This window comes from Haliotis rufescens, unplaced genomic scaffold (assembly GCF_023055435.1).
Source record: "Haliotis rufescens isolate VD_foot unplaced genomic scaffold, xgHalRufe1.0.p SCAF_1, whole genome shotgun sequence".
Classification (NCBI taxonomy): Eukaryota; Metazoa; Mollusca; class Gastropoda; order Lepetellida; family Haliotidae; genus Haliotis; species Haliotis rufescens.
In genome coordinates this window covers 13,191,002-13,335,180 of record NW_025963779.1, presented here as the reverse complement: position 1 = coordinate 13,335,180, position 144,179 = coordinate 13,191,002, and the positions used below count along the sequence as shown (strand labels likewise).

The 144,179-nt window shown below is 36.4% G+C and overlaps 1 protein-coding gene across 5 annotated transcripts; it reads left to right on the top strand.

Moving 5' to 3' along the window:
* The first annotated feature begins 67,909 nt into the window (after positions 1-67,909).
* Positions 67,910-140,584, top strand: LOC124148239 (RE1-silencing transcription factor-like). 5 transcript variants are annotated; one of them, XM_046519244.2, is made up of 4 exons: positions 67,910-68,083; positions 130,818-131,773; positions 132,698-132,921; positions 133,657-140,584. In XM_046519244.2, the coding sequence occupies exons 1-4, from the start codon at positions 68,043-68,045 to the stop codon at positions 135,838-135,840; spliced, it is 3,405 nt and encodes a 1,134-aa protein (XP_046375200.2). In that variant the 5' UTR covers positions 67,910-68,042; the 3' UTR covers positions 135,841-140,584. The 5 variants fall into 5 exon arrangements, with proteins under 5 accessions (XP_046375200.2, XP_046375193.2, XP_046375210.2 ...); XM_046519237.2 differs by lacking the exon at positions 67,910-68,083 and adding an exon at positions 103,929-104,043; XM_046519254.2 differs by lacking the exon at positions 67,910-68,083 and adding an exon at positions 107,971-108,112.
* Positions 140,585-144,179: the final 3,595 nt, after the last annotated feature.

Sequence of the window (144,179 nt, the reverse complement as noted above, 5' to 3'; positions counted from 1 at the left end):
TTAGCAATTTTAAATCTGTCGTAATGTAGAGTACAATGACATGAAAAAACATCGGTGCATTTGGAGCATTCATGTTGTTATTTTGATCTCAAATACAATAAATAGACATTCAGTAGTCAAATAACAACTACGTCTTATTATGAGTCAAAGTATGGCATTTATGAATTATGTATCCATTCTCTGAGAACTAAGGTTGAACATTTTAAGATGTCAATATTGGTGATGTTCTCAAACTTAATAAACAATATTGAATGAAATTTTGAATAAAATTAATTAGATAGATTAAAAACAGAAAGTCAGATATCCAGTGAGCACTTCATGACCAGATAATGTTATAACAGGACCAATTTGCATACTTCAGTGTAGGTTTGATGACATGCTATTTCTGGTTTTACATGGCAGTATTAATCAATCATCTTTATTTACGAATACTGAAAGACTCAGGCCTATAGTTATGTATTTGGCGGTAATGTATTTGAGTTTGCAAAAATGTCAAAAGTCACTTTTCTGCATGTAAAATGCATACCCACCTTGAACTATTTTTTTTAGGAAAAAATGATCATTGTACATAATATAAAATGTCAACACCAAATTGAACTCCCAACAAGAAATTATAGTATATAGCAATCAGTTGCTCAATAATAATCACATTATTACCGTATATCGCTGTGTATAAGGCGAGTTTTCGTCCCTCAAATTAGGGGGCTTTCAAAGGGTTTTTCCCCCCAATACAGACATAACTCTGAGCACGTAACACCGGAAATACCATGTCAACAAATCTGTAATGACGTACGCAAACTAATCATGTAATTACCAGAAAGAATTTCATTACATCTTAGAAAACACATGTCTTCAGGAAAGTATTGCCTGGAGGTCAGAAACACTTAACTATGTTATATACCATGTATTTTACATGCACATGTACCTGACAGAGACCTGTAAATCAGCTACTTGGAACAAGTAGCCTGGACTAGGAATAAACCTCTATCAATATCTGTTTCCCATCCTATCTATCATATTTACAATCTGGGACTTGGATTTGACCAGGTAACCTGTCAGTGCAAGACTTACGATCCAGACATCCCTTGGAAATGATCATCAATCAGTGGCATTTATTGTACTATGATAAACTGACACTAGCTTTTGAGTGGGTCAAAGAATACTTGTAATTAATGAGGCATATCTCTTTTGGTATTAAAGTATATTTTCAATATTCTTGCCTAGATATTTTAATGCTATTGTTTATATTATGGGGTGTGGGGTAGTACTTAGGTTCAAGCAAACTTGGGTTTGATTCCCAATACTGTAAAATGAGAGAAGTCAATTATTGGTGTCCTAAGCCCAGATGTGTCAGAAAGATGCTAAAAAAGACATTAAATTCGTACTCACTCAGTTTACATTATGCGTCAAAAACAGAAGTTTGTAGGGAAGTGTTTCTTTGGTGTTTTCTTCTTTATTGTACCTATAGTATGCATTTTATATAAAAAAGGAGTCCAAAATATGACCCCTGTTTTTATTAACAGATGATTTTCAACAAAACCCATATCATTTCATGGCGAAAAAAATTTGTTTAAGTGTGATTTATGATATCTGACTGTCCTTTAATATCAATAGTCCACCATTGTAGGTTTATGGATATAAATCTCTAATGATTACTATTATGAAAAAATAGAAGTTTCAAATTACAAATATAGAGCAACATGTGATGCCTGTTGTCTTCATAGAGTGAAACATTATAGGATAATTGCGATACATATTGATGTTTTTTATCAAACAATTCATTCCTAATACCCAATAACATTGCTGCTGACAATAACTACACCCAGGAAGTGATGCAGAACCTGGTTAATACTTTTTTCCATGGTCGACATCCTCCGTTATGGTTTAGCCTAGTGTTTGTTAAGTATAGTGTATAGCATTTGTACACTGTGCTAATACTGTTTTTGTCGTTCGATTGAATCTGGCGGATGGATTCGATGAACCGTTTTTGGCTTGAGTGTTACAATCAATGAGTCTATTGAATTCAGATTTTTTCATCCACTATCATATTGGCACACATTAATTAGGCAGAAATTGTTTTCATAGCACAGACTCTTGTTTTCACAATCTGTGTTCATAAACGCATTCACTGGAGCTCGTTGAAGCTGAAAATTCTGACATGTATCATCAAAAGGCTTTCTAGTGCATGTACTGCATTCCTGTGGTCTAAGATCAATACATATAGAAAGACAGAAGGCATGGTGTTAAATGAAAAGTCAGTACCAGTTCCCTTTTTGTACATGTCTGTCAGAACTGTCGAACAAATTGAATAAATATTTCATCCTCATGTTTTGATAGGTTTTGTCTTTTTTATAATGATTAATAATTGTTATTTGAACTTTGGTTGCAATGGTTGACTCACTGAGATATATATTGAACATATTAACAAATTGAACAATTAATGTGTATTTATTGTTCAATAATTGATATCTTTTTGTCTTCATGGATGATGATATGAGAATGGTTTGTAACACTGCAACATCTCTCTTGTGAACAACTGAAGTGAAATATATATTGTTTGAGTGACCTCTCATCATACCATTAAAAGCACGAAAATTAGCCAGTTTGTTCGTTGTGTGATGGCCATCCATTGTACCTATGACCATTTAAAACATACTTATTGACAACTGTATGGACAACTTGGCAAGAACAAATTACTCATATATTATTGCAAACAACAGAAACCGTGGCCTATTTTTCAACACCAACAGTTGAGGATAAAACAGAAAAGAAGGTGATTTCAGTGATATTTGAAACTTTTTTGAAAACCGGTAAGTAGAGCTGTGTGTCATCAAATGGAGGTGACGTGAGGTGAGGTGAAATGAAGTTTAACGTCGTGCTCAAGATTATTGCACTTATATAGCGACATGTGCGTGCAGGCATGCATGTGTTGAGATACCATGCCCACCACTCCGTTTTAGCGACTTACTGCAAAGGGACAGGCAGGGTAGCAACAAGTACCATCTTTTAAAGTCTTTTGGTATGACGCAGCCGGGGATTGAACTGCCAACCTTTTGTTATTTGAGTGCACGCTGCACCACCAAAAGGCGGTTTCATCAAATCGTGGAAAGGGTTGAAATGTAACTTTTCAATACATATAAACACATATACTATTCCAGTGACAATTTTCTATGCTCAACATGTGTTTGTTTTTGGCTCATTTGGGTCAAAGTTCAAACATATGTCATGGACATGGATGTCCAAAGTCATTTAAGAAAACAACCTATTTGATAAAAAACAATTACTTAAGTGTTTGCGGTACAGTGTTAACAAATTAGCCGAGTAACACTTTGATTACTTAAAGCAGAACACTGGAATCATACACTCATCAAAGAGCTCTATTTATGTTGTATGTTTCCTAGTTATTCATAAGGTTATTGACTTTCAGAGCGTTATTCACAGTGTAAATAGTTTTTCTGTAGAAATAAAATCCCAATAATAGTTTATCTGCAGAGTACACTTCATTTGTTCAACAGTCAAGCTCTCATTGCTTGCTCAAATATTGAGGAGAGAGAAACAATCAATAGCTCCGCTTTCATCGTGGAAGGGTAGGTAGGGGGTAGCTTTATTAATGCTCAGCAAAATGAATACCACTGTGAGAACAAAGGCATTAGTCAGAAAAAAGTCTCGCCTAATTACTGCAATAAAGAGATCTGTTACCTTTGATTTGTATATTCACTAACTGATTGACTCTGATTTAGTGTTTGTTGTGTATTATGTGTTATGATTTATTTCTATGCTTAACTCTCCTATTGTACCGAGGCAATAAAATGTAGATGTTTTTGTGAGCATGCTGTACAAGGTTGTATTTTTTTCTTGCCATGGCAACTCAGGGTCAGTTGGTTTTTCGCCACGGGAGGGGGCAGTGGGAACGGTCAAGAATCAATAAAATATCATATTGAGTGGGTACTTTCGGCCATATTGATTTTTGCCACACTTTTTTGCGGTTAGCATTTCAATCTATTGTGACAGCTGTACGGTAAGTGGATGGTCAATATAACCTTGTACTGCACAGGGGGAAACGACAACGTATTATATTCTTGCCAAACAGACACTGCTTCTTTACAGGTAAGTGTTTCATTTCCTAAAGGAGACTGGAGTCAAAAAATGGTATTGAATACTACCGGTACTTTGAGGTAATAATATTTGTACCTGCATTTTGTAATTGTTCAGTTATGGTCCGTCACTCTGTTACCTGCTGGTCAGGCGAATTTGAACAGAAAGATTGTTGTCTTTATTTCACACATATTTCATATTTTGTGACAATTTAAGGTAGAATACATTAATCAAGCGACCTAAAATGTTAGATTGCGTAAAATTGTTGGATGGAAAAACAACTGAGAAATGTTGCAGTTATTAAAGGTTGTGACAGCACCTTATTGATCCTAAACCACTTGTCATCTCTCATAGGCAACCTATAGATGCAGCAAGTAACACTTATATGTGAGGATTCAGTTTAAAGGAGGCTTTGTTTTTGCAAAGATATGAGTAACATTTAACATAACTTCATCACAAAGTGTAACCTTTCTTCATCGTTTGTGATGGGTGCCACTGATGGGAAAGGATACACTCACCTTTTCACCTGGTATCATCACTGTTTGATAAGATCACTGTTTGACTGTTCTTTGAGATCATATGGTTGATATGAGCTATATTCTATGCAAATCTCTCTCATGGATCAGATGTTGTGTCAAGTGTGTTAGACTGACAATATCATATTGCTTCTTTGAGAGGCATTTAGAAGTTGGAGTACTAAGTAAGGATAAGATATATGGATGAACAACTTCTATATTTACAATTAGGAGCTCCTGGTATTGTTTGTTGTTTTAGGAACAGCAACTATTGATGTGCTATGAAAACTTATGTTCAAAACAATAGATGCTCTTACATGTGCTACATTGTATGTATACAATGGCACACCTGAGAAGACCAGTCTTGATTATCTCCCGAAACAGATTCAGTTGGTCCTAAAAGGCAACATAGCGGATCACTGAAAATCAGTGATGATACCAGGTATTCACGATATACTTAGACCATCTTGGATTGTAGTGCATGCAATAATATACTTGACCCTCTTGGGGCATCTTTACATTGTAATGCATGCAGTATATTTGGACCATCTGGGAACATCCTTAGATTGTAGTGCATGCAATATATTTGGACAGTCTTCAAGTGTCTTTACATCAAAAGTATTGAAACATCTTTACATTGTTACACATGCAATATACTTGGACTGTCCTGGACCGTCTTTATGTTGTACTGCATGCAATATACTTGGACCATCCTGAACCGTCTTTACGTTGTACTGCATGCAATATACTTCGACCATCCTGGACCGTCTTTATGTTGTACTGCATGCAATATACTTGGACCATCCTGGACTGCATTTACGTTGTACTGAATGCAATATACTTGGTTCATCCTGGACCGTCTTTACGTTGTACTGCATGCAATATACTTCGACCATCCTGGACTGTCTTTACGTTGTACTGCATGCAATAAATTTTGGATCATCCTGGACCGTCTTGCAGTGGTATGTTTCATTTTTTTGTTTGAAGTATAACCTTATAAGGAACATATCTGAACATTGAACAATTGACTTGCCTTAGCATGTGTTTGCAATGGGTGCCGCCTGTGGGGCTGCTAAGGATGCACTCACCTTTTCGCGAACACCTGGTATCGTCACTATTTGATAGTGATTCTTAAACACAGGCTCATGATATGGTCGGAATTGTACGTTGGACTCTAATAAAGATCATGGGTTCTTTGTTGCTTTTATTTATTTAACTGAGTTTGGATATTGGAGTCATTTAATTTTGAAAAAAGACGTTACAAATAGAGAACTTATTACTGTGTAGTATAATGTCTGTTGATACATGATATGAGGGTTCTCTTGAAATGTAGTTTTTAATATTGTGTAAATTTTACAGAGCTTTCTTATGAATATGGAAATGATTTTGTCACTTTTGTTTCCTGGGCGAAAGGTTTTTGTATAATAGTGCATGCAGGATTAGTTCTTTGAATGTTTTTGTAATAGTGGATGTATCATGTTTCCTTTCAGAAAGGTTGTGAATGCACTGTAGTCATTTTATCAGAAAGGTCTTTCTTATATATTGTTTGCAATATCTACTCCCTTGGAATGATCGTTACATTATTTTACATACAAGATTACCTCTTTTGTAAAGGGTTTTACATTACATTGTCAAACGCAAGAAAAACCTATTAGATTATAGTTCCTTCAGTATCATGTCCAATGCTTCTTATCGCCATTGCTAAACTGGAGTTGAATATTTACAGATTGGGATCTTTGTTGTAAAATGATGGTAAAGTGTTTGCCTTGTAAAGCACACACAGTTGTGGATGAAGATCATCTCAGTGATACCCTAGACACCTCTACTTGCTACTTCTACTTCTATTAGATACTCCGAATCCCCCATGGCATTTCCAGGTTAGAATTGATGCTCAGCGCCTATGCATGTCATTGCCGCATGTGAGAAAGTATCTGTACTGTTGTTGTTTGGTTGGTTTGTTGTTTTTAATGCCGCATTCAGCAATATTCCAGCTACATGATGGCGGTCTGTAAATAATTGAGTATGGACCAGACAATCCAGTGATTGATATCATGAGCATCGATCCACGCAATTGGGATCAATGACATGCTCCAAACAAGTCAGCGATCCTAACCACCCGATCCCATTAGTTGCCTCTTACAACAAGCAAAGTCACCTTTTACGGCAAGCATGGGTTGCTGAAGACCTATTCTACCCCAGATCTTCATGGCTCCTGTATTTAAGTGAAAAATCCTACATTGTGTAATGCATTCACCACAATGTATGGTGTATGTTTGTGTAAAATACATACGCCCACACTGGAGTGGATGCAGTAAATCTATGGTCTCTTCATCCAGTAAATAAAAGTGGTGAAATCTGAAGGAAATATGAGTTTGTCCATTTCAGCCACTTGAGAAAGAACACAAGGGTCATGGGGAAGGTCAGGTGGAGGGGTAAGGTCATCTAACATTTAGTCCCAGTAATAAAGTTCCCTTATTTAAAGATATAGATCTACAAAATAACAGTTAAAATATATATGGAGACCAGAACAATGCTTAATATCTGAAATCTAGAATTGCTAAATCATTCTAGACTTGCTTTGGATTGCTTTTTCAACTCTTTCTCTCGTGTCTGGGAGACAGACTTGTATTATTAGGTTGGGGTGACTTAATCATGTTCAGTATGAACCATGTTTGATTCCCAATAACTGATGCCATCAGTGTGTCCATATATGGTTGTGTATGAGGTTGGATGAATTGTAATTTGTCAGGTGATGATAATAGTCCTTTTCTATGCATAATGATGCTGATGTTACAGGCAGTTTGTTGGGAAGTGATTTGAGTTCACTTTATTGACTGTCGACAAGTCCATGATATCTTCGCAGGAGGAAATCACACATTTGAATCCCTGTAAAAGTAAAATAACCAAACAATTTCTGTAACTGTGAGGTCCGTCTTGCTGTCATTATCAGACAAAGTGAATTAAACATATCACACTGTACCAGTCATCCTACTGCCAAAGCACTGTCTTTTTGAAGGAAATAGCAGGAGTTTTGCCAATACCAAGAGTGAGAGAAATGGTGTGTGAATCGCAGCAAGAGTAATTTCTACCTGCAGATGGCGCTCTGAGGAAGGACAGTTCCAAGAAAGCTGTCTGGGAAACGTCTGGCGTAGAGACAATTAAAGACAAGATTATTGACTGATGATCACACCGTGCAATATCCTGCACTGTTCTGCTCGCAACATTTCAAATTTATTTTTGTCTCATCATCACCCAAAATGTCAGATGTGAGAAAAATCATAAGAAAATGCTATTGAGTTTTTTGCTGTCCGTTCAGAAAAGTAATTGTTGTGATTGATGTAACATAAGGTCATGTGACTCTGCCAGTCGCTGATGGAGTCTCTCCGATTCCTCGGCTACAAGGTGGTCAGTGTAGTCAGCTTTACAGTAATACCATGGCTGCAAGACTGATGTGTCTACATGGTCACCTCTCATTCATGGAGTTTCCAACTTACTTTCAAATTTCAAAGTTGCATCATGAAAATAACTAATGTGAAATACAAACTAACAATTTCATATTTCATAAAATGACAAATGTGCATATTACTGTTAAAATTGATGTTTCTACCTTTTGTGAAATAAGAATAACAGGGACCTAGAAGGTGTCATGTGTTTGACACAATATAGATTTTCAGAATTATAGATTTTAAGAATGATAGTCTGAGTGAAAACTGTGATGTTTAAGTTATTTCCGAATTGACTTGATACAAAGATTAATGAAACCGGCTCGGTATGTCAGGTTACTGCTGTAGCATGATCTTCCATCTTGTTTGAAATTTTAACGATGAAGATTGGTTCCATTTGAAACCTGACAACAAACTTCATCTTTCCTGAGACCTTCTTATCAATCTTTTACGCCTCAATGTAGCAAGCTCACTATTCTAAGTATTTTTTACATTGACACCATCTGAGAACTGAAATGTCAGTTTTGTATATGAATGTTATGTGGTAGTTGAATTGGGGAAATGATGTGTCATGTCACTTTTTATTTAGAATTAAATTAAAATTTGATGATGGTAAACAGTTTCAAGATCAGTTTTTTTTAATTGAATGTTTCTCTAAATAGACAAATTTCATTTTAGAAGTAAATGATGAATTTATTATAAATAAGTAATGATACATATGATTGTGTCCTATTCTTCATGGAACAAGGGATTTAAGATAATTTTATGGTGATTGTGAGATATCTGATTGGGGATAACATTTTGTAAAATAGTAAGCACATACTATGTTTGTTTAAAATGGAATTGACTCAAAGGTTTATTACAGCTGGGGACATCAGCAATATTCAATTACATTCACGTAAGAAAAAACACATATCTACTTGGAACATGATTTGTTACACAGAGTAATAGTTCTCTTGCTATAGATATTGAGTATAATTACAGTTTCATATGAGAACATAGCAACTTGCCACAACTCTTGAAGCACTGGAGTGACAGAGATAATTCTTGCCTCATCTCTATAATGGTGATAATTGGTGATAAAATAGTAGCGATGCTTTGTCATTGGGTTTTCCTGATCACTAGTTTGATATTACCATTTCATCAAATTTTAATTAAGACTACTTTGGGGATTCATCTGTATTGTGTGTACTTTCTAACATGACTTGGACAAATTGTGACTAGTCTGCATCTGAACTTCATCAGCAGCTGAAGGATAATCCTGGCATTTCTCATTGAGGAAATCACACATCCAAGGTACTGTAACTGATTTGATACGATGGATGTAAAACTGTGATAGAAGAACCATCATGAGTGATGATGAATGAATGTTTGCACTTGACATGTGGTCCAGATATCTGCTGTGACCTATTGTTAGGTATATCTGCCTGTAATAGACATATTTCCTTGCTCCTAGTGAACTGAAGGTTTAGTCTCTTAAATGTACCTCCTCCTGTTCTGCCTCTGTAGAGGTGGTTTGTCCCTGACTGTGAAATTTGTCTAATTTTGGTCTCATTAGCTGCCAAAGGTGATGTGTGACTGTTCCAAGCGAGACAGAGTTTATTCCCTAAATAACACACAGGATCAATCACACTCACCAGCCTTCACACATTTAGTCTAACTATTCTCTCATGGCTGTGAAAATATTTTCCAAAAAATTAACCTCTGGTGCTCTAGTGTGGTGATTTGGTGTAATCTACTTGAAATTTCTTTCAAGATGATGTACTGCTGTGTGTGGGTTTTTGAAAAAAGTGGGAACATCTTTGATTTGATTTGTCATTTTTCAAGTGTTATTTCGCTCACACTGGAATATCTGTCAACGGGGAGGATGATAATTTTTCAAACAGAGGTCAGCATGCCTCAAGATAATCAAACTTAAATTCCCTCTGGATTTGCTTGAAATTGAATTATCAGATCCAATGTTGTAGTTTTTTTTGGTCCAAAATGAATAATTGTTCACCAACTGATCCTAGTTTGAACTCAATTTATGTTATGATATATCTTGTCTGCTGTTATGGATTTTTGTTTTTACTTTTGTCTTTCGAGCTCTTGGTGTAAATTTGATTTGTCTGTGAACCAGCAAAACACTGGATTAAGTCAAATTTAATCATCGCAAGTGATCATTTCAAATTTGTTTAACTTTAGCTACAATAATTAAAAGCAAATTCTTTGAAAATCAGAAGTGAGGGATATCAGTGTCTTTTGAGTGTCTTATTGTAAAATACTTTTTGTATCTCATATGCCGATGCACTCCACCTGAAAGAAATAAAGTTCTGTTCTGTTCTGAGAAAAAAGTGCGACTGGGAGGATTCAGGTTGTCATGAGGTTGAATTCTAGATTCTCACAGATTATGATCCTTGGTCTGTCAGCACCATGATCATTGGGATCATCAAATTGGTAAATGTAAAAATATGTAACCATTGCCATTGTATCATATCATAATTGCAATAGTAAGTGCTGCATTTAGCAATAATCCAGCAATATCTGGGGACACCAGAAATGGGCTTCACATATTGTGTGTTTCCATGTTGGGATTTGAACCCGGGTCTTCATGACGAATGAACACTTTAACCACTGGGCTACCCTACCACCTATATAGCAATAGTACAGGATATGAATATCAAATCCTAGGTTTTAGTTCACCTGAATGAACTTATCATCATTTGGTATAAATTAAGTAGGCTTTCCAGAAAAACATGTAACACATTTTAAGTGCAGCTAAAGTGACATGAGTGAGCATATACCATCACAAGTTGTCCAGTGTTGTCATCCATAAACCTTGACATTTTGGCATTTTGCCTAAAATGGCTTGATGGATTCAGCTGAAATTTTGTGTGGATGTTTGAGTGGATGTTTGTTCAAGGCCTCAGAATTGGAATGTCCACACAGCCAACAGGAAGCCATGTTTGATTAAAATCAGTAAAAATTCAAAATTTCAAAAAATCCTGAGTCCTCCGCTGTGCACATCTTCTAAGAGAACACTTGACTAACGAAGCTGAAATTTCACATGATTGTTTCCACCAATGATGACACCCCAATTTGATCAAGTCGTTTAATCAAATTTTCAATATGGCCGCCATGGCCTGTGGCCTTTACTATGTCATTTTTGTTCAAAATGTAATACAATTCGGGATTTTACTGGGGTTTTTTTGTGTGAAAAATTTGTAAGGTGTTAGAAAATTCTATATTCTTCTGAGAAGGTATACAAGGCTCAGTACCCGTGAAGATCTGGTGTAGAATAGGTCTTCAGCAACCCATGCTTGCCGTAAAAGGCGACTGTGCTTGTCGTAAGAGGCGACTAATGGGATCGGGTGGTCAGGCTCGCTGACTTGGTTGATGCATGTCATTTTGTTCCAATTGCGTGGATCGATGCTCAAGATGTCAATCACTGGATTGTCTGGTCCAGACTCAATTATTTACAGACAACCGTCATCTAGCTGGAATATTGCTGAGTGCCATGTTAAACAACAAACCAAAACCAAAACCAAAACAAGGCTCAGAGTTGAAACTTTGTATAAAGTGAATGTAACTGTTGTGCATTGCAACAATGTTCTAAACTGGTACATTCATTCTTCCAGATATGGAAACATTGTGGAAATTTAGTTACAGATTCATATTTATTACTACTTTTGTTTTCAGAATTTATGTAGAACATATTTGAAAAGCAATAGTGACAGCAATTTTTTTAGTGACTGTCTTTGTTAATATTTTAACTGTTGATGGTATATCAAGGTGAGCTACACTGCATTGACACTATTTGTTATGTGGCTTTCATTGTTGACATGTCAAAATGTTGACTTCATATCCAGGGGAAGGACATTTTTTATTTGTTAAGTGGCTGTCTTTGTTAGCATATCAAAATGTTGACTTCATATCCAGGGGATGTATATGTAGTTCTATAGATAAGGTGCCATAAGTGGCGTCAGGTGCAGAATGTTTATGTAGTTCTAGATAGAGTGCAATATATGACTTCAGATGCAGTATCCTTCTATAGTTCTAGATAAGGTGCAATATATGGTCTTCAGATGCAGTATCCTTATATAGTTCTAGGTAGAGTGCAATATATGACTTCAGATGCAGTATCCTTCTATAGTTCTATAGATAAGGTGCAATATATGGCTTCAGATGCAGTATCCTTCTATAGTTCTAGATAAGGTGCAATATATGGCTTCAGATGTAGTAATCTTATATAGTTCTAGGTAGAGTGCGATATGTGGCTTCAGATGCAGTATCCTTCTATAGTTCTAGATAAGGTGCAATATATGGCTTCAGATGCAGTATCCTTATATAGTTCTAGATAAGGTGCAATATATGGCTTCAGGTGCAGGATCCTAAAATAGTTCTAGATAAGGTGCAAGATATGACTTCAGATGCAGTATCCTTCTATAGTTCTAGATATGGTGCAATATATGGCTTCAGATGCAGTATCCTTCTATAGTTCTAGATAGAGTGCATTATATGGCTTCAGATGTAGTAATCTTATATAGTTCTAGGTAGAGTGCAATATATGACTTCAGATGCAGTATCCTTCTATAGTTCTAGATAAGGTGCAATATATGGCTTCAGATGCAGTATTCTTTTATAGTTCTAGATAAGGTGCAATATAAGGCTTCAGGTGCAGGATCCTAAAATAGTTCTAGATAAGGTGCAATATATGACTTCAGATGCAGTATCCTTCTATAGTTCTAGATAAGGTGCAATATATGACTTCAGATGCAGTATCCTTCTAAAGTTCTAGATAAGGTGCAATATATGGCCTCAGATGCAGTATCCTTATATAGTTCTAGATAAGGTGCAATATATGGCTTTAGGTGCAGTATCCTTATATAGTTCTAGATAAGGTGCAATATATGGCTTTAGGTGCAGTATCCTTCTATAGTTCTAGATACGGTGCAATATATGGCTTTAGGTGCAGTATCCTTCTATAGTTCTAGATAAGGTGCAATATATGGCTTCAGATGTAGTAATCTTATATAGTTCTAGGTAGAGTGCGATATATGGCTTCAGATGCAGTATTCTTTTATAGTTCTAGATAAGGTGCAATATATGGCTTCAGATGCAGTATCCTTCTATACTAGTAGATAAGGTGCAATATATGGCTTCAGATGTAGTAATCTTATATAGTTCTAGGTAGAGTGCGATATATGGCTTCAGATGCAGTATTCTTTTATAGTTCTAGATAAGGTGCAATATATGGCTTCAGATGTAGTATCCTTATATAGTTCTAGATAGAGTGCAATATATGGCTTCAGATGTAGTAATCTTATATAGTTCGAGGGAGAGTGCATAGTTCTAGATATAAGGTGCAATATATGGCTTCATATGTAGTAATCTCATATAGTTCTAGGTAGAGTGCAATATATGGCTTTAGATGCAGTATCCTTATATGGTTATAGACAGAGTGCAATGTATGGCTTTAGATGCAGTATCCTTATATGGTTATAGATAGAGTGCAATGTATGGCTTTAGATGCAGTATCCTTATATGGTTATAGATAGAGTGCAATGTATGGCTTTAGATGCAGTATCCTTATATGGTTATAGATAGAGTGCAATGTATGGCTTTAGATGCAGTATCCTTATATGGTTATAGACAGAGTGCAATGTATGGCTTTAGATGCAGTATCCTTATATGGTTATAGATAGAGTGCAATGTATGGCTTTAGATGCAGTATTCTTATATGGTTATAGACAGAGTGCAATGTATGGCTTTAGATGCAGTATCCTTATATGGTTATAGACAGAGTGCAATGTATGGCTTTAGATGCAGGCTCCTTATATGGTTATAGATAGAGTGCAATGTATGGCTTTAGATGCAGTATCCTTATATGGTTATAGATAGAGTGCAATGTATGGCTTTAGATGCAGTATCCTTATATGGTTATAGACAGAGTGCAATGTATGGCTTTAGATGCAGGCTCCTTATATGGTTATAGATAGAGTGCAATGTATGGCTTTAGATGCAGTATCCTTATATGGTTATAGATAGAGTGCAATGTATGGCTTTAGATGCAGGCTCCATTGCCTTACAAGAGGGTTTCACTTTTGCATTACTACATCCTGTATTGCTACAACCTTTGTTCTAACTCACAATAATCTGTCTGAAGTAATGTAATTCATCCTATTTTCCCATATATTTAGTTTATCAATTCTTGTTAAATTGATTAAACAAGTCTATCAATAGTTTCAGATGGTTGGTAAATACATTAGACAAACTGTTAATTTCTCAGGCTAAAGTGTTATGACATGTTTCTTCTTGTGTTCTACTGTAAATCTGGAATGATGAGACTTGATACAAAAATTGTAAAACATATCCATTGAATAAACAACTTGTATTAGGGTCAATCACATCATGCTGCAAAAAATTACATAAAATCGGGGGAAAAAATAAGGATCGTTTGCAATGTAATTACTTGTCTGAGAATTTATCTCATTAGAATCAAATCAACCAGCTTCTCCAATTGATCAGGAGCGTTCAACAACTCTTTATTGCCGTGAGTGAGCAAGCAATTTTTTTTAGGTATTGATCAAAAGAATTCCTTGTCACTTTTATGTGCAAGTTGATCTCTTATCGTCATCGATCATTTTTTTGCAGGCAATACTGCCACATCTTGAAGTGTTGTAATTATGATAATTGATCAATTGATTTTTTGGGGGCATTTGTTTCTTTGAGATGCTTAAAAAGCTATTAACAACATATTGATTCTTGAGTTCTTTGCACATATTGTTTTGACAGAGCTGAAGTGGCTGCCAATATTCCTGTAATGGATACAGCCACATGCACCTCCCTTGAACCTCTTTTTGTCACTAACACTGGACACTGGTTATATGTAGCCCTGAGGGGCACAAGCACAGCTGCTTTTCATTTGCTGAAAACCCCCAAAAGGTTTAGTACTGTGATATAATATGGCTCTGAGAAAACCTTCTTATGTTGTAATATTTCATTTTTCGGGACTCAGGAGTAAGGAACCGTTAATGTATCTGTATATACAGTTATTAGGTTTGATGGCTTGGGTTCTGTTTCATTTCTTAATATTACACTGCAGGTTGTTTATGTAACACTGGATCCTGCCCCTGACTCTTTACAAAGTCTTCAACAGAATTGAGACCTAGGCAGGTAAAAACACCATATAGTTGACTTTCTGTTATCGTGACCCAAAAAATCGTAATCTTGTACGCACAAACCAGTGTTTGGCTATGCTATTGATTCAGTCACAAATGATTGATTGGGGGAATTAAGGTAAAACATCTGTTTGTCCCTTCTGATTAACTACCATTGTTTCCATGCCTTTAACCAGGCTATCAGGTGTTCCAGTCCCTGACTCGTACCTGCAGGTGTACCTGGGTCTGTGTAGATAGATCTGGAGGGATGGACCTGGATCATAGATCTGGAGGGATGGACCTGGATCATAGATCGGGAGGGGTGGACCTGGATCATAGATCGGGAGGGGTGGACCTGGATCATAGATCTGGAGGGATGGACCTGGATCATAGATCGGGAGGGATGGACCTGGATCATAGATCGGGAGGGATGGACCTGGATCATAGATCGGGAGGGATGGACCTGGATCATAGATCGGGAGGGATGGACCTGGATCATAGATCGGGAGGGATGGACCTGGATCATAGATCGGGAGGGATGGACCTGGATCATAGATCGGGAGGGGTGGACCTGGATCATAGATCGGGAGGGGTGGACCTGGATCATAGATCTGGAGGGATGGACCTGGATCATAGATCGGGAGGGATGGACCTGGATCATAGATCTGGAGGGGTGGACCTGGATCATAGATCTGGAGGGGTGGACCTGGATCATAGATCTGGAGGGATGGACCTGTGCAGATGGAATTGTATTGATGGACTAATATTGGTGGATATGTAGAGATGGTCCAATATAGATGGATCTATAAAACTAGACCTGTATAGATGGTCCAGGAAAGATGTATTTATGATTTATTCCTGGGTGGATTTGTAAAGGTATGTCTGCATAAATGGATCTGTTTAAATAGACCAGTATTGATGGACCAGCATCAGTGAATAGGTGGATTTTATAGATGGTCCAGTATAGATGGATCGATGCAACTAGACCTATACAGGTATATTTGTATGAATTGACCAGTATTGATGGACCTGCATAGATAGATCAGTAAAGATGAATCTATGTAACTACACTTGTATAGTTATATTTGTATGAATGGGCCTGTATCAATGGATCTGCATAGATGGATCAGTATTGATGGACCAGTATTGATGGATCATGTAGATGGATCAGTATTAACAAATCAGTATTGATGCATCTATAGAGATGGACAAGTATTGATGCATTTTTAGAGATGGACAAGTATTGATGCATCTGTAGAGATGGACTAGTATTGATTAACCAGTATTGATGCATCTATAGAGATGGACCAATATTGATAGATCTGTAGAGATGGACCAGTATTGATGCATCTATAGAGAAGGACCAGTATTGATGCATCTATAGAGATGGGCCATTATTGATAGATCTGTAGAGATGATCCAGTATTGATGCATCTATAGAGATGGGCCAATATTGATGCATCTATAGAGATGGGCCAGTATTGATAGATCTGTAGAGATGGACCAGTTTTGATGGACCAGTATTGATGCATCTATAGAGATGGACAGTATTGATGCATCCATAGAGATTGGCCAGTATTGATGCATCTATAGAGATGGACTAGTATTGATGGACCAGTATTGATGCATCTATAGAGATGGACTAGTATTGATGGACCAGTATTGATGAATCTGTAGAGATGGGCCATTATTGATGCATGTATAGAGATGCACAGTATTGATGGATCTATAAAGATGGACTAGTATTGATGGATTATGCAGATGGATCAGTATTGATGGGCCAGTATTGATGGATCATGTAGATGGATCAGTATTGATGCATCTGTAGAGATGGACCAGTATTGATGCATCTATAGAGATGGGCCAGTATTGATAGATCTGTAGAGATGGACCAGTATTGATGCATCTATAGAGATGGGCCAGTATTGATGCATGTATAGATATGGACCAGTATTGATGGATCTATAAAGATGGACTAGTATTGATGGATCATGCAGATGGATCGGTATTGATGGGCCAGTATTGATGGATCAGTATTGATGGATCATGTAGATGGATCAGTATTAACGGATCAGTATTGATGCATCTGTAGAGATGGACCAGTATTGATGCATCTATAGAAATGGGCCAGTATTGATAGATCTGTAGAGATGGACCAGTATTGATGCATCTATAGAGATGGGCCAGTATTGATGCATCTATAGAGATGGACTAGTATTGATGGACCAGTATTGATGTATCTGTAGAGATGGACCAGTATTGATGGAACTGCATAGATGGATCATTGATGGATCATTTTGTAGCATTGTGAATGCAATATTTCTCTTTGTCTTAATAGAATATCAGTAGATATGTCAGTAACTAAGTTTTCCTCATCAGCAAAGATCCCTTTAAGTAAAACGAGTGTCCAACACTTCATTGTGCTGATCTTGAGGTTGGAATTTAGTAGATAGAGATGTATTTCAGTATACTGATACATTGTTAATCAAATGTTCTTAGAAGGTTCATGTTTTGGTTCTAACTTTACTGATATTACAAGGGTTTGCTCGTTCTTAGAATTTATTAGGACTTCAGAACTGGAGATTTTAATTTCTCAAACTTGCTACAACATATCTTTATCAAATAAAAACATTTCTGCCAGATACTTTAGTTTCTACTTTCTGTTGTCAGATTAAACAGACAATAGAACTTAACTTGTGTAACCATGTCAGTTATATGTCATTAGCTGATTATTAACAACCCCCCCCCCCCCCCCCCCCCCCCCACACACACACACACACACACACACACACACCCCTCAGTCACATCAGCTTATATATATTTCTGTTGGAAGACAATGTGATCATATCAGTTGGTTCTTACAAAGCTAGAAAGGAATGCTTTCATTGCAGGCTTGGCCCTCAATTCAAACATCTGACATGGTAATAGGTTTGTCTGGAGTTCTCTCCCTTGCATTAATGTGCAGCTGATCAACTGCAGCCAATATGGTCAATAGTGAAAATATAGAACCACAAGATTTGAATGATCAATTGTCTGCATATGTAATTAGGAGACATAATATAAGGTGACGAGACATGATTCCTGGTGAGGTTTTATACTTTCATTTACAACCATCAATAACTCAAGAACAAACATTTGAAGGATAATTCTGTAGAATACAGGCCATAATAGATTCACAATATTTAGACATAGAAGTATGTATTTTGTTAAAGTCATACAATACTGATAAATGTTTGATATTGTGTACAAGAATTACATTAAGTGTTAGCTGGGGACTTTCCAATTCAGGTCCTGGAGACAAATGGTAAATATGCATGATCACATGTTAAAATAAACTTGTTTAATAATCATAAAAACTGCAACAGATGATTTTATCTTCCAATCATGATGACTAGATTGTAAGAAAGGACACAGATTCACCAGATCTTTGTTTGAAGGAAATATGGTTTTAGCCTCTTTCCTGATTAAGAATATATAAATGTCTAAATATGAGAATAGTCGTGGTATTTCCCTGGGTGATACATAACATTGTATCACTCTCCAGTGTAGAAAGCACTGCCCAATCAGCTGATGGCGGCCTGACAGTCCAGCATATCTCACATAGGCTATAAAGGATAGTATGTCCAGTAGATGACCAGTCCCTTGTGAGACATGACGTATGACTGGACACCAAACACACATCAACATACAGGACCTGTCCCTGGCATAATTAATTGAGATCATGTCAAACACATGTGGTAATCAATTTTTAAGGATATCCGTTTAGGAAAGAGAATGTTAGCATGGTATTCCTGTGTGTTGGCGAAGAAACATTACATTGTCATGAATTATGACATATTTTGTAATTTCGTGTTAAATGTATTAGCTGTAGAGGTATTTTTGAAAAGAATTATTTCCTTAAAATAGATGGAAGATAATTGAAGAGTAACATGATCTTTTAGAAGTAAAAGTATTAACTGTGAAGATTTAGTATCAATTAATGTTTTGACCAGACTAAGATTAATTTTCAGTAAGACTGGAGTGAAAAGAAAATGTTTTTCTTAACCCTCAGAGAGCAATTACTTGCATATGTAAACATACTGAAGGATGTTTAGGTGTGGTTTGCATGCTGAGAATGGTAACTGGCATGTTAACATGAATGTATTGGATGGTGAATGATGAAAGGTAGACACAATGTGTATGTTCAACATCACAAATGCAGATGCCTTCTCTTATGAACTTGGAAGTTTCTTGAGATTTTGAGGGTTTTTATTTATATTTAGAAATGTTAGGAAGTAGGGTTATCTTGTCTATATAAGAATTTTTTTTTAACATTTATCCTTTAAAAATGAAAACAAAATGAAAGAAAGTATTGATTAAGAGTATCACATTTTTCCCTGTTTGTAATCAAAATATTTGCTCGGTGAAAAATGCACTGCATAAAGTGAACAATTATTTCCAAAAGGAAGGAAAACAAACCTTTAGACATAAACATTTGACACATTTACACATCAAAGGATGTTATGTGAAATTCATTGAATTATTCAATTTTTCACATCTAAGACCTCTTCAGTTCCATTATGCAAGAAACATTAAGTGGCTGCTCAGACAACTAGGTGCAAAGAGTGGAATGTTTTGTTTCAACATTTTTTGAATGTTTACATTTTATTTCATTGCCTGGTAACGAGGGCTTGTTATAAGTCCAGCACTCCCCTCCGCTCTGATTATGTCATGGTATGCTTCGCCCGACCTTATCAGAGCTGAGGGTCACACAGGGGTCATTCAAGTGTTTTCTCCATTTCTTTATGTCAGTGGAGAGTTCCAATTGAATCTGCTTCTGCCCAGGCAATATCAAAGTGTCATTCTATCCAACCAGATTAAGCTAGTTGCCTAGCAACAGGAAAATTATGCACTGACCACTAGTGGACAATGGTCAAATGGAAGGATTTTTTTGGTTATACTGACATTGGCTGGAGTGGAGATTATGTCTTTGCTATTGTCTCGGAAATTGTTCCTGTCCCACAATTTGATCTATTTACTGAGTACATTTTGTGGTTGTGAATAGTTGTAAGAAAGATCTTTTGACTACTGGATGAATTGGTTTGGATGCATGAGGTTTTGTTTGAATCATGGTGGAAGTAAAATGATATTTTGGCTTTGGTTTATTCAAGTTTCTCTATCCAAGTTTTGACATAACTTCAAGTTTTATTCAGAAGTCAATTATTGTTTGCGTCATTTTCTTATATACACACATATACACACATATAGGCAGGTTGTATACATATAATCAATTGGAAAATTGCAGATGAACTATTCCATTTTTCCGAAAAAGGAAAATCGGCCAAAAATGCTCTACTTAATTAAATTTCAAATTTTTAGATTTCAAACTTGTGTGAAATAAAGGATATTGTAATTAAAAAACTTTCATGAATTTATTTTAAATAATCTGAAATTTTTCATATCAAGTCATTCATATTCAGAGAATTGAAATTTTGCCCAAGGTTAAAGGTTAAATACATTGCATAACTTAAGTTTATGATCAAGTTGTGGACATACCAGATAAGCTGAGTGGCTTTAGTGTATAAAGCATCTGTTTTTGATAAGCGGCAGAGTCTGGACATTGTTTATGTTCATGTCAAGGCCTCCATGCCACTTAACCCCAGCATTAATTATTCCAAAGCCTTGTCATAAAATGCTAGGAGTGTTTGTTGGGTGTTACATAACTATTAGCAGTGGGACTAGCACAGAGAGTTTAATGTTGTGGCATACATATGTTGTGAGATTTATGAGCTGGTGTTCCCTTTGTTTGGAATTGATATTGCTTCACTTCCAACACTCCTACTTATGTTTCAGAGGTGGAATCATTTTAATCTTCTACCTGAGCTATTCCAATGTGTTGATATGGACAAATTGTTTAATAATTCTTGTGTCTCAGTTTCATCTGAAAATCATATGAAAACAACTGCTAATAACATTTCAAGAAGCTTTCATGTTTAATAATATTGTGGTTACTGAAAATAAATCTGTTTACTTTCATTTATTATTTTGTATTTTAAAAACATTTTTTTTAATGTTTGTTTAATTCATATGTATGCATTTTCCATAAATTTTGTAAAGTTGAACATAAATTTAAAAAGATGAATAATGTCCTTGAGAATTGTTTACTTTATTTTTTTGTTAATGTATTTATTGTGTATCATTGTATTATCAAAGGACATCTTTTTCCCCTCAAGAAGGATGTTATTCTGTTGCAAAAATCTATTTGTCAGTCAGAACATTGGCAAGGATGTAACCAGCTTGACCTGTAGAACTAGCTAGTTTTATGATGAAATCTACACTATATGAAGTTGCTTTATGACATATAAAGTGACAATCTCTTATCGTAGCAATAAGGATAAAATAAACAACTGCAGTGTAGTTGAAGTTATGATATTACAATGTTTGGTAACCGGCATTTTCAAAATGAAAATTGAGACCAAAGCAGCCATAAGACTGACAGTGGGATAGTTTATATGTTTTTTCCATGTTGGGGTGAAATGCACTTCATTCAGTAAAATAACGCTGAATATGTGCACCTGAATCATGATTGTGCTGTAAACTTGACTCTCTGTCCACAAATTGATTTAATTTATCATTATTAAAGTCTCTTGACATATGTCATCAAGTTCACTTTTTCATTGTGAGTATGCCAAAATTCCATTGCAGATTAAGAACAAGAAGCTGTGTTGTCATGGTTTTAAAATCAAATAACCTGGCAAATCATCATGTTTCAATTTCATAGGGAAAAATATGAAATTAAAACAAAAAAGGAGTTCAAAACACACACTTTCATTTTTCAAAATTAAGGGTAGTTTAATTTGTAAACGAGTAAAATATTGGTAATCCAGATCACTAAATTTGTCTTGGTGTTTTCACTGAAAGAAAGTAATTTCAAATCAACTTTCTGCAGACACAGTAGTTCATTCCTTACTAAGTAATATTCACGAAACAATTAATTACTTTTGTAATAATTTTTTTTTAAACTGTGCAAAGTAATCTCCGAAATGTTGTTGGAAATGTATGTTTAGATGCATATATAACACAAATGAAGATAATTTCCCTCCTCTTATCAAACAGATTTGTAATCTAAACGAAGCTGACATGTGCAGTGAATCGCTCATCAATGAGGGCTTGAGCTTGTTTAATTAGCCCAGGACTGGCCAGGCAACCAGTGATAGAACCCAGAGATCTGTGTTATTCAATCGGTCAGCACTGGTCAAGCTCTGAAACAAACCATTTCCAATTGAGAAATGCATGATTCTTATCACAATTTTCCAATACTAGACTTGCTGTAGGAGCGGTTCTTGAGCTGGTCACTGCTCACATCTCTTTTCACAACAAACTCACTGAATAATCTGTTTCTTATTTAAGTAAATATCTTCTGTGTAGATTTTCGCTCTTGTTGAAATAGGTTGCTTTATAAAAACATAGACAATTATATTTGTAGCCTTTTCGAATATTAATTCATTTTGATTATTATAGTTATTTTTGTGATAATGTTCTGTTACTGTGTGTGTTGGTAAGATGATTTCCATGATGAGTAAAATAGAAAATATTTATTGACATTACCATCATATCAACCTGTCCTGGCTTATTTCGCTATCTTCTTAATGTCAGAGACCATATACCGGTATATGGTCTCTAGATCTGTTAATGTGTTAGTTATCAATGCCACAACCACAACTGGCACTGAGGATCAGATTATAGCAAATTCTTACATGGAAGAACCACCGACAATACAGAATATGAACCATGCTAAAATAATGGCACTGTAAGACTGATATGTCACAGAAAGTACGGGTAAATATTTGTTAAGGGCCTGGATAAAGTCTAGGACATTAACGGCCTGGCATGGACTGCAGCAGTAAGGTTTTAATTTTGTGTTTGTCTGTGTGAGGTCAGCATGACCTAGGTTGTAGAATATCTGTTAAAGATGAAGCAACCAAGCCTGTAGTTCAGGGTAAATTCTCGCCCAGAAAAGTACCCCCTGTCATTCTTCTAGACTATGAATTGCCCCATTATGGTGATGAAGAAGGGCTGGTTTCATTTCATGTTCAGTTTTAATTTTGAAGATGAATATTGTAATGTATAGTGTGAGACTGATGTGAGACGATGCTGCCACTGCGTGTCTTTGAGCAGCACATGCATTGTTCTTTTTTTTGTTAATGTGTCTTTACTTATTGATATAATCTTGAACATTCCAAGAGCGAGTAGGCTTATGACTGCTTGTAACATGAATTTCGGTTTAGTTACATGTCAACTTCATTTAGTGTCCACTGACCGAGAACTTCGGGCAACTGCATGCTGCAATATCATCTACAAATATAGCTTTATATGCCACGAGGACAAAGTCATAAAGGTCTTAATCCCAGTAACAAATGTTCTTTTCAGTGATATTCTCAGTTATCAATTACAGAACATGATCATATTGTATTTTATTTTCCTGTACATGTCAATAAAATGCAATAGAGACGGAATAGAATTAATTAAAGTTTTCATAAGAAAGTCGAAGAATGCACATGTTACAGTATTGGTATTGAGTGACGACCAATATATTGTATGGAAGTATGTAGAACACAGATGTTGCAGTAGGCTCTAGCCAACTTGTTTGTGTTTTCCGCCAACACTACTGCCTATTGGCATTTCCGTCCTGGCCCACTCTAAAGATTTTGTGAAAGAAAACAAATAAAAACCTGTAGCCACCAATGATGCAATTGATTTTCTCATATATAAATAAGATATTTTCTTCACTTCCACAACAGCTGTTGCAAATGGCCCATGCTCTTTTGTGTGGAACTGCTGCAATGCCCAGCATCTTGCTCTATACTTCGAGGCAACAATACAACCAAAAATACTAAAATGCTCACACAATGGTTTCAAAATAATGCCGGGCCTATTTCACCTGTTTGTTTAACTGTAAGGAACTGGTGAACAGTTTAATTTCATATTTTATGGCGTGACAGCTATAGATGTAGCAGACTTGGTACATGAAAAGTTGCATTCTTTTGTTGTAGTCAGTGTTTGTATGAATGGTTTAGTGTTGTAAAGATCATGGCGACTATTATAACTAGTATTATAAAGCTCCTTCGATGTTGTTTATTGCAAAATCTATAATACAATACTGCAATTTCAGTCATTTTGAGGATGGAGCTTTCCACACCCTATGTTGTTGCAAGTAGCGTTGAGGTTAATCATTTTGAGAGATGTGTCTTGTTTAGTTTTATACTGGTATTTGTGGTTCTTGATGATATGAAGGTTTACATTGGAATAATACTAGTATATCTGGTAGTATAATTTCCTCTTTTGGTATTGAATGACTAATGTTTTAATGACCACAAAACAATACATGAAGTGATATTGGCACATTCAGGTATAGATGGTATATAAATAATTTTTAACTGGATATAATATTCATATCAATATGCCATATGCACTTACATACTGAGATGTCAAAAACATATACAAACAAATATATTAATGGAAATATTTTTGGTACATCTAAAAAATCATTAATGATAGTTTGATATATTTTTTTTATGAAAAGATTGCATTATTACTTTAGGTAACCTTTTGTTACAAGAAATTGATTGAAATGGGTGAATGTGTGCACATAATATCATTGCAGTCATACCGTGAAATAACTGCAGCAATTGCTCTAAATTTTAATATCTTTTAATTTTTCACATTTCCAAGTTAAATTATTTGACTAAAATGTGGTGTCACTAGCAGATCACTAGTTATTGTATTTCTCTCAGAAATGACCTGTAGGGACCAGGATTAGAGAGGGGGATCTAACACTTCAGATGCCACCATACCCCCTCGATATACTCGTCATTGGAATGTTTGACATTTCACCCATATTAGCCTCTATGAAAGCTAGTTTTACCAAGTCCCTTATAATTGACAACAAATATACTCTGTAGGACCATTTGAATTAGTTTTATGACTTTATGATGCAAGTAAATGCACGTAGTGTATTCTCAGACATTGCAGGTGAGACTGGTAGATGTACATTGCTAAATCAGACACAGGTGACTAGAAGTACAGTGTTTGATCAGACACAGGTGACTAGAAGTACTTTGCTCAATGAGACACAGGTGATTAGAAGTACATTGCTCAATCAGACACGGGTGACGAGAAGTACACTGCTCAATCAGACACAGGTGACCAGATATGCATTGTTTAATCAGACACAGGTGACTAGAAGTACAGTGTTTGATCAGACACAGGTGACTAGAAGTACAGTGTTTGATCAGACACAGGGGACTAGAAGTACAGTGTTTGATCAGACACAGGTGACTAGACGTACAGTGTTTGATCAGACACAGGTGACTAGAAGTACAGTGTTTGATCTGACACAGGTGACTAGAAGTACAGTGTTGAATCAGACACAGGTGACTAGAAGTACAGTGTTTGATCTGACACAGGTGACTAGAAGTACAGTGCTCAATCAGACACAGGTGACCAGATGTACAGTCCTCAATCAGTGAGTGAGTGAGTATGGTTTTACGCCGCTTTAAGCAATATTCCAGCAATATCACGGCGGGGGACACCAGAAAGTGGCTTCACACATTGTACCCATGTCGGGAATCGAACCCGGGTCTTCGGCGTAAACGGGCGAATGCTTTAACCACTAGGCTACCCGACGGCCCCCAGTCTTCAATCAGACACAGGTGACTAGAAGTACAGTGCTTAATCAGACACAGGTGTACAGTGTTCAATCAGACACAGGTGACTAGAAGTACAGTGTTTAATCAGACACAGGTGACTAGAAGTACAGTGCTCAATCAGACACAGGTGAGAAGAAGTACATTGTTTAATCAGACACAGGTGACTAGAAGTACAGTGCTCAATCAGACACAGGTGACTAGAAGTACATTGCTCAATCAGACACAGGTGACTAGAAGTACATTGTTTTATCAGACACAGGTGACTAGAAGGACATTGTTTAATCAGACACAGGTGACTAGAAGTACAGTGCTCAATCAGACACAGGTGAGAAGAAGTACATTGCTCAATCAGACACAGGTGACTAGAAGTACCATGATTCACTCACTGGATGTATATCTAAACAATAGCTTTAAAAAGAGCCTTAAACTAAACTGTATATATCTTATATATAGCATGTGTAGTGTAGCCATCATTATTCCAGAGCATCTTGTATTTGCACTGATATAGACAGCATAGTAGTGACAGAGCCTACCTGTAGGAGCATGTTAGAGCTGAGACACTTCAAGTAAACATAGGCTGGTTCGTTTGACTTTGCCCATGTTATAGGAGATAAATGAATGTACAAGTAAGATTATTTTCCAGTGTTTATATCTGGTTGTAAAGGTCATATAGAGTTCATTACAGACATTTGACTTTATTCAATACAGGTTTTATGGATGTATGCTGATTTGATATGTTTATTTTTCATGAAACAAATAATCAGATATCAGTTGATATCGATGAAAAATTTGATTTTAGACATTTATTCTTTATTTTGCAGACACGAAGAAATCAAATTTTAAACTTGACTGAAATAAATTAAGTGCCTACCTGTAAATAACGGTATCTATCATGTGACTGAAATGACTATATTTGGAGACATATTTCCTCATTTTTGTAAGTGTGAGGCTGAAGATGCTGGAAGAAGACAGATGAGATGAGACCTGACATTTATTGCTCAAAAAGCCGTGAAAAGTTCATCGCCACATTATCATTGGTAGAAAACAGACACTTCTTGCGAAAAGGCAAACAGTCTTGACACTATCGATAATAAAGTTTTTTTAAACTGATGTTACAATTATCTTCCATGTGATACCTGACACTGAGTGATAATAACGTATCAAATCTGGAGTCTCATCGTGAGTAGTTCAAGTCTGCCAAACGAGTAATCCAAATAGCGTCCACAGGCTGTTAGATGCCGTCTCATCATTTTGAAATAAAGATTTGATTGATGTTTTTCATCAGAGTTTTGGTAGGTCTCTATATTGCATTTCCTTAAAACTGATGATTGTGCCTGGACTCAGTAATTTAATCGCAGACGAGGGACTGACTCTGTAGGGCCAGCGGTCTCAACTCATAGAGTGGACACTGGTCACTGACAGAAATGGTTTTTCAATGGCCGCCAAGAGCAAAGCTGTCTTCGCAGTGAATTGATTAAAAACTATAAATTTTCTTCATCGTTCTCCTGATGTGACACTGATTTGGAAAAATAGGCTTATGTGTGAGAGAGAGATGCATATTTTGGCTTTCTACAGAAACTGTCAAACTTTCTTGACCATGTTGCTCTGATGGCGCAAGTCTCAAATGGTGGTGTAAAGGTCTGAGACAGTGATTTCAATTATTTGTCATTGTATATGCAGTGGATTCATCTACGTGGCACGTAAGTTCTTGTTTATTCTCTTGGAGATCGGCGTGTCTCACAAGTGGTATTTTAATGTCACCTTCATGGAGTCATCATGTCGCTGTATGCCATATCAGTTTGACATATAAACTTCAATTTAGTCGTCCGTATATACAAAACACATTATCAGGAGATTTCACGACTTTTTTCATTAAGTTATTTATGTTCTGTTGTCAAAAGTCAAGACTCAATGACATTTTAAATCCACATTTTTCAGCTTTGCAGACGTGGCATTGTCTCCAAGACCCCTTTTTGACTTGTCTAATTGGATGATTATTCAATTAAGCGTTTATGAAATTAAACGTCTGATTTACCTAGATGTATATAGCCTTGTCTTTACCTTAAAGGGCAATAAGATCAGTCAACATTTTAGAAATTTTAATGACTTTAGGAAATAATTTTGAGAAAACATGTCTTTAGGGGATAAATGTCATGCCCAACTTTTAAACTAAAACACTTTGCATGACAGTAATTGCGATGAGTCCTGTTAACCTTTGGTCTATAAAAGTTACAACTGTCAGAAACCTTGTGACTTATTTAGATAAAAATGGAAACAGATTAGTTGGATAACGTGAGAGTTTAAAAAAAGACCATCATTATTCTTAGTAAAGTGTAAAATTTCAATTATATTTGCAAATGAATTCCTTGACAATGTCATGTTACATTTAATTCAAATCCATTAACTTTTTTTCAAATACAGTACATATCAAAATCTTAATTTCTTCAGCAAAAATGTAACTTTTGATAAGAATGAAACTTGAGTACCAAGCATCAGATGTATGAGATGTTCTGAAGTTTTAGAGACATACGTAATTGAGTCGTTTTGAGAAAAATTATTATTTGCTACTTTTATCTTTCCAGCAGTATTAGCTTTCTCAAGGAATCAATGTTTTTTATGCAAGAAGTACCAGTATTGGAATCTGTTCTTGACTTTTGATAAATTGGTGTTGATATGACTCTATTTTCTCAGATTCTTTTAATCAACAATAATTACGTATCACTCAGTTTTCAGTCATTGAAATATCTGGTAGCCTTCCGAATAACTGATTTATGATATTGCTATTCTTGATTAAGCATGTGACCTGTTTAATCATATATTTTAAACATTGTATTGATTTTTTAATACAATCATTCTTTAGATGTGCATCCAACTTTTATCAATTTGATTTTAAGGTTTGACATATATCTGTGTTCTCTCCTAATCATTGGATCATTTAATAACATTCTTTGCCATTAACAATTGCTAATAATGTTTGAGCTCTTTTAGCAAAATCGAATTTCACACTAAGTGTCAATTTGAAATATTCACTGCAGCAATCTACATAAGTTTGAACTGGGGACCAAAGGGTGTGAAATTTTGTAAAATATCAACAACAAAAATATCAATAATATTCTTTTGTGTATATATATCCAATGGAAGAAAAACAGTATAAGAAAAATATTTAAATCAAATTGTGATATTTTTAGAAACATTACTGAAAACAGACCTTTTTTCAGTCTGTAGGTAATCGAGACTGCTTATTCTCTGGCCTTGAAGGTTTATCGTTATTTGATATTTGTGTACCAGTGATTGAGGTGAAGATGAAACAGATATATAAACTTTTAAAACATTTTTTATTTAAATTTAAACAAATAAGAACAAATTGTGTTCTGAATACAAGTTGAGGTGAAATGTCTGGTTAGTTTCATTCATCTGGGAGTAACAGCAGCTTGAAAAGTTAAAAGGAAAGAAAAAGTTCATTTTGATCCTACACAATCAGACAGCACCAAGCTACCATGGTCAGCCCTGTCAAGTGGCTTGTATTATGCACAGCTAGAAGATTGATCAAGCCAGATAGTCTGGATCATCATAATTATGCAGAGGCTTCAGGTATCAATAAATGTATTGGTTTACAGTTATCTTTGCCTGTGAGTACACGACTTATTCATTTATGATGTACTGATTCTCATGTTCCTCATTAAAGTATTCGGATAAAATCGGAAGGAATTACTCTAAGGAATTCAAAGATATTTGAAAGAATCTCAATGAGAAGACAATTTACTGGAAATGGCAATAAAACAATGATTGGTAAGGTATTTGTATGTTTATGTGAGTACATTACATAACATAATGTTGATTACAATGTTGACACAATACTCTCTCAGGGAAGGAGAAATGCCCTGTCTCAGACTTACATGTACAAGCTAGCCTATCGTCATTGTCAACTGTCAACTGTCAACTGTCATCCTGATTATCATACTGTTCAAATGAGAAGGTATTTTGTTACATTTATGGATTAAAAAGTTTCCTTTATGTGATAGTAATTGAAAAGGTTTATTGCCAATGAGCATCAACTGATGACATGTCTTTAACTGTCAAATGTGTGGTTTGAAGAAGCAGGAATGGTTTGCACTAATGGTGAAATAGTCATATAGAAATTAAAATGATGTTGTTTCTTGTGTGAGGGGCCAGTTGATATGGACAGGGAGTGAGTGGTGGGAGGGGGTGGAGAGGAGGAGGAGGTTGTTTTGTGGGAGATAATGCCATATACATATGACTTCAAAATAGTATGTCTTATTTATTGCCAACCCACCATGAATGTATGTCCATTTTTCATGACCCTCTGCATGAGTTTTCCCAAACACTAACAATGATATGATTGTCCGTTTGTCCTGCCCAAACTGTGTGAGTTTTGTAACCCTTCCCAAGAGCCCGATATAACTTTAGCGAAACATCTCTCCATCCTCTATTTCCTCTTTCAATACAATAGATGGCTGTTCACTTTATATTTCTATTTTTTCCTGTTTCAGTGATTTTATAGCTTTAGGGAGTTTGATCAATTTGGAAGAAACCTTCCATTGTATATTCATCAAACATATTAAGAAAGGGACATAGTAGTGTCTTGTGTAATTAATAATTTTTCAAATTATTTATTTTGGGTGATTCTATTGAAATATCAGTAAATTTTCTACATGTATGTTATACTATGTATTCTTTTGTACAGCTGCAAACATACATGATGATAAAAGCTACCAATGATAGTGTCCTTTTTTTCCACAGTTATATATCGAACACTTACCAATAATCTTGCTTAAGTACTTTTCCATCAATGTTACACACACTTCTATTAAAAGTTCATGTCTAATTTGCATTGTGATGTTAAAATAAATTCATATTACCAAGAAGAGCTGATATTAATCATTTAATTGTGGTAGATTACGATATCACACTTGTACATCTGCGCTGCTGTTCTGAACCCCATTCAACCACATTGCACTACTGTAAACTGCTTACTGGCCACTTTGACAGCTCTTGAAATTTCAAAGGAATGTATTGTTTACGACAAAGACAGGTTATGTCTGTGTAGAGATAAGAGATAGAGGTCAGCCACCAGAAACTACAATCTAGTCACAAGTAGGAATTGGTATTTAAAAGTGTCAAACGGTGCATCCTTGGGCCATCCTGCGTATTAGTCATCACTGGAGTAAACAATAATTATTGTTGAGTTGTAGTCAGATTATTTGGGCAATGTCACACTGGAAAATAGTGTATGACTTTGAAATCTGTGTCAAATTTTAATTGTTGACTTGATAAGCACATTCTCAATTAAAGGTCTCGAAGTGATTTTGTTTGACAAATGAATACACTTATCATGATTAAAATAACATTGGTTTTCATGTCTAATTTTTGTAAAAATATATTTGATGAAGATGTTGTGTTTAGGAAAATTATGTTTTTTTCTTATATGTGTTTTTTGGCACAGAAAATTCAAACTATCTTGTTATGTTTTATTTTATATGTATAAAGTAGATGTAAACAAGTTAGAACATTCAGACTCTTTTGGAACAAATAAGAAATGTGCCACACCCATAATAAGCTCATTTTGAATGTGTAATGTTAGCGCAGAACAGGGATGTAAATAAGGAGTTGTTTACATAGTATGTTAAGGGACCATGTACAATGTCGTTGTATCCGAGGTTCAAGTCATTTGGAAACAAACCACACTTGTATATATGCAGCAGTAACAAGGGACTTACCATATAATATTCTGCTGGGGGCCTGGGATTTCTGTCAGAAACAGGACATAATTTTGGTCGCTGCTTCAAACACACAATTTTCTTCGGTGACAATTTACAATAAATTCACAACACATCACTTTTGGCAGCCAGGATCACCAGCACACAATATATTTCTCTTTGCTAAAACCTGAATACAAATGATTTTTTCAGGTATTTACAAGAACAAATTATTTTGTTTGGGAATATGAAATGGTCAGTCCCTCAGTAAAGGATTCATTTAAGAAGTTTTTGAAGAAAGTAAATTGATTATCGATAAGATGTAGTAGCCATGAAAGAAGGATGTGTGGATGTGACAAGCCACTGATCTGTTGTACTTCCAACACTATGAAGAAATGCGTCTGTTATCATTGAGAAGATACATGTTTTCGTGGTAAGGTTTGTAATGGTTATTATTTAATTATTAGAAATTACTAAAGTACATAATTTCCATCTGTGACAACTTAATCCTTACTAGTCTGTTTATCACAGTCTAACATGTCTAAATCATACCAAGTGTGCATTAGTCTGTTGTATTTCGATGAAAAATTCTAAATATTGGTTTTAGTGGCAACAGGCTAGTATTCAGACATGCTGGTGTTTATACTAGCACTCTCCAAAAGAGAGTCATATTTGCTGATCACTTATCCTCTATCCGTTAAAGCATCTCATGAATACAATAACATCTATAGGTGGCTTATGTATATACTATATTGACAATCATATCTGACGAGCACAAGCAATTAATTTAATTGTACCGTCGGCCAACACCTTATAAATCTGCCAATACGCTACACAGGGAAAAAGGATTAACTGTTTTCATACATATTCGCCTAAACAAACATAAGCAAAGGATTCCACTGTGGCATGTTCAAACAATAATCACCACAGGGACTGCAATGAAAAGAGCATGGCTGTGTTCCTTCATTTTCTCATAAAGTCGGGCAAAAATTAATTTTTCCAAATCATGGTCGGCATATTGGTTCTGACCTTCGGCTCTCATGGGACACAGTCAATGGTGGGTTCAAAAGTACACTTGTTCCAGCCCCAGTAGAGAATTTCACGAAGCGATAAACTTTTTGCCATGCATCAGCGTAATATTGATTTTTTCCTCTGTCCACTAACTGACCACTGGTCAGCCTGAGCTGCTTTGGCAAAAACCGTACTTCATCCAATATAGCTGATTGCTAGGCGGTCAATACGGCTAATACACGCATGGCCAGCACAAGGTGATAGTGCCCACTTGAAAACCATTAGTTAACAGGGTCTGTGATATATAACTTATATTGCTTCATTGAAACTTGACAGCAGAATTTGTCTGATAACCTTTTGAACTCTGGAAAAATTGAAGCTTCACATTTTGAAGTTAATTTATTGTCTTTTGATAACTGTATAGTGTATTGAAACAGCATAGATTCCAAGATAATGGTAATAGAAACATATTCTTTGTAAGACAGTGTCATTTTATGGTTGAAGAAATATTTCTGAAAGTAATTAGCAAATATTCAAACACTATGTTCAACTTGTGTAATTTTTTAAAGTATAAAATGTAAATGCCAAAGAATAGCGGTTAAAAATATATGCATAATAAGTGATGACACCAGGTGTTGGTGAAAAGGGTAAGAACTTTCTCTCATATAATAACCCCATTGAAACTTCAGGGGCGGTCGGGTAGCCTAGTGGTTAAAGTGTTCACTCGTCATGCCGAAGACCCGGGTTCGATTCTCATTATGGGTATAATGTGTGAAGCCCATTTCTGGTGTGCCCTTCCATGATATTGCTGGAATATTGCTAAAAGCAGCGTAAAACCATACTCACTCACTCACCCATTGAAACTTCCGATTGTAGTTTAGATAGTCCTCAGATTTGGCAGTCGTTTTTCTAATCTGCTTTCAATTCTAATTTTCCTTGAAAAGACCTCGAAAAGGCAACCATGGGTAGCTCTGCTGTTAAATACATATCTTACAATATCTCACATTGATTTGTGATGAGTGAGTGAGTGAGTGAGTATGGTTTTACGCCGCTTTTAGCAATATTCCAGCAATATCACGACGGGGGACACCAGAAATGGGCTTCACACATTGTACCCATGTCGGAAATCGAACCCGGGTCTTCGGCGTGACGAGCGAAACGCTTTAACCACAAGGCTACCGGACCGCCCTGATTTGTGATGACATCCTGCAGCAAAATGTTAGTCCATAACTTCATCAAAAAATAATCTTGAAAGATGTGTGTGTGGACCTGAATATTTAAGTGGAAGGGAAATTAATAAATGACCATATTATGATGATGGATTTGACTTTTGTTGGTTATGTTATCATTAAATATAAATTTACAATAAGTATACATGTGAAGCTGATAATAGAAATGAGATCAGACAAAACGTGAACAACTGCTCGTATCAGCAGGTGTGATTTGTATTAGGATACTGTTGATACCAACACAACAATTTGATTTTAAGAATAGTGATGAATATTTTATTCAACGAAAGGTAATTATGCAAATAGAAGGGATGCTGTTCACTGATCCACAGAACCTATTGTCAAGTGTTGTTTGAGTCACTCTGTAATGCATGTTACCATCAGCATTGCATCCAGGCATTAGACTAATACTATTCATCAGAAGCAATGTTCTTTGGTGATTTTTAGTCTGGAAAATGTACTTGTATGAAGAGATTTCTTAATCATTTGTTTGAAAATTTAATACAAAATCAGTATCAAGTATATCAGAAAGGTAATGTTAATCTCTTTTCATGAAAAGAATTTCTATTTTTTTAGAGTGTGCTTGCTGTATGCTGTTAGAGTGTAGAATGTGTTTTAATAAGTTTTGCATATGGTTCATGAAAAAATATGTCTCTCCATTGTAACAAACGATTTAAGTGATAATGCCTTAATCAAATGATTCATAAGTTAATTTAAATAAAAAAAGCAGTTAAAATTTGAATATGCTGAACATCTTCTCTTATGTTTTGTGCTGCTAAAGTGATAATATATAGTATTTCAGTCTCACCAAGAGCTTTATCCTGCTTGTTTTCTATGCCCCTTTAGACGGGACGTATTAATAAATCTGAAGATATAAAACATCTGTGCAAAATTAGGAACCTTTGTCAGAAATAGACACCAATTGAAACTTGATATTCAGATTTAACTGGTTGATTGAGCAGTAGAGATCATAGGACCATCAGTTGTATGTCCATACACAGTTTGTATGACATCATGGGCATAGGCATTTGCTGTGCAGAGTTGCATCCCTTAAGCTCTCCAGATTCCAAGATTCATCTTTATTATTCTTGGTTTGACAGCACCCTAATTGCTTGTGTGCTTCCCCAAAGTAGTAAACATCTAATACCTGCATAGCAGTGCCATAGGACAAATACTGATCATAGCTGCATTAAACACAACTAGCTCACCCACCATTTGTTTATTGCAGAACTACTGCTTAAAAAACAGTGTGTTGGCTGTCCCTTGTACCTGGGAGCAGTCACTAGTCTGTAGAGGCTATGTGGATTGACACAGTCACTAGTCTGTAGAGGCTGTGTGGGGTGACACAGTCACCAGTCTGTAATGGCTGTGTGGAGTGACACAGTCACCAGTCTGTAGAGGCTGGGTGGATTGACACAGTCACTAGTCTGTAGAGGCTATGTGGAGTGACACAGTCACTAGTCTGTAGAGGCTGTGTGGGGTGACACAGTCACCAGTCTGTAGAGGCTGTGTGGAGTGACACAGTCACTAGTCTATAGAGGCTGTATGGGGTGACACAGTCACTAGTATGTAGAGGCTGCTTGGAGTGACACAGTCACCAGTCTATAGAGGCTGTATGGGGTGACATAGTCACTAGTCTGTAGAGGCTGTGTGGAGTGACACAGTCACCAGTCTATAGAGGCTGTGTGGAATGACACAGTCACCAGTCTATAGAGGCTGTATGGGGTGACATAGTCACTAGTCTGTAGAGGCTGTGTGGGGTGACACAGTCACCAGTCTATAGAGGCTGTGTGGAGTGACACAGTCACCAATCTATAGAGGCTGTATGGGATGACACAGTCACTAGTCTGTAGAGGCTGTGTGGAGTGACACAGTCACTAGTCTATAGGGGGTGTATGGAGTGACTAGTCACCAGTCTGTAGAGGCTGTGTCGAGCGACACAGTCTGTAGAAGCTGAATGGGACAAGTAGATATGATACTATATGATGATGACTGAATGCACTTGTATTCAACAGAAATAATGGAAGTAATTAATATATGTTTTATTATTAATAATGAATTAAAAAGTAGTCTGTAAGTATCATTTGTAATTTTGATGTTCTCCCTTCTCATTTGGATTTGTATGAGGCTAGCTGCTAACTCAGATGGATGAGAGGTGTGAAATTATTGAATTATTCATCCAAAATATAGCAAACATTTCTGAGTAGCAATGTTGGCAACATGTTGGTTTGAACCACACTTGTAGTGTTTTTGCACCTTGCAATATAAGTATTGAGTAATATTTGATGTTCAGTGGTGTGATGATGCAGAAACAGTTGGTGTGGCAGCACTACTGCGGCAGTGACCCTACATTGATGTGATACTTCTCTGTGTAAGAGGATCTTAGAGGCATGGAGCAGGTGCCCCTCATTATAGGTAAGGCTTGTTCATCCAGTACCTCAGTCTCAACATTATTTGTCAGGTTTTGGACTTAATATTTTGGGGACATATGATTGAATAGAATGTTAGCTTCAGATAAAGATATTTATATGTGTTGATAAGTTTTGAATCTCATATGTGAGTGTGTAGTGATACGAATACTTCTAGCTACCAAATCTGAGCTGGTTGGACAATTCATAGTTTTTTTAGACTCTTATTGGATATGGTAAATATAAAATGTCTGCCAGAGAATCCACTGAAACAAATTTCATTGGGTGTAAAAGGTACAAAAGTGGCAAAATAATATGAATGGGTCACTGAAAAGCAGTGATGACACCAGGTGTTCATGAAAAGGGTAAGCATGTCCTGTTCTACCGGTAGTACCCGCCAATCACACAATTTGCTTATAAATGTAAGTTTTTGTTGCCTGATTCAACACAGCAGTACTCCTGCCACGCAACTTTAGTATTGTTTCACTCACTGCTAATAATAGATATCATTTTCTATATGTCAGCTGATAATGTACCACATGATGAACTGTCCAACTGTTTCTTTCTGTGCACTGATTCAATCAGCATAGGTTTCCATTCATGAATGTGATGAATGCGTGGACTTTTTTCGGTGATAGAACTGTGGCCCAGGAGAAAAGATGAGCATTGAAAAACTAGCTTGAAGTGTGATTGTCATTTACAGAGGTCCAGATAAGTTGTTTCTTATGTGGCTGTTATAGCTTGGTATGACATATTTTAAGTTTGCTTGTATTACATTTTGTGTCGAAGAGGTGTGGGAGTCGCCACTGGTAAAGCAGGACATGCTTAACCTTTGCACAAACACATGGTGTCATCATTGATTTTCAGGGATCAGATTATTTAATTTTCATCACTAGCTTCCCTTTTTAAACCCTGTGGAATCTGATTCGGCATATATTCAAGCTGGATTATCCTCTGGTGTTGATGTGTTGAATTTTTGTGTTTTGAATGTGAATTTGTATGTATATTTGGTTGTTTTCTATCAGGTTTTAGCCCTTTTTTCTTTGTGTTTGTTGTTTAACGCCACACTCAGCAATAATCCAGCTATATGACGGCGGTCTGTAAATAATCGAGTCTGGACCAGACAATCCAGTGATTGACATTATGAGCATTGATCCACGCAATTGGGATACGGTGACATGCATCAACCAAGTCAGCGATTCTGACCACCCGATCCCGTTAGTCACCTCTAAGGACAAGCATCGTCCCTTTTTTATGGCAAGCATGGGTTGCTGAAGGCCTGTTCTAGCCCGGATCTTCACGGGTCTGTTTTAACCACACATACTATAGGTATTGTAGTAACCATAACTCACATTTGGTAACCTACTCTTGTACATTGCATTATATTAAAAGTGCTCACTGACTTTCCTTGTATGTTGTGAAAAAATCACTTTCCTATCAATATTAGCATCCACGTTGATGTAGCAAATGTCAAATCAGCTGTTTCAATTAGAGGAGGTTAATGTGATTTTAAACCTCTCATTTACCAACCAGAATCAACTTTTTTCCAAATTCATGGAAGAATTATCTTTTATACATTTGTCTATTTATAGGTGGTCAGGTATACTAAAAGTAAACATTTAACACCACTATGACTAACTTATTGCTGGACAGTTTCAATGTACCAGTAATTACATGATAATTGAACACATTTTGCCATGTAAAAAATTGTACCCTCCTTTTCCCAAAAGCCGTATCTGCTCATGTAATGTAGGCACAAATGGAATTAAACAATTTCATAATTCAAGCTAAAGCTGAGATGGAGGAGATAAACAATGTTTTTTAAAGCTTTGCTCTTTTTATATTTTCTCCTGCAGAAAAGATACAAATCTGTCACCTATAGCCTGGAGTGTTGATGGGAAATATGAAGATGTTTTATGTTGTCAACATATTGGTTAAGCTTAATTCATTAGAATGGCACTGTGTTGAGAAGTGTTGTGGATACATTAGTGGTGTCATGTAATCAGTGTTCATGGGATTATTAACTTCAGTGCATTAGAGAAATAAAAACTGTTGTCTCTGCCCCATGTCAGCGTGAAGTGACAAAATCAGGACAACCCACATCCATCTCTGCAGTGTCAATGTCAATATCAGCCATTACACCTGTCATCCTTTTAAAATCATTTTGCCAAATATGGCGTCACATGGTGGTTTGGGGCCCTAGTCATTGTGTGGGAAGTACTTATCCACCAGGTGACTGGTATGGAACTGATAATTTATATATTTGCAATATGTGTGATCATTATGCAGTATAGAAAAATGTCACTGAGGTGGAATTCAGGTCAATGAATATTTCTTCAAGATTGAACTAGCCAGCCAGGCTTGTGAGCTACTAGCACTTTGAAAATGTCACTAGCCAGGACGAGCATAAATGTTTACTTCTTTCACTTTGGGACACTTCTTTGTAGACAGTTGTTTTTAGTGTTCTGTGGCAGTTTGATAGATTTAATGAATTTACAAGTACATGATTAATTAATTGTACCATATTTTTTTGTGTAAAATATTTGCTATAAATCCATGTATCAGTAGTATGTCAAATACTAACAGTTTTACAGGTGAAGACTTGAAAGACAAGAAAATAGCTCATACATTATAATATACATTTGTTCTTGGCATGTATTAATAAACTAGTCTTATGTTTCAGGCAATTTTCTGAAAAATTAGCCTTCAGTCTTTCTAGAAATGTAAATCATCAATTTGCATAAGGCCTAATTTTCACTTGAATATAATCTTTCAGTGTTCCTAATAGAACCTGTGAATATGACCATGAAAACACATGAATAAAATATTGCAAATACTGGAGACGATAGTAGGAAAACACTCGGAATATATTGGCTTGTCTCGAGGGAATGTGCGAATATGTCTCCACTGTTTTGAGGTGCTTAAATATGACCATTTGATACCTCTAAAATCACATTTAAGTTTCTATTTTGGAAAAGTTAAAACACTGATACCATGTCCAGTAACATGATGAATAAGTGTTGAGATAGACGATACAACTTGAGTGAAACTGACACAGCGTTAAGGGCAATTTAGAATGAAAATCTTAGAGATACTTAATACCATAGAAAGGACCTCAGGTAGTGCTATATGTGAAACAAATGAGAAAAGAAAAAAATCATATTACTTTTGGAGGGCAGTAAACTAGTGATAAGTGAAATATATACTTAGATGTTAATTTTGATCAGATAGATAGATCTACAGGAAGGGTTGTAAAAAGTATCAATTTCTCATGTTTCTCTTTCAAGCCCATGGCAAGTGATTTGGTTCTGTTTGAAATTTGATCATTTAAGCATAATACACATATTTTTATGGCCATATTTAACTGTCAGTACCTTAAAGGTGTTCATTTGAGATAAGAAGAGATAACTTGCATAAAATGTGAGATGCTTCATCCACGAAACAAAGATTAGAATTTTATCAAATACTATTCATCAGTTGGATCATGAAAAATTACCTTTCCCAACTGTAGATGTCACTTTATTGTAAAACCTATGTCTATGTACCAACACCAGAGTAAGGGTCACCTTTTAAAACAACAACTGTACCTACCTACAAACCAATGCCACGTTACAAAAAAAACCAGAACCATATCTACCAACCATGGAGTAAGGATTCTTGTCCAGACCTATGCCCTACCTACCATCCCTGAAGAAAGAATCTTGATATGGTAATAAGCTATACCCTGTCTTCCAATCTGAGTGAAAGAATCACATTATCTTAATGACACATCATTTATTTGTTTTTGGCCTAATGATGATATTCCACCCAGGTGAGAAAAGGTAAGATTTTAAAGTGTGGCAGCAATTTTTCTTAGATACTACTGACATTTTGACATCACCACTGACTATGAATGTACGAATGTCCATTACAATAATTGACGAGTCTATAAAATGCTGCCATTACCTATCAGACAATATACCTTTTAACCTTGTACATCACATGTTGATGATGTGATATAAGTTCTGACTACCTCACCTTGAATACATACCTACATACTTGTCTGAGTGTCACACCATCACCTGGCCTGAAGTACTCTTTATGTCATAATGTCCTCATTTATTGATTCCAGAGACAATAGTATTCCCTCCATCTACATCTAGTAGATGCCATAAATATATTCAATGTGGCCCGGGAAAGGAATGATAACACTGACAGTGGGATATTATGAGGATGCACATTCTGATGTCCCTTGCACGTAGACTCTCACAGATTTGGAACAACTTTGGATTCAGCTGTCATAGATTTACAGAAGTACATACCCTGTTGGACCTTAACAGTATGCTTGGGTGGACATTAGGTTAAATATGACATGCAGAAGTACAGACCTTGTTGGACTTTAAGAATACTCCTTGGTAGATGCGAGGTAAAATATGGTATGGAGAATTACAGACCTTGTTGGACTTTAAGAATACTCCTTGGTAGATACGAGGTGAAATATAGTATGGAGAATTACAGACCTTGTTAGACTTTAAGAATACTCCTTGGTAGATACGAGGTGAAATATGGTATGGAGAATTACAGACCTTGTTGGACTTTAAGAATACTTCTGGGTAGATACGAGGTGAAATATAGTATGGAGAATTACAGACCTTGTTGGACTTTAAGAATACTCCTTGGTAGATACGAGGTGAAATATGGTATGGAGAATTACAGACCTTGTTGGACTTTAAGAATACTTCTGGGTAGATATGAGGTGAAATATGGTATGCAGAAGTACAGGCCTTGTTGGACTTTAAGAATACTTCTGGGTAGATATGAGGAGAAATATGGTATGCAAAAGTACAGATCTTGTTGGACTTTAAGAATACTCCTTGGTAGAAATGAGGTGAAATATGGAATGGAGAATTACAGACCTTGTTGGACTTTAAGAATACTTCTGGATAGATACGAGTTGAAATATGGTATGGAGAATTACAGACCTTGTTGGACTTTAAGAATACTCCTTGGTAGATACGAGGTGAAATATGGTATGGAGAATTACAGACCTTGTTGGACTTTAAGAATACTTCTGGGTAGATATGAGGTGAAATATGGTATGGAGAATTACAGACCTTGTTGGACTTTAAAAATACTCCTTGGTAGATACGAGGTGAAATATGGTATGGCGAATTACAGACCTTGTTGGACTTTAAGAATACTTCTGGGTAGATACGAGGTGAAATATGGTATGGAGAATTACAGACCTTGTTGGACTTTAAGAATACTTCTGGGTAGATATGAGGTGAAATATGGTATGCAGAAGTACAGACCTTGTTGGACTTTAAGAATACTCCTTCGTAGATACGAGGTGAAATATGATATGGAGAATTACAGACCTTGTTGGACTTTAAGAATACTCCTTGGTAGATACGAGGTGAAATATGGTATGCAGAAGTACAGACCTTGTTGGACTTTAAGAATACTTCTGGGTAGATACAAGGTGAAATATGGTATGCAGAAGTACAGACCTTGTTGGACTTTAAGAATACTTCTGGATAGATACGAGGTGAAATATGGTATGCAGAAGTACAGACCTTGTTGGACTTTAAGAATACTCCTTGGTAGATACGAGGTGAAATATGGTATGCAGAAGTACAGACCTTGTTGGACTTTAACAATACTTCTGGGTAGATATGAGGTGAAATATGGTATGGCGAAGTACAGACCTTGTTGGACTTTAACAATACTTCTGGGTAGATATGAGGTGAAATATGGTATGCAGAAGTACAGACCTTGTTGGACTTTAAGAATACTTCTGGGTAGATACAAGGTGAAATATGGTATGCAGAAGTACAGACCTTGTTGGACTTTAAGAATACTTCTGGATAGATATGAGGTGAAATATGGTATGCAGAAGTACATACACTGTTTCACAAAGCAATCGTTTTGGTAAGATTGTAATAAGTGTTCATTAAGCCAGGATAGCAGGCCTGTTTAAGTACAGTTTGGGGTATTTGTTTGCAAAGATGGAAGTAGGAAATTATTTATGTCTTTAGACTTTGCTCAAATGGGCTTATTGATTTTTTCTGTTACTGTCGAATTTAGTCTCACACATATTCAGTTGAGGTTTGAGTTCACGAAGATATTTCAACTATTTACAGTTCTTTTCACAACCATATTTGGATTATATACCAATATGAATTTTATGAAATGTTTTATGCATTTGATGATTGTCAAACATGGTGTTGATCCTAGCAACGTTGTATCACCTAAAACATGTTCAGATCTGTCCCAACATGGCTGACCTTCTGCCCCAAGTTAATTTCCCACCACCCCCACGCCCTACCTCTCCACTCTGCTGGACAACGCAAACACGTCTCCCTACAGTTATGCAATTGTCAATGCCCAGTATAATTTTTCTGCTTCTTGACTTCACTTAGATCTGTCAGCTTTGTTTGCTTCGGACTGTTTGGTCAGATATGTCAACACTTGGCCTGGGAATTTCATTACCCCATAAAAAATGTTGGGAGAGGTGTGGAGAGGGGGACTGTTGTCTGGTCAACTGGTCAGAGGTGGTCAGTGTTATCAGGGTGGGATAACCATGGCGTGCCCGTACTTGGGTTGTAAAAAATGTACAGTCTTGATTCTGTCATTGACCTTGTCAATGCAAATCTGTTAGAATGTCAACTTTATGGTGCTCTGCTATCAGGATTTGATAACAATGAATTGATGTACTTATGTTGTATACGATGTTCAGTCTTGGTTTTATCACAAACATAGTCTCATCTTGATACCAGCTATAGTACTGTATGTATTGTATAACATAACTAAGATATGTCGGTGGATGTATCAGGTCTTTCCATTTCTGAAAGAAAATAGAAAGGGTAGTTTCTGGTTGGCTTTTTTTCGGCGGTTTCAAACTAGATTGCCAGTGTGTTATATTATATCTGTTTACTAGTTTTTATTGTATTTTTTTCTTTCTTCATTTACTGATCAAATGCAGGCAGCACAGGTACATAAGCTGTACTGCAGTGAATAATGCACAAGGGCCACACCTTCCTTATTGTAGCTGAAACATGTATTGCTGTTGTGAGCTTAGGTGATATTGGGGCAGCACATGAACAGTAGAAAATTCAAAGTTACCAGAAACTGCACTTTAGGCAAAATTATTTCTTTTAAATCTACCCTAGAAACGTGATCCAAAGGAGTAGGAATATATTGAATACCTGGAAGACCAAATGACTCAAATGACCAATCCGAATGATACCATGTGAATAAAAAATTGCTGAAATGTTATGTTCACTCAGAAGATTTTAGAAGTATGGCAGTTTTTTTCTAAGGTAAAATACTTATCTTCCTTTCCCAATCTGAAATTGCAGGTAAAGTGTTTGGAATCAGAATATCTTAAATAATAAATACAAATCTCTGTTTAATATAAACTGACAAAAGAAAGTATGCTGAGTTTATTTTTTATGTACCGGTAATTGAAAATTGATTGAACTGTTGTTTAATTTGATTATGTTTATCTAACCAACTCTCATTCCTGCAACAGTTTCTAAAAAGTAATGTATCTGGGTAAGTTTGTGTAAAAATATATTGGTTCAATGAAGACTGGGGTTAGAAATATATTTGCAACCACATGCCGCCTACCATGTTTGAAATGGTTTATATTTGAGCAAAAAACCCAACAAGTTTATTGATTTTCAAAATTAAGGTGTCTAAGATACTCATCACCTGCTGTGTATTGTGTGAATTATTTTTTGAAAGTTTTAAATGAAATTATGTTTTACAAAATACAAACATATAGAAGTATTCTTTGAGTACTGAGGAAGTGCCAGTACAGTTCATTGTTTTAGTTCAATATAACTTACTGAACATATTTCCAAGTGAAAATCAGACTTAGGATAAAATCAACTGAGTGGAATAATTTCATTTGCTTCTCAGTTAAAATAGTGTGAGTTTATCAACCATTTGTTTTCACATTCCATATTACTTTATTTCTAATCTAATAAATTTGAAATTGATTATGTTTTGAATCTTTGTAGCTGTTAATTGACATTTATTGAAATGATCTGCTTCTTGAGGAGGAACCTAATTTAGCTTTGCTTTTCATCATCTATGTTATTTGCTTAGATATTTAACATTGCAATATGAGAAGTAACCTTCAATTTCTAATGCTCTTATTTGTGTGGTGATTTGATTTTACTGGTATTTTGATATATAGAGAGAACTGATATTGATCATTCAAATTAAGATGGACAATTTAAATAAGTTGGATTGAAATGTAAGTACTGGATGAGTTTGGTCAAAGACTAATATCTATAAATTTTATTTTTATTAACTACAAGTGCTTGTCTTTATGCAGTGGATGATTGTTTTCTCAATCATGATCGTGATGTGCATTTATGTCCGGAAATAATGCAGGAAACCAACCTAACAATAATCAGGATTCAGGGGATTTGGGTTCTGTATTCACAGTGGCTCATATGATTGATGTTTTGGTTTGGTGTTTTACACCGCACTCAGCAATTTTTTCAGCTACATGATGGCGATCTGTATATAATCGAGTCTGGACCAGAGAATCCAGTGATTGCCATCATGAGCATCGATCAACGCAATTGGGAGTGATGACATGTTTCAACCAAGTCAGTGAGCCAGACCACCCGATATGTTGCCTCTTACGACAAGCATAGTCACCTTTTACCGCAAGTATTGGTGATGTATTACCGCTTATACTTCAGCTAGTATTGCAGATTGTATTTGCGCTATGGAAACTGGTGTAACCATTTAACTACATGTACTTGAGAAAGTTGAAGGTGAGCTACATGGCCTTTTCTCTCTGTAGTTCACTAGTGATGGTGCACCTGGTATCATCATTTATTGGTAGTGACTCAAAAACACATGCTCATGATAGGGGTGGAACAGTACATTCTACTCTGCTTTAGCAAAGAGTTCTCAATTTCGTTTGATTTTGGAAATATTTTGTCGCTTTCATTCATGTCTTTTATTCAATCTTTTTAAGTGAAAGTAAATTCATTAGAGACTTTGGTTAATTGAAAGTCTTCTTACTGGTTATTGTTCTTGTTTCTACAGAGCTTATCAACAGCACATTATGGATAATGAAATGAGTTTTAATTTGATTTTAGGTATTGTATGCTCTCACTGGAATATCCTTACTCATTTTAAACATTGATGTATAATTTGATCCCAAGTGAGTGGTAATTTTGGCAAAGTTTGACTATTTTCTTATTTTGGACATACACTTGTGCTTAAAGAAAGGCCAGGCTCAACGACCTGGTTCCAAGGTGTAGTCAAGGTTTAGATGATGTAGTTGTGAGTTGTGTCAAACTGAGACAATTTCTAGGGGTAGTCATAAACTGCTGGAGTGATATAGATCATAATATGTACATTTCCTGAAAAACAACTTGATTTGTGAATGAATTGCATAAACCCTGCTAGGCCCCTATTGGCCTGAACTCTGTCTATCACTAAAATGTTACAAAGATTATGTAAATACTAATACTGCATTTCATCTGGTTTTTATATAATGCCCACTGTTAAAGTCCTTTTTCTGATTTTTCCCAAAACATTATCAACCTAAAATTGGCATCTATATGGAAAATACTACCGTAATTTATTATTCATTTTAGAACAATATTAGAGTGTGCTGTAATCTCTCTGTAATTGGTAGAAAAACATTGTTTAATGTGAAACCTCTGTCTGTCTGTCTGTCAATGTTAGTAAAAGTAAGGGAGCTATGATTACATTAGTGGTAACATTACTGTGTGGTAAGGAGGCCAGTAGTCTGTCTTACAGACCTGATACAAATATATATCAAATACAGCCCATGCAAGTCTATAATGTTTGGCAAGTCTAGATTACTGCAGTGAAGAGAGTCACTGGGCTCCCTTTTATTTTATTTTTATTAAGATAACTGAACAACTGTTTTTTTCTGTACGATATGTTCATTTCAGAGACTAGATGTTAGTCTAGGTGGCCAGATTTGTTGATAGTTAATTGCTGGCAAATGCTATATTTTGATTTAGTTTGTATTATTTAGATTTTGTGCTAACTAAAAATAATGTTATACTGTCCATTGTATGCATGTGTACAATAATTCAAGCACCTGTTCAGTTTGCTGTGTAGTTGCAATATTTATGATGTGACAGGATGGCATTGCATTGCTGAGTGACATGTCTGTCCCACAGCTGAACACAGGCAAAGTGTGTGCAGCATTAGGTTACTCAAAGGCTGATAAACAATGTTTCATTTATATGTCTGTTCTATGTTTATTTTATCCAGTGTGTCAATGAGAAGCACCCATCTATTCATCTGTATATTTGTACATACGGTTTTTGTTCCTTGGTCTTTTCTCAGAAGCTGTCTGTAATATCTCCATGGAACTTCACACACACACAGACACACACACACACCCATGCACACACACACACATGTCTGGGTAATGTGTGTGTGTGTTTAAGTTTTTCATAATAATATAATCCATTCCAGAACAGAACCCCCATGTATGGACTTCTTAGTGCCTTATTGTTGTAAATCAAATCCTTTACGTTCCGGGTGAAGATCCGGGTTAGAATAGGTCTTCACCAACCCATGCAGTCAGGCTTGCTGACTTGGTTGATGCATGTCATCATATCCCAGTTGCGTGGATCAATGTTCATGATATCAATCAATGGATTGTCTGGTCCAGACTTGATTATTTACAGACCCTCGTCATATAGCTGGAATATTGCTGAGTGGGGCGCTAAACAACAAACAAACAAACAAACAGACAAACTCTTCAATTTCATTTATTAACTTCCATGATAAATTCTGAATTACATAAATAATTCTAAAGGATAAATAAAAGGATGCTAAAGATTCCAGTCTGCCAATGTACTAACAAACAGTACATTTCTAGCCATCCAATTAATGTCTATTGTACTTTAAGATATTGTTCAGGGGAAATTGGCAAATATTGGACAACGTTTTTGGTCACAGGTGTAGGTCACTCCGGGATTATGTGTTTATTTAATTCACATCAAACAGCACAGTTTGGCGGGCGAATTATGAGGCTAGACTATGTGATTAGTATCAGGACAGATTAAGGAAATGGCCAGTGACAGTGTGCTTCATACACTGTATATGACAACTGGCAGCATTATGCTTCATATACTTTGGAAGGTACCAAACCACATGTGAAATCCCCATTGTAACTCTCATATCACATTGCGCTTTTGGTTGGAACAGAGTTAGTCTGATACCGATGCATACAGTTCTCATTAATTCACTGCCATAAGTATCAAAATAACTTTGAAGGAAAGAAGTCAGAATGTTTGTATATATCTTCAGATCGGTAGAACAAGAGTCAACTGGCAAAGCATTCTAGTCAAATTTCACAAGGGGGGCAGATTACTGAACACTGTAGTACAGGTCGGACTTGGGTGCATATGCTGTCCAGGAACCTCCAGGCTAGGTTATATTTTGGATTCCAATGGGGATAGTGTTCTATCAAGGAACTGTTCATTAACTAGTAGCCTAGGCTATATTTTGGATTCCAATGGGGATAGTGTTCTATCAAGGAGCTGTTCATTAACTAGTTGCATAGGTTATATTTTGGATTCCAATGGGGATAGTGTTCTATCAAGGAACTGTTCATTAACTAGTAGCATAGGTTATATTTTGGATTCCAATGGGGATAGTGTTCTATCAAGGAACTGTTCATTAACTGGTAGCCTAGGTTATATTTTGGATTCCAATGGGGATAGTGTTCTATCAAGGAACTGTTCAATAACTAGTAGCATAGGTTATATTTTGGATTCCAATGGGGATCGTGTTCTATCAAGGAACTGTTCATTAACTAGTAGCCTAGGTTGTATTTTGGATTCCAATGGGGATAGTGTTCTATCAAGGAACTGTTCATTAACTAGTAGCCTAGGCTATATTTTGGATTCCAATGGGGATCGTGTTCTATCAAGGAACTGTTCATTAACTAGTAGCCTAGGTTATATTTTGGATTCCAATGGGGATAGTGTTCTATCAAGGAACTGTCAATCTGGGTTTTATTTTAGACAATTTGGTTCAGATTCCCGACAAATAGGGTTTCACTGGGTTCCTCCACATTGGGTTTCACTTGGGGTGTTTTATCAAGTGACTGTCAATCTAAGTATTACTGGGAAATATTTTGTTCATATTCCCTCCACATAGGGTTTCACTTGGGGTGTTTTATCAAGTGACTGTCAGTCTAAGTATTACTTGGAAATATTTTGTTCACATTCCCTCCATATAGGGTTTCTCTGGGGATAGTTTTGTACAAAGGAACTGTCACTCTAGGTTTTATTTCTGACAATTTAGTTCAGTCTCTCCACATAAGGTTTAACTTGGGATGGCGTTCTGTCAGGTAACTTTCAATCTTAGTACTATTGGGAAATATTTTGTTTAGATTTTTCCCCCCTCCATATAGGGTAACACTGGGGATGGTTTAAATATTCAGAAATACTGTCACTACTCAAAAAGGTGGTTCTTGTAGCTCTGTGCTGAAACTGAAAATAAAGGTGAAAATCTACAAGCACTGGCTCTTAGGTATACATCAACACTGTGCTTGTTTCTAAGGTGAAATACAAATTCTAAACAAAATAACTTCCAGACTATGTAGTATGCACACTTTTCATTCCATAAATATGTTGTTTTTTGTATGTTTTCATTTTGAATCAAATGGCCAATAGAATTAAATGTAAGATTAAGGTTGAATATGTACCTACACAGCTCATAGCTACATTTCCCAGATTCAGTTTTGCAATAGTATTCAGTTCCCCATGTCAAGACAAGTTCCTTGTATAGTTGCTCCATACAATCCTCCCACAGTTAGCAGCCCTGACAACCACTCTTGTTCCAGACAATCCAAGTCAGTCATCAGCTATAGACCATCATATAGCTGGAATATTGCTGAGTGCGGCGTTAAACAACAAACAAACATCAGCAAGACTGTCACATGACACTAAATACAGCTCTTGTCTTGAAAAGAAATTTGTTGACCATTCTTTGCATCAAGTCATTATAGACACTTCCAGACTTCATTGATAATTTAATAACGTACAGATTTAATTTTTATATCAGTTATGTTAAAGTACATGATATGAATATCGTGACATTTAAGGTGTTTTAGTTAATGTAAAAAAGAGAGCATCCATTCAAGATACTGGTGTGTTACCCATGTCATTACATTCACTTTCATGCTAAAGGTGTGGCTGTCCCTTCACACATTCACATCCGTGTATGTCTGTATAAGCTTAAACAAAGCCAGGGCCATCTTTGAAGCTTGGTTGATCAGCAAGTTCAAAGACCGGTAGAAAATCACATTAACATCTCTAGTGACACTCAATTGAATCCAAATCAAATAACGCCTGGCGTCAGTGACTTTTTTATGTTTCCATTTTAAGGAAATAATGAGGAAAAACTGGCATGTAGTTACATCACGGTTCAGGATCTTCAGACGCCAAGTCCCAAATTTTGTGTTTTATTTGTCAGCATGGAAACGTGTATGTTTCGTACACTGAGTTTTACTGCCAGGGTTATTGTGCGCTTGTTACCACATAAACCGCCTTTATTGACATCAGTTCTTTTGTTCACATTGAAATCCCGTCAGCCTTGTGCACACGGAACAAATTAGTGACGACTGGTCTTAAGTTGCAATTAGAGGCTATATGAATGATAATATGTCTTATGGGCCAATTCCGATAGGTAATAGTCTAGTCTTTTTCCCAAATTGCAGCTTTGGAAAGCTCTAAAGGGATTAATCTGTGAAATAAAGGTATTTCCCTTGTATGACATTTTAAGTAATATCTATGTTTGATGCATGCTGGAGTGATCCCTGATTCAGGAGGTTATTATGGTGCAAGTGTCAGTTAACAAGAATCCTACTTGGGGGTTGAGGTTTTGTCCACGGTACTCTAATGCACTTTTAATCGTTATATAATGAGGTGGTTCACTTTGGTGCAAGTGTTAATACTGAATTCCTTGGGATCGGGATAAATGTGGAAATGATTGATAAATATAAAACGTCACCGCCAGAGAATAACCAGTCTGGATTATACCCAAGGAGAAAGATCAGAGTGAATCACTTTTGATAATTTGCTTTGAACAATTTGTAAAATACACTGAAATCACTTTGAATTCTGTTTGGGAGTGTGTAAACTTGATGGTTGTGTTGGAAGATGAATATCCTGACATGCCTGTTTTTACAATTTATTCTATTTGGAGTTTGTTTGCAGATTATGTTTAAACATGTTTTCAAACTTTCATACAGATGGAAATATGTTGAAATTATTTCTCCAAGATGTTCATCTATGTTGGGTTATAGATGTCACTGTGTTTCATTATTGCCAATTTGCAGTACCTTGTGGTGCCCCATCACCTGTGCCAGACATTTGTCTGTAGTCCCAGACTCACTTTAGACATGTATAAAAGCTTCAATAACTGTTAATACATTTTCAAAGTCATAAAGCTGTTATGTATATTGCATTGAAGACTTAAGGCTGAAGTTGGAGATAATTAAAGAGGATCCTGTTTGGAGTAACTATGTGTGTGTGTGTGTGTGTGTGTGTGTGTGTGTGTGTGTGTGTGTGTGTGTGTGTGTGTGTGTGTGTGTGTGTGTGTGTGTGTGTGTGTGTGTCTGTGTCTGTGTCTGTGTCTGTTTGTTTGTGTGTGTCTCTGTGTGTGTGTGCTAATATGAAGTGAATTTCCATCAAACTAATGCTTCAAATTGTTTTACAACATTGCAAATGTGCGCACATGCATGTAGTATTGTAAAGAATATGTGCTTTGCATATGTAAAGAAATGATGTTTTTCAATACTTTTTTTGATGAATTTAAAGAATGAAACAAAACAGAATTGAAGAAAAACACTTTGAATTTGCATATATACTTACTTATATACAACATACATGGAGATCTGAATAAATGATATAGTAAAGTTTTATCCCAATATGTTGCACGCTTGAACTTGTGATTCGAGACAACATTATCAGCTGTTGCAGGTTATTTCTTGGACAACATATCATCAATATAATTGGTTTCCCAACATTGGTAAAAATTGTTTTCTGAAACATGTTACCCAATGAAATGAGTGATCCAAACCACCTGTTCAGGAGCTGAAGTAATAATTTTTTGTGACATATCATCAATAATCATTTGCCAAGACCAACAAATTGTTTAGGCGAGGTATGTTGCTCAATAAAACTGATTCCAAATATGTCCACATGTCTGATGCATCATCAGGTTTGTCCTTTCCCTGACGACAGACATCTTATATTGGTTGACACTGGAAGAACGTGTTTGGGTCAACCTAGATAACTCTGTGCTCAACTAACTCAATCAGATTGGACCGTGTGACAAAAATTAACTTCATGTGGACTTGTTCTCTGTAGGGGATAATTAGTGATGGGGACAGACCTCGTCATAAAAGCCTTATTACTGAAACTGTTTCACAGACAGAATTGGTTTTGGTACTCGGATATCTACAACTGACACAGGTGTAAATGGCATGAGATTACATCTTTGCTGATTGTGTATGCTTGATTTGCTGTCTTCCAAGAAAACGTGTGAAGGGTTTTTAATAAAATGTCAACAATTCTTATACAATCAAGGTTCATGGTGTTACCTTTAAATTGTGGAAAGCAATTATAGACATTGATGAATGTATTTTGTCTTTGTTACAAATTCAATTTACAGTACCATAATGATGAACACTTGAACTTGGTGTAAAATATGGACAGAAATTATAGACATTGATGAATGTATTTTGTCTTCGTTACAAATTCAGGTTACAGTACCATAATGATGAACACTTGAACCTGGTTTAATGTACTGTATAAAGTCTAAGAATGTACTTGGAAACCCGTGTTTGAATAAGTGGAGACCCAAATCAGTTACTGCTTTGACTTTGTTTAATATAATCAAAACATCAAACAATTCATAGAAATGCAAGAAGACGTGACAGGAGTGAACCCCCGTTGTACGTTATGGACAAGATGAACCCCACATAACCTCCCTGTTTTAACATTTGCCAGAATTACAAATTTTCTATCAGACAGGCTGACTCGTAAAAATCAAAACGTCTCATCATCCTGAAGGCCTGGCCGGAGCAGTAATGACCACATATAATCCATTCGTTCTCTCCGGTGGCCACAATAGCTAAATTCATTTCCTTCGCTCCCAGAAAAGACTGGTCATCAGGAGCAACTCTACACGAGGAAGGAAAAAACCCAACTGACCGGTGGTCATTTCCTTTAACGCTTGGCCGCAACGGCGGATGACGAGCGATCTTCACTTCGTTAGATGCCTCTATCAGACATGTTTGCATGGCTTCAGCACTACAGCACATTCCTGTCAAGAGAGAATGGAAAATTTCAAATTAATTTGGAATGATTTCCTACATCTGTGCTGGACCATGGTTTTGTCATATATTTCTCAGTTCTACATACATTGTTTATTCTGTTGACTTGAATTTGCTAAAGATTGAGAAATGATTAATTAGTGAAGAGGGAAATGGTTGCAAATTAGCTCCTTCATCACTTTATCACTGTTACTTTTAGCACCAAAATGTTACAGTTGTTCAAATTCATTGAATTGTAATTTTCACATTTCATACCAGTAACATAAGAGCATTAAAGAATGCTGCACTGTAATTGAGAAAAAAATATTTCTTCATTCAAAGTATTTGAAAAAGTTACAGTTAAATACAAGTACCATCAGTATGTTTCTTTATCCATGTGTGAAGCAATACTGTATCTTCTGTAGGGAGTCTGCAGCTAAATAATCCTATTTTACTAACAAACCATACCTTAAAACAATAAAGCTCTACATGTTAAGATGTAGAAGAAAGACCCATGATCCATTTACAAATCCATGGCTTTTATGTATCTTTCCTCTTAACTGGTAGGAATTCTGATATGGATTGGATAATTCCTTTTACAGTACAACTGGAATGTGTTGGTGTATAAGTAATAAAAAGGGCTATGATGTACTGAACAAGGGCCCAAATTCAGGATAAAGTAATCTGATGTCAGTCCTACTGTAGTTGTGTTTCCTTGCACAAAGAGGGTTACATTGTGTATGGTCAGTTGAGGCTTCAGCTACATTTTCCTACTAAAATGATATCAGCTTTAATGTGACTCCTCAGGCCTTAGAGGGCTTCAGTACATTTGATTAGTCTTCGTGTAGTCTTCAGTTCAAGACAAGTCAAAGAATATTTATAGAAGGAAGATCCCTGGCCCTGAAAGGTGTGTAATAACAAAATGTATTGATATCATCATTAACAACTTTATTTTATGAAATATAAGTTATTAAAGACACTGTTAAATTACAAAGAATACATTGAAAACACTTTTTAATGTAATAATGACAACACATCTAACCTGAAGGAGTGTTCTATTGCACACAATGAACAGAAGATAGAATTTATCTTTTGACTCATACTTTTGAAAAATGAGACAAAATGTACCAATTGACATAGCTTCTTTGTCTTTATTCGTTAACTTTAAGAGGGCTAGGCTAATTTAAAATATAACACTTGACAGATAGATTTCATGTTTCATATTTTAGGGGCATACAGACAATGTGCTGACTTTAATGTACAGAGACTATGGACTGATTTTAATATTTATTTTATATTTTCATGAAGTCAAATTCCATACCTTACTGTTATTAGCATTGGTCTTCTATGCGTCATCATCTATGTCTGAAAGAGGGGCCTGGGCGGCCCAGTAGCCAAAGGTTGCCCTGATAAGCTGATCATGGGTTCAGATCCTAGATTTACTTCCATAATAATCCTGAGTTTGTTACCACTTTATCCATGCTTGTGTTGACAAATCTTTGGTAGAAATTTGAAACGAGTAGTTGGAAATGGTTTTCATAATTTTTGCATATTCAGTATGAATATCAGAGTGGTTATGAAGACAATTTTGATTATTATTTTTTTTCAAATTTTCCTTGAAACCTTCACATTATAAAAAGTCCCACAGACATTAGGCAAGTTAAACCTCTTGTGTATTGGTATCTCTGCCGTTGGTACTTCACATGTTAACAAAGATATGTGATTTAATTCCATTCATCATGTAGTAATTAATGTAGATTGCTTAAGATTATCTGCTTGTGCTGATGGAAGAATGAATGACAATGGCAGCAATAAGCATTTTTCTTCAAACCCATGGGGATTCTGGGTAAGAATAATTAAAAACATCTATCCTTGTCGTAAGAGGCGATCGGGTTGTCAGGCTCAGTGACTTAGTTGATTGCATGTCATCGGATCCCAATTGCATGGATCGATGCTCATGATGTTAATCCCTGGATTGTCTGGTCCAGACTTGATTATTTACAGACCGCAGCTTGAATATTGCTGATTGCAGCATTTAACAACAAACGAACAAAGCAACAAATCATTTTCCTTCAATAAGTTCATATGTTATATTTGTGTGATATAAACTACTTCCTCACAGTAACGTACTGAAAGAACTATTTATTGCTGTGACTCTTTTATTCACTGCATACTCTGGCATCAATATCTGTATGTGGACATCAAGGCTATCAGTGATGTTAGTGATATTAATATGAAACTGATGATGATCTATTAAATACTGTTTTACTACGCTCTTCGTCTACCAGCCTCAGTTGAAACAAGTTGGTAATGGTCAATGTTACTGAAGATGCTTTCTGTATAGTTGTATGCAAGGAAACCTTTGACTGTATTTACAGCAGAACTTATGCACTGAGCACTACACCTACCACAGAAGGGATCCCAGTCACCTTGCTGTCATAGACACCAAAAATGCACAGCAAGACACAAATTCTTAGGTGTCAGTCAAAGTGTGTGGTCATCCTAGATAGCACTGGCGCAGACAAGATTGTCAAATTGTATATAGATCGGCAGCCATTATTTAGGGAAGTGTCTGGTCACCTTGTCTAGGGTCTCAACAGACTTACCCTCACTTGCTGTGAGGCTGGCCACAAGGGCTGTCCTTACATTTGGACCAAAAAATATTTAGTTGGACGATAATCTTTATTGTTCTGTTACATATTGTTTTCTGATATAGAAAGTAGATGATCTGGATATAAACAGATGAGAATGATCACATCATATGTGGATTTCACACTATGACCATAGCATGTATTGCATTTAGCTACTAGTATGAAAGGATGTACACATTAAGAAGTGTACATAAACTAGTATAACATTGTAGATACATGACAGAAGGAATTAATCAATAGATCAGTCAATAAAACTGAACGTGAAACAAACACATGTTACGAAAACAAAGCTAATAGAATAAATGAATAAATAATACATTAAACTAAAAATATCAACTAATTCTTTTAGAATGTTAAATACTAAAACCCAATTTGTTGGTTTATGCATTGACAATGTAATTGGTCATATGGCGTAATATGCATAACAGTGGAGTCATTAAAAGCAACAGAATCAGAAAAACTTAACACCGTAACTCAGTGCCACTCATGCAGATGAAAATTAAAATAATTAACTGCTTGCCTACAGCAGACTGAAGCCCTATATATTAAAAACATTTCAAAAGACCTGTATACATCCCCTCCAGGCAAAAGCACTTGAAACCAACTGTTTAGTTATGCAATACCAAGGAAATATATGCAATGTGGACAAAAGCTATTATCAGCTTTATAGTGAGGCCACTAGTGGTCAGTGTAAACATCCCTCATTATACAGCCAGCAGTGGACATTAGATGTCCAGTGGTGGACAAAGGCCTGGCTTTATTAGATGTGGGCCATTACATCACAGAGTTATAACTGGGTACAGCAAATATTTACTGGCATGACAGATTGGAAAAGGGCACTTTTCAGTTGAGGCTAGGTAATTTTTGGAGAGGATTATTGTCAGTGAAAGGTTATATGCTGATCTGATACAGTGATGGCGTGCTGGAAAGGTAAGAGGAATTATTTTCTGCAGGTCTTGTACTATTATATCATGAAGGCCATAGCTGGGGTCAGATGCTGCCTCTGCAGGTTGTTGCAGTGCAACCTTCTATGTTTGTGCTGTGTGCAGTCACCCATACCCTACTCCATGTAGTTGATTTACAAAATGTTTTGACTGATGATAACTATTTAAACAGAGACAAATACAGATGAGAATATGGTTTCTGATTCAAATGACCATTTTGGTGTTATATATATTTCACTGATGATGCAATTGTATCATTTATGAATGGAGCATTCTAAAGGTGAACTTTCAATTTCACTTTTGATGTTTTATGATAAGTATTTAATTCTAAAATGCACAAAATAACATTGTAAAATTCATTGGCATAGATGACTTGTCAAATTTGTAAATAATAAATAAAAATTCTCATGATAGGTATTAAACATTTTTATAAAATACTGAGTTTTGATTTTGGTCATTATAGTGTTATAATTTTTTTTATCTTTTTAAGATTCTTTGAATATATTTTGATTTTAGAAGTTCTAGAGGAATATTTATAGGAAGTCAAATATGTTTTCACATCTCTTTGCTCTGTTTCATAGGATCACCCACTTCAAATTAGAATAAAATAAAAGCCAAATACCATGATCAGAGACTGCAAAGTTACAATCCCATTCAAATCATCATTGTGAAATGAAAATATGAGAGCGTCATAATTAATCCATGTCTGAAATAACATCTAAAACATCAGACATACTTTCTTAATATCTCCACACAGACAGGAATTAATTCAATTATATGTCTGAAGGCTCCAGTGGTATATTCTGTCCCTTGACTGACGACCATGTAGCTAATTCATCTCTCTAACTTGGGATATGAGGTCAGCCTTCATCTTCTGACCAAAAACTTGGCCACTCTTAATGCTGCTTTCTCGTATTCCATGCAACTCTCTGGTGCTTATGCTACTCATATTTACCTCATATTCTCTTATACAGCACCTGGTGACCATAGTTTGGTCAAGACTTTGCATTTCTTTATGATAGGATAGGAAGATCAAAATAAATTTTACATCTGACATAGTATCTTTTTATTCAAGCAGTATGCTCTATACATGACAGAGGATTGTATACAGCAATTATGGCTTGTTTTGTGGCCATTATAACACTTGTTCAGGTTACAGTTCAGGGAATGTATAATTTGGAGTACCAGAAGGCGATTGTTCTTGTGAATGATTTTCACACCTACTGATTTTGTTGATGAGATGTTGTAACCGGAATGAAAAGAGTTTGTCTGGCGTCATGGGAAGTGAACATGTCAAACAGTTATCCTGATGGTTATTGTTCTCATTGTAACCCAGGCTAAACTGTTTACAACAAACGTTTTCAATGTCTTATTCCTCGTGTGGTACCTGCTTCCTTCACTTAATGAAATACACCATATCCATATTCCTTCCAAGCACTCATGCTTCACATGAATCACATGAATCATGCGACAGTTAATGGACACAGATACTTTGAATAATTAGTTTTTAAAGTATATAACTTCTAAAAACATTGAGTGCCTCCCATTTTACATTTTATAAATTTAGATGAAAATCTATAAATTAATTTACTGTAGCCTTGGAGTTGAAAGTTATCTCTTTGTTAAATATGAAGAATTGGTTTTATTGAATGTAAGTTTATGCAACATTGAGTTGAACATTGAATATTTGCAGAGAATCAACTCCAAATGCCTGACACATTTTGTTGGTAGGGATTATATAAAGACACTATTTACGAAACCAACTGAAGATGGTTGATCTAAACCATTTGTCAAAAAGTCAAAAGTCAACATTTCCTGTCTGCTTCCGGTCCTACCACAATACCTTATGTCTGAACTTGAAAAATCCATCAAGACTGAAAAAAGCTGCTTGGTAAAGCCCCATGTGGTCAAAGTTAATTTTTCAAGGATCAAGACGAAGCATGTTTTTGTTGGTCGCGCTGACCTCAGGTCAAGAGATGCTCAGAGCGTAGTAGTTACGTTAATGTAAATAAAAAAACATGTGCCACAATGTTTGCTGCTTCGGACAAACAATACCCAACACCAGACGACCCAAACAACCTGGAGTAAATTTTGAAAGGATCCTGCCTTTCCCATTTCAAGGGAAGCCCAACCTGTACTTAACATTTTTTTGCTTCTTTTCAGAAGAGGCAGGTCAGAGTGACCAGGAAGGGCGGGCCAACCAATCAGCTGATGACAGTTTTTTGTGTGTCAAAGTTCAAGAGGGTGCAGAAAGCAGTCATGGCGTAGAAGAAGAAGGGGAGAAGGAACCAATCCCCGCATCTGAGTGTAAAAGGCGAGTCTAGACACCTCAAGCAGACATTGTCATTTTCAACTATTTTTTCAATCTGTTCTTAAAGATTTATTATTATCTTTTTTAAGTAACAAAAAAGATAAGAATAATATTACAATAGTGTTGATTGTTAAACCGTGAAACATTTGAAAGTCAGAAGGGTAGACTGTTTTCGAATCCCTTTCATATAGTAGAATGCTTCAAGAGCATTTAAAGCCTTGAAAACAACAGTTGGTTTTCAGGGCTTTGGCCCCTTTCTTGGGTCTGGAAAAGGTCATTGTGTTGTGTGTTTTTTAAGATAAGGAAATTTACAAAGTTATCTTTTGACTTTGATCAGATCAAAAGTGTCCCTCCTCAGCCATGAAATTATAGAGGTTCAACAAAAATATCATTTCAGCTGTTTTCAGTGTTCAGAGTTTAATAAGAAACATACTAGCAGTTAGTAGTATGATGACACTCTTTTCTACTTGTGCTTGTATTCTACAGATTGTTCCTTTCTTTGAGATTGAAAATGCATGAAGACCTAATAAAAAGCAACTTGAGATATATTTTATAGGTTTTCTCCCATTTCAAAAATTGTGTTGATATCAGCTGAGTGAGGATGTAATGTCTGCACATCGAACGTATAAAGTGTGTATGGTTTAATGGTTCTGTGGTTTGTCTGCTTGGGAATGAAATAGACAAAACTGCTGAGAGTACATCATTTCTTTAATGTGTATTGATCAACCTGCTGAGAACTGTTAATAACTGTTTGGAGGATCAAGACACTTGTCATGTATATGAAGTCTCTTTAATGATTACACAAGTTAGAAAAAACCATGGCCAATCTGATTGTTGAATATGATTTGTCTTCACATGTATTTTCTTCAATTCATTCAAATATGTTCTGCAAATATTCATACCACTTTTAATCACAGGTACAGACAACAGTAGAGTGTTTGACTCAAGAGACCTTTGCTAAGTATAGTTGTTAACTTAATGTGTATACAAGAAAAGAACGTAGATAATACCTATGGCTATTCTGAAGTTTCTGCAGAGATTAATCAGACTGTACAATGATGCTTTGAAAAATGGAATTGAATTGTAATCACTTGAAAAGTCATTCGAAAGATTTCATCATGACCACTAAGATGATTGTTTCTAAAAGTAATAAGTTCGTATTGAAGAGAAAGGATCCATTAGCTTCTTACTGAGTGGTTCAAACATTCTTGAACTGACACGAAAAACACAGGAGGTGTTGGATGTTTGTGCCTATTCCAGTAATCAGTTTGGAATATCTTCTTCTACCTAAGATGTAGTAATCCAGATTGGAGAAGGCTGGGAAGGGGGTTGAGAAACACTGACACATTGTTAACCAATGACAAGATCTTGTTGTGAGCTTAACATAACAGAGTTTAAGATAGGGGACGGCTGCTTTAACAGTGCCTCCACAATGGACCTAATGAAGAATTCATCATGAGGAAAGTGAACAGTCTGATATCGAACAGTCGCAGTCGAAGCTGCCAAAACATTGTCAGAGAAATAAACCAACCAATTGAAATGTCAGTGAGGGCTAAATGATGGAAATAAAAAAGATATAATACAGAAATTGAATTACTTCTGGGGATAATTAGGAACATCATAAAATGAGATGTATAAATATTTTATCACTGGGCACACGTTAAGACTTCCAAATATTTGGAGGTAGAATTGGATGGAAGACATTGTGTTTATTCTCGTCATGGAGGATGTTTATATGGCTTTTGCTGGGGTCATTCCTGGAGGGATAGTAGATGTTTTTCATAAACACAAACAAATTTGTCTTTAAAAAAGCTAATGAGAAGAGAGATTAAAAGTTAACATCACTTACGTCAATAACAGAATAACCAGTCTAGATTATCCTCTGAAACAGAGTCCATTGGGCTTAAAAGGCAAAATAGATGTGAAAATATTGTGAAAGGATCACTGAAAATCAGTGATGACACCAGGTGTTCATGAAAAAGGTAAGCATGTTCTGCCCTGCTGTTGTACCTGCCACTTCCACAAAGCCCTTTCCATGTAGTAAGAAATCTCTGCTAAAAGCATGCAGATGAAATGTATAAGTATGCCCTGCACTCCGGTTAGTTATGCTTGAAACTAGGCCTGCATAAACCTAAAAATGTAGGATGCACTGCTGTTAAAACAGCGGCCCTTTTGCATGAAGAAGTACATCAGACAGACAAACAGCTATGAAAAATATTCTATCTTTCCATAAATTTGTTAAATTGTTTGCATGCTATTGAATAGTTTCCATACTGATTACACAGTATACTTAACCTAATTTGGTTGAAATAAGTACTGACATTCAATGGTTGTAAAGTGATATAAATAAGATTTATATACTGGACATTTTTAACTATGCTTGAGCAGAGTATAAAATCAATAAAAAGTTTGTAAAAGTCGTTTTTCGGTACTACATGCAAATGTATTTTTCAGATCTTTTCAAAATATTACCGGGTACTCCCATAATGAAACTCAGTTTAGTGGTTTGAAGACACCTGGCTTTTGTCCAGTAGCCGTGACGGTTATAACAGCTGACACGGGTCAGCTAATTAAACAAATCAGTTGGAATTAAACAAATCGCCTGTATCACATGGACAGTCCGGTTTCAATCTCAACGCAAAAATCAATTTGGCCGCACCACCTTTTGACCCAGCCCTGTGTAATCAATGGAAAATAGCATACTGGAGGATGCCAGCATATCCTCATGCCCTGGATAGTGGCGGCAGCATTACAAACATGGATTGCAAGAAGTAGTTTGCTGATTTTTAATAAAAATGTGTATTCATTTCAAGAAATAATTTTCAGTCAACTTATTTAATATTAAAAATGCAATATTCTCCTGGAAACAGGAAATTTATGATATTGATGAAAATAAAGCTTTTTGTCAAAGGGTTTAACTTTACATTCAAATGTTTTCGTATGAGATTTATTCTATGATTTTTAAAATGGTCTGTTAAATTCTAATGATGTTTTTTGTTTGTTTAATGTTTAGAAATTTTCAAAAATTCATTTTTTGCAGCTTATCTATGTGTGTACATTAAGTATGCTCATTCAACTAATAACAGTCTTAGGTCCCACTCCCAGTCCACAACAAACCTACTGTTATATTTAGTAGTGAACTTTGCGAGAACTTTTGATGTGTAAATATTTGGAATGATAAGATGAAAAGAACACATAGGAAATTAAGTTCCTTGAAAATTTGACAAACAATCTGTGTGGCAGATATCCTGTTGAATATTTGTGTGTCTAGCTTATTGCAGTGGAATTCTTCAGATGCCGACACTTGTGGCCCTTCAAGATCACTTTCCACATTCCGCTACACTCACAGTGCATCTATGTTGCATAGTAACATTCATGAATAGTTTCATTAAGTAACAGTTGAGAATATGACGTTTGGAGTTTTGGTTTTGGGTTTAGTTTAAATAAAAATGTATACCTACCCACTTACATATAATCTGTATCTACCATATTTATATGTACCCTATATCTTTCCACTTACTGTATTCGATGTAATAAGCGCCCTGGGCGCTCTCAAAATTAGAACTATGGGGCTCTTATTAGAATATTATTTTGGTGAAAAGATAAATTTCGTGGTTTATGCCGACTGCCTGCAATGTTTATGTGAGGCAGATATATTTTTCCAGAATTTAATTGCCCATAATTAAGGGTGCATATAACACACGAATGCATATTATATGCGAAAAAATAGGTCTTATGTACATTGATCAATCGGAAGGGGTGCTAATTGGGATTGTTCACTAGCCAATATATTAGCAAATATCGCCGTGGGCGCTAATTAGAGCGGGGTGCTTATTACGTTGAATACGGTATATATAATCTATATCTACCGCACTTATATATACTCCATATTTACCATATTTATATGTACTCTATATCTATCCACTTATATATAATCTATATCTACCACACTTATATAATGTATACCTACTTACTTATATATACGCCCATTTCTGGTGTCCCCTGCCGTAATATTGCTGGAATATTGCTAAAAGCAGCGTAAAACCATACTCACTCACTTATATACACCATCTTTATGTACTGTCCCTGTGTTTTGCCACTACATTTCTGCATCGACCATCATCTTCCTAATTGGGAGTGGCACCACCTGCCATGCCTGTCCATCAAACAAGATCATTTCTTGGGGACTTAATATATTTGAATTTGTAAGTTTAGCTATGTAAAAGATAGATGTTAGTATGTATGAAATGATTAGAAGTAACATAAAACTGTTGAAAGTGTCAGTTAATGTTGAGAAACCCATGGGATATAATGTCAGTGATACGGGTGTAATTATATTAACACTCTGTGGTGCTACGTGCATGTGACTTGAAGCATCAACATTGTGGAAGTCACTTAATTGTAAATACGGTCACATTCCATTCTTAAATTTACTGACCAGTAGACCTAAAGTGTTGAATTTTAAAACAGATTAAAAGCTTAATTTTCTATCCGTGATCTGCTTAAGGGATATTTTCATTAAACCTAAAATGCTCTTCATCATCATATAACAGGCATTTTGAATTAAATTAACAGTGGTTTTATTACGGTTTCAATACTGAATCAATTTTAAAATAATGAAAAGAACCAGATATTATCGGAACATAATCTCTGAGCTGAGAAAATGATTCGTTATATTACCGCTTACTCTTTTCAAATTCAGGAAATTGCTTTTGTCAGAAATCAATATGACTTTAATTGAACCAACACCTAGTAGTTAAGTTATCTTCAAAACATGTCGGTGAGAACTGTAATATGTAACTCCACTGGTGACTCACCCCTAAATTATTTATGTGAATAGTTTGTATTAGATTTATCATGTAGAATTAAAGCGAAAAATGTATTTGACAATATGAACTAAAATGTTTTTAAATCAGGTTCTTGCTGATTCATATTATTTTATTCTTTAAGAGTTATCAGTTATCAAAAAGTGTACTAAAAACATAGCCATCTGACATTTGTTTGTTATTAGGACAAAAACAATGTACTCATTATGTAAAGCCCAAATCATTATAGCAAAAGACTTAATGAGTTGTCACATTTACCCCTGGGTATATCCCAATAATTTCTTTGAAGACCTGAAATAAATCTGTACGATGAAGAACGCTTATCTTTAATGAAATCAAACAAAAAGATACATTGATCTGTTTCTTGTACAAAAAACAGGTTAGGATATTGTTTTGTTCAGTCATTTTAAAAGTTTATGCTCACTATGGCTGCAGCAGTGTAAGTTAAATGTTAGTTTCAGTCGGTCTTATTCATCTATTTTCAGTTCAGACAGACAGTCAGACAGACACATTTTGTCTCCTCAGATTTAAGTAAAAAGCATATAAAGAAAAAACAATACACATATACATGGAAGTTCACCTAATGGAATTATGAGAGACTTTTTAACTAAAATAAATAAAACACCATTATAAGTAAATAGAAATGAATAAATAATTTTACATATAAAACACTGAAATTTGTATAATGTTAGTTTGCAGGTTTGGGTACTTAATTTTAGATATACCGTATTCGACATAATAAGCGTCCAAAATTAGAAATAGCGGGCTCTTATTGGAATATTACTTCGGTGGAAAAAAACAGAGTTGAAAGATAAATTTTGTTTACATTGTGTACATTGATCAATCGGAAGGGTTGCTAATTGGGATTGTTCACGAGCCAATATATTAGCAAATAACGCCGTGGGCGCTTATTGAAGCGGGGCGCTTATTACGTCGAATACGGTATGTATAATAGATAAAATGTATGAATTTTGGCACATTTATTAACAAGACATTGTCTTAGGTCATCTATAGTGGGCAGTAAAGCAGTCCATTCTTTCACACTTCAAAATATAAAATCTTAACATTTCATTAGATAAATATAAAATGTTAATGCAAGAGAATAACCAGTCTAGATTATCCACCGTAACAGATTCTATAATGGCATAAAGGGCAAAGTAGCTGTGAATTATGTGAATGGACCACTGAAAATCAGTGATGACACCAGGTGTTTGTGAAAAGGGTAAGTAATGTTCGACACCAAATTCTGTTTTGAAAGTATCATATAGTCCCTGTTTATTGGCACCCTGTGCCTGGTCCTGCTGGCAACATTTGTGTGGATTAGTGACAGAGAAACAGCTGTAGTCGGCCAGTAGTTGTTCTTTGGCTTGATTGTTTTTATGGAAATATAGCATGAAGAAGGATTACTGGTGAATTCTTTGAAAAACAGATGATGCCACAGATTGTTTTCAAATCCTGCTATGGTGAGCCTGCTGACTTATTGCTCTCAGAATTATTTAAATCCTGAATAATATTGTATAGTTTATAGTGTCTAATTTAGTGTTGTAAAAACTGATGCCGCTTTTATGACAGTGGATCATGTACATATCAGCATAAGGGAAATCAAATTATGTAAATTACTTCAATGACAAATAATATCACTATGTCTAACTTGATAATATCAAGTTGATTCTAATACCTGAAAAATGAACGTCCTGGTTGATAGGAAAAAAGAGCAACAATAGAATCATTACGTTTATAAGCGTACTAATGAGATACTACAAAAAGCATTCAGATGGAACACCACTTTCATAAAGCCTGCATCAGACAGTAGATGTCAGGAAGGCTATGGATATGCTATGAAGCGCTGTTAAGAGTCAGTGAGTGTTCTTCTATGTACTTCAATACACCGTGTCAACGCTGACAACAAAAAGCTGTGAAGGGCATCCCGCCGCGTGCCACTATGGCCCTGAGTACAATAGGTGATCTTGTTCAGCATGTAAACATGTGTATGTTGTCAGTGTATATCTCCCTTTTTCACCAGGAGTCTCACCTGGGAAAGACACAGGTGGTGGCAATCTTTTCATAGTGTCAGTAAGAGTGATGTTTGGGTGAAATGACGTGCAACACCTTTAGACTGTACCCAGTACGAGATCGGCATGGAGATGGTGTTGGGTTTATGCTATTTGATGTGGTAGTCTGTGTTTTTTTACATCAAAGCAGGACAGAGAAGGTGTGTTAACATGGACATGTACCATGATGTATTTCTCATGCCTGATGTTGCTGTAGTAGAGTACTTAGAGAGAATGACTGGTCAGTGAAGCTGGTAGGAGACGAGGGGTGAGACTTTATCTGCTTCCTAAGGAATCATTAATGAATGATTAATTTTAACATTCCTCACATCTTCAATGGAACCACAAGGCTTGTGGTGGTTAAACTAAACGTTTAGATACTGCTGCCATGAAAAGTATTTCAGCAAATCATTCATGTGTTATTTGTATGTGGTATGTACTTTTAACATGTAATTCCTTTTGTGTGTTTTGACTTTAGTAGGACCTGAATGAGTTTGATATATTGGGTTGCAAATGCAGCACAAAGTCCCATCAGCCACGGAGACACATTGCTCTCTTTGTTTGGAGAGGTAACAAAGATAATGAGTGAGTGAGTTTGTTGTTTAACCACGCACTTAGCAATATTCCATCTTTATGACGGCAGTCTGTAAATAATCGAGTCTAGACCAGACAATCCAGTGATTGACATCATGAGCATTGATCCACGCAATTGGGATCGATGACATGCATCAACAAGGTCAGCGAGCCTGACCACCTGACCCCGTTAGTCGCCTCTTACGACAAGCATAATGGTTATGATGCAGATAAAATTTGTAATTCTCAAGCTTTAATGTATATCTTGTCATACCATGATTGTTTAACAGCTCTCATAAAGCTGCACAAATTAAACATGTCATGTGAATGTAGGCATCATATTATATATTTTATTTTTGATTCAGATATGTATGTTGTCTACATCATGACTAGGTGAGGTGAATTTGGGTTTAACGTCACGTCCAAGATTATTACACTTATATAGCGATGTGCATGGATGTGTGTGTGTGGCTGCTTGTACTAGTCCGGACTGATGCTGATTTATAGTGCTAGCCCACTGAGATACCATGCCGCAGTTTAACATGAATACCCTACTCAGACACAGTATACTGACTTCGAGCCGACCAGTCCTTGTTTTAGCCCCTTAATGCCGAGCGGCCAGACAGGGTAACAACAAGTACCATCTTTTAACGTCTCTTGATATGACGCGGCGAGGGATCAAACCCTGGACCTTCCGCTCTTCGGGCGGACGCTCTACCACTAGACCACTGAGGCGGTCACATCATGACTAGAGTGGACATGATTAAAGCCTGAGTTTCTCATCACTTTGTCATAGGGAATGGGGTAGCCAAGTGGTTCAAGCTTTTGGTCAGTTGGTCAGGCTGGCTACTTGATTGATGCGTGTCATCATATCCAATGCTCATGCTATCAGTCATTGAATTTCTGGACCTGGCTTGATTATTTACAGACTGCTGTCATATAACTGGAATATTGCCTGCGTTAAACAACAATAACAGAATACCCAGGTTTCGATTCCCCACATAGGTACAATGTGTGAAGCTCACACCTAATTCCCCTGCCATGATATTACTGGCATATTTGCTAAAAGCAGTGCACACCTGTGCGGGTGTGCAGGTGTGGATGTATGTGTGGGTGTTGGGGGGTGAGCGTCATGTGTGGGTCTAGGGGTATTGTGTGTGGATGTAGAAAAATATGAAAGAAACATATATTTATTCAAAACATTCAGTAATATGTAAATTCAAATTCTTCACCTATTTTCCAAAAACATTCTGTGTATAAAGGGGTATAAAGCAATAGCTGTTGAAGACCCAGAAAGACAAACTACGCAGTCCATTGTTGTCTGACTGGCAGGTACCTCCCAGGTACTGAGGCGGAGGAGGAAGCAGATGAGTCTAACAGGACCTGGAAGGGGGGTCAGATTAATGACACCTGAGCACCTACTTTTTGACCTGGGGTCATTCACAACAAAAAAGAGCCGCTAGTGTGGTCTTGATTTTTTTCTGGTGAATGAAGCAGGACATATGTGGGCCGCAGGCGCGTGGCGAGGTGACAAGGTTAGCGATTGGGCATTACTTTCATTCATCAGGGGTCAGAGGGCAGATGTGCTGACAAGTGGGTTGACAATAGAAAAGCAAGCACCCGTGTTAGGGGTCGCTATTAATTACTTCTTTTGTCACTGGTCAGCTTTGACAGTGGTCAGCTTAGTTGCAGATTTCGGCCATGATGGTTGGACAGAGGCTGTCCGGTGTTAGAGATGGGGGGATTGCGAGGGGCAGCATTGTCTGAGAGGGGTGGCTGTAATTGTCCCAGAATTAAATCGGAGAGATAGGGGCCCAGGAGGGGGGAGAAATCCAACACTATCACGCATAGTATCAGACAGTGATGTTTTAAAGCCGCACACTTCTGGCACGCTTTGTTTGACCCCTGACCCATGACCTGTGTGAATCAAATGACCCATGGCTACTACAACATTTCTGCAATACTGTGGCGTTACTCTAGCATGCCCTGTAGTGAATGATAGCTAGGTTCTTGTTGATACTAAGCTGTGGAAGGCAGGCACGAGCCAAGCTGCCCCTCAACGAAGTACTTTCTCTACTGTTGCCTGTCACTGTTGAACAACATATTGCATCATGTATGTGGAGACAGGCCCATGCAGCCAGCATAGGATTAGGTTGGTACCTAGCATAATCATTTATAGAACATTCAATCATATGATGTACTGTAGCTGCATATAGTAGTTAAAATTTTCTAAACCTTGATCATTTCGTATAAATTTATTTTGTGTTCAACATTAAATTATTAGTTTCATTTTAGCTTTCAAATGAATCATAGTTCTTCTGGCATTGACGTTTTATATTTATATTTAGAGAAAATATCTTAAAAAATGTATTGTTGAAAAAACTTGTTTCATTTTAAATAAACTCCCGAAAAAGACACTTGTTAGAATGTAATATTTGTTGCGATTCAGTCAATAAATTGACTTTTTTCCTTATTTTCGTTAGTATCAGAGAAGGTTTGAAATTGCATGTTTGACTGATTAAGTTAATCTAGCTGAAGATCTCCATGTGATGACCAGGGTTTAAATTACAAGCACAAAGCTCCGAATCCTCACCTGGCATGAAATTAAAGCAATCCCATATCAGAAACTAATTACATAAGTCAGGTAACAGCACTAGACAGGGGTTAATTACCTAACACATGGACACAAAAGCTGGGAAAATAATAAAATTTTATTTGAAATTAACAACCTGTTTCCAAGACTACCAGTGTCCAGTGGTCAGTTAATAGAAACTCTGCTGGTATTAAACCTAATGCAAGGGTCAATATATGAAAGAGTTGACTATATGATCTGTTTTATGGTGAGTAGGGAGGTGGGAGATGGGATGGAAAAAGGGGTGGAGAAGGATGGATGACTGAGTCCTTTGATCCCTAATGAGGGGGAGGGTCCCCTTTTTAACACCATGTTTTGTGGATATGACCGACAGTTTCACTATAAAGTGAAAGTCCTTCCAACACCTAGGTATACAATTACATATAACATAGGTGAAACTGGAGAATGTATTTGGTCTTGGCTTTATTCTGCTATATCCTATTTAGTATTGATATCCAGTAACATTAGACATGTGAAGGTATCCTAATCATGTAGAAGATATTGTGACTTGTTAACACTTACAGTCTTTTATATGACAGTGTCAGGCTGCCTAAGTAATATGAAATAGGCTTCTTCACACTTGTTTAAAGTGATCTTCTGACCTAAACATCAACGCTGTTATTGGACTTGAGGTAAAATAATTTAATCCAATAGAAAAGAAAATTGAAATATTTTGCTTGAAATGTGCATCAATTTGATGAAGATGACATTTTATTCAGGTAACAACTTGAGTGGATCCTTTGTAATGAAACTAATGAGCTGTTAAGTTGGAATCATTTAATACTCCTTGTTAATAAACTAGAACTTTACTCAGATTCATGCTTTCATTGTTCTCCTCTGACTATACAGGGTATTATTCCCTAGAGGTGTAAACACTGTGATGTTGTACTCTGTGGAGGTTGTATAATAACAGGTACAAACACTGTTGGACAATTACATTGTACAAGTTCATTTGAAAGTGAAAGCGTATCCTTGTGACATTTTATCTGCTTCATTTCAGATGACGAAATTACTCTTTTACAACATGTGGGTTAGATTTGACTAATGTTACTTCATTTGGTGAAGGTATCGTTTTGAATGCCTGGAGCAGATCATTTGCCCTTCTTTATCACTGACTTGACTTCAAAATAAAACTTAATAGAAGTGTATTAATGATTAATGTTGTGTCATTTTATGGTGATTTTTTGTAAGTAATGAAAATAAGGGACAAGCAAGAAAAGTAACTGTAGGAGAACATAGAGAAGTGTGTTTGTATAATTTGCAATAAATTTATGAAAGAAAAATGGAATGATATGAACTAATGTTTTATGATATGGGATTTCAAACTGAAGATGAAACCAACAAGAACCTGTTTGACATGTCATATACATAATGTCTTGACATAATCAGGCTTTTTTTTATAAATTTTGTTGGATTCCAAGGTCAGTATAGGCCCCTAATATCCCATGTTTAGTTTAAACGTAGACCAAAACAGGCATTGGGTGGGGGCATTGTTTTTGCTGAACAGATTTATAATAAGAAGTAAATATAATGTGGACATTTTTGAGTGAATGTCAAATCTAAAGGAAAACCCAAAGTAAATAAAAGTCACTAAAGAAATCAAGATCATAAGGATACTGTTTCTCAATGAAACCTCTTTAAAAGGATTAACAAAACCTCTAGCAGGTATGGATAGGGGCTGGATATAGGTATACTTTTAGTTATACACTTACAACGCATTTGTTTTCTTTTTTCATCCTATCTTAAAAATATTGGGTAGGTTCCTAGCTTGTACTTGGTACTACTTACAAAGTGTAGTATATTTTAACATAGCAATTATATGTATATGCCAAAGCATGACTGTGATGTCTCTTCGTTATGAAGTGGACAACCAATTTGACAAACATTAGTAACGCATGTGTGCAGAGTGTTGACATGAATATTCATGAGATAATTGTATTATGGTCAGTGACTGGTCAGACATAAGTAGAGTACGAGGGTCCACCTTTGGATGTTCCCAAAATCAGCTGGACACACAATACAAGTCACAACCTGCTGAGGTCTTAGCCACACCGTCAGGAGTAGTACATATGGGATAAGGAGCAAAACTTACTTTTACAAGAAATGGGTTCCAACTTGAATTTGAATTTCTGAAAGGCCATATCTTTATATGGGATTTAGAAGTTGTTGTATCAGTGTTGACAAATAAGTGATAAAGGTCGCACCAACACTAGCATCTTTGCCAAAAGTTGAAATCCTACTCTGCCTTCATGTAAAGTTGTTGACCATGCATTTGTAATTGTAGTTGCTGTTGTAGTTCTTGTGATTTATTTAATAGATTTGTTAAACAGATAAAGCCAAATTAAGTCACCTATTCCAACAAGGCTTTCACAGATTACCAGTATCCAAAAGACATAGAAGTGTTAATAAAACGCTCTTTTTTTAATTCATGCTTTACTACTTCCAAGGCAGAAACTTTAGGCACAACATGGCTGGCCCAAATTTGGTCTGTAATCTAATCTGCTAGTTTGCTAGGGTTGTTCTGACCCCTCTCTAACATGCCCGTAATTATGTTTGGGAAATTAATCCAACAGATCTGGAAGCAATTTTACATTATAAACATATTGGTAAACAATTAAATCCGAGATTAATTTGAGTTTATGTTAAGTATGACGTATAGAGCTGACAACAAAGCAAGGTCATGGTTTAATGAAGTCACCATCTGGCTCCGGATAAAAGATTCACATAGTGATGACATAACCCTGTAACCCAGCCCTGACTGCATCTAGTGATCATGCAGGCTTCTTCCTATACAGTATAATCACTGTTTCATGACATATACTTGGTAAGGGCAGTTGGTGAAGTTTACATGGCCCTTACGAGGTATACTGTACATGGGAGATAGTATCCTTGGAGGGGAGAGTTTGTAAGCTAGCATTTTGACATTCAGAATTACTACTGTCAGACTATCAAAGAGTCAAGTCATGCATTTAATTGCTCTGTATGATTTATGGTTTCCAATTGCTGGAATAGTAATAGCAAAATTTGTGGAAATGTCAAGATGTGATTACAAGAGAACATTAGGATTTCCGGAGTGTCTTTTATGGTATTTGCTAAAATTTGAGGTTGATAATCGTTTGTCCCCTTGTGAGGTTGATAATCGTTTTGTCCTCTTGTGAGGTTGATAATCGTTTGTCCCCTTGTGAGGTTGATCTTCGTTTGTCCCCTTGTGAGGTTGATCTTTGTTTGTCCCCTTGTGAGGTTGATAATCGTTTGTCCCCTTGTGAGGTTGATAATCGTTTTGTCCCCTTATGAGGTTGATAATCGTTTGTCCCCTTGTGAGGTTGATAATCGTTTGTCCCCTTGTGAGGTTGATAATCGTTTGTCCCCTTGTGAGGTTGATCTTCGTTTGTCCCCTTGTGAGGTTGATAATCGTTTGTCCCCTTGTGAGGTTGATAATCGGTTGTCCATGCTACAAATCTGAACACCAAAAAACATTTCTGGCATATCATATAATTATCTGTTATTAAAGTTAATACCCCAAAACTGACCTGATATTTTAAAAGAAGGAGTGTATTCTATTGACTTCCTACAATAAGTGATTGTAGCTGCAGGTTCATCAGCCTTGCTGTTACCCATAGCTAAGCTAGAACCTATGTAAGGAACCCTGGCATCCACTCTCAGCTTAGATCCACATGTTTATCAGTTGTGTCTTTGATGGGGCAGCAAATACATGTTGAGTGAGGAATGTATTTGGCCAGTTTCACTTTTCAGGCCGTGGCTAGATGTTATCTCCTGTATTACATCACCCCCTAACCCGTATCAGTCCCCCAGGGCTTCCACTAGCTGGTGCTCCCCAGGGGCTGCTGGGATGTCATGTTTATGTACTCTATCATACCCCAGGACTATATCAAAGAACAGAGACCACGGAGAGAAAGTGAAAACAGATTTCTGCCTTGTCAGACAAAGAAACTGACTTAGATAAAGTGATTGGATTATCAAAGTGTCAATTAAGACATGTTGTTGTGTTTAGAAATGGAATTGATGGGTAATCAATATATTTAGGAAATGTTTTGCTTAGCTTATTTTGGTCAGCTGCATCAAAGTTGATGCCACATAATGGATTCTATCATATGCTTATTTCCCATTTAGACCCATGAAGCTCTGAATTAGAATAGGTCTTCAGCAACCCATGCATGCTGTATAAGGTGACTCTGCTTGTCTTTGGAGGTGACTAACGGGATCGGGTGGACTTTTATAACCCTGTATTTAGGTCCGTGGGTGGGCAGGCTCACTGACTTGGTTGATGCATTTCAATGTATTCCAATTGCATGGATCGATGCTCATAATGTCAATCACTGGATTATCTGGTCAAGATTCGATTATATACAGACCCTGTCATAAAGCTGGAATATTGCTGAGTGTGGCGTTAAACAACAAACAAACAAAAAACTTCCCATTTAAAGAAGATATTAATCATAGTTTTCATTTTGTTTTGATAAATGTCAGATATGTCACATAAAAGAAGCATGGAATGTTCCTCATGTTTTCATCAACAGATTTGTCCACCTGAACAGCCTAGAGATACATCGTTCAAATGAGAATGAGGTGGTGAGGTAGCCTAGTGGTTAAAGCGTTCTCCTGTCTCGCTAAAGTCCTGGTTTTAATTGTCCACATGGGTACAATGTGTGAAGCCCATTTCTGGTGTCCTCGCCAACATATTGCTGGAATATTGCTAAAAGTGGTGTAAACTCATACTCACTCACTCACTCATTCAAATGGTAATGCATCCCCATAGATAGTACACCTCACAGGAAACTACTGATGTGTAGCCGCCTGCTAGTTTCTCATTGAAACCAATAAATGGATACTTTAATATCTAACAACAAAATTTTGTGATACATAATTTGAAGTTATGTTAACCTAAACATCATCCTAAAAGCATAATACTGTAGATTAAGAGAAAATGTGCCATAGGAAGACAATATTACCTGAAATATAGCGACAAACCACTTCTTGTTCATAAGAAATCTCTGCTTAAAACAGAGTTGAGTGTACGATTCTGACTATATCATGAGCATGTGTTTAGGAATCACTATCAAATAGTGATGGTACCAGGTGTGTACAATGTTTGTAAACAGTATATTTCATTTATATATAGGCAACTATCCATAACAGAAAAGTTAATTGGCCTCACATTGGCGGTCCGATCACACACAGCTTTTCTTGCTAATTAACTTGTGTTTACATGTGTAAAGTCAGTCAATCTGTCACCAGGTAGCGGATGGAGGATAAGATCTTGAGACCTCCTTGCACAATGGGATAATTGTTTTGAGCGTATATTATGATATTAACTCAGAAACATCTTGCTTCATACCTTTGTTCACTTGGATTCCTGTGGTCTTTTCTCTATGATACTGATTTTAAACTGACTCTCATGATACGCTCAACCTGTCAAATTTCAGTCAATATTGATTCATTAAATTTGGTGAAGTATTGACTGATCATCGTACTGTAACCTAAATGTATATATCTGTCATGTTTTCTTCATAAGTTAGTTGAAAGCCTTGGAAGTAATAGTATTAAATAATAGAAGATGCTTAGAATTGCTTTTAGACAAAGTTCAATCACCATCTTCGCTAATTTACGGTCCAGTGTATTTCTTTGGAACCTAAGTCCAGGATAGTTGAAGATGAATACTTTATGGAACTGTTTGTTTGTGGGAATCAATAGAAAATAACTATTCTTTTATGTGGGTTGTGGTTTTGTTTTTTGTGTTGTAGATGTCTCGTTGGTAAATAGTAAATGTAAATCCTCAGGGGAGAAATACAATTCAAGTCAGAACAATTTACTTCTGTCTTTCACACTGTCATTGTTTATGAATCTGGTGATTTGAATAAATTATCACTGGCATTGTCATGTCGGACTGTCATGGCAATGGTTGCTTTATTTCTTTACATGTTCATCACCCTGAGAAGTTGTAGAGAAAACTTTTAACTTCTGCCGATATTCTCTGATAAATTTTTAAATATTGCCTTACTTAGAAAACAATGACATGATTTAACTAGCTGTGTAGAAAATGTTCAATGTTCTGCAACTCTCAGTGTGGGTGGGATGGTAGGTGCTTCTCAATCCCTGACAAGGAAATATTGTAGAGGAGAGACTTGTGTATTTTCTTCCACTAAGGTGAGATTTTATAGATCCGTGTCAAAAGCAGCCTCATGAATCCTTTTATATCACAAAAGCAGTACTTATATATCTGTATCTGTATCTATATTTGTAATATAGCTTTTAAGAGTAAATTATCGTGAACAGCCTGACTGTTGCTACTGTATGCTGCTACTTGATGATCAGATGGGGACAGTATGTATTTATCTCCTGTCAATGTATGACATACTTACCGGATTTTCACATGAGTAGGTTAAGCATATTAAGACATTAAATTTAATTTCCAGTCCTGTTTTCACGGTTCCTAAAATAAAAGTGAGTAATATTTGGTCTTCAGTTCAATTTTCCCAGAAGCCAGAGGTCTAATGATATTGTAGCAATCAAATTAGAACCCTTCCCTTGTGAGTGTAATTATTTGAGACTGTCCCACTTGAGAGACATTTTTGTCCAGCTGAGGGTGATAAACAGCACAGCCGGGGAGGAAAACGGCACAGCAGTACACATCAGAGATAGATAAATCTGTCCATATCCCAAGACAAGTTTGCTGTAGTAGTCGAAGCAATATGCTTTGGACTCCCCCCACCAAACAAAAGCATCTTAATGTAAAGAGTTTTCATCCCATTAGTAAAGAGAAGTGCTTCTCACTGTTATGAACAAGGCAGTTCATCGCTGGAGATGGTATGTACGGTTCCTAACACTGTCACAAAATGTGCAAATATTATTTACTAATAGTGACCATGCCGTGTTTTAATTTGATTAATTTCCCTGAGCGGTGTCTCAGACAGTCTTTTTCTTTTATGTTTATTTGAGAATTAAGAGCTGACATATGGGACATTGAAAATTTATATGTAAAATGAGAAATGAGAAAATAATGGATTTTCCTCGATAGCGAGTTCGAGTGTGTAACACTTTGTGAAGCAGTTAAAACATGCATATTTAATTAATGACACAAACATTTTAAGGAATTATATTTTGTCATCCAAAACTAACCTCCACAGGAGATATCACTTGGGTGACATCAAGCAACATCTCGGAGGAAATCACTACAATGGCACCCATGAAGATTCGGGGTAGAATAGGTCTTCAGCAACCCATGCTTGCCGTAAGGTGACTTATGGGATCGGGTGGTCAGGCTCGCTGACTTGGTTGATGCATGTCATCATATTCTAATTGCATGCTCATGATATCAATCATGATATCAATTGCAGCACAATACTTTGCAGACTTCATGTATTGTGATATCATCAGTTACCATGACATCACAATCAAATGACATCACTAATCTCTCTGCCACTGAAGATGGTTAGCTGTAATTTTACACTCAAGACACTGGTTATTACTACCTGATTGTCTTCTGAAAACAAATATATCAAGACTTGTCAATCAAGTATAAAACTTGTCAGCAAGCCAGAGGGTTTTGAACTTGCTTTTGACTCGTTTTGATATATATCTCAAAAGACACTCTGGAGAGAGTCTCTATATACCAGTACATAGCAAAACATACTTGTCATGTTTTGAAGAGAAATTCTTTCGTCTTGGTAAATGTTTGTGTCATCAGTACCTGACTATCCTTCATTTCTGTGAACACAGAGAAATTAAGAATTCCCATTTTTCAGTTAGTAAAATTTGCATGACAACTAAAATGGCTGGTAAAGTGAATTGTCATGGTTATTATCCATTCCTATTTCACATTATTTACTTCTCTACTTTGCATAAAGACTCCCAGCAATGTTGTTTTCATTGAACCTACTCTTCCTCAGTGTGAACAAATTTAGCCATGTGAGCTACAGATCGGAGGGCTCTGATTAGGTTAAATATTAATTTAGTTGTGATGCATTTAATTAATTTTATTCTACAGTATAACCAACTTATGAAGTGTGATCTGCTGATCATTTGTAAATGCACATCCAATTTTGAAATATTGAAATACACATTTATTTGCAACAAACATTAATTTTTATTAATTCAGTGAAAAAAGCACTGCATGATTCGTTTATAATTAGGTAAAATATGCACAGAAAAGTTGATTGCTGTGAAACCCAATAAGGAGTATGTTCGATATTTATGAAATACTTTACTAATTTGTGCTTATATTGGTAACCTGTAGTAAAACATACACATCTGTTAAATTCACGGCTCCTATTTGTGGTTGGCGCAGTTAATGAAATTTAATTAAAGTTATATACTCAATAATAAGTTTGGGAAAACTAACATGTCTGCTACAGTGAGCCCACCACCATCAATTAAAAGCACAATAGCCTGCATAAAACAAGACAGAATCTCAGTTTTCTTGTTTCCAATAAACTTCAATGGTTTAACATTACAAGGGGTTTGGTGGGCTAATGACAATTTCTCCTTTGCTAGGATGTGGGTCCTTTTGGAACCAGTGTTTATCAAATCTGTCATCTAAAACTATTTTAGGAAAATTAATGTCAAAGTCCTCAATCTTTCTTGGCTATTTGGATTTAGCCAATGATGGTACTTAATAATGCATGATGAATATCATTATTGCTCTGTTGAATTTAAGATGAAAGCGTTCTTGACTAAATACACATTTTCCGTTTGAGAGAGTTCATAGCGTCAAAACGGCTGTAAAACTCTCACATTTAAATTTGCTGAAGGTGAAAAGTTTGCAGTGTGAGGATGATGCATCAGTTTTAATTGCTGTAAAATTTCAGAGGCAACAAAGCCTTTTGAACAAAGCAGGGCTTGAAATGAGATAATGAATGGTCAAGCGCACGGACATCTGACAGTTAGATTCATCTGTTAGAGGATGACCACTGCCCATCCCTTAGAAATGAAAATTAATGAATTCTATTTATAGAAAATGCCTTTTGTCAATCATGGCAGAGGTTTTTGTAAATCGAACATTTTGCGTGTGGCTGAATGACCATTGGTCAGTATTGTCCGGAGAGATGGTCATCTGCCCACTGACCTCTGACATAAAGAAGCGCGCCGCAAAAATAGGATCCCCTCGGCAATTTTCTGGTATTGTGCCTTCTGGACGGTCCGGGGGCAGACCGCAAAGATACCAGACGTGCATCTCCCTGTCTTTTATTGTCACCCCTCGTCCTATTGTACTGAAAATACTCAAATTCAATCCATTCAGCCTCAACCCTTTTAAAATAAAATTAATTCAAAATGGCGTGAAAGCAGAAGTACGGAGTGTTAATGTTTTTGGTGTTTTGGCATGAGTTGGATCGAGCTGATAGATTATAGCATCATCTTAATAGAAAGGTGACCTCTCTGACCAGTGTCAATAAATCTACACACCTCCATTCTTCTGATTGTCATCCACACAAGAGGATGGTTTTGATGGTTTAAATACCGCCTTAAAGCTGCTAATTTCCTTTGTATTTTGGGGCATTGTTTTATTCAAAGCCCAGCTGCCCAGTGGTCTTGCTTCGGCCACAACTGACCACCACAAAAGCAATTTGATTGGTCAGCTGCCCAACCCTTGTTTTCTTGTTTTGGTCATCTTGTTAAGAGCTTCACGACATAGAACTAAAATCTACTTGGAGGAGTTTGTTTTAGCAAGGAACAAAATATCATTGATTAAAAATTGATTGGCAGTCTAAAATCAATCATTGCTGGTGTTGCAGAAACCATGGTTACCAAACGAGTGGTCAAGTGGTCACTCATTGTCCGGAGAGTATTTTGAGTCCTTAGAGATTTTTGGGCAGATGAGTCCATTTTTAGCCATTGTCATTCCACGTATCCGTTGACCATTGTCCACTACACTGTCCACTAACTTACAAGGACAGGTGCCTCGTGGCCAGAGTGTGCCCACCAAATCAATTGATCCTCATGTTTTATTGATGAACGTCCAGCTACCTCCCAGTTTGCTTGGATCTCTCCCTTCAAGGTAGCTTTTTGGCTCGGGCATTTGCATGAGGAATTGTCTGTTGCACTCTTGGTATGTATTATTTCTGGTGTTTTGAGTTTATCTTTTTAATGTATTTTTTTAGAATTTGTTTAAAAAAGGTTATTTTCCAATTTTCATGATTACATTTTGTATTAATTTTGTGTTGCTTGACTTTCACTTTTACATTATATACAATTCCATCTATTTGTGTTGCATGCTTTTGACTTTTTTTGTTTTTAATTATTCAGATATTTTAAAAAATATGTATTCTTTTATTAGTTGAGTTGATTTAAATTTATTTCGTGATCTTTGTGAATAGTTATGTGTTTTATCAGTAGTCTGTATAAATTAGTGATGGCAACATTTTCTATAATAATGAATAGTTAGCTGTGTCTGTTCAGCAGCATGAAGAAATTATTTTGCCACTTTGGTTATTCTTTATAATAACACATTAATCATTTATGAACAAAAATTCAATTCGATCATTCCTATCTTCATAATATTACCTTATTTGGCTGTGTAGACATAGACAGCTCCAGAAAACATATCAAACTTCATAGTTTGTATCATACATCACTTATCTGTTCACTGAAACCACAGCAGATGATTCCAATGTCAGAAAATGGAAATGTAGATAAATAACCATAGTAAGCTCCTACAAGACAAGTTGCCTCCTACATATTTCATGACAAATGTCACTATTCTAAGACTGAAGTGTCTGTATATGTTTTGATTTCCTCCTTATCTGATCCTTGTAATGACTTCCCTGGGAATATATTCTGTAAAATAGAAGATAAGGGTGCTCAGGCTTGAAATACTCCGATCATGTTAACACTTTACACACATTTCCACAATATTGTCAGAGTGAATAATTTATGTCCACTAACATAAAACTGCTAGGGATATGTTAATGGTCTTATGCTAGGCATCCCTTACCTGTACGCTTGTGACTAATGACTGTAATACAGTGGAGACAGTAATATCCCTTTCTTCTTGAGCCAGCTCACTGAACCAGAGAGTTTAATCTTCTGTTATTATTATTAGTTGTCTTGTTGCAAGATGGGGTATTCTGTCTATCTGCTGCACAAGGTTTGCTGTCACCTGATTACACCCAGGGTATACATGTAACTGTTTTATGTCAGAATGTTTTGTAGCACAAAGATTGATTCTGGTATCCTTCTTTGTCAAATGGGGTGAATTTGAATATATAATGTTTGTTTTCAATTAAAAAATTGATTTTCTTGTAAATATTACATAGAATTGATTTTTTAGAAGTGATTTTTTTGTAAATGACATTAAACATCCAAATCACCTTTGAAAATATGATCTTCTATTAATGTGTTAAAATGAATAACTCATTTAATGCAGGATGGTTAAAAGAAAGGAGACATTTATTAGATTCCACTGTTTTGGAATGGGGAAGAAGTCCAGTTTGTCACTTTAAATAATTTAGAGCCAACTGAGAAATTCTACCAGTTTTTCAAAGAATAAAAACAGTTAACTAGTTTTCACTCAAGTCTTTGGTATCACAACTAATGCATCTAATTAGCCTTAATCCTTTTTTGCCAATATTTGTCGTCAATTTATTCTGCGGTTATGCTTTTCATCTTTCAACAAGGTTTTTGTGTGCTTGAGAGCATATTTTTGCCAATTCATTCATTTCTGCAGCATTGTCTGTGTTGTTAGCAAGCCGACAGCAATCCTTCACAAGTTTTTGTTCTGTGAACTGACGCTGAGAAATCGAAGTCACAACAGCTTTCTTGCCTTTTTACAAAGGAGCTGTCATGGAGCATGACTTGGACATTTCAATTGAGTCACAGCAGGCCGACACTTGTCAGGCAAAGCTGGTAGTGTGTAATAGGGGAGATGTTAACTAAACTCTCTTCTGGTCAGTGGGGAAAAAAGGATCTCATATAAAAATGTTTATAAATGCATTCCCCTCTGGAAAGGAAAAGAAAATGAAGGTCCTTTGAGCATGGCTTTACCTTTCCATCATGCAATGTTTGTAGAAGGACCCAGCGCAACAGTATAATTACCCTCTTTGATGGTCATGTTTGCTAAGGTAGATTGTGTTGGGTTATAAAGAAGTCAGACAGGTGTTGATGGTCAGAGGTTCAGAATCTTACATAACTTGGCCACAAGTTCAGACCCGTAAAATAGTCATTTTCACTCCTTGCTTGTTAGTAGTGTTGACTAATATTTCAAACAAATTAAAAATGGTAACATTGTTTTAAAGGATTAATTTCTGTTTGTTTCTCTTCATAGGCTTATGTGTCAACTGCGATGCTTATAAAGTGAAATATGTGAATTATAGTTGTCCTTTCATGGCAGTGTAACATATTTATTTATTCCATGTGTAGTGGATTGACTGTTTTTCATTTTTGTCTGAACATTAAAGGATTTCTGGCCATTTGTGCTGCTATCTTTGACATTGTAGTCATAATTAAGTGTTTTAGAAAGTCGCTTGTGGGCAACTCACTTGTATTACTTAAAGATTAACATGACTATCACTAAAGAAACCTTGTAATTGAATGTTATATTAGAAATTTTCTGGTGAACGTTCAACAGTTGTAATTTGATTTTCTGTTAAATTGTTTTGATTAGAAAACCAATTTCAATTGTAGTCAGTTGCAAATAGGAGACAGAAAAATAATGCATATAGATTAAATCGCTTGCTTTCGTGAGTCCAGTTATTGAATTTCAATAACTAAAATGGAAAAAGCCTGAGCAGCAGTTAATTTGACACAAGTTTATTAGATAAGGGAAGTTATGTTACAATATAGATAGCATTTATTTCTGTTTCCTGTCATAAGGTTGGTAGACCTAGAACAAGTGGCACCAGTTCCCAGCAATACGCATGGCCAAGTCAGCCAGGCTGCAAAACTTAATTTGGAAAACTTCTGTATACTTGCTAAAATTTCCTCTTGTGAATTTCTTCAAGACAAATAGTTTCTTTTTTTTTCATATTAACATGTAAGAGACACTTTTGCTGATATTTTCATGTATCAATAAGTGTAGGAGGCTCTTTTGGCATGTCAATGTTCCTTTTTTGCAAGCAATTAAAAATCAGCATGCCTCTTGCCAGGGTTGAAGTTTGTCCATAAAGGTATGATTTGGAAACATATATATTGAGTTTATAAGTTAGAAACTCAACCAAAGGTCCCTGGCATGAGAATCAAAGCTCAGACAGTGTATTGCTTTCATATGGCCACTAAGCAGAGTTTAAATGACCATGATGAAGAGCAAGGTTTAAACTTGTCTTTCTGTAATGGGACACAGTCTTAAGTTTGGATATGTATGCCCATGGGATCATATGGTCATGTTCATTTTCAAAGACTTGTGTGTCATGTTTTCTTGTCGTTAATTGCAAGTAAACTTAAGAAGGCTGTAGATAAAGTCATCAGATGGATATCCTGGGAATGATGACCTGTTCACCTGAAACACACGATAGCACTGACTGTTACGGTGATCACTGCGGTAGCATTACCTCAATCATGGCTGCATCAAATCAATGCATTTTTATTTCTGAGGATGAAATAGCACTTGCTTACAATCCAAACTATTTTATTTCTTGATTTCATGTCTTGTTTAGCAGATCCCATTTCCATCTGGTCACTGGGTGTCGCTGTCATCATTATTTTCAATGCAGACGATGACCGGTATTGGAGATGTATGACATTTTGTCTACTATTCCTGGCTGGAGATCTCACCCCTAACAATGCCTTGTTTTAGATTTCCATATAGTGTTTTCCTGTATCGTGTTGCCTATTACTACATCATGTTGTCAAGGATGTTGATATTGATATGAAGATATTTTTGACATACTGTCTATGGCTGTTGATGAGGACAGCGTGATGACAACTGTAGACAATACAGGCTAACTTTACACAAAGAAGATTTGTTTCCCAAGTTTCTTTGTTTTGTAAGGTTCTGAATCAAAGTTCAGTATATGAGTTCCTCCAAGACTTTGTCTGAAGATTAGATGTGTTAACTTCATCAATAATAGAAGCCCAGCTTCATCAACATCCCACATGATGGTTGTCTGCATACCAAAAAGTTGTTCTGGTAGTTCATCAAAGTGCTAAAACACTATAAGCAATATCAAAGTGTGCTACATTTCGGAATTTATTTTACAAGATTCAATGAATTTATTTGTTTTTATGTAGAACCAGTTGAAGTCATATATGATGACATGGTCGTTTGACATAGCAATTGCAATGACTGTCTGTGTCATCAGGAGGTAGTATATGTGAAGCTTTATATTAATACATAGAGCTAAAGACAAGATGAACCCCAGAAACAGGACCAGGCGCGAGAGCCGTTTTTGGTAATTATTGTTAGCGATGTCGGGGTGATGACGGTTGGGCATTAGGCAGAAATATCATGCGATGCGACAACGTCTAGACCTATTATAGATCTATAAGACAATCGACGAGTGGGCCCTCAAACACCCATTAAGCCCTACCAGCCAAAAGTGACAGAAGGTTTGTTTATGCAAAAATGGAAAAATGGTTTGTTAATGTGATGATCAGCAGAAGTGTGATGAAAGTACAATTACATGACCAAGGGGGACGAATCAATTTATCTTTGGCTGGGTTTTCTTACTCTAGCTTTATCTTAGTCACTCTCATTGGCAAGATTTAATTAGCAGCGTCTCCCTTGCACCTTTCTCATTGGCCGACCATGATGGAGAGTGGACAGACGTAGGTAATGTCTGGTGTCGATACTGTATCAAGGTCGGGTATACACTCATGTGGCACCACGTGAACACTTCCACAAAACTGTTTAAGAAGCATATTGTATCAGTAATCAGTTTGATATAAATATCCGGCAATATATGACCAAAAATGTAATACATGTTATTGTTTGAATTCACTTTGATGTGATGGTGCATCGCATCAGAATCCAGCATATATATGTTTGCAACAATAACTACTGTAGATGATATCAGTATTGGTTAGCAGTACAAATATTCTGGTTTATGGTTACCAGGACTTGGATTCAAACACTGATGTCATAGACATACAAGTTTGGTACTTAGAAAATATTTTCACTTTTATGTAACAGGAAGTGATTATTCCAGTCCAGGAATTCTCAGAACCAGTGACTGCACAAACTGTACATAACAATGTGTACATGATTCTCTAGTATCAGTTTCTTAAAGGCTCACGTGTAGTGTAGATGGAAACACAGCCATTAATCATATGAATGAAATCCACCATACTTGTTATACAGAACAGTTTCCAGGGATGAAGACTCTCCTGGTTGTGAATGTGACTGATGTCGAGTATCTATTTCCCTCTAGCTCCATAACATAGACATGATTTAGTTCATTGCTTTCCTTATTTTTTGGGAAGTGTTGGTAATCACTTGTCTATATCATGTCAGAATTGCAGAATTGGACATAAAAATATCCTCTGTTGATAAATGAAGTCTGTCTCTTTTGATATTCTACACACTAATCACCTATTAGAGTCCCATGTTTGCATCTCAATAAAAGCATAACGCTATTCCTAGTAGTCTGTCTTTGATGTTAGAGCTGCCTCTCAGGGACCGTTCCAAAATTACTTATATTTTGTAAAAAAAAAGCCTTCATGCAACACAATTACTTTCCTCCAGAATGCCAGCCCAGGGTTCTATCCCTATCATCATACTTCTCTGTACCGTAGTTGACATTTCTATGAAAATCTAAACCATCATTATTTCTCCTAAGGTCTCAGTCTTGGAAAAAAAAGATGTGAAATGTTTTGAGACAGCTCCTTATATGTGTAGTGGCTTGTCTAATCATTGTCTACAGCTTATGAGGTTTTTTGCCAAATTAGCACAGCTGTCTGATGGCATTGTTAATCAGTGTGTTCTATGACTACGTGCTAGCATTTAGACCGTCTGAGGGAAGGAGCAACCGGCTTGTTAGTGCACAAAAAAAGGACGGCTTAGACAGTATAATGTGTTTTTGGCTGCACTAATCAAAGAGATATATGTTTACTTTTGTGGGATTTCATTTTGACCTGTAGCTAGAGTGCTAGGCTTTGGTAATTGAAAGACAAGGCCTTGCCATAGTGAGATACAGAGTTGACTAGGAGAATGCGTGAAAGGTTTTTGGTTAACAGACATGTGGAAGGAACAAAAGACAATATACTTGAAATGTTTAAATGATTTTTTTTCATAATGCAATGAATTATTCCTTAGTCCTTTTTTTGTTATTAGGCTAGTTTTCAGACAGTTGGGACAATAATAGACTTTTGTTTACTCTATGGGTGTGTACAGCCAAAATTGTAGTTGGCTTATCATATTGGTGTGGTATACACACATTTCTTGGGTCAGTTAAATGTCAAAATGTATAACAATAATGACAGGAAAGCAGAATTTACAAAATCATACAGTGTCGTTATTCATCTTCATGACTTTGACCTTTTGGAACAAAATCACTGTTTGTGTGGCTATGATTCAAGGAAAAATTAATAATAAAAGTAATAATGCTGATAATGTCATTAGTTTGCTTGTAATGTCTGAGATGGCGACAAATGTACTTGCTGCCTTTTTCAAGTCTCAAAAGTAATAATCCCTCAGTTATTCACAGAATCAAGAAGACCTGCCAATTATGATGCCCGTCTCATGTGATGTAATATTTCTTCAAATTTGAGAAATCACATGCAAAAATATTTCTCAAATTAATTGACAGCTATATTTCTGTTATCTCACACAAAATCATTTTGTGTTAACCCTTGAACCTCAGACATAAAAAATGGACTGATGCGATCACAGCAACAGCAGATCCCATTGTGTGTGAAAGAGGGAAAGAGTTAAGTGTAACAGAAGAAAGACGTGTCTCTTTAACCCAGTGTCCTTACCCGTCAGAGTGCTCATCGATTGATAGGCCGGCCAGACTGAAAATAAGATCTAAAATCAGAATGATCGGTGGGTCGTAGGAAAAAAGCAATTATTTTTACGACACATTTTCGATCACTTTGTGGTCAGTAAGAGACAGTGTCCGTCTGGATGTGAGACAGTTTGCCCAATTAATTTCAGTAATAGCCTTGAAGACGCAAATGTAATGAAATACTTAAGACAGTGAGGTTAAAAAAAGAAGACATAACTGTGCTTGTGAGTTTTGGTTGGCTCGGTAAACATTACTTGTTCACTGATATCGTAGCAGAGAGATTCAGGACAGTTTTTATCTGGCTAATCCTGTTGATAGAGAATGTGATTCTTGCTATGTTTTGGCCATGAGAGACTCATGATTGATGAGCTACCTGATGTGTTGACTCTGCTAACTTAGGTATACCTTTCTTTCATAGTTGTTGATCATCTGGACTGTCAAAAAATGAGGAGAATATATTCTGTAACAAATTTTAGGATGAAGCGCCTGTGTCATGTACCGGTAATAAAAAACATGAACTGATCACCTGCCTTCTGCTGCAATCAGTGTTGAGTAGAAATGCAATATAGCATGTTAACTTTATACGCTCAGCGAAAGGTCATTTATCATTGTTTTCAAACTTTTCTTTTGACTGTTCAATGTCATTTTAGTAAATCAAAATATATTTCCTTATTTGTACAGAAATGTTAGGTTTTAAGAAATTGAAGTAATTTCAATCATTAAAATATGGGAAATATGATATATGGACATATGTGTCATTTGATCACGGTGAATCAATTCAATATGTAGAACGAATGTCAACTGCACACCACTTGTCAATATCAAGATCACATATCATGTCTTGGTAGAAGAATCAATAAAATGGTCAAAGTGTATATACCATGTTGCCAAACCGCGGTGCACGAGTAACTCCATCTTTAACCATCACTGACCTAAAACTTATGGTAATAAAATCGACAAAACCTTTTCCATACCCTCAAAAAATCTCTAATAAATGAAATACACATCTCTAAAAAGGTCCAACATCAATTAAAAATGAGATTGAACGTTTTGAAGTGATAGCATAGCTCACATGTAAGAGGAATGCGAATAATATATGCAAGTGTATAACAATGTGTACTGAGGCCTGTTCACAAGGAAAGACACATGAGAGGGCAGTTGCTCCTCTTGGTCAATCCTTCTTGTGTCCGTCACAATGAAGATCCAAAGCATACATGAATGCATCAATATTCACCAGCAACATATGGTGTTTTTGTGGATATGTTCAAAATAACATTACAAGGTTGTACTGTTAACAATGTGGTCAGAAATAGATGTACTGACTGGCTAGTCCGAAAGATGTTGCCTGTAGACTTGTGCATCCAGACCTGACTTACCTTTGCCATGTGTGATTTCTTTGAGGTATGGATTTTGAATTTTCATAAGCACCAGCTGGTCTTCAGTCTCTACTTAAGTTGTATTAAGCTTACTGAAACTCAATTGCAAATTTTTCAGTTGTAACTAAATTTTGACATATCACGGTCAGAGTGATATTTCTATTATTTTGTTCAACATTGTTTGATATTTTACAATTACTGAAATAGATGTCAGTGATGAGATTATTTTTGTGCTGCAGACTCTTTCACAGGCATCAATATTTAATATGACATTTTCTTCATCTCTTGTTAAATGTTCCTGAATCAGTAATGAAATTATCATGTCAGAAAATGATGTTTATATTCATTTCTTGCAAACCATATGCATGTATATTCAGTTAGGAAGTTGTGAATTCAATGATTTCTGTAAAGTTAGCTAAATATGGAAAATGAATCTTTGAATTGCAAAGGCATGTGACAGAGTATTGTCATCATCAACAGCTACCATCACAGATATCTTTTCTCACTACGATGAAGTAGACCTTTTATACCTACAGTGTGATAGCGCTGATTAGCCTGATAATGATTTATAGTGAGAGGTCCTAAAAGTTCTTATAATTTAATATCAAGAAAGTTTTAATGGTTGGAAATGAGGAGGTTTGGGTATGTCTGTCGGCTAGGGGCGAAATCCGCCTTGTAGCCGTCATCTGAGTGTCTCTAGAGTAGGGTTTGCCAATAGTCCACCAATCATATGTTAGGATAGGGACACACACTAAGATTGATGGAGGTGAATTGTGCTGTGTGACCACCACAGGGATTTATTATATTGAAATGTAGCATGTTTTGAGCCTGCTGTAAGTTAATCATTGCATTTTGATGGCCCTCTCGGTGTTTCTAAATGGTTTCTTTGCGCAAGGTGCTACAACCTCGCGTCTGCTCACAACTTATTTTGCACCATGGAAAAGAAGTGTGCAAGCTCTCAATAAAGCCAACAATGTTATTGATTCTTGACAGAATTCGTCTGGACTCCATACATTTGACCGGTCCATATTCTTTTCCAATTTTGATGAATGTGGGTAGACTTTTTGATCCTCTATCAAGTGTTGAAGTTTCATGATGCAAAGATGGATCACCTCAAATTATATATAGTTGTGTGGTGTTCCACCAATTATATGTATTGATTCAGACCACAGCATGGTCTAGACGTTGATGATACTCCAAAATACTGACACAGGATTTTTTCCACCATATCTGGTGATAAAGTTGCTGTAGATTGCAGTGGTGGTCATTGATGTCCCAATTTATTTATATCAAGTACGGAGGTACTTATCTTCTATTTTGCCTGGAAAAGCTCATCTCAGCTAGACCATAAACTGACTCTTCGACTTAGTCAACCTAGTAGATCTTGTTGTTAGCGTGTGCATAATGTTGAAAGAAATAGTTTATTGTAATGGTTTAAATATTTGAAATCTAAACTGGCAGAACGTATTATCTTCAGATAAAACTTCTTTATGTGGTACCAATCAGTAAGACATGCAACTTGTGTCATACTAATAATAAAAAACAATGAAGAAGAGGTCTTGTAGGTTCAATTAGGTTTGGACAAGTTTTCGTCTCCATCAGGTGTCTTCTACTGTTGACTTGCATCAACAGAACTTGAAGATCCCTTTCCTCTTGCAAGCATGAATTTTAATGGGATCATTAATTTCAAGTGTCCAGTAAAATAACCCTTCAAATTCCTGTTTTAAATTCCAATTCTAACTGTCAGTCCCTGATCCAAACATAAACAAATTCTACCAGGCAGCCCTGATCTGACCATGAATTGGCTACTTCAGCCCTCTGCCTGTGTGGGACCAAATAGACCAAACAGTGTTTGATATAAAGAAAATAATCAACAAATTCCAGGCCAATCAGAAACCAACAAAAGCCAGCCATAACTGCAAGGCAATCTTCTTGTTATGCAAGTAATATTTTGAGATGCTTTTTGTGGACAGGGGGGCCATTCTCTTGCAGCCGATGGCTTCTTTCATCACATTCTTCTGTTGGCTGCTTAGACAGATGTTGACGGAGGGACGCTAGCACACTTGTGTCACGTGTAGCAAATTCTTCCAGCTGACCTCTGACCCTGAGGTGTCTCAAGCTGGGCATCTTCGCCTACTCTGTGCCAAGGAAACACCTTGCGGAGTAGTTACCCTGCGGATGCCCCTTGGATCATTCGCGTTATTGTGTTAATTTGGTTATTTTATGCAGATTACTGAATTTCTGGGAAAGCATGATGCTTTATGGAAAAATGGGTAACACCATGCAGAATATTAGCTTGCAGGTGCCCTTTGGATCAATGAGATAATTGTGTCAATTTGATTTACTATGTGAGAGGATTATTGAAATTGTGATCAGGGAGATGGTGAATACAATAAAGATCAGCTTGGAGTGTACAGCATAGCAGCCGTTAGTTGTGATATTTTTTAGTATAATTTTTACTAGAAAATCTAAATAATGTAGAATAATTAATTCATGAAAAAGATTCATTAAAAAATAACTCAAAACTTCTTTGCACGATTTGTCCATTGGAATAACATTATTGAGTGGACAATGGGCTTTTGATAGAATTGGATAAAATATGACAGGATGCATTATAATGTCAAACAAAATGTCATGCTGAATCTCTTTTTGTGTAAATGTGAAAATAACAAGTGTTATTAACCTTAATGAATAGTGAGAGGGAAGTGCCTCTGTGGTTGACAAACAACAAGTGATAATGGAAATTAATGAGAAAAAAGCTCACATGCAATTAGATAATGGGCACTAATCACGAGTCGTGTCCATCATGCTGGGAGTGTTTTAGCACAGAGCGGGTCACAGCAGATGTCAAATACCACCCTCACAGGAGTTGGGATCTGTGTGTTCCCCGCTCTGTTATCCCAGTAAATAATTAATGAAGTATTTTGTCCACTGCAGACATAATGACCCCAGTTGTTTAGGAGAAGTAGACCCTACAGAATTCACTCAGAGGACATATGTTTTGGGGAAGAAAATGAATAAGTAAAATTCTTCTTTGATACCTTTATGTGTTTGGTGTGTTTGCCAATATGGAATTGTTGAACAATAAAGATTGTTTTATATGCTCTGATAGTGTATACCATCCATATGTTATCTGCTTGTAAGGACAATAGAAAAATAGTGATGAAAGAACATCTGCAATAAATAAGTAAATACTCACAGAAACATATGTTATGTATTTTGGATGAATACCTTTTTATGTTTTTAAGAGAATTGTACAGTCCTTCTCAACAAATAGTACTCATGGTTTGGACACAAAGTCATTATTAGATTCTCATTCAAATTTATAAATAAATGTGAAGCTGGAAGTATTTTATTCTTTATATATTTTTAATAAAGTTATCAAGGCACCTGTGTGCATCATCAACAGATGTGGTTCACACGAAGCATGTATGTTTGACAGGCTATATTTATGATGTGTTTCATCGGTAAAGAAAGAAGGGCACTTCATCTGTGCTTGGGTCAATAAATTCATGTGAGGGGGTGTCTGGTAGAAAGGCTGGCGGTGATGAAAATCTGATAATTAATTTACTATGGCCTTAATAAACATTGTTTTGCAACTACTTCTAAATAACTTTAAAAGCATTAATATATATCATCCATTTTGATGGTGTGATTAGTAGTGGAATATTATTGATTTACATAGTTTGTTTACAAAATTGTTACATGAATATTGCTTTCAGGAAATGATTTTCTTCTATCGGAAATATGTGTAACAAACCAATTAACAGAATTTTTTAAAACTTGAGTAGGTCAGATAGACTTATAATTGATCCTCATAATCGTTAATATAAATGATATGAATATAGCATTGAATATCAGTGAAGTTACATAATGGAAAAAGGCTTGTTGTATCTGTATGAACAGTAGAGTTAGAGAGCTGTACTCCATCTACTGGCTCTACAGCTGAATGTATACTTGCTTGAAACTGCCTACCATTTCCCATTTTCACAAGAACTGATAGATTTTAGAATCTGTTGTCATCATCCATTACAGCGTTGAATATGATGACACACGTAACTTTAGGTATTTTCATCTTATAGAAAAATACAGCATGTAAAATGATCACAACTAAAATACAAATTTGCCTTTCTGATACCTGGAACATTGCTTAAAAAGGCATTAAACAATAAAACCCGAAACAGAACAACTGTTAAACTCACTGTACACCTGTATCACTAGATTCATTGATGAAATGTTGATTTGAATTATTCATTCTAGCAATGTATTTTTTATGAAATCAATGTAGAACTGAGAGAACATTGGTTAAACATGGTTGGAATAAACTGCCTTAAACAATGGTATTCATAGACAAATGTATACCTAGAACCATTATATGTCAAACATGTGAAGGGAATTATAGATTTTTCTAGTTTGGTTATCTAAATTCTCCTTATTAAGTACTAGGGAGGCTGGTAATGAAAGCCAGGGACTATGACCTGAACATATGGAACAGTAACAGATGAGGAGGGGAAACAAAGAGTTTATATATTTACAACTGTAACAGATTTCACAAACATTACAGTGAAAAATTACAGGTTTCAAATAATAAGTCTATTAATAGGAAGAGGACTATTATAGGATGTAATGAGATTTGTATGCTATAATGACAGATACAACCGATGAACCGTTTCCTACACAATAAGCTGAACAGATGTTTATTATTTGTAAGTATGCCTCGTTAAATAAAACATTAACTCACAAACAATGTAAATCTGCTGAGTGTAGATCTATTATTCTGATTATGCCCTGGCTGCAGCAAAGGAAGTAGTTTTGCACAACCTGTTGATTGATGGTGCATGGGCTGCCTGGTCATATTTTTGCAGTATATTAAATAAAAGCCTGTCATTAATCGATCATAGACTCATCACTGATGAAAGTCATGTAACATTAATATAAATGTAGCTTAATCAGGTAGGGAGTAGGCATGGTGGTCACAGGAGCTAGTTATAAATGAATCACTGCTGGTAACATATAAACTTAAGTGCTCAGCCAGCCATTCATGGTAGGCACAAGGTTTACTTGAGGATTGATGTGATACAAAATAATAATTAAAAGACACTCAAAGTTTGGACAACATTAAAGAAATTCTTGAGCATATTTCCTCTGACATGTCTCTCCATTTCTGAGCAATTACATAGCTCATTACAACATATAGAAATTAAAAGATATTCAATTCAATGATATTATATCATGAAATTATCTGTAACATTAATCTGTGAAATTCGAAACATTAAATAGACACTGATGAAATTTACTTTATGTATCTCTATTGATATCTTCTACTTATTATATAGATCAATGGATTACTAATCAATGCAATATCAAAGATTATATAAAGGAACAGATTCATAAGTGCATTACAGATCATGTTATTTTCTGGTTTATGGTCAGGTGTCCTGATGATAGACTCCATAACTATGTAGAAGGCTGAACGAGTGCGCAAGAAATAGTATGAAAATGACATGAAGCAAAATTTGATTAAATCAATATTAATGACCTATCACTGTTTCCGGATTCAGAGTGGTCAGTCCAGAGTTTATTTGTCGGTCAAGTACATGAGAAAAATAATTCTGCAAATGCCACTTGACCATGCCTGCATGTGTAATTACAGTGGCAATTAACACAAAAATCACTTTGGCCTTATCCTGAGTCCTGCCCTGGCCAATTGCTGGGTAACGGGTGATAATGTTTCTTTTCACTTTGACCTGGGGATGTCTCCTAAAATACCCTCATATGACATTTATTGGTGGAATCCCCCCAATCCTCATCCTACCATTTCCCCCACTATAAATGATTAATATGTCGGAAATAAAAGATGGAACCTGTTTCCATAGCAACTTGGTGCCTGTTGAGCGTAGATATAGATTTTGATTGGTTGGGATTATACCACTTTTATCAACTATTTTTGACATAGTCATACATAGCTACATTCTTACTGGAGACAATGAAAAATGATTGCAGTAAAGTTAATCTCAGGACATTTCTGAAAAAGTGATAAATATAAAAATAAATTATATCCAAACAGTTTCCATAAATATATAAAGAAAGAGATTTAGGAAGACATAAGCAAACATTTGCTTATGTTCCTTGTCTTTTAGTATTATTAAAAATGTAGAAGAGACAAAATGACTGCTTACAGGTGGCAGTGTTTTGAGACAGGAGGTTGTTGACAAACACTGTTGTCACTCTTCAGTGTAGGAGGATGCATATTGATGATAACAACTTGCTTCTCTACTGAGTCTATATTCCTGGTGTAATACCCACATGTAATGTGTACAACACAACTAAAATTTGAGCTCACAAAACAAGTCTTTTTTTAATAGAAATGAAGACGGTTAAACCATATTTTCCATATTTTGTGACAGTGAATACAAAAAAGTGACATGTATGTTTTTATCTTTGATTATTTCACACTTATTGAACCAATTCTCCATACGTCTTTGAATAGTGTAGCCTTACAAAATACAACCTTGATCTGAAAAACAGTGAAACACAGGGCTTGAGAATGATAGTGAGCTGTGGGTCTTGGCTCTCTGTTAATGTTATGATGAAACATGTAGATCAGCCCTGTTAAGAGATCCATCCCACTATAACATGCTGTATGGTTGTCACAGACGTGTATGGATCCCTCACAGCTGATGTTTTTGAGAGCAGGTAATCAGAAATATGATTCCTATGTAACATGAAAAAAATGCACTGGGGTGATGATGTATTGATTGTAGTAGATTTTCTAGGAAGCAGTGCCTTTTTTCTCAAGTGCCAGCTGCTATGTGTGTTATTACAACCTTGATGGCTAGATTGCAGTCGTTGTTTGTTGAAATTACACATGCTGTCCCAACTCCTGTAATCAATGAAATACATTTGTTATATAAACCACTTGATCAGGTGTACAGAACATGGAGAGTCTTATTACTCTACCAGTGTACATGTGTGCTTTAAATTATTTCTGATGTGTTGAGAGTGGGGGTCATTAAAAGGATGTTTTTGTCAATAAATATATCATGAGCATGTGTCTGTGAATCACTATTAAAAAGTAATACAAGGTGTTCGTAAAAGGTGAGCGTATCTTGCCCCACTGGTGGCACCCATCACAAACACATGCAAAGGCAAGTGAGTTGTTCACCTGAGTGAGTGAGTGAGTGGGGTTTTATGCCGCTTTTAGCAATATTCCAGCAATATCACGGCGGGGGACACCAGAAATGGGCTTCACACATTGTACCCATGTCGGGAATCGAACCCGGGTTTTCGGCGTGACGAGCGAACGCTTTAACCACTAGGCTACCCGACCGCCCCAGTTGCTCACCTGAGAACACACGGGAACATATAGTACAAGTCAAAATAGGGAATTGCATCAAACATCATTTTTGTCAGAGTTGGAAATGTCCTCTAAACTGTTAATTATCCTCTAGTTCCAAGATATTCCACATGTCTATTATGAAAAGTTAATAAGCCCATACATTAACACTAAAATCTCCTAAAAGGATGCAAAAAGATCCCTTCGGGCCTAGCAGTCACAAACAACTGACACAGGCTGAAGATGTTGTTTGTCCATGATGACACTGACTGTAAGCTGATCTATGGGAACAGGTGTTAGTTATGTATGTGATATGCACCTCATGCAGAAGCTTGAGGTAACCTGTGTACAACATGTGCCTCTGTGATGGAGGTGGTCATGTCGCATGTAGTGTGACAGATGAGACAACTGCTGCAGCAAGGCATCGCAGGGGATGACCCAGTGATCATGTAAGAAACATATTCATCATGATTGTGCAGGGATCTTTCTGGACAATCATAAGTAATATATTATGTCTTGGAAATTAATACGGGCGGTCGGGTAGCCTAGTGGTTAAAGCGTTTGCTCGTCACGCCGAAGACCCGGGTTCGATTCCCGACATGGGTACAATGTGTGAAGCCCATTTCTGGTGTCCCCCGCCGTGATATTGCTGGAATATTGCTAAAAGCGGCGTAAAACCATACTCACTCACTCACTCACTTGGAAATTAATAGTTCTCTGATTCAGTGTTATGAGAACTGTGTTGCTACCATTAGATAGAATGCAACAGAGACAAGTGAAAACAGTGATCGTCCAATCTGGCACTAATGCAACATTGAGGGAGGAAGAACTTCAGCCAAACCGGTGGTGAGGAAGCCTAGTGGTTAAGGCAGTCGCTTATCATTCCGATGACCTGGGTTCGAATCCCCACATAGGTACAATGTATGAAGTCCATTTCATTGCTGGAATATTGCTAAAAGTTGCATAAGACCTTACTCACTCACTCAGACCAACAAAGTTCTGTGTTTCTGTCCTTTTTTGTTTTTATGTTGACTATTGCCTAATTATGTTGTGTTTGTTTTGCAGGTAAGTGCACCATAACAGTTCATCATGATTCTGCAACTGAAAGGGTAAGCACATCAGCTATACTTCAAAATTCATGCTAGTCTGCTAGCCTGAGACAACTAATTTGTGCTGAGGACAAATAGAAATCCAATGATGGTAGTCCACATTGACTAATATCATTTGAGGCAATACCTCTGAACCACTTCTCAATACTTTAAGTTTGATGCAGATTGGAAGTGAATAAAACTGACAGAAAATGTAGATATTAAACATTTTTGTCTTGTACAAGCATGACTAGTTACAAATTATAAGGTTCACACTAGTCCTCTGGACCAGTCTTAAAAACACAACTTTCAAAGGCTGATGAAACACTTATAGTCTTGACTCAAAGCATAACCTTTAATAACCCACAGACTCGTTATTATATACAATCATAACATTCATACAAGGAGTAACTGTTCTGTCTCCACGATTCAATAAAAATCCATACATACCTGCAACCCAGCTTTATGATCTCGTGTATAAAAAAAGAAGTCTGATTCATTTTCATGTGAATAAATAATATAGCATACAAAGCAGAAGTTCAACTATTTTATGACCATTTCCCCCTGTGTTGTACAATTTGATTGTTTGTTGTCAACACCAGGGTGACATGAGGGTGCAGTCGTGTACACACAGGCATTCACTCAACAAAATATTGTCTGTCTGAAGCCACGACTGGGAAGATTAACTGCTTTGGAATCTATTTACTTCAGGTCATTAAGTGCGTACACATAAAACTTTTTTGTAAAGAATTTTTCTTTGGTTGGCTGGATCTCTGGCAGAGATTGAAACATCAATGATTAAAACTAGTTTTCCTGGGCACCCATTAACCCGTCCCTTTTGAAAATAGCTTTCATTTACTTCTTTCTGTTTAGGGAAAGGCTGTTTTCAATTCGATTTCTTTGGCTGAAAATAAATCCTTGGGTTAACCTTTGAAAACACGTTTGTATTCTGCATATGTAAGATGGTCATTGTGTGTGGTCTTGTGAGGGGAGTCACTTCTTGGTATAATGTTTCCTTGGGGGGATATATACATGTTTTAGTATTTTTTTTCTGCTCATGGTTACAGCTCATAACTAAAAGTGCAATTACTTAAGAAAAATAATGAAATTTTGGATATTAAATGTAATGTTTTGTTTTTGGGGTAAAAGTTCATGGTCAGCCTGATGTGGCTTGAATTAGTTGTGTTCTGCGTATATCTAGTTTCAAATTCAGTTAACGCAGTTTTAAAGCAACCCTCAAGTTACATGCTATTTCCTGACCAGAATTTATCAGGAAAACTTAATACAAAATACCATATGTTGGGAAATACCTTGTCCCATTGACAACACTCAATAAGGATCTCCTCAAGACACGAGAGGGAACCACACCTTACCCATCTGACAGGCATGGTGGTGGTGGTAAACAGCCTCGTTAACCTTCCACAGGTAAGCTCAGGGAGGGGGGAATATTGCTATCCCCACCTCAGCCCCTTTCAATACAAGTAGCCCTTTAACATCTCAGTGCCAGATCTGAGGGCTGGAAACTGTGTTTTTGTGGCATGGTTAAGGGGTGGGTTGTGCTGAATGAAACCCTTAACCCATGTGATTAGGTGTAATTGGGTATCAATGCCAAGACCCAGCGGGCCTCCCATATCAGGGTAGATACCAAAAGGGGATTGGGATTTAATTAAGAAAAAGTCTGAGGTAGGCTTGAATGGATATAAAAGTCAAATCAACATTCATGAGTTATCCATGTTGAATAATGATGTTTAATTACCAAGCCTGACTTTTCTATTTGTCATGTTCTGCATGAAGGGAGTTTAAACTGGTGCTTATAGAAGTTAGAGAATATTATGTTCCATGAGGTTAGAGAATATTATGTTCCATTCAGTGAGATAGGCGAAATATATGTTACAGTAACAAGAAATGGCCTTCCTTTCTCCGTGGTTGCTGCACTGTGAGCTGTTGTTCCCCTGTAACATACACAGCTATCCCCCTGACATACAAGCAGTGTGATTCAGCACTTCTTTGTGAGAAAAGTTGTAAAACATTGCCATCCATTCATGAGTCCCTAATGCTGTTTGCACTGCACGAACTGCGTGTTAAAAAACCAGCATCAGCATGAAGTCACAGCAAGCCTGTTTATCAGCTGTGGAAAACAGGCTTGCGTTCCCTATGTGTATTTACTCACTTGAGGCCCTGCTTAGCCCTATAACACCAGGTCAGGTGTTTTGTCATCTTTTTTTACCCACCGGAACAGGCTTGGCCATTTCATTCACAAGCGTCCTGTGCCAGCTTATTGATCTTGATAAATAAATTCATAGATTTCTGTGTATGGCTACCTCTCCATGCAGTATAATTTATTGGGAACAAGTCCCAACCTACTTGCATTGTGCCCAGAATGTCGCCACAGGGTAGACTGACCTATGGAGGTCAGCTGTTTTAATTGCTGTAATATTTTTTCAAGTGGAAAATAATGGCTTTTATGACAAGGGCTAAGAGTTATATTATGGGCTCGAGTGTTTTTTTCTGGTGGGTCAGGGCTTACAGGATATGGTGCTTTTGACTTGCCCATGTTAGAACTTGACCAAGATTGGGTCACCAGCCTGGCCTCCAAATGGACATGTGTTTTATTTGCCTCCGGGTCAGTGAAACTTAAAGGTAGGATATGTACTGTGTTGCTGTATACAGTGTATTGGTCATATTTAAGCCAGAATTACATCAGTAAGTGCTAGGTATGATCCAAAGTTAAATAAGGAACTTTAATGTGATTATGTATTTATATGAATTTTTTAATGTCGAAGTATACTGGATGTTTTTCAATGATTAAATTCCCTATGATTTTCTGCAGTATGATAATGCTTCATTTTGACATTTTAATAGGATAGGTTGACTTTCATATCAATGAACATTTTCTTTAGTCTTAGTGGATGAGTGCTTTGCTGCAAGCTTTGTTACTTACTTGGAAAAAAGATCATGTTGGGGTGTGAAAATTGGTTATTTTCAACTTATGATGTTTGAACTGTCAGTTATCTTAATATGGATTCAACAGATATTTAATTTTACTTACATTTGCCATATGGTTCTCAACTTGCTCCAAACCATGGCAATAATTTTGCATATACTACAAGTCTAAATGTTGTATTAATAGGTCTTCAGAAACCCACACTTGCTGTATAAGGTGACTATGCTTGTCATAAGAGGCAACTAACGGGATCAGGTGGTCAGGCTCGCTGACTTGGTTGATGCATGCCATCATATCCTGATTGCGTAGATCAATGCTTATGATGTCAATCACTGGATTATCTGGTCCTGACTCTATTATTAAGAGACATAGAGCTGGAATATTGCTGAGTGTGCCGTTAAACAATAAACAAACAAACAAGTCTAACATCAATAATAGGCTCAATATGTATACTGTAGATGTACATCAAATATGTTTTTAATAACAAAACAAACAGATGGTAACGTTGAGGCAGTAACATACAGGCTATTTAGTGAGAATATTACATAAAAATTTGAACCTGGATATATATTTAAAAAGTGAGATGAACATTGTTTGTTCCTGTTTGTTATCCAATGTCAGTTCAGCCATATCATAAGTTCAGGATGTAGGTAAGGATAATCAGGAAATTATTCCACTGTTGTCAATTTGGAAATGCTTATCCTCTCATTCTTCACTGACTGATACAAGCATGGAATAATGCTGACAACTTCATTCTGCAGTCTGTTTGATTCTTATTGACATCATGAATGGTCTCTTATCTACCTTGCTGTTTTTAAAATAAGTTGGCATCTGTGGGCAGATTATCTATTTGAAGACATAAAATGCAGAGTTCTGGCGTCAGTTATAATTGTGCTTTTTTCATTGTTGATAAAGATGACCTTTTGTCATTGACTGTTACACGATTGATCATGCTCAAAATAGTCGTTTGTTTGAATTTGAAAAGATAAATGCAATCCATAAATGTCAGAATATGATGAACTGGAAGACAAATTGTTGCTGAAAGTTTAGGTATTGTTATCATTTTTGTGTGTAAATTATCAATTTAGTTCTGTCTGCTGAAGATAATACAACTTATAGATTTGTTTTTTTGTGGGGATATTTTCTATAACCCAAGAAAAAATTGAGGTCTGGCACATGAAATTGTCTGTTGGATGAACAGGGTAAATCCAGTTGAGGTTGCAGTTTTACTTGGAACCTTCAGTAATATACTTAAATATTAAGGTGAGGTGAGGTGAAATGGGGTTTAACATCGCGTCCAAGATTATTGCACCTATATAGCGACGTGCATGCACGTGTGTGTGGCTGCTTGTACTGGTCCGGACTGATGCCGATTAACAGTGCCAGCTCACTCAGATACCATGCCGCAGTTAAACATGAATATCCTACTCAGACACAGTATACTGACTCCGAGCGCCAGACAGGGTAACAACAAGTACCATTTTTTAACGTCTTTTGGTATGACGTGGCCGGGGATCAAACCCTGAGCCTTCCGCTCTCCAGGGGAAACTCCACCACTAGACCACGCAGACGGTCCTTAAATATTAAGTAAAGGTAATGTTTCTATATTATATTGTAAATCTCCCTGCATAAAATCTATATGCCTGTTTTAACAAATATTACTCTTAATACTATAGTAGGCACAGTTTTACTTTCTATTGATATACTTGTCAATGCTATATTCATATGACTAGTCTTTGTAAAATGTTGTCAATTTTAGATCTCAATGTGATAAATGTACTTACTGCATCCAATAACCCATTAGTTATGTATTCATTTCTTACAGGTTGATCTCATATGAAAGCCTCTTTTTATGAGGGTGCATGTACTCTCATATATATTATATACTTTGGATGTAGTTGTCAGGTTAATATGTTTACAAACTGGGACTTTTCCCACAACTCTTAGCAAGTCATTTGTTAAGGTATCCTCAGTACAAATAACTTGATTTAGGAAGGTTTTCTGTTTCTAACATAGAAGGATAGTTCATGTATGTTTCTTCAAGCTTTGGTTACTCTTGGAAGACTTGTTGGTTGCTGGTGTGGTGGTGTGAAAATGAGTGAGGAGTGATGGTGGACCTGATCTATCTGATCAGTGCATATCTAGTGCATGCAGTGTCCGTGCATATCTAGTGCATAGTGTCCGTGCATATCTAGTGCATACAGTGTCCGTGCATATCTAGTGCATACAGTGTCCGTGCATATCTAGTGCATACAGTGTCCGTGCATATCTAGTGCATACAGTGTCTGTGCATATCTAGTGCATACATTGTCCGTGCATATCTAGTGCATACAGTGTCAGTGCATATCTAGTGCATACAGTGTCCGTGCATATCTAGTGCATACAGTGTCCATGCATATCTAGTGCATACAGTGTCCGTGCATATCTAGTGCATACAGTGTCTGTGCATATCTAGTGCATACAGTGTCCGTGCATATCTAGTGCATACAGTGTCAGTGCATATCTAGTGCATACAGTGTCTGTGCATATCTAGTGCACACAGTGTCCGTGCATATCTAGTGCATACAGTGTCCGTGCATATCTAGTGCATACAGTGTCAGTGCATATCCAGTGCATTCAGTGTCAGTGCATACAGTGTCAGTGCATATCCAGTGCATTCAGTGTCAGTGCATATCTAGTGCATACAGTGTCAGTGCATATCCAGTGCATTCAGTGTCAGTGCATATCTGGTGCATACAGTGTCAGTGCATATCCAGTGCATACAGTGTCAGTGCATAACCAGTGCATGCAGTGTCCGTGCATATCTAGTGCATACAGTGTCAGTGCATATCCAGTGCATTCAGTGTCAGTGCATATCTAGTGCATACAGTGTCCGTGCATATCTAGTACATACAGTGTCAGTGCATATCTAGTGCATACAGTGTCAGTGCATATCCAGTGCATACAGTGGCCGTGCATATCTAGTGCATACAGTGTCCATGCATATCTAGTGCATACAGTGGCCGTGCATATCTAGTGCATGCAGTGTCCTATCTAGTGCATAGTGTCCGTGCATATCTAGTGCATACAGTGTCAGTGCATATCCAGTGCATACAGTGTCCATGCATATCTAGTGCATACAGTGTCCGTGCATATCTAGTGCATACAGTGTCAGTGCATATCCAGTGCATACAGTGTCCGTGCATATCCAGTGCATACAGTATCAGTGCATATCTAGTGCATACAGTGTCCGTGCATATCTAGTGCATACAGTGTCCGTGCATATCTAGTCCATACAGTGTCAGTGCATATCTAGTGCATGCAGTGTCCGTGCATATCTAGTACATACAGTGTCCATGCATATCCAGTGCATACAGTGTCTGTGCATATCCAGTGCATATAGTGTCAGTGCATATCTAGTGCATACAGTGTCAGCTGGAATTTACTTTGTTTTTCCTGCACCTTTGTCCTGCTGTCACATCTGTCTGTCCTGACACATCCCTTTGATCACACAGCTAATACCTGCTAAAAAAATACACCACACAGCATTAGAACTTGTCCTACAGTCCTTGCCAAACTTCCTAATAGTTGAGGTATTATAAGGACTTGTAGACATTTGCCCTTTATTAAGGCTTTGCTATATGTTATCATTATAATGACTAGTGGACTAAAACTGTTAGTTTCTACTGCTTCCACTTGAAGATGATTGTGTATTTGTTTCAATATACCATACTAATGCATCACTTGGTAGAGTTTATGGTTACTAATGCACAGGTAGGGTGGCAGGGTTTTGACAATAATACTAAAAGATCTTTACAATTTCAGTTAATTTTCTCCTATCCAAAACAGCGTAAAGTTCAAGGTTTTTATTGACTATTGACCAATACTGAAGTAACTGGGATACCATATGTGTTAATTTAAGACAGGTAGATTGTCATTTGGTGTGAAATAGTGTTTAATCATTTATTTCGGTGTTGGACACAATATAATATTTTTACAAAACAATTTTGAAATCAGGGTAGCGAAGTATTCCAGTAGGCCACGTACCTTATTTATAATATCAGTTTAATATCAGAACAAATACATGTTTCTCTTATGGGTGTTTAATATGTAAAACTCAATTGTGCATCCCTTGATGTGAAACAATTTCCAGATGAAATCCTTTATATGTGTCAATATATACTCTATTTTACGTCTATCTCTTAATGTCCTAGTGGTACAGATTCAACTATGTATATGAGTTCATTAAATATATCAATTCAGTTTCCTATGTAAGATTTGATCAACGTTGTCGTCAGCGCTTTATGAAAGTAGTGAGGAGGATCGAGTCGGTACTTGTTCTCCGAACCATTTTTCAACTTTTCTTGTAAGTGATACACAATTGAGGCATTTCTGAAATTTTTACTATAGCCAACAGTGTTTCTTTAATAGTCCCATGACTGTGGTTATTGACAGGGCCCGAGCCCACACCGAAACAGGCCACAACCTGCCCACGCTGGTGAAATAACTTGTTTTGGAGTAGTTGTTTATCAGTAGTATGGATTTCTCCCTGATAAAGTCAGTTGCCTGCCCTCTGACTGGCCATTGTTAACACAGGCCAATGTACCAAGAGCAGCAGTCATACATAATAGCACTATGTTGCAAGATCTTAGATACTTGTCTTTCTAGCTTGTAAGGTTTATCTATAATTTCCTAATGTTGTTAAGCATATTAAAGTACCATATTCGACTCTTATTAGAATATTATTTTGGTGGAAAAAAAACCAGTTGAAAGATAAATTTCGTGGTTTATGCTGACAGCCTGAAATCTTAATATACGACAGATATATTTTTTCAGAATAAAATTGACCATAATTAAAGGTGCATATAACACACGAGTGCATATTATACGTGAATAAATAAGTCTTTTGTACATTGATCAATCGGAAGGGGTGCTAATTGGGATTGTTCACTAGCCAATATATAAGCAAATATCGTCGTGGGCGCTTATTACGTCAAATACGGGATATCACTATGACGCTTTATGATTTACTTTTGGAAATTTCATCTTTTGTGTAAGTTTTGAGTTTTTCTGATTTTGATACAGCAGTGAGATTAAATTCATTCGTCAAAACATGTTTTTTACACTTTATTCATAAAGTGTACAAAACACAATTAGTCAAATATAAACTTAAAAGACAATTACCATCCTGTAGAATCCAGTAGGTGGTGAAAACTTGGTGTAAAGGGGCAGCCTACCTGCCAAGTCAACTGTGATGGAAGTAGAACAAAGTTTTGAAGTGACCATAGTTGTTGTGATGTGAATGTTGACACATGTACCTTGTTACCTACATCATTTGACTCTTCATCTCTGCGACCTACTCACTTTGATGACAGGCCTATAACATCTCAAAATACAGTGTTGGTATTTAACGTTTGCCATGGTTCACAAAGCACACATCAGTTTTTGTACCAACAATTTTCCTTCAGACATTACATGGTAATTTTCCCATGGTACGATTGCTGTGAACCCTATTATGAAAGAATTCTATAGTGGGTGCCAGCACTGAATGATTTTGATATTTTGCTGCACAAGAGCACTCGAAAACCCTTTACCCTTTCAAGTACAGATGAAGTATGAATTATGAATTAATAACAAAGAGATGAAAAAATAGCGTTGGCCGAGTGGAGAGGACCTTAGACTTCCTGCCATTAAAAACGGACCTGATAAAAACTTGTTGATTTATGTCATTAGAGGATATGATGTGTTATGAAAACATGACATAGAGATGTTTGAGTGGTTTACTTGGTGTAACAGACAAGGAGGCACTCACTGAGGATTAATGTGGAAGAGGCCTCATGAATTAACTTCTCAGGGACTATTATGGTGATTATTTTTCAATCTTTACTTTACTGGTGTCCTTTTGAGTGAGTTTAGAATACGAAGTGATTTGGTTTGATTTTTAAGGACATGACAGCAACACTGATGGTATTATTTTGTTTGTGTAGCTACCAAACGCTACCAAAATAATAATTGTTCAACATATCAGCTAATGATCATCGATACTTAGCTCAACACTTCAGTGTACATATCAACATGCTTGAATGTATGTGAGGCTATAGTATCCAGTATACTACTGTAGTATTTTGCACTAAAACATATATATTTATACTTGTTTAGTTAGTTTCCAAAAATATATATTACTTGAAAACATTTTTTTTCTCCAAATTTGAAAATAATACATACTCTTATTGATAATATATGCTTGTTTTTATCAATAAATGCATGTTGATTTAAAAGACATCAATAAATGCATGTTGATTTAAAAGACTTTGGCAAATATGTGTAAGTTGGTTTAAGTGTGTTAAATAAAGATTAATTAGTTTAGATAGAATAAATATGCCTAAATGACCTCGGTTGTGCATATTTAGGCTATTTATTCTATCAAGTAAACACTTTATTGTAACTCTACCAATGTATACTGGCTGTGTCATACAAAAATAAGCTCGAACCATCCAGTGTCACTTTAATGCAACCTAAAAATGTATACCCATATCGGCCACATTCCCTCAACTGGTGTGGTCATCTGACGTATGATAATAAATTATGTTTTGGGAGGAGTGTTTGGTCAGAGAGAGGGGAGTGAGTCAGGGAACAGATCAATAAATACTTGCTATTAGCCATGTTGAGCTATATCATCAGCATATCACATGCCACACAACTTTTTTCTTGTAAACATTCTCTGGCAAGTGTGATGATTTGTTTAAATAGGTACACACACCCCTGAATTATAATCACCAGTGGATTCTCTGTGTTTCCTGTTTTTCTGTTTTATAGGATTTCAGTCACCTCTTGACATATTTTTAGCCTGGTCAATCACAGGTCAGTATAGAGTGACTTGTAAATTGATTATAAACCTGAAATCTTGATTATAAACCAGCTATCTCGCCCAGCATGTGTGTTGTTTAGCTCAGGGTATATTTATATATACAGCTTACAAGCTGGTATTACCTTGTAAACAATGCATTGAACAGTTGGAAAATGTGTTCATGCTAAAAAGCATGAATACATTTTCAAACTTTCAGGTCATTCTGAAAACAAAATCATGATAAATTGTAACTTGGTTAATACTTTTGTTATTTTGAAATGTATTCGTCAACATAGATTTACATATTCTAAATGGAAATCTTGAGGTATATGTATATGTTTATTTGGGCTGTAAAGAGAACTTTTAATTTGAAGACTTTATCAGTATATGAATTTTTTTTTATGACAATAGGGCAAAAATCAGTTAATTTCAGTGCAAGATTTCAAGTCTTAATATTCTAAATCCCATCACACATGTAAATGGTTACAGTGATACAGTACAGGTCAGCAATGCAAATAATTACTTCCCATCCTAGGGAAAGATACAGGTGTATTATCTCACTGACCTTTGATGTGTCACAGGGTAAAAAAAACGTGACCAAACCAAGTATCACTGACACTGACACTGATACCTTCAACTCATATCATAAGTACTTCACATCTTCACCCAATCAGTGGTCAATCTCTCACTAAACAGTTCCACTCCATAAAGGTACAGTTTATTCAGTTCATTATCTTCCTAGCCTCAATGTTCTTGTGATACAACATCAGCTAAATATTACCATGTGGTTGAGTAGGGGTCAAATAGCAGAATAGTTTGGTTATGTCACACGCTGATTTATGGATATTACTATGGGGGCTGTAACAACATATTATTAACATGCAACAGTTCAAAACTGGTCGGAAAGTATGAAGTCACTTTAAAATAAGTAATATTTAATAATGATTAAAAAAGTGCCGTTTATTATAATTATAAATATGGGTAAAGTGAACTGACTTTTACAAACATTAATGTGTAGAGTTCACTCCCGTCTGTAATTTTGAAAGGTGGGGCAACAGCAAACAAGGCTTTGCTTGTGTAATAGTGTGAGACTTAAACAGCTGACTTTGATGATAAGTTCACTTTACTCAGTTTTAGATCCGGTTCATGTTATTAGAGCAAAACACTTGGCAGTACAATAAAGAACATGACAGTGCATGTCCCAAAGAGAAATAAACACTTCAGTGGTGAAAACATGTGATCGGATTCGGAAACAAATACAGTTCAGGAGGGATGTCACTCCCTGTTGCATCTTCTGATGACCTTTGACCCATGTTGATTTCGTAGTGTGCTCCGTCTCCTTACAAATATGGTAGTCTGATGATAACGCATTTAAAAACAGGGATAAGGGTCTATATCCCATTGTTAAGAGGTGTATATCCTATTTTGTGTAAGCCTGTCCGTGCTGATTGAGTCCAAGGTTCCTTCGGTCTATGATGTCACTTGAGGCCTGTGAAGGTTGGGAAATGTTACAGTAGCCAGGAATCTGGGCTGTTATTGAATAAGATGCACAGGGGACTTTGACATTGTTTTGTACTAGGGTTAAAGTTTGCAGGCTAATCTGTGAATAGTTTATACCTGTGTTTGCGGAAATTGATATTTTTGGATTGAATTTCATTTTCAGTTATATTCAGAAGACAATGGGGTATAGTCAGGTTGTAGCTGAGAATGCTGAAAGTAACTGAATTCTTAAATTATCAAATCCCAAGTAACTTAATGACCGTGAAACAAATGTGTGAACTTAAATAAGTTAATGGTTTGACAGGCTGAAAACATCACCTGTTTTGTAATAAAATGTTTCTGGTAGGATTTTAATATCTGTTTGTATATGTTTCTTAATGAAACTAATCAGCTTTATTGCTTTGATTATATGATTCACTACAGTTACAAGAATAAACCGTGGATAACAATCATAGCTTCAATGGAGATTTCTGTCATTTTATGTCCATTACACTGAAGATTATTTGATATTTGTATTTGAGATATCAATGATAATGTTTGAAAAGCTCTAGGGGAATATCAAAATGTAAAAAGAATTGATATGATGACACATTGATATTATTACAAAGTCATAAAAATTGAAATGTCAGTGTTATTTCTAAGGATATCTGTGGATATTATTATGTGATAATTAATTTTTGAAACTTGGAACACTATTCATGAGACACTAAAAACATGAATATGACAAAATTAGACTGTTCAGAAGATCCATTTTGAACAATTAGCCTTAAGGCTGCTCATTTATCATTCTATTTTCAATTAATTGTGATAACTATTTTTTTTACTTTATTACAATATAAGGTTTGTATTACATTTTTCAATTATAAGATAATATTATAAAAAGTAAAAAAAACGAAATTGTGAAATTATGCTTCTGTACTAGTGATAGAAAGTAGTTATGCATATGTACCTATTTTTCTTATTATGATATACATTCCATTTAATCTTTAAGAGTTGTAATGATTTCATGAATATTGACACGTTGTTATGTTGCCTCGGAATCTTGGTATGTGGGACACACAGTGGTTAATAACCTGCCTATTTGAAGTTCCCAAAAGCAATGTACGACATTTTGAAGGGAAAAGCATTCTTAGGTTTCATCTTACCACAGGACTGCCTGAAACAACCAAGGACAAAAACCTTGATAAGTGATTCAATCATCCTCCAACAGTGGACAAAACAATCTACCTCTACTATTCATTTTCAGTAAATAGTTATGTTTAAGTATTGCTATGTTTTTCTGCTCATAAACCTCAAGGTCTTCTTTCACAGACAAGTAATATTTGGGGAATGAGGGTTTGGCTACTCGGGTGTTCATCGGCCACATTGCTGCAACCCTAAGTGGGCCTCAACATAGCTTCAATCAGCTGAGATATGTTTTGTTCCTCTGACAGTGTACAAGCAAGGGGAGTGGTGTTCAAGGACTTTTATCTTCCGTCACAAACTTATTTGTCATATCAGGCAGGTTTCATCTACATTCAACACAACGGATGGAGAAAGTCAAACCACCTTTCATCAGTTTGAAATCTCTTGACGAATAACAATGAGGTATAGTGATGGCTTGGTTAAGAATAATCACTTGTTTCATTTTGTTTCTTACTAATTTTCAAATACAAGTTAAGATATTTCCCAAGTGAATTTTTCAACAGGATTTTGTTAATACAACTAATTTGAGCAGGTTATTATGAAATATGTTATTCAGTGAATCAGTATTTCCATTACAGTACACTGTACATGTTGGGTTGGGTATTGTTATGATGTTCTTGCTTACCAGCATTGATAATATAACATCAATGAGAGGATAGTCCCAGAAAACATTGGGTACCCTTTGTGCGAACACCTGGTGTCATCACTGATTTTCAGTGATCCATTCATATATTTTTCACAGCTACATTTGTATTTTGCCTTTTCCCCCCAATGGAATCTGTTTTGTTGGATAATTGAGATTGGATATTCTCTTGCATTGACATTTTATATTTACTAATGATGAAAATATAAAATGTAGAAAATTATTTTTGACTGATGTTATGAGAAATAAATGTCTTCGGAGTAATAAAAAAGTATGTATTGTGATGGTGAAAATGCAACAGGTGCTGTGTTATTACCCCTGTTGTCAGCGTCCCAAGGATATATTGAAAATAAAATAATAATATGCCAGAAACAGTGTACAGTATTATTTGTATATGTATTTATTACATTATTCCATTGTAATAATCAAGTCAGAATTGAGATGGATAACAACCAACTCGAGTAATGGTCCATACTTAGCTGACACATTACTCTCATGTTGACATGAACATTTTATATGTTTCTCATCAAATTTCAGGATATTTTCAGAAAAAGCAATACCTGAATATTCACGACATACACAAAACAACAGAGAAGGGAATATGTAGGATTTGATGTTTTTACAGTCATTATTATGAGGAAATAAAAAGATTTTTCTTATGTCAAACCTTAATATAAGGAAGAAGCATTAACCATACATCATTTTTGTATGTAGTTCCATGTTAAACTTGATGTTGAGCTGTTTTTCAATGTCTAGTTCAAAAATGTAATACTACTTTCATTTTAATAGGTATAAGATTTGATGCCGTGTTTGTAAAAATAATCCAAAGAAAATTCATTTCTTCAATATGACATCCTGAAAATAGCTGCAGATTGATGTCCTTTGTCTTAATGTTAGGAACATTTTATTTTAACAGAATTAGAGAAAGATGATTATGAAATATCATATCAGTATTTCTTCCAAGTAGGCAGTTATGTAATAAACTGCAAGATACCCTTATATGTCTAGACTTACATTTCCGTTGACTTTCTCAGGCCTTAATCAATTTTATTTTTAATTTGATTTGTCTTGTTAATCATGCTGGTGGGGACAATAACTGATATCTTATCATTGTTAATATTTTTCATCTAAAATGTATAATTAGTGGTCTTAACACCCTGAGATGCCTAGTGAGTAGAATTGGCCTTTAGATATTTCTTATTAGTCTATTAAGACAAAGAAATTGAAAATGTCCACAAGAAATCATTGACAAAATTACATTTTCACCCACATTTGCTCTAAACTAATATATTGCATTGTTTTGGGTTTCATATACAGAGTTTTCATGACTTGGAGTATGTCTGACATATTCTATTAGAAATGACATTGTTCTATTCTGTCCTTATTAAATGAATATTTTGCCCACTGTCATTTCGTTTATTTCTAGTCTCAGTAACTACAAGTCCTGCTAATGACCAATCATGATGATGACACTGTACCCTCTTTCTAGAATTTCAGGCCTAATAAACATTTCCCCAATAGTGTCAAAAAATGTAGAAATCGTGAAAATCCATCTGCTAGGCGATCACCTTCAGAGTATATTGGTTTCCACATCTAATTGATGCAAGGGACATAAATGGCCATTTCACATTTTGAAGGATAAAATCATGTCATATATTTCAAAGAAAGCCTTCCAGTCTGCTGGAGTGAGTGACATTTGCAACATATAAAGGCATTTTTATGTGGGGGGAGGACAACAGAAGAGCCTGTATTGAATGTGAGTCGACTTGCTTAGCTTCTCATCATCAATTCATCTTTGATTCACAAGCAAGACATATAGACAATAGGTACAAACATTAACGTACATTCCTCTACAATGGACATAATGAGGAGTGGATTTCCGTGGTGAGTAGAGAACATGTTAGGCGCTAGCGGTAACGTGCATCTGTTTACTGGCCAATTTTCTATAGGTTGTATTCCATATCAGTTATTGATCATATTTTGTCTTGATTAATTAACAGAATTTGTTGAGTATTACATATCTTAAAAATGAATTTGATTTTTGAAGTAATTTCTTTAAACATTTGTGTAAGCATTTTAAATTATTTGTTGTTCTATAAAATTTAATGAAATTGAAGAACTAAATGGTATCGTCAGAGAAAAGAAGCTGAAAATGAAAAAAATAAATTATACAGTACCCTCAACATATACGTTTTGGAATAAGATGTGTGATTTGTCTTATGCTGAACATGAGATATTTCTATTTAAGTTTAGTATGGAACATGTAGGTTTGAAAAATGTCCTAGTATGTAAGATAATTATACAGCATACCATCTGTCAACATGGCAGCAGATTTTCACCCTATGGGGTGGATCATCATTATAAAGTTTTTCATTTCAATTTTTCCACTAGATGAGATTTGCATTGAGCTCAATGATAGGTCCTTTGTAAGCCTGCTCTATACAATACAGGAGGTGATATGTGCCTTAGGCTTCACAATAACTGGGTAGGTGTGATAGATTAACTCTGAGTGCTGTAATTTGGGGATTTTTCCTAGTGGAGTTAATGTTTGCTTTGAGTAAATAAAAAGGTGCAATAAATCAGGCTTGTTCTGGTCAAGTGGCATGTCCTGGGGTGTTTTTTGGTGGGAGCAATGTAGTGGTCACAATGTTGAACTGACCAGAGCAGTGACCACTGATAAGAGAGACGGTTATGTCATATTGTTATCAGCTTGAAGTCATGTGACTGGTCAATGCAGTGATGTTAAAAATATTTCCTATTGTGGAGTGACTTGGGTTAGAGTAGCATCGTACAGCAGTAGCTATTGCATCCTGTCAACTGACGTCTTTTCCGGCCAATAGATGTAGATATATCGCAATCGGCTTTTGATTTCATTCTTAATCAGGGAAAGAAGGTGTCATCTGCTTCGTTTGTTAAACATTCTTCAGTTGTGTTTGGAAAGGTGCTGTTATCTCCTTGTACACCAGAGTGACCACTGGTCAGTTGGTCGAAGCGAGTCAACAGAGCTGTTTCCGTTAAAAACAGTGGTCAGTACCGAGCGGTCAGTTAGGGAATAAAACACGTATTCCACTACTACAAGTGTTGGCCCTGCACCACACAAGAACACCAGCAGAGATAGCCAAGCAGGCAGGAGCCCAGTGGTCAGTCAGTGTGGTATATGCAGCAATAACACCACTGGTGAATACGATGCTATAGTCACTAGCCAGTGGTCAGCTATTGCTCATTATTTATGGCTGTTGGCCGGCTGGGCTGAGCTGGCTGACTGAGGGAGATAGATAGATGGACACAAGGCTGACCACTAGCCTGGACAGCTGATTACAGTCTCTGGACAGGAACACTGGACATTACTCAAACATATTTTTTTGTTCTGGTTGATGATGGAAGGATGGTCAGAGAGCCAAAGCTTGTGGATGACCAGTGGCTAGATTGTGCCATGTAAACAGCCTGGACAGTTCCGTCATTGACCTAGGAAGTTGCAGAAAAACACTGACCACTGTCAAAATGAAGGACATTTTTAGTGACTATAGCAGCAAAGACACATCATGGCATGGGTAAGGATGCATCACGTTACTTTGCAAGTATATGCTGGAGAGAATTCTTGTTGTCCACTCGAGTGAATGGATGGTTCGGTTTAATGTTCATGTTCATACGAGTTTAGTTGAGCTTTTATTTGAGTCAGTGTTTTTAACAGTTGTTTTGATTCCTGGCATGGTTTAAAATGAAATCTTTTCAAGAATTATCTGAATTTATCAAATGTATTTGAATGATGTTCTATTTATTCTGTATTGTTAACATTTTTGCAAAAGTGCAAGACAAATGCAGCTTTATTGACATCTGTTATGACCCCATGGATCAAATCACTGCTATTTTGTTTCCAAGAATATTTTAGTCATAAAAACCAGACATGTAAATTAAAGCATGTAAGCATGTGGGTTTTTTCTGCTAATATAAAACAGAGACCTTTTTTTTTTTTACCGATAGGGTCTCTGAATAAAATAATTAAGAGTGGATGTATGCTTAGTTTTACTAATATATGTGCAGCAAATGAGAATGTTCAAACAATTTATACTTGTGTATTTTCAAATAAGTTATTTGTTACATATCTATTCTGAATGTTATTTAATTTAAATGGTTTTGTTCTTTGGCAGCAGTAGATGTATAGAGGACTCTTATTCTTATTTTTGTATGTTATCATCTAAAACATACCTGATATAGTGTAGTCATGAAATAAATAAACTGTACAGAGTTTCATGCACATAAGACTTGTGGTAAAAATTGCTTCTTACATTTGCACATACATGTATTTTAATGGGTGAGCTGTAAGTTCAACTACAAGTTAGATAAGGCCTGTTTTTGGGTGGGAATAAGCTGAATTCTTTTTATAAAAACATTAAGATTTGTAGAAAATAAACATAGTTTATATGTTTTTTTTCAAGGTTAAAACTGTAAAAGTTGAAGATGAATTTATAGTACAAAAATTAATTTTAATATCATGTCTGACCACACTACCTGACATGTATTATACAGTAACTGATAAAAGATTTTAATATTAGAGATAGAATTCATGAAGACATCCAATTGCTTAATCCTTTTGCATATATAATGTATTATTTGATATGAGTCTATGCATATTACAATTTGATATGGATTTTCTAAGAAAAGCTTATGAAAATCAAATTTATATGATATCTCTATGACAGGTTCTTAATGTATTATCAAAGAGATATTAAATCACCATCAGTACATTCATTATAATCTATTTATGAAGAATTCATATTTTGTGATTTTCTTTTAATGGAAAGAACATTTATAATCATATTGATAAGATGTTTAATTATATTTCCCTTAAAGTTAGCCCTGCTGTTAAATGCACTGGTTTATGATAAAATAAAGACATACAATATTGTTAGATAAGGTTAAAATATGAGAACTCAAAACCCACTTGTCTTCTAAAAAAAACACTTTACATTTTATCAGCAAAACTGCTGTATCTGTTCTTAAACTATGTGAAAATATCAGATGCCTCTCTATTAATCTGTCTGGAAATGAACAAAATGCAGAAAAAAGCATGTTGTAATAAATTACTCTAAATTTCTTATCAACAAAAAGCTGATAAGTCCAGTAATAATTGAAAGGCAATGTAATTATCAATTTCGTAGGATCTAAAAAAATTGCTAGGGAACAAATAGATACATTCTAATTTTTTTTACAGGACTAAATCATGTTATTTTAAGGGTCAACAAATTTATTCTACTTTATTTTATTTTTTCACTTTTCCTCATGACATTCACCCTCAAATCTTTTTATATCAACTAAGATTAATCCTTTCAATCATCCTTTCAAAAGCTATCACAAAAATACACTGTTCAAATATTTAACATCAATTTCTGTGGAATTTGCCACATTATGTCATGTTTGTAAAAAGGCTGAAGAATATTGTGTGAGCCCAGAGTGTTAAAGTGATCACGCTCAAGCCCTTACGTCAGAGGATTAACCCATGGCGAGCTAAGCACATTTCCTCCTCCACTGACAGATGGTATATAACTACACTCCTGTCATCCAGAAAGAATATGATCACTTTTTAGGGGGTTAATTAACATCTGGCCAATTATCTGAGCTGTTGAATGCTGTATCCTCTCTGTGTAGTGATGTAATCAGGTTCTGTGAGTGTTAGTAATTGCATGCTCTCTCAGATTAACTTGGGAAATATTCATAAAGGGATTCCCTCAAGTACCCTGGCAACAAAAGTGCACTTTAACCCTTTGCTGCCAGCAGACATTTGTATGGAAGGTTGTGCATAATTCATCAACCTGCTAAATTCATAACCTTCATGTTCCATTATTTTGATGTTATTATGCGAAGTGTCCGTTGCTTTCTTTGAAGTTGAGTTCTCCATAAACATATAGGGAACATGTGTAGGGGGCTTTGAAGAAAATGAATGAAATTAGTAGGGGGGAAAGTGTTAATGCTGTGAAATAATGTTGCATAATATCTGAGTGAAGAAACCACACTACATTAAGCAAAGTAAACACTAAATTCTGCAAGCTTGTGATAAGTTCAGCTGATGTAAGATTTGATGAGAAGCTAACCTCATGGCTTATTTCTTGTATACAGGTCAGAACTATTTGCTGAAGAAGGAGGGAAAGTGATTGTTTATCTCATTTAATCAGGAAAACATTCACGAAACAGCATTATTTTGCTGTAATGTCATTTCATATTTCATATAAACTTGCAAATGTATGAAAAAAAGATTTATAAGATCTACTTAACAGATTTAATGGATGTGTTTTATCATTTGTTTGTTTTATGGATCAACCATGCAATAAACCTACATTCCAGATTCCGAGAATTCTTTCCATAAACAATCTAAACATTCCTAGCAAGTTGTTTGACTGTAGTTAGCAGGTCGTGGGTTAACTGTCTCTGTAGTATTACATAATCTGTCAGAGAGAAAAATGTGCTGTCAGCTGTGATAGCCATTGGGAGGGAGATAGGGCTGGTTGGATTACATGGGGGAGAGAGGGGGAGGGGGAAACTGAATATTTCATGAGGGGCCTGCATGTCCAGCCATGTAATAACTGACCACCCCTCTTTATAACATTTTGTTTGCTGACAAGCACCTCGTTATACAGAAACTCCAGGCTGCCAGGCTGACTTGATGGAATATCTCATTTATGGAGCTTTTAGGAGAAAGGAATCTTTCTCATCTATATTTGCTTCATTTATGCAGATATATTATGCCTGAATGCATCATTTATGCTGCATAAATACGCAAATAAGGGATAGAAAAATGACCTATAAGACTGCTGATTAATGTTCCTAGTTAAAAGCTCTGCATACAATAGTTCCGATAGCATATATTTTCCAATATCTATTATTTTCTCCCAGAAATATATGAGCATAATTAAAAACGTAGGTTCAAAGTCCAAGTTGTGAAAGCATAACTGAAGACATAGTGTCACTTTGTTCTCATAATATACTTGTCATAGTTGAAATCATGTGGTTGACTTTGTGAATTGCCTGTGTCAATCAAGTTCTACTAGTTAAGAAGACATTGCATAACTCACAACACCAGAGGATTGAAGATGTCCATATTTCTTGACACACAAATGCATTCAATTAAGACAGTGATATGTAGACTCATTAATTAGGGAAAAGCACCACCAGTGGAGACCTTGACATGTACAAGTATATTCATGTTCATGTCACAAGTTGTTTATTGCTGCTGCTGCTTTGATAAAGTGAGTACAACTTGAAAATGAACAGCGGGATGAAATGTCGTTAATTTCCGATGGGGACAAGTGAATCTTCTGACATGTACATCACTGTTGGACTTGACATGCCTAACAGGTTATGTCATCCTTTCTGGTGATGAGTAACTGCCTGTAACAGTCTGATTGATAATAGGGACGAATCTATTTTGAAGAAGGTAACAATCATTCTTCTTCTTCTTAACAATGACACAGATTGTGAATTGTCAGTTATCTAAAATACCAAATCGTTTCTATCTGGTTCAGAGTTGTTATATTGTTCATAACTTGTTAGTCACCTAGAAGTTATATATAGTTTATTGTAGTTGAAAAAAAGAAAATTTTTGTATTTTATTAATAAAAGAAAATGTGAAGAATGAGTTAAGCTTTTAGCAGAGATATCTAAAGATTATGGAAAGAGTTTGTCATTTAACTTAGACATGATCATCATCTGAAAAATGTGAAGAAAATTTAAAGATTCTATATCATGATTTAGAAGAACTAACAGTGGTAATAGTAATTTAAAGACCTAGGCTGTAACCTGTCACTCTAAACGTGTACAACACTGTCACTACAGGGTCTAGGAGATGAGGCATGTCAGCCCCTTGTTTATTTGTGTAAGACGACCCCATTGCGTGTATTAAGTAAATGAATTTCTGTCAGTGGTCCTGCTTTGTCCAAACAACAGTAATGAGAGATGCAGATGATGCCAGTTGCAGATGGTCAGTGCACTGGCTTGATGGATGGCCTGATAATAGGGGGAGGGACACAGAGATAATAGGGGTGCTCCCCCTCCCGGGTTACATCACAGTCCCTGGGGCTCTCTAGGTCTCCCTGGGCTTTGTGTGGAGGTAAAAACCTTGTCTATAGCAACCATCTGTCCCTGATGTCATGTTCAGTCATAGGGTGCTGATTCTCACTACTTTGTCTCAGAGCAGGTGATGGTTTTCCTCAAATAGTTCTACAATACTATTGATGATAGACAGTATAGGTACACGCAATATAACTTTTCTAAATAAGCAAGGACTATATGGTCTGACAAGTAGAAAACCTGGTTTCTGAAATGTTGGATTATTTAGAAGATCAGGAAATCTAAATATATGAAAGTGTACACAGAAACTTACTCCCTCTTCATCAGGTGTAAAAAGATGCTTACGTAAGCTCAAACAGTAGATGTAATTTGCATGTCCTCTTTTTTTCCTCTTATGAATAAGTGTCTGCGATAAAAAAGAAGTGTTGAAACGTAATAGAAATAAATTTTTGAATGATACTTTCACAACAATTTTTTTTACAATAAAAACATTTACAGTAATTAACTCCTTTTACATTTATAAAATCCAATTGGTCCTAATTATCCCATATACAAATCTTGTAACTTCCTTGAATTTGTGAATGGATGCCCAAGATTTATTGGGTGTAACCATCTGTCCCCTGTTGTAAAACTCTCAGTGATAAGGCCAGAGCAGGGACAGTGATTGTGTTAGCTCATTGTTTGGCCAAAGTTACATCACAATAGCTGTAAATGCATAAAAATGACCTGGCCATATGTCATGTTACTCCTAAATAAGATATGAGCGCTGCATAAACTTTAGCCTATGGGTCAGCTTGTGTAGAACACTACAGGTCTTGCTCACACTCTCCCACAGGAATGGGTGCATATGTTGATTTTAACATTTTAACTACAATTACACCGATGTGCCAGAGAGTTGATCATGTATGTATGAGTTTGTGAAAACGTTTTCTTCATGTTTTGTTGATAGATGATAGGAACATCAAAGGCAACATTTTGATTCTATTGGAATATCATTTTTTCTAGGCAGAATTACACCATTAAAGCCTTTAGAAAATGTGTCAATGACATTCTTGTCACAATTGCTAGAGTTATTTATTTCCACCAATGTACATATTCCTTTAGCACCAGAGTAGGACAAAGCATCAAGTTATTCCACAGATGTTCCAGCATATAGTTATGCATGTTAAATACAGTAAAATTATCAGTTGAAAAGTACTAACATGATAAGGCTTGTTTGGTCACGTAGGCCCTATGTTTTAGTCAAGACATGCTCCCAATGTCACAGCTCTAATATTATTTTGCTGTTATTACCATAAATGTCATGAATAATGAGTACTGGCGCTCTCTCGCCACTGGTCACTGTTCTGGCCCATGATTCGTGACCAAAATAACATGAGTCATCCTGTTGACCAAAACATTTGTTCAGTCGATTTTTTCCCCCATAGCTTTTGATAATCTTTCCTTTTTCTTGTTTCATGTTCCTGCTATTCATCCCAAGTATTTCAATAATATGACATATATACCTGTTTCAAATAATAATCCTATTTATTTCAGAGACATTGATAATAAGAATTGATAAACATATACACAAAAAGTGAGAGGATATGATTCACGGAATGTGATATTCAATTAATTTAAAAGAATGCTCATAAATGTGAAGTCCTGTTACAGTTCTGTGAAAGCTTTTCCTGAAAGCTGCTAGGAAAAGGGCTTGTTTAGGTGTAACCACAGAGCACCATGTCACAGACTCAATGTTACGTTAATTGTTTATAATGTGACAAGTCATCATGAGAACTTAACAGGATGTTTAATATTAAAGTGCAGTTTGTGAAATACAAACTTGAAGTAGATCCTGTTTGTCATAAAGTTTTGCGCAGATACTTGGAAAGGGAACATAATATAAAAAAGATAGATACATTAATCAATAAATATATCGATTGAACATCCGTTTCTTTCAAATGTCATGATATATTTCATTAAGGAAGATTATTTTGATATGAATATGCAAGGTAAGTCAGGATGATTAATATATGAATATATCCAATGATTTATTGTCATTAGGGGTGAAATGATATTCTTTATGATAGTCAGTCAAGTTTAATGATTATTAATGTATTTAAGTAGGGAAATATGAAATAAATCTTGAACTAATCATCGTCTAGAGGCCCTAACGACAGCCTGGCGAATGAGGACCCCGGTCCGTCCCAGTATATCTACTTTCCACATGCATGGTCAGTCCGCCATGCTGTAACATAGGATCAGATTTCAAAGCTGACCGCTAACTTTGACCTATGCAAAACAGTATTAATGGTAATGAAGAACCAGAGCTTGCAAATGGAGATATACAGAGTCCAAGTGGGTCCTGTTACTTATGGTGAAATTCCCAGGGCTTGGAGAGGGAGGTTGAAGGATGTACTGGGAGGAGTTATGTAGAAAGGAGGGAGGGGGAAGAGAAAGGGAGATTGGGGGGATACAGCCACAGAGAGAGAAGAGCTTATATAAGTGTGATTGTAAGATTGAATGATACATCTATATTTACATACACATGTCTGTATTGAAAAGTTCTCGGAATCAGGACAAAATAAAGGGATTTAGTGTTTATGTTCAATTTGTATAAATACTCTCATATTTTGACAAAGAACAAGAACAAAGCCTTTTGAAGAGCATCAACCAAGAATCGAATCGGACTGTTACTTCTAAAAATTGAATCAGTTTTGTTTTCTGGTGCCTTTCACTCAAACCAAATCACATACATTATGTAATATCTGTTAAGAACCAACCTGTTATTAAAGTAACAAATTCTCATTAAATTTATCTTTTATTTCTCAAGCGGTTGGTATCATTATAAATTCATTCCCAGTATCTTTTCAGCTTTCAAGGGTAAAAAAAACCTAGCTGCTCTATGAAGCTTCGCGCTCTCTTATCACACTCCTCTCTAACAATCACTTGTTCCGCCACAGGCCCATGGCTTTATTCAAGCTGTTTATTGTGAGATAGGTAAATCCTATAGGCGAACCCTCCAAGTGATCATCTGCTCTATTATGTAGGAATAAAGAAGGTGGGAGGGACTGGGTGATCTTCTAGACAAAAGACATTGCTCTGGAGAGCTTCATGTATGATGTGATATTTACAAGGGATAGTGTTTCAATGTTGCAGCATATGCCTTTATGAAAGGAGATTGAAACTTGAGAAGCTAACTTGCTATAAGGGATCTCATAGGATGAAGTATGGATGAAACAGATACTGATGAGCATGAAAGGGCGAGAAAAGGGAGATCTCGGGAATAACAATGGACTTAGTTGATCTTGATTTATATCATTGGATAAAAATGAATTAATTTTCATATTGATAAACTCCTCATCACTGCTTTGATGAAAAGCTAGTATGTTCTTGATTAAATATTTGATTGTAGGGAGAAAAAGGGAAAAGAATGTTTAAAAAAAGACGTTCATGTTTCTATTTTCAAAACATGTATGGGAATTGTTTAAGGAAATAACACAAATTTACTTTCTTTAAAAATTTAGAGATGGCATTAGCTTATGTTACATCCTTTGATTGACAGGGCCAGCATATTTGAGTCCGAGAATGTCAGTGTGTGTTTAGTATTTAATACACAGTGTATATCATTTTCCAAACACTTCCATACCTGAAAAGACCAAACATTTCTGCTGATAATGAGCTGTGTGACTTTGCTGGTAGTCATTCCATCCCTGAATCAGGGTAGCGAGAGCCAGGGTGTCAGTGACACCTAAAAACAACACCATCAATAGCCAAGATGAATTATTCCTCCATTTCATAAATGATCAGTCTTGCTTATGTATGGACCTTTTCTCCATTCACATCCTCCCCACACCAGCATTCCCATCATTTGTTAAGATATTGCTGGTAATATTACTTATTCACTGTGTATATTGTCACAAAAATGTATTGGTAGGAAGAGTAAGATGAATTATTCATCAGGAGTACATATTATTCTGATTGACAATCAACTGGGGAAACTCATTGCTGTTGACATTCTGTTTGGTTGCATTTATTTGATATAACATCACAAATCTTCACAACATGTTTAATCAAAGATCGAGGATCCATCATGGAAAAATAAGGACCCTGTGAGTAGTATCTATAATTTTTTCAAATTTATTTAATCAAGCTCTTAGACATTGTGTTTCTGATTTAAAAAGGTACAATAAAAAGTTTTAAAAAATGTTTTAATTTGAAAAAGGCATTAAATCGTGCTGTAGAAATTAGTAAGAAAACTGTTGCACATATTAAGATTGTCATTACATTAACAACATAATAATCCTTTATAAACAAATTATGAAGATAAATGGATGATGTATTTTTTCTGATTAAAAGAACTTGACCAGAGTGCAAAAGCACATCACTGTTTATGATAGATTATTCTGCCACAAGCCTGAATGGTATCAAGGAGGTAACACTGTGTCCTGGCAGACAAGGAAAATATCAGGAAAATACTCGTCTTGATCAGGAAATATTCTCCGTATTTTGTTCATGGCACTGCAGCCACTTCCTTCAAATAAGCAGCAGTGTTTCCTGTGATAAAGCTGCAAAAATTGCCATACAAAAATAGCTGAAGTAAATTTGGCAGCTTTCTTAGTATCTTGTACCAAATCAAATTTAAATATGATTTGCATTTGTTTTCTTCATTGTGTGTGAGAGCCTACAGCTGAAAAAGGTGGCAGGAATAGTATCGGAGTGAGTATACAGGTCGTTCTAGCTTCTAAGTGTCCATTGGTCAAGAAAAGCTGCAGCATCAGCCCCAATTTGGTCATGATAAATTAATCATTAGACTTAAATATTCCGCTGATCTAAGTTAGACATCATACGGTGGGATCAGTTTGGATGTTGCGCCTCTCCGATGCTCTCAGTATAAATGCTTTCTTGACTCTCTTCAAACTTTACTGTTCTCCAAAATGTTAACATTTTTTTACTGTTTTCTTATGTTTTGATATTTAAATTAGAAAATTGTCATTGGACATGTTTTTGAAATGAATTATCATTTAAAATGAGTTAAAACTATTCTTCAAGGATCTTGGTATATATTCAGTGATATGATATGATAAGTTCATGTTGACTGGGTTATTATCTGCCAAGATAACGTTGATATATCGGATGATTTTAGTTGTATGTGAGTTCCTGAAGGGCCCCATGCACCCAGTGTTAGCTGTCAACAGTTTTATTGCGAGAATAATTACAGAGATTATTTCTTACGTAAACACTATCACCTCAACACCTATTATTGAAAACTAACTATTCAGAAGGGTCAAGGATGTCTTTAACAGTAAATTTTATCTTGGACATGCTTTTAATCACAGGAATATAGATGCCAGAAATGATTTGTGTGCACTTAGCTGCCCTGCCCTCAGGATAGCCGAGGGAGAGTTTTTATGGTCCTGTTACCTAACACTGGTCATTTCAATGCCTGGGCTTGCAGTGTTATGTGTCTTATCTAGTAAAACATCACCACTTCTGCCCTTTTATGGGCTGTTTATCTCCTGACCAGTTGCTAGCCTAGGGAGTGGTGCCCTTAACGTTATGTAAGCCCTGCATCCTTTGACCACTGGCATTTTCTTGATTGCTTAACCATCTGGCATACCTGTAGGAATAAACTGCTAAAATTTGTGGGATTTGTTTTGCTGAGGAATAATTTCCTGAACAAGTAGAAATATGTGATGGCAACAAGTTTTGTGTATCTGATCTTTATGCATTTGAAATATGCTATTGATAGGATTAAATAAATTAAAGTTCTGTTTGAATATGTATTTTGTGTAAAAAGAAATATTGCGAATTTATTATTGATTTTATTTTCTTAGTGTGTTTCAAACCTTCAACACTTAAATTAAATGAGTTAAGTGAGAGATTGCTAATGGGGAGGAGGCATATTATACCTAGCAAGTCAACACATCAGCATTCAGAACAAACTTAGATGAAATTCAAACAAGATGCTTGAGATGATTAGCTTTACGACATTCCCAGCTATGTCCAATATATCTATTTTCAGGAGCTCTACCAATTGTTATTTGATGGCTTGTGTGCTATTGTCAATGAACTGTCTGACATATTTTGTTGCAATATTTAAATATTCTTGTTAGTGCAGCAGATGTAGATGTTTATGGGTTTTCAATGCTCAGTTGAATGCATGCTTTGAATGACGCTGGTATAAACTGCTCAGTCATAAGACGGCTCCATACTCCTGGGCCACATGTCATGGAGGATGGTTAGCAATATTGTTTTCTTGGTGTGAAAAATTCTTTTGGGATAAAAGGAATACAAAATGGGTGTTGAAAAACCTTCAAAAGAAAATGAAAGGTAAGATGACATATTTCTTCTATCATATGTGTGATAAGGAACATTCAGTATAATGAAAATGACCTGAAATTAAAGAAAAATTGATTGTACAAGTTATACAAATAACACAAATATTATGTACTAAGAGAAATAATCATTTGATATGTTTGAATAGTGGCTTCTTATGAAATATAAAAAAAGTGTTGTTAAAGTCTATGTTGATTCTATTTTTAAGTAATTAAATTCATAGTAACTGAAGCAATAATGCCATCACTCACATTCTAGTCAATTTTATTTTTCTACACACTATATATAATAATTTTAGTGCAGTTCTATTCTGTAAGAGAGTATTGTCTTCCATGAAAGAATCCCTAGTGCAAGGGAGAGAACTCTTGCTTGGCATAGGCCAGAGCTTTCACTGTTACAGATGCGTGAAGGTGACTTTCTTTTTAATGGCAAATAGCTTTCACTCTGGTGATTTTAATCAAAACATTATGACTGTATCATATTTTAATTCTTTGGAAGACAAATTCAAGATCCTCCTAAATATTTCATGAATACAAAATTTAAGCTGAAATTAAATTAAGCTTAACAGCTATCATCCACAAATCGGTAAAATCAGATTAAATGTTTCTTAATTATTTGGTACAGAAAGATAATGTTTATTTCATTACTTTAAACATCGTTAATGATCAATTAAAACAATACGTTTATCAGGTATAACATGACAAAGGATGATCTGTGGTATTTCTGTTTGAAGCTATGTGAGCAGCCAATGCTATAAACATCTAGCAGTTCTCTACAAATTGTACTGTTCTCTAGACTCCTGGGTGCTTCATCTGTGGAATGACTTATTCCTCTCCTTAGGAGGAATAAGGAAAACATTAAAGAAATTTAATTTAGATATCATTTCTCTCCACTACAATGAACCAATCAAAATGTCAGCCTTAAAATTACATTGAACAAAATATCATTAACTATCTCAAGTTCTTGGTTCATGATTGGTGTGCTTGTAAGTTGAACTGTTTAAGTTAATTAATTTTGATATATTATGACCATTTGAGAAGTTTGAGGAACATACTACTAGTGTGAATTGTTCAGAATTGAATGGTTTATTTGCTATAAAATTATATTTTATGTACGACATATATGTATTGACTATTTAAGCATTTTATCTCTTATGACTTGATAATAAAAAAATAGGCTTGGCAATCTGGCAAATATTTAAGTTTCATAACTTACAGTTACTAAGGTGTGTTAGGAATTTTCTTGTAATTTAATGTTTTATTAAAATCAGAAAAAAAGTTTTCTGGTATTCATTCTTCATTCCATACATGATTTAGTAATGAGATACAAAAAGTCTTCAAGGTAACCAGGAGCTATCAACATAATTAAATATTCTCCTTAATATTTGAAATATGCAGTCTGTAAAGTGTAAAGAATAATGTTACAGTAAGGAATACGTCATTTTTTGGTTGTTGAAAGAATGTTGTTTTTCACAGGGCAAAAAATTTTTTAGAACGTTCATCTCACATGTTAAGGGCTTTTGAACAATTGAAACGTTTATTTTGTGAATCACTTGACGTGGACTGTTTAACCTGTAGTTAATGTATTCCCAGTGTTCAATCTGTGAAATGGGGATAGAGAAGTGGAAGGCTAGTTTCAGGAGGAAGTGTTTCATAAAATCTTTCCTCCAGCTTTTTATCGAAGCTGAGTGTATGTGATTATGTTGTATGATGAACAATATCCCGAACAGTGCTCTGCTGATATCTTGTCGAGCTTATCGTATGTCTGAGTCCACACATACACCCGGTCCGTGGTCAGACGGGTTCAAATGCCCACCTGACTTCAACTGACATACATTATACACTTATCACATTACAAAAAAAGCCCGTTACAACACGTCCAATCTGAGCTCTGGTCTCCGTTTCGCCACCACCCAGGTAAAACAATAACTTTTCTGCCCAATAGTATATGTGAACAGAATCATAAACCCATGCTTTCTCAAGTGTGTAGTTTTACACAATTACTTCTCAGTCATATTTGTATTGAATGACAGATTTGTAAAAAACTATCTCGCTGACAGGAGTGAATAATGTATTGGCTTGGACTAAAGCAGTCGGTGTGTTCAATATCGTTTGTGCAAGGTTGAATGGGAGGCTCTTACTTCCCAAGCTTGCATTACGAGGGTCAGAAGTGGCGTGTCCTGGGTCACCGTTAGGCAGGTAAAAAATACTGTTGGGTCATGGATATGGTATTGGTTGATTCGTGCACTAAGGTGGCTGTGTGATTGGAGCGCTTCGAGTGATGACAGTCCGTGTGGCTTGATTAGCGTCAAGGTGTTTACTGTGCAGGAAAATACCAGCCAGCTAAAACAGTACTCACACTGATGACATGGGAGACAAAACGGTCAGTGATTAATTCCCTTCTCTTCATCGTTCATGTATTTTGAAGTCGTGAACAGTGATCTCTTGGGCAAGATTTTGTTATCTTCTTATCTCATCCATGTTTCCAAATCCATTAGGGAGAAAACTTGATTTACAGTTTTGACAATTAACAAGCTCAACATGTGACATATTTGTTATTGATTTCCATGTTTGTTTGTTTTCGTGGATTGTGATATTAAAATTTAGACTTTACTATAAGAAGCCTAGAGTGATGAATAAACATTTACATGGTTGAAATTTGTGATCAAGTTTTTGATGAGGTGCCTTAATTATTGTTATAGCAGGTGCTTGGTGCAATGAATATTGATATACTCATTCCTTCCGAAAAGTATGTATGTCATTATTGTCATTGATTGTCTCTCACAAAAAAACATTTTCAAAATCGGTAGATGTTTTACTCTAAAATTGTGAAAAAATGATGTTTTTGATGCGATGCCTTAATTGTTATTATCGCAGGTGCTTAGTGTAATGAATGTTGATAAAAAGAGTGTTCTGTCTAAAAAGTATGTATGTCATAGATTGTCTCTAAAAACCCATTTTAAACATCTTTAGAAAAAAACCTTTTTTCTCAAAACTAACAAATGTAAAAAATGAATGAACGTAAGCTAATGTCCCATGGTGAAAAATTCACCTAGATTGAATTTTTTACTTTTATGTGTCACTTATTCTTGGCCCCTCTTACAGGTGCTTTACAGGGCATGTGTGTTTGATGGAGTTTGTAGTGTATGTGTAAATCGCAAATATCTAATACATTTGGTTACCTGAGTTCATGATTGGTAGTAATGAATGATAATAAGATGCACATGAATTTAATTTATAGCTTTGATTCTTATCAGGTTGTTTAATCTTTTACAGGAAAAATGTTACACATGTAACTTCAGTAATTTATTGGAGGAAATTGACCCCCAGATAAAACCAGTGTTTCTGAAATCTGTGTATATCAGTCCCGTTAAATATCTCCTCTATGACCCTTAAGACTAACCCCTAGTGAATTACATGCATTAGTTTTCACTATTTGCCATGTGATCTCATACTTAAACTTTTTTCCTTGTTTATTTTGAAATCTATGAGAATACCATGCAGTAAGAAGCTGTGTGTGGAGTTTGATGTGTATATTACTTGTTGACTTCTCATGTGTTAACATGAAGACAGGTGAGCAGGCCATGTTTGAAGTTCACACAAGATTGTTTTATGGAGAGAGCAGGGTGGGAGTGTTTGAACAAGCTTTTTGCCACTTATACTACTCTGTCCACTATACAAGTTTCCTGTAGCCCTTGAGGGTGACCTGTTCTAGCTTATCTCTGTGACCTTTCTTATCCTATTTCTCACAACAAGCACTTTGATCAAATATCTTATACACTTGGTAAACAAAAAAGTCTAATGGTGTTATGGCAACCAGTGATATGTCAGAATAATTTCAACTTATATTGAAAGAACTGGGGGGGTTGAGAATACCACCCTTCCTCAGTCCCTTAACTGGCACAAAAGTGTTTTTATAACTTAAGAAAAAACATACAAGTTTAACGGCCCCCTTATTGAAAGACCTTTCAAGAAAGCATTCACAGTAGGTTTTGTGCAAGTCCTATTGGCAAAAGGCAAGGAATGAATCAAATCATGTCTTCTATTGTGTTGTTGTGGAAGCCACTGAACGGTAACTGGCGTGCATATCACTCCAGGGATTCGAGTCGAATATTCTTTGAACATGGCATAAAAAACATTATCATTTTGATCAATACAGCTATCCATTTGCTTTATACAGGGTGATCTGATCGAGTATGGTAGAAGGTGCACTCTTCAAAACTGGGAATTTAGGACTTAGCCTTTAAGGGTGATTTTTGGATCTTTTAGGTTTATATTATTACTGATGTTTTTTTGCAGTAGTTGGTACTTGCTGGACGGATATCTCAATGTATAGTTTATGATGTAATTACTTGTATATATACTGCTCAACATTTGTAAGGTCCAACATAGTAATCTTTTATAGTGAAAGGTGTTGTCCTTAGCAAACGTTGAGTAGTATATTGACTTTATTTTTTAAACAACCCTTAACTATGCTGTGTTAATGTTTAAAATGTGATATGTTGTTGGATTCAGTGATAAGTAACCAGTTTTAAATGAACCCGAGAAGCACTTAGTATGTCTTTGCAATTAATAAGCTCTCATGTCAGCAGCTTGTTATTATTAATGTATCTTTCAAAGATATTTAACATTTGAGTATGTATATAAGGAAAATACACCACCAAGAGTTTAACACTTTAAATGATAAATATCAAGAATAAAAGTAACTTTTCTATATTGATTTCCAAACCAGGTTATTGAACTTTCAATGTATTCAGATAAGGCCAGTCCACCTAAACGTCACCCATTAATAGCAGGTAGTTTAAATGAGAGATTAATTTCAAACTTTTTATTCCCACTCTTAAAAAGATTGCAAAGATATGCTGTGACCTGTGCAGTCATGCCAACTTCAGTTTTGCTCATAGAAATGTTTCTAGCTATTCATCTATGCTTGGTTGCTGAACAGACAAAAGAAGCATTCTTTAAGACTTAGGTGTTCCTCTAAACATGTTTTTTGACGATCCTACTTTGTTATGAATGATAAAATGACAGTCACCACCGCCCAGCCAAGCCTGACTATATTTTAGCTCAAGCAACAAAAGGTACTTTTTTCCACTAGGGTCAGATCTTTTTTATTGACCTGAAATGGCTTTTGTATAGATTCTTCGTTAAATGAGGAAAACTTAGGTAGAGCTGAATAGATAAACCTTTATAGCTCTGTCATTCACTTTATGTACTTTGGCAAGGGCCATACATATTCAATAAAGTTACAAAAGTCATGGACCAATGTTTATTATATCTGGGTTTAAGGAGAGTTTTTTTCATTCTGCTAAAGCTGACACACCTAATAGTCCTTAAAAGTGCCACAAACATGGTGACATGGCTTTTCCTGGTGTGGAGGACATGTTATGGTGGCGTAAGTAAATATTTGTGAAATGATTGGAAATGTTATCCTTTACTTAATTTAAACAAGTTGCATTTAAGTTGTAATTCAGTTAAAATATTTGCATTAACGCTGACAAGGGTTGAAAGAGAGTAATCTGTTTACCTTTTACATGAATAATTTCAATAGAAATCCAATGAAACAATCCTATTCATGTCATGAAAATTAACTGGATACAAATTCATTTCATTCATTACATGTTAAACAGATGATTAGGCATAGAAATAATTCCCATGATGCAGGCAGTTCAATAGGAACAAGGTGATTCAGTTCTTTTATTGCATGAGGAAAAGAATAATACTCCAAAATACAAGTGTTGGATCCTGGGAGCTGTCTGTCCTCCGCTGGATTACTGGCTTCGATTAAGTCTGCGTGTAGCTCTGTCTTTTGTTTATTGCATGTAGGAGAGAATACGACATGGACCTATCCTCAGCTTATGTAGAATGACATTGGGCAGTTATCAGCTTCAGACGTTTGATGTCTGGTTTCATAAGAATGTCGTCTTGTGGAAGTCTTTGCTGTGACTGGGGATAAAACATATAGCAAGATTTGTCTGTTTGCATGTTCTAGAGTTGTGATGATGGATGTTTCTTAATCAGGGAATCTTGTGGAGCATGCATAGTCTGGTCTAAAACAAATCTGCACTTTGAAGATTGTGACTTTTGAAATTCAAATTTTACCTTGACTGTAAGTGACATTGTTAGAATATAAAATTTTGAAAGGAATTTCAAGATATCTTCCTTTTCCTTTAAAGATATGCAGAAGCTTTCTGGTTTTCTAAATAGGATCTTTGTATGAGATATAACATAAAAAACAAGCTCAACTATGAAAATATTTTGATGTTTAGAAACATGAAAAGACATAAGAAAGATGAAACTATGAGTTCTTTTCAAATTAGTTCACCTACATGAAACCTAGATGAGTAGTTGATCATCTTAGATTACTAAGATGTCATACTATAAGGTAAGATAAGGTTGAATTCTGCCCACAGGTGTTTTCTTGTATTTTCCATGTAACATCCCGATATGTTAGAAAGTAGTTAACCTTTGAAGAGGCTTAGCAAGTGATTGAGTTTCAAGGGTGATTGAAAGTGGAAAAAATAGTCCTATGATTTTTATGTTTCTCTAATTTGATTATGCTTCAAGGAGATTATCTTTCAATCAATAATATTATTGAGAAAATGATACTATTTTTTGCCCGAGGCTAGAATGTCTACATTTCTCTGAGAGTAAAAGAAAAGCAGATTCTTAAGATTTGTTTCTTGTACAAAGTAACTTCATTTATTGGTTTAGTGATATTACAACCCGTCTAAAAATGCAAAGGAAACATGATACTGATTAAAAACTGAAACCTTCTTATGTATCTTATCACATCTCTCTTTATGTATATTCCTGTAAGCAGTGTGTTATGACAGGGACAGCCTTCATGAACAGTCTACTTAAAATCATTTTGTTGGGATTATATTTCCAGCAATAACTTCAGAAAATTTGTCAGGGATGAAATATTGTTTTGTAAAGAGGAAAATAACTTCTAGGTTTACACAAATTGTGCTTAGGGTTATTGTCATGCGATCAAATTTTAATGTCATTTTCTAAAACAACATTCCATTTCTAATATGAGGATTGAAGTGCAAATTTTTGATTGACACCAGGATAATATTTATTTCATCAGGTATTGTGTTATTTTGTGCTATTTGTATAGGGAAATTCTTTTTTCAGCCATTGAAAGCAACATTTTAGTCAAGGTTGTCCAAATCCCTGACATTTAGGAGGAGAAAGGAAGTGAATGTTCATACATTGCAGCTTGAAAACATTTCAGTTATTTCTATTTGTTATTAATTCAGATGAAGTTTGAAATAAGAGGCTTTGTTTGATCTATATTGCAACCAAAGTCTACCTTTTTACCATCTGAAACTGAAGACAAGACTTGATCAGGCCAGGTTGTGTATTGTACTTTTCTCCAGTGAAAATCTCTAAATTCAATTCTTAGTCTACGTCTTTGTTTTGAAATTATTAAATCATTATCATTAATTCACGTTACTTTAGTAATACAAAAATACAAAATGAGTTTTAAACAATCACTGAAGAAACCTTATAATGTATTAATTGAGCTTTATGTAGTCCTCCATAAAGTATACTTATTTGCATTCATCATTTTTATGCACATGTTAGTGTTTTTGTACAGTATTGTGGTATTAGGACACCCAGACTACAGACAAAGGTTACCCTGTTGTTCTGTACCATGAACAGGCCTTTCTTCAGTTTAATTGTCATTGGCATTTATGGGATGAGACAAGGACTGGTTGGCTTGGAGTCAGTATACTGTATCTTAGTGGGGTATCAATGTTAAACTGCAGCATGATAACTTAGTGGACTAGCATTATTAAACCGGCATCAGTCCTTACTAGTGCACACATGCATGCACATTGTAAATACAGTAAACTACGGTTATAACGAACTGACGGTTATAATGAACTGACTTTTTTGGTCCCGAATATTTGCTGTAGTTATGCTGTATATATGCTTATAACGAACTACGGTTATAACGAACTAAAATTAGTAGTCCCTTTGAGTTCGTTATAACCATAGTTTACTGTATGGGCAATTATAGAATATGGCGTTAAACCTCTTTTCACCTCCCTCATAGAGTTTCTGTGTGTTTCAGGAGTGATGCTATTTCACCCAAGGTGGCGGATGTTCTTGAGAAGGTGATGTCAGCCGAGTCCGGTCTAGTGAACCACGAGGAGACGAGTCCACACTACACTGCTCATAACCAGTCTGCTGCTTACTCCAACCATAGCCAGGACAAAGATGAAGCACATGCAGGTCTGCCCCTGCTGAGTAACCTATACCACCAGAACAGCTTCTGCTCCTACCCGGACTCCACTTATTCCAGGAGAGATTCGGAACAGTCGGACTCAAGCCCCCAGTACAGTCACCCGCTGACTCCTAGTGACAAGTTCAGCTACCGTAGAGAAGAGACTGACAGTTCCAACCTTCCCAACCCGGACTCTAAGGTTCACAAGGACGAAGAGGAGCCGGACAGAAAACCAGGGCACCCATCATTCCACAACAGCTACAAGGCGGCAGATCTTGAGCCCCCTGCTCCAACCTCATTCTATGGCAATGCTCGTCCTTCAGAGGAGGACCAAGTGACAGAGGAGCCACCTTACCCAAGGAAGGAAGAGTCAGGAAGCCCTTTGTACAACAAACATTGTGAAGCTAATCCAGATGGACCTTCACTGACAAGGGAAGCTGACAGCAGAGAGGGGGAATTGGTGCTCAATGGGTCATTCTCCCAAGAACAGGATGAAGGGACCCAGAACACATCTCATCTGAACAGCTCCTTTAATGACTCCTACCATTCAGATGAGGACAGTTCTACTGAAGGGCTCAGGTCAGGCTTGAACGAGTCTAACTCTGAGCATCTCCTACCAGAAGACTACAAGAACTACTCCTTCCATGGAATTACCTCCACCCCCCTAGCTTCTCCTGGTTACCTTGGAAACAGACGATTCTCACTGACATCCAACCCCAGGTCTATAGACCCCTCCTCTCCAACTTTCAACTCATACTCAAAACAAACAGGACTCTACTTCTGTCATCTGTGCAGCTTCTCAGGTGAGGGAAATACACAGTCATCTGTTAAATATCTTTGATATCACAGCTTAGTTTCGAATTCTTAGGTTTAATTGTTATGCTATTATTAAAACTTAAAGGCAGAGCATTTGGACACGGGTCTTATTGTTTTTCTTATTATTTCCTTTTTTTATTTGAATTGTTGAGGCATTAAGGAACTAATTTACAGCTGGAATGTTTCCCTATAGATATTAGTGGTCACTGTGTAAGATTAAGAATCCTTCCTAAATACCCAGTCCTACTGAAAATGTCATGACAGCAGGTAATAAAATATCTTGGAAATCTTTTGAGGTTGTAATAACCCGTTTCAAAATCATAACTTAATGTGTAAATATTGTGTTAAGAATTACTGTACATCTTATTGATTCTTTTCAAAGAAGGATAATGTCATGACTTTTCCTTATAAAACTGATCTACTTTTTTCTTCGATTTAGACAGAATGTAGATCCAATTTCACATCGAGTTATGAAAATGTGATGTTTATTAGCATGTTTTGTGACTGTCGAGTGTTAGAAGTATGGCCTTGACGTGGTTTGTAAGCATAAGCTGCACACATTAATCAATAAGGTGTCCTCCAGTTCGGATGGAGCAGTCCCTTGCATTAAGTCAGCAGAGAAGATTACATCCATGATTGTCTAGGTGTTGGTGTCACTGACAGCATTACTTAATATGTTTGTCTTTTCATGTCTAGTACAGTTTAGACAGCTTGTGTGGTAGCATGTTAAGTGAGATTAATTCACTTCGGGGAACCAGTCTTAACATGACAAGAAATATGTTACAAAGAAAACTATCAGATTGGAGGTGATTTAGTTCATATGAATTTTACAGGGAGTTTATTTACCGGCATTAATTAATCGCCTCAAAAGATGTGTGTGAAATCTTCATTGTCTCTTTTCCTTTTTCCAGCAAAATGCAAAGATGACTTTGATGCTCACATGAGCATTCACTTTGAGTACAGTTGCCCACACTGTGACTACACTTCTCGAACTGAGGGGAGACTCAAGCGACATATCAAAGACTTCCACTCCAGTGATTCAGACGGCTTTGGAACTGCTAAGATGCAGAGGATGCAGCCTGGCAGACCTAAAGTGTATCGGTGCAAGCAGTGCAGCTTTGCTTCTACTACTAAGGTATGTTCACTCACCAGATGCAATGTCAGTTGAAATGTCAAAGTGGTTATAAGATATATATCGAAATGTGAAAGTTGATATTTCTTTAAAAAATTTCTCTAATTATCTCGGTTGAATTGTTTTCTTAAGATCGGGCAGATGATTTTCAAAATTGTTTAATATCAATGGTGTCATTAAAAATATCTTTTTCTACCATTCAGTGTTTTGCTAAGCAGACACTGAAACAAACGGTTAACCAAGGCATTACCAGGCTCATCCTTTTACCGTCACCTATGTAATTTTATTTATTTCCCTTCCATTTATGCAACATTGTTGCCTTCTCTTCTGAGTGAGTGAGTGAGTTTGGTCTTATGCTGCTTTAAGTAATATTCCAGCAATTTCACATTGGGGAACACCGGACATGGTACCCATGTGGAGAATCGAAACACAGGTCTTTGGCGACATGGGCAAACGTTTATCCACTAGGCTACCCCACTGCACCCTTTCTCTTCTGAAACTAGTGTATATTTGAATTATGATCCCAATGATGTTGTCATTAAAATGGGCTCACAGATGTTTGATCTTGTTTTAAGACAGAGGTACCATCTTTATTTAACACTAGGGATACTTATTTATTCATATATTACTTGGAATGTTACAGTTTTGTTATATATTATTTTGCAAATACTTCTAAATCCAGGTGAAGAGACACTGTTTTTGTTTTGTAATAAATATATGTGTGTGTTGTATTTTCAGGTGGACTTCTGGCAACACTCCCGCAGCCACATCAAGGAGGAGAAGCTGCTCCAGTGCCCACGATGTCCGTTTGTCACAGAGTACAAACATCATCTGGAATATCATCTTCGTAATCATTTCGGGTCCAAGCCATTCAAGTGCAACAAATGTAATTATTCATGTGTCAACAAATCCATGCTCAACAGCCACATGAAATCCCATACCAATGTGTATCAGTATCGTTGTGCAGACTGCACCTACGCCACTAAGTATTGCCATAGTCTCAAACTCCACCTGAAGAAGTATAACCACAAGCCTGCAGCAGTATTAAATGCAGATGGGAGCTTGCCTCAAGGTCTGGAACCAGAAACCTCTGGTTTATCACTTCTGGCGAAGAGAGGCCCACCAAGAGGACCACGAGGTCCTAGAAAGGACAAGATGGACCAGTACATGAGTCCTCTATTCCACCTACCTCAGTCCTCCATCCCAGGCATGCATCCAGGCTTGAACAGTGGCCTCATGGCTCCCTACTGGCCTCTGCTGAATGGTATGCAACCACCCCCACCTCTCATACCTGTCAACAACATGCCTGGGCAGATGAGGCCTCCACAGTCACCACAATCATCATCCCCTGGAAAATACAGCAAAGGTGAGCTTGGCTCTACAAAGTGCAATTTGTGCAGTTTCAAGGCAGATTCACCAGAAGGTCTCCATGCCCATGTGTTGAAGGTTCATGCTGCTGGAGAAAACCAGGACCTCTTCAGCATGTTTGGGATTTCTTCAGAAGCTCTGTTGGATGAACAAAATCTCAAAGCTCACCTTGCTCGCCAACGGTCTTTGACGAAACCAGACAGAGTAGTCACTCCTACATCAAGGCACAATACCATGCTCCATGTCCAAACTGACCAAGGCAGTACCCCCAGCAAAACCAGTCCTCATTCATGGCCTGCTAACCAGCTAGGCGGTCACCCACATCAACCAAACACCAGTCGCAGCCTTCCTGAGTTGGCATATTCCTCCAGAAATGGACAGGATCCTACTTCTCCTCAAGAGCCTGTAGAAGGTGCTGACATTCTTAAACAGATGACCTTGAAGTTTGGTGGTGGTGGTAGTGCTGTAACTCCAAGGATACGCAAAGAGTCCCCACTCGATCTCACAAAACCAAAATCAGTCTCCCCACCAGCCTACTCACCTTTGAGTGGTATGCATCATATTCTGCCTCATGACACACCTCTGATGCCAATCAAGAGACCATTCCAAGAAGTTGATGTCCCTTCAAGTAATGACTCCACAGAAAATGCTGTACCTAGTCCTAGGAAGAGATCTCGCAAGGGCAAGGCATACAAGTTAGACACTTTGTGTCTCAAACTCCAAGAGAAGCAATCTGGTTCTCCCTATGACAGTGAAAGTGAAGAATCTAGCAGTGAAGTTCCTCCACAAGAATATGTTACTGAAACCAGAACACAGTCAGTTGAAGGTAGCCCAAATGGAAGAGGAGAAAGCCCAGGCTCACTTAAGGTTGAAAGAGGAAAATTTTCACCTCCACACAAAGGTGATGAAGACATGGCAAATGGTCTTACATCCAGCCCTGTCACACATAAAAATGACTTTGAACAAATTCACGAAAATTTGAAAATACTTAACAGTGGCATAAAACCAGAACCCCAGAGTCCCAATGGAGACAGTCACAGTAATTTTGAGAATAATGATCAAAGAGAGACTCCAAGCCCTGACAATGGTATGAACAAAGCCAATATGCCCAAAGATTACGAAGGCAAGCCCCGCATGATTTCAGAGTACATGAGGCATCAGAAGCCACCCATGACATCTGCACTGAGACGTGGAGCTGAACTGGCATGGAAGATCCTGCAGGACTCTGGACCAGATGGTGCCCCAGTGCAGAATGGGGAAATTGTGTTAGAGAATCCCCCCAATGGACTGCATCCACTGAGGACAGACAAGTCCCTCACTCTTCCAAGCGAACTGTCCCTAAATGCTCTCAACCACAGCAAGACGAAGCCCTTCCGTGGTGCTGACAGTTTTGAGTGTCACTACTGTGAGATAGCATTCCGGGACTGTGTCATGTACACCATGCACATGGGTTACCATGGTTACCAAGATCCTTACAAGTGCAACATGTGCGGTCACTGCAGTAAGGACAAGGTGGAGTTCTTCCTCCACATCGCACGAGCTGCACACAACTAAACTGTCAAGCACTGTCTGTTATGGCTTGCTTATAGTATGTCTGTCATAATATGCTTGGACACGCCATGTTCATCCTGTGATTCTGCAATGGACTTGTAACAGTGATAAGGCTGCCGAGAATGTCTTGGTAGTCGATGTAGATTTGGTATGCACCATTGACCATGTGATTCAGATTCTTGCAGTTACTCCACAGTTTCACCATTATTTCATGTTTTGATTGTATCTGTTAAGATTCTAGGTTATTTAATCCTGTATAAAGATTATGTTAGATATAATATATATGTAAATATGGGAACTATGCGCAGGAAATGCCATTTAACTAGTCCACCAAGACCATCTGAATCAGTTCACAGATGTTGGTATGTTAGTTTCACTGTTGTTGAACAAGTTGTTTTTTCCAATCATTTTGCCACACTCTGAACATTCACTGTGTCATTGGTGATGTAACTGGTTACAAACGTAGCAGAGCCATAACAGACACAACCTGAAATGTGCAAGAAAGCAGCGTTCCCAGTGGGCATAAGAGGCTGAAAGGAAAACAGTCAAGTATGGACTTTATCACGTGCCTCATTGGATGGATGTTCATCTTCTGCTTGGCACATGTTGACTCCCTGATGTGACCTTGAGAGGTCATCTAACTACCTCATGATCTTCCCATGTTGGCCGGCACTTCGGACAGATGTACACAAGTTGGCGTCCATGGACTATAATACTGAGGTGCTCCTAGTCCTTCCTGGCTTCAGGAACCTGTGGTACAGCCGTTGTCAACTTAGCTCCCTGCAGGGAGAGAACATATAGCTTGTGGTCCAGTCACTGTAACATTGTAGCAGAGTCAAGCTTTAGCTGCACCTCATGCTAAACTATTGATGGGAGTCCCATAGAGTTCTTTGTGTTGTATGCACAGGTTGATGCATAAGGAATCATGATTTTTATCGTTAAAGCTCAGGTTGAAAACTCATGATTTTCATTTTAACATCAGTATTGTTTTGGAGATGAATTACACCAATTAGTGCTGCATAGCTGTCCTTTGTATGCTCTGTGAAATGGGGAAGGCATGATTTGGGCACGGAGTACACATCCTGACCAAAGATATGTTATCAGTCACAGGACTTAGTTGGGAGATAGGAAACGTAGCCTTACCATTTCGCAAGGTGTAGAGAACAACAGATGAAGTGAACAGCTCAACACAGAGTGATGAGAGCCATTTGTTACCCTATCTGCTGCATATAACTTGGCTTTTAGCATGTGTAGTCGTAGTTTAGCCATTTAATTTATGTTGATTTTTAGCTTGCCTGGTCAGCTAATTGTTATGACTTTATACCGAATAGGTATAATGAGTGTTACTATAATTTATGATTCCTCTCCTCGGTGCTCATAATTCATTATTAATTAATTTGTCATTACTTGTAGATGCTTACTGTATAGCCACTGTCTACCAGATTTGAAAATGTTGTTCAAATCCGAGATGATAATATGCAATGATTCAGCACTTTGTGCACGTCTCAATTGACTTACAATAATTTGTTGATTTCTCAAGCTTTAATCTTTTCTGTTGTATTGTGCTGATTGTCTCCCCCTACGCACCTCTTCCTTTCCCTTTAGCATAAGATGTATTATGCTTGTACGAGGAATTGCAACCAGATAGTGAGAGGGTGTTTGTGTCACAGGCTGAATGGAGGGAGAAACGGTCCAAATTCTAAATCTTCAGCTTGTAACTATTTGATTAGGTATTCATTTAGAAGCAAATGAAATATTTGTTTGGTGTTCACGTTCATTCAGCCTCTTGTCATGAAACATATCTTGTGTATTGGTGTACATTCACGGAAGGAATTTGATTGTTTATGAAACACTCCAAAGCCATCTTCATCACCTTTCATCTTGTTACGATTTTCTACTCAGGGGATATTAAACATAACTTCATCCAGAGCTCATTACCAAGGCAACCCTACCACTCTCAACGACTGCAAAATATGCTCCTGTTCATGTTCCTGACAAACCTTGGGTCGGAGGACCACATCCAACACTGGTTAATATGATGAGAAGGTAGTTGGGTTTGCATCATTTAGAAACACTCAGATTTCCTCATCGAATGTATCATATCTACACATATATCCTATTTATTTTGTTGTTATGGAGATCAGCCAATCTGGTTATATTCTGCAAGAGTAAGTTATACTTGTATACACCTTTCTCTCCAAGTGTTTCACTAAGCGTCTACCTCATGTTGGTTCACCAACAGTCTGTTTTGCATAAATAACCTTCACCCCTGTTAATATCTCATGGTATTTTTCTCACTGTTGCCATATGTCTCGCTCATGTTACTCATTCAAAGGGAGATAACTGCCATTTCCCTTCAGTATTACTCTTGTGATGTTTCCTCTGATAGCTCAATATCTGTTCAAATCTGGGGGCAGAGAAATATACTATTCCCCTGTATCAATGAGTTTGGGGACCCTGACAAGTATTATAACACCCTTTGTTCTGTGTACATTTTCACAGATTCTGTAATGGGGCTCTCGAGCCTGTCGTAATGTTGCATATTCAGCTGAACTGTGTATGGCATTTTCAGGTATTTCAAAGACTGGTGGGACAATTAAATTGATTTAATAGATGATTATGTCATAGGCATGCTCAGATGAACATGTAAGTTTGATTGGAGGAAACACGTTTTACCTAACGATGGTTCACGCTGTAGCTGTTTGTGGATATTAGTGGGGAATTATGAACTATTTGTGGGCAGTTTGTCCATTGTTTACCAAAGGCCAGTCCAGCACACTGTGCGGTTTGTTGTACATGTATCATACTGTTAGCACTCGGACACAATCTTATAACTGTAGCTAATGATTATTACTGATTTCTGTTGAATAATTATTGTATATTTGTAGCTTAATTAATTTATGAATTACTTTCTAATCATGCCTAGGCATTTCACTGTATGTATTTTAAAGCAATTATCAAGCCAGTTTTGTCCTTGTTGTTGCAAGTGCATTTGGGTGATAAAATATATGCAATGCACCAATCTGTCTTTGAACCCTTAATCTGCTTTCACTCCACCTGCCTGCCCCTTTTTTATTTCTAAAGGGAGATAACTCTCTCAGTGAGCTATGATGGATGTTTAACCACTGTTTATTGCCTCATGACCGAGTCCTCTCCTCTTTTATCCATGTATTTTTCTGCAACTTTTGAAGATTTTTGTATTGGGCATTGAACAAGTTAAATCTCTTTTGAGCAGAAATCCAGACCATTTCGAAACATTGGCATATCAGAACATGTCCCACATTACTGGCTGCAAGAATTTTGTTAAACTTTCAAAGGCATATTTTCTTTCTCATCACATATGCAACATTCTAACAGTGGATTTCAACCTTGCCTCAAAGACTATATGTAAAAATTTACATCCCATATATACGTATAAATATATATACATATTATATATACAATTGCCATTGTTTTCACATATTGTATGTTTCAAGTTCATAAATAACAGTATTCTGATAATATTTGAGCTTATTTCCTCCCAACAAGCTTCAGAGATGGGGTCCAGGGTTACCAGTGATGAAACAATGTTAAGTTGAAACGGTTCGACATCGAAGGCGCACCCTGTGTACACACCTGATCTGGGATGTATACAGTGTGGCCCTCATGTTGGTGCCATTGTAGAATGTTCTACTTACTTTGAAGTCAACAAAACTCAGACAAAGCAAGCATGTAAGGAAAATAACTTCATTTCTCAGAGTGCCAAATGGTTAATGAGGTAGAGAACCAACCAGAGTCAAGTCATGAAAGTGCCATCTTGTTAGATCTCTGCATTGTAGCATATAAACTCTTGTCAATTTTCCCAGCTATTTCATCTTACAATTAACAGATTGGAGAGTCGTCAAACATTCCTTAATTCCTTTGGAGAAAGTATTGTTGAAGGGCAACCAACCAACCATTCCAAACCGTCATCAGTAATACATTCAGTAGCATATTGTGATCAAGTTGACACCGGTGATTTGCTTCAACAGATTACAAAGATATTGCTTTGTTATACTTCATCACTATTTTGATAGGTATTGTATCTTCTCACTGCACATTAAGTAACAAACTCACACATCTTCCTGCTGTAGCTAAATGAGAGCGACCAGCTTCCTCTGTGGATATTGTAAGCATGCTCTTGGGCCACCCTGGACGCCATCTTGGAAACTAAACGGGTATCTTATTCTTGTACATGGTGATAATACTACGAGGCTTGTTGGCTGGAATGGGCTGTTGATCTCATATGATTACTGTATTTGGATTATGTGTTAATTGTGTGCGATTGGAGAATGACCTGACTACATCTGTACTCCTGGCTCCTTTGCGTCGGAGCTGGTTGGTTTGAGATGCCAGGAAACCACAGGGCCATCTTGCGCCACCAGCACTGTCCAAGGGGCCATTCGTAGTCACCCTAGGTGAGCCTCTCACATAGTGTTATTGCTACGTTCATCATATCTGCAGTTTTGATTGTAATGACAGTACATATGTTCTTGCTCCGACTGTGTTAACTGAACTACCTGGCAGGATAAGCGGTCCTCCCTCCGTTCCCCCCTCGTGTGGTGGGAGGCGGCAGGGAGGACCCTCTTTCTGTTGCACCTACAGCAGCCATTGATTCTTCTTATTTTGTAGTCCCCGTTGTAGATGTACAGATTATTTCCTGTCTGTAGCATCGGATCATTTCATGAATGTCATGTGTTCGTGAGGAATAAAGTCTGGTGTATTGTCATCCTTCTCTCTGTGTTTTGTAACTCCAGTATAATGCTCTGTTCAGTAACATTTGTTTGTGTGTTGTTTAACGCAGCACTCAGCAACATTCCAGCTATATGATGGACGTCTGTAAGTAACCAGACAACTCAGTAATTGACATGAGCATCGAGCCACGCAATTGGAATACGATGACATGCATCAACCAAGCCTGTCAGCCTGACGAGCCGATCCTGTTAGCTGCCTTTCACTGTAAGCATGGGTTGCTAAAGGCCAATTCGAACCCGGGTCTTCTTCAGTAACAGAGGGAGTGAATGCTGATTTTGTCGCAGGTACACGTCCGCAGAGGTGTGACGTACATGCGCGTGTGCACTAATCTGGACCAATACTGGTTTTATAGTGCTAGCCCTCTGAGATACCATGCTGCAGTTTAACATGGATCCCCCACTCAGACAGTTTTCTGATTCTGAACTGACCAGTCCTTGCTCTTGGTATGATGCAGCCAGGATTTGAACCACTGAAATACTCACTACAACATGCAGGCAATCTCATGATAAATAAAATCTGGGCCAGGCAGACAGGTTGATAGCATGAGTAAACGAACCATGCGACCTGATCGGATCTGTTATTCAGACTTGACCTACCGTATTCGATGTAATAAGCGCCCAGTGCGACAATATGCTAAGATATTGGTTTGTGAAAAATCCCAATTAGCACCCCTTCCGATTGATCAATGTACACGAGACTTATTTATTAGCGTATAATACTTGTGTGTTATATGCACCCTTGATTATGGGCATTTAACTCTGGAAAAATATATCTGTCGTACATAAATATTTCAGGCTGTCAGCATAAACCACGAAATGTATCTTTCAACATTTTTTTTCCACCAAAATAATATTCTAATACGAGCCCCCTATTTCTAATTTTGAGAGCGCCCTGGCCGCTTATTACGTCGAATACGGTAATTGTGTACCATCGATGTTGGACTTTGCTCCTAATATCAATCACTGGTTTGTCTGCTCAGTGTTGTATATTGGCATGATATACTACTACCGTACAGCAAAATACATAATTCCTACCATCTCACTTGCAAAATTATGTGCAAAAGGCACCACTAAGTGAGTGCATGCCTGATGTGTATACAAAGTTTCATGAACAAATATTGAAAGATTTACGCTTTCTGCATTGAAAATGAAAAGACGGTGCCCATTTCTATATCCCCTTTTGTTTGAGTGGGGAATTATATAGCAGTTTGATCCAATAATAGTTTTCACATTTCTCAAAAATCTACTGTTTGACTGATCTAACTTCCCTGAAATCACAAACAGGAAATGCCAAGTAAGAGGACAATTGGTGGTTTCATGCATGTGTAGTCACATGATGTGGCTCACTAAACATCAGCCCATCTGCTGTTACTGAAATCAGCATTATCACTACATAGTTCAGATAATACTCGACTGGGGACTGTCAAAACTGCTTATTCAACTTGTGCCCAAAACCAAGGCCACTACTGACATGGTATGCATTGAGACACCAATGTAAACGGAAAATTTGATATCCATGCTGAACTTTGTATGTCACTGTTGCAAGGAATGTTGGATTAAGCCAGTGAACCTGAGTCTAAATAAACTCCTGAATGTCCAACGGAAAACAGGTCACATTACGTATAATGACAGCAAGGCATTTACTGGTGCTTTACAGTCACATGCTTATCTCATCAAGTGACCTGACAATATTAATACTTTCTTGAATGAAAATACAAACACAGGTATGTAAGGGGGTTGATCAACAAAGATAACATGGCCGAACTAAGGGAGACAACTCCGCACAGCAAATGTTAGTCCTTATTTCTGTGGGCTGTATAAAATGGAATTTAAGTGAGTGAGTTGGGTTGTTATTAACAGTTTTCAAGTTTTATCACTGCATGTCAGCTTAATGTGGATGGAAATTCAAAGTTGGTTGGTTGGTTGGTTTGTTGTTTAACGCCGCACTCAGCAATATTCCAGCTATATGACGGCGGTCTGTAAATAATCGAGTCTGGACCAGACAATCCAGTGATTGATATCAAGAGCATCGATCCACGCAATTGGGATCGATGACATGTATCAACCAAGTCAGCGAGCCTAACCACCCGATCCCGTTAGTCGCCTTTTACGACAAGCATAGTCACCTTTTACGGCAAGCATGGGATGCTGAAGACCTATTCTACCCCGGAATCAGGAAATCCAAAGTGGTGCAGGGCTTAGTTATTTCTACTGAAGACATCAATGATGCTGATGAGCACAGGTATGGTACTGACAAACTAAGGATCAAAATCTGGGAAAATGTGGGACTCAAACCCAGGATCATTGGTTCCTGTCATGACTAAGGGAGGCAACTCCTTTATAGACCGGCCATACTGACAGGGAATAAAAACAGTGTTTTACCATTATCTCAGATAGTTCCCCTGAAGAATGTTCCCATAACAGGCCCCACATTAATCAACTGTATACACTCTGCAAGTAGACAAACATTTTAAGAGTTCAATATTTCTTGGAGGTAGCTCCTTGTAACTTCTAAGAAAGTCATCAAGCGATACCTATACCTAAATATGCACACCAGCATTGAGTGAGTCTGGTTTAATGCCGTTTTTAGCAATATTCCAGGAATATACGCCAGAACTGGTCTTCACATATTATGCCAACTAGATGAGCAACTGCTTTAACTACTTGGCTACCCCAATGCCCCCGTTTTGAGTTCAGATAAGCTGATAATGTAAGCTTGGTTTTGGAATGAATGTTCAATGACTTCCTTTAATCTTATTGTGTAAAACAACTTTGTTGTTCCTATGACACATTTTAGATATAGAGAATCTCACCCAAGGGTCAATGGATATCAAATATATCAACACAAGTTGATAAAAGTGGGGGAACTCCGAGGCTTGCCCGAGGTTTTTTTTCTACTTTTATCAACAAGCGTTTATATATTTGATATCAAAAGACACGAGGGTGAGATTTCATTTATCTTCCAACATCATTCTTCCAACTTTTTCAGTTTGTAGAAAGTGATAAACAGTGTCTTAAGTGTAAAAAGTACTGCTAACAGCTTCAGTCACTCTCCTACCCAGAGTTCCATGCGGCCCGCAGCCAGCCAGCATAGTACCTCTGCCACAAGCCAGCATCATGTGACGATTCGTCACATCTTTCAGTCCATTCAAGATATTGCATATGCTTTTCATCTGTTTCATGTTTGACAAGTCTACACATTTTCAGGGGGCACGGGTGGCCCAGTCGTCTAAGGCGCCGCGATTCACTGTGCAGAGTTGCATCCCTTGGGCACGCCAGAAACCTATGATTGTGGGTTCAAATCCCGGTTTGCCCCGATTATGTTTCTAGGTTTGTCAGCACCATACCCGTGCTCGTGGGTTTCACCGAAGTGGTAAACATCTGATACCTGCATCACTCCGGGCTTTCCTCCCACATTAAGCTGACACGCCGCGATACAACTGGAATACTGTTAAAAGCGGCGTAAAACCAAACTCACTCACTCACTACACATTTTCATAAACAAATGTCAAAGAATGGTTACGGTTCATTAAGAAAGTATCCTTATACATGAACATCTATTTGTTTTTG

Excerpts from the sequence above, each read along its gene's own strand:
- LOC124148239 (XM_046519231.2), top strand. The coding sequence starts at position 111,855 with ATGAAGGACATTTTTAGTGACTATAGCAGCAAAGACACATCATGGCAT. Across the intron at positions 111,905-130,817 it reads AAAGACACATCATGGCATGG|GAGTGATGCTATTTCACCCA; the intron begins GTAAGGATGCAT and ends TGTGTGTTTCAG. Across the intron at positions 132,922-133,656 it reads GCTTTGCTTCTACTACTAAG|GTGGACTTCTGGCAACACTC; the intron begins GTATGTTCACTC and ends TTGTATTTTCAG.